Below are 144,179 nucleotides of genomic sequence, written 5' to 3' on the forward strand. Positions count from 1 at the left end.
AGGGTGCCATCCACTAAGACATAGGGGACGGGCTGCAACCTGAAATGCCTTCTTTTGGTCATGTCCAGACCTTGGGAGTATCTACCTTCCATTAAGAAGGTGGTCATGTCACTTACCCAATTGAATTGAGTGTCATTGCTAGTTGATTGATTCTCTTGTAACACAAGGGCGACCTTTGAAGTAGTCTCAAAAGATGAGACAAGCTATTCACATAGGCCTTTGCCTCTTACAAGTTTGGTGATTTTGATGTTGATGTCGTATTCCATGATCTTGGTTATCCACCCAACCCTCTTCTCGTTGATGTCCTTGTTTAGAAGGAAATCCTTGACACTCGCATGTGGAACTAAGAGATGGATCTTGTTGCTAGACAAAATGTGTCTAAACTTCTTCAACGCCCTTACCACAGTGAGGACCTGCTTCTCTACATAGCTATACTTAAGCTCATAGTCCTTTAACCCCTCACTAAAGAAGGCAATAGGTTGCTCCAAATTATCATTGTTCAGCCATGTTAGGATAGCTGAGACGCTGGATTCTCCTCTGAAGGTTTAGAGGATAAAATCCCTTTCATAGTTAGGGTTGACAAGGGTAGGGGCTTGAGCAATTGCTTGTTTAATCTCTTCAAAGCTGTCCCTCCCCTCCTTGGTCCAATTGAAAACCAAATTTTTCTTCAACATGGAGGTGAGGGGTTTTACCATGGTGGCAAGGTTGGTAATGAACCTCCTCACAAAGTTGATCCTACCGAGGAAACTTTGCAATCCCTTCTTGTGACTGGGCAGTGGGAGAGAAAGAATAGCCTCTACTCGCTCTGGATCAATGGTCAAACCATCTTTGGATACAATGTGTCCTAGCAATCTTCCTTGATCAGTAGCAAATACACACTTGCTAGGGTCCAAGGACACACCATACTCCCTACATTTCATGAACACCTGCTCAAGATGACCAAGATGGTCGACTGCATGCTTTGAATAAACAGTTACGTCGTCAAGGTATATAAGCACAAACTTTGCTAATACCCCCTTGAAAGCCATGTCCATTGCTCTTTGAAATGTGGCACCTGCATTGGTTAGCCCAAAAGGCATTTTGCAATAAGCATAGGTACCCCACTTAGTAGTAAATATAGTCTTGTATTGGTCCTATTCTTTGACTAAAATTTGATTGTAGCCTGATGTTGATGTGTCTTTTGTACACGACCAAACACAAAATAAAATATCTAAAGGTACCTTATCCTCTCTTGAGGAAAGTTTCCCGACTGCTGAAAATCTTGCCGAAGGATCAGTCGGAGTAACTCCAAGGTTCTGATATGTAGGTTCTCTACGTGTGGATAAGCTCTTTTGTGGTATGATGTGATTTTGCTGGAATCACAAGGGGACTTAACATTCGATGACCTGAACGTTTGATTTGCTGGAATCACAAGCCCTATTTACTGGTTGGAAGATAAAGAAATGGCAAAAGGTACAGAGTTTAGAGAGTCTACTCTAAGACCTAGAATGCAAGAAGATGGATGAATGACTAGGTGGAGTCCTACTGGGTTGGGTCTCACCATCAGGCTTGAACAATCCGACACCAACTCAGTGCGATCTTCTGAGGGATGCTTCAAATATATTCAAATCAGATACCATCAGATACTAATCATCATTCAAATTAATGCATGAACAATAGATGTGTAACGACTTGAGATTAAGCTCATTCTGTGTCAGTTGACCACGCAAGGTGCACTTACAGTCAGCAAGAGGCTAGTAGTTTGGACTAGGGGGCTCCCATGCAAGTGCATTCAATAACTTCTTTCATTCAATCTAATTATCTAAAATGAAGATTCAACAAAAGACCATGCATATTGCAAAGAAACAACACACTTCACCATAACTTCAATGAAAATGGAGTTTATTTACAACCAATGGCAACAATTTCTTGCCTTGTCCTCCTAATCTACTCTAATTGCTATTCTATCAGCTGACTATTCACTATTTCTAACTATTCACCCACTATTAACTATTAGCTAGCTATTAACTAACTATTAACCTTTACAAATGAGGAGCCAGGGTTTATATAGAGAAACCCTTTACAAATAGACGACTCTGATTGATTTAGAATCAATGGCTAGGATTACAAGATAGAAACCCTAATTAGGGTTTGTTACAACAAACTTCCTCTAGCTAATGAGAAAATTACATACCAGGAGTGAGAACCAATAGGAAGCAAAGGTAGGTGCCTCGAAGTTTGTGTCGCCTCCGATAAATTAGGTACATTGAATTTGGTCATGCTGAGGTGGATCAATCAGACTGGAGGAGTGATGACTGGGATGCCACCTTGTCTGACACTTGTAACTTGGTTGATGTTCAATTTGATGATGTTGAGAAGCTAACTTTAATTAACTCTTCTGAAACTATTTGCTTCTTTAACGGACTCTTGCTTTTACCTCCTTTGTCTTTGATGTGCTGGATGGATGGTGTACCTTTCCTTGAAATGCTAGCATCGCCTTTCTTTGTCATCTTGTGGTTCCTTAGTGTGGTGAAGTGAAGGGCTTTGGAGATAGCTGGCAATTCCTTGAACGCCTTGAGTCTTCCAATGCTTCGAAGCACCTTGAGTCTTCCCTTTTGCCTATGGAACGTCCTTGACGATGCTGGACTAGAAGAGGTTGTCCTTGATCATGCTGGACTGGAAGAGGTCGTCCTTGATGATGCTGGATTGGAATGAGCTTAATCTCAAGTCGTTACATGTCTATTGTTCATGCATTAATTTGAATGATGATCAGTATTTGATGGTATTTGATTTGAATATATTTGAAGCATCCCTCAGAAGATCACACTGAGTTGGTGTCGGATTGTTCAAGCCTAATGGTGAGACCCAACCCAGTAGGACTCCACCTAGTCGTTCATCCATCTTCTTGCATTCTAGGTCTTAGAGTAGACTCTCTAAACTCTATACCTTTTGCCATTTCTTTATCTTCCAACCAGTAAATAGGACTTGTGATTCCAGAAAATCAAACATTCAGGTCATTGAATGTAAGTCCCCTTGTGATTCCAGCGAAATCACATCGTACCGCAAAAGAACTTATCCACACGTAGAGAACCTACATATCAAAACCTTGGAGTTACTCCGACTGATCTTTCGGCGAGATCTTCAGCAGTCGGAAAACTTTGCTCAAGAGAGGATAAGGTACCTTTGGGTATTTTATTCTGTGTTTGGTCGTGTACAAAAGACACATCAACAAAATTGGCGCTAGAAGGAGGGCACCTACTTTTCTATACAAAAGTTTGATCATCAAGAGGAACAACACTATCTAGAAAATCTTGCCTTAAAGGAAATTCAGCAAAATTTGAGATGAACATGTATCACTATGGTGTTGCTACATAGAGGATTGAATGAGGTAGTACAACCTAATTTGGAAATAGGCAACATTAAAGAGGACATTATTTCTGGATTGAATGACCTAGCGTGGAACCTGAGGAGAAGTGGAGCTGAGTATACTAGAGTTAGAATTATTTTGGAACAGAAGCAGACAGAGATGAAGAACGTCAAAGAGTTGCCGCCAGGGAACTTTGTAACCAAAGGAACCTGCAGTAATCCCAAGAAACAGGATCTTCACGCTGGATCGTATTGGTTCTTTCTCGCCTGAAAAACACCAAAGGATATTGAGGTCTACACCAGGCACAAAAAATATGACTGAACTTCAATTCACTTCAAGATTGAAGCAGGCTAAGAGAGAAGATACTTCAAGGGAACCTGAATCGAGGTTAGAAGATACTTCTGAGTTATTACCAGCTCCCTCTCTTCAAGAACAAGTACAAGCAAGTATCTAGACAATTTCTCAACTAGTAAGCTAGGTCGATTCGTCAAGTTCTAAACCAAGTTTCCAACCCCCGGGAAGCACGATGGCTCACAATGCTCCTCCTCCTCCTCCTCCTCTTCCTCCTACTCATGCACTCAACGACACTACATGGATGATCAATAATCCATCACCATTAGAATTTACAGTATATCATGATATGCCTAAGAATCCTGAGAATTTTTGTCCTAAATTCAATGCCAATGATTTCAATCGTACCGCGGAAGATCATATCAAAATGTTCAAAGGCCACCTTCGCAACAGGCGAGTTGAATACGGAGATGTAGCTTGTAGGCTTTTTCCCTCTTTGTTAGGAGAAGAAGCATACTTTTGGTTCATTCACCTACCAACAGGGTCAATCAGGACATGGGATGCAATGGAAGATACATTTATGGCAAAGTTTGGCATTCCAACCATGCCGGCTGAGTTATATAGACAATTTGTTGAGATCCGAAGGAGAGAACATGAACCTATCACTTCTTTCAATAACAGGTTCCATAGAGCTTACACGATGTTGCGGCATCCATATCTCATTGCTGACCCAAGGGAGATTTATTATGGAGCCTTAGATCATCTCACTGCCATGTTTGTGAGAACCTATCCTATCCCAAACAATTTAAACACAACATATGCAAAAGCTATTGAGGTTAGTAAGCACATGGGGCAAAATATTATTGGGCCGCTACTTCATATGGGACCTACTGCAGCATCGAACCAAATTCAAGCAGTTAGTTTGGCGTTGGCAAATCAAACCCTAGTTATGAATCCTATTCCGCAAGCAACATATCCTAGTATGCAGCCGTCAAACCAGTTGGTACTTCATCCTGGAGTTGCACTTTCACAAGCCCCACCAGCACAACCTGTGTACCTGCAAAATGCAACAAACTCTTCAAGAACACAAGAAGAAAAAGATGAAATGAAAGAATCGATTGAACAAGTCAAGAAGTTATCAACTGAGGTGATCCACTTGAGGAATCAAAATAACCAACTACAAAGCATGCAAAGAATCAATCAGGGACAACAAGTGAACAATCAAAACTTTCAAGGGAACAATAATCAAGGTTTCTGAAACAACTTTCAGGGAAACAACAATCAAGGCTTCCAAAGGAGAACATGGAATACAACTCCTAATAACGGAAATGTGGTGACGCCACTAGATAACCCATCAAGCTCACAAAATCAAGAAAATCATCCTACCAGTAAAGTGTTTCTAGCAGAGGCAACCTTATCCAGCTGGTGTAGACTCCACAGTACAAATCAACATTCTGAGTTGCAGTGTCCTGAATTCAAGATTGCAGCTGACATATTTCAGCAGGAGATGCGCAACAATGATGCACCCGAAAACCCTCCTACAACAGGATATGAAATGTTCCCGACCACTCAGTATGACCAAGCCATGGTTGTGGAAAGCTACAAACAATTACCACCGAAAGGAGAGAACGACCAGGCTCAAAATGGAAGATTCCCGCCAGAATCAGCTAATGGACCAATGGTACCTCCTGGTTCCCAATTTCCATCTGCTTCAGCAAATGAACCTATTGAGGACTCAAAATATTATTTCCCGCCCTTGAATAATAGTGTCTTGGTTGAAGGGATAAAAGAAGTATTCCACCAGTCTTCAGGAGGCGTAGGTCTGAGGGTATACCAAAGAAATCAGAGAAACCAGGAACCTCTGACAACATCCATTCCTCCAAACAATTTCTCTACTCCCCCAGATCCAAAGGCCAGTAATACTCCGGATTACCCGCACAATACACAAGAGTATAGACAAAAGAATGCTCCTCCTCCAAGGGATGAAATAAAAAGACTTGCTATGTTTGTGCTGGAAGAACTCAAAAAGGTTAAGATCAGCTTGCCGCTCTATGAGTTGCTAAAAGTGTCAGAAATTAAAGACACTGTGATCAATAACCTGAATGACTCAAGCGTAGTAAGGCCAAATAGTCAGAATACTTCCAAAGAAGTGGCTAATAATACTCAAGCCACCGTCAATGTAATTCAAGATGAAGTTGATAACAAGCAACAGTCAGAGGAAGAATGTATGGTTCAGACTGTAGCCTTTCCAGCCAAAAAGGAGGATATGTTAGAAGGAAAAGTGTTACTTTAAAGAGGTGATGTTAAAAAAACCCAACCCACCGTCAAAGAAAGCCTCACTTCGAGCCAAATTCTTCCCAAGAAATGGGTCGCTACTAAGAAGGATGTGATAAAGAAAGGGAAGTCTTCAAAGAAAATAGAAAATTCAAAAGAAGAAACCTCAGAAAAGAGTGACAATCCAATGGTCAATGAAGTAAAGAATCAAGAACATGATGAGGACTCCTCAATTCTTTGTCAAGGGAAAGATGAGCCAGCCCCATTCCTACTATCAGTCAGGATTTTTGGAAAATGATTGCACAACTGTCTATATGATTCAGGAGCTTCTAGTAATGTGATGCCCTTGGCCGTCTGTCAAAAGCTAGGTATAACTCCTGCACCTACCAGAAAGAAAGTCACTCAATTAGACAAGACATAAGTTCCAGTCATGAGAGAATTGAACAATATCCACATGCAGTCAGCAGCAGAGAAATAAGTAGTGAAGAGAGAAAGTTGAACAATTGTTATTTTATTTGGCTATGAGATCAATGAAATATTGAAGTTATGATGTTTTATTGCAATCCTTGTGGCTATTTTCATGGTTGTTTATCTTCTTGAGTCACTCTTAGTAGAGGTAGTTTAAGATTCAAAAGACGAATGTTGTGCTTGATCTTTGATAAGGCTCGTATTCCAAACCACTAGCTCCTTACTGATTGTAAGTATGCCCTGTGTGGTCAACTGGAGACATTGAGATTGTTTAAGAGTTCAATCATTGTTGGAGGCATTGATATGTATCTTACTGATAGTATCTATCCCATTGATGATTTGAAAATCATTGAATCCCCTTAGAAGATCGCACCAATTCCAGTGGAGTTGTAATCTTTTGGCAATACTGAAATTGATAGAGTTTTATCAAGACCAGTCCTCATTGAGTCGTTCTTAGGATTAGTTTAAGTATCACCTCCTTAAAACCTTTATCTTTTGATCTTTTTTGAAACATCAGTTAGTATTAGTAGAATCCAGTTTCCTCATTGAAAAGTAGTTGCACGAACAAGCTTTCTCTGAAAGTACGCAAGGCCCCTTGTAAAATAGCAAACACAATGACCACTGATGCTTATCCACAAGTAGAGATCCTACTTAACAGAACCTTGCAGTTCCTCCGATTGATCCTTCTGCGATATCTTCAGCATTCGGGAACTTTACTCAAGAGAGGATAAGATACCTCTGGGTATTTTATTCTGTGTTTGCTCGTGTACAAAAAAACACATCAACACCTGAATACCCATCCAAGAATGAAAATCTTTCTGAGACACTGACCTTTTGGAGAATCTACTCCATGGAGGGAAGGGGATAATGATCCTTGAGGGAGGCTCTATTGAGGTCCCTAAAGTCTACACATGGTCTGATTTCCCCATTTTTCTTCCTTACAGGGACAAGGTTGGCCACCCAGGAGGAGTGCTTGATAGGGAAGATGATATTGGCTTCTATGAGCTTGGTCAACTCCTTCCTCATTAGTGGCTCAATCTTGGGGTTTATTGGCCTTTGCTTCCGTCTAACTGGCTTTGCATCTGGGTTTAGCTCTATAGTATGCTGGGTTAAGCTAGGGTCAAAACCATTCAAATCTTCATAGGTCCAAGCAACTATGTCATCATATTTTTGACAAAGCTCAACAAAGGCCTCTTGTTTGGTTGACGAACATACCTTGCCCAAGTTTAGAGACCTACCCTCGGCAACAACAACTGGCTTGTAATCACTCTTTTTTGCAGCCAGGTTCATCTTCTTCAATTGATCATCCGAGTTGAAAATGCCCTCCAAGGTAACTAGACCTTTAGGCAACTTGTTGGAGAAGGCTTCCCACAAGTCACACCCAGAAACAAGTTAACACAACATATATGTGAAAGAAAGCCACAAACATACACTTACAATGAAGGTAAGAACACATACAAAACATGCATAAGTTGAAGTAAGGCAAGAATGATGATTTTAATTCATTATAATGTCAATGGCCAAACTTTTAGTTGCAAAAATGCAAGATAAATACAAGTCTTTAAGAGAAAAGAAAGAGCATAGAATAGCTCAAGCCAGTCGGGAGAGAACCCTTTACAATGAGGCATAACAACCTTATATAGAAAACTGGTCGCAAGAGTTGTTGGAGCATTAAGAGCTTTGAGTGTTGATCACGCCATTTGGAAGTGTTGCAAGCCGAAAGGAAGTTGGGAAGACTTAGGCTTGGGATTTCGGAACTTCGGGATCCCGGAGTTCCGAGGGTTGAGGACTTAGGAACTTCGGAACCTCGGGGTTTCGGAGTTCCGGGGAAGAGAAGAAGAGGCTAAGGAAAGGAACTTCGGAACCTCGGTGTTTCGGAGTTCCGGGGAAGAGAAGAAGAGGCTAAGGAAAGGAACTTCGGAACCTCGGGGTTCCGGAGTTCCGGGGAAGACAACACTTCATACTTCATGATTCCATTGCTTTCTCCTTGATCCAACTGGGGCAGCGATGGTCCATGGAGAATATCTCTGATTGGTTCTCACTGATGGACCAAGGGTGTCATAAAATGACAACAGTTCTAAAGAGGAAAAAATATTAAGCAATGATTTGAATGGATGTTGTTGAAAACATTTAACCGGGGAAAAAAGTTAATATTATTTTGCTAAAGATAACCATTATCATAGGCTTCTAGGTGTTTGCTACTTGGATTTGGGTGTGATAAAATACCAAATATCAATTCTTGTTTGTTATTGCATTTAGAACTCTATTGGTTGATTGAAAGGTGAAATTATTTAATAAATGTGAAAACAAACAAAAGATGCACATTACTTGACAAGATGCTGAAACAAAATATTTCCTTGTGGACTACAATCATTGTTAGAATGTAAAAATGGATTCAGAAGGAAAAATAACTTACAATCTTACCTGCAAATTAATTTGGCAAGCATAAAGCTAGACAAAATTTAAGCCATTAAGTCTCGAGGTTCGTAATGATAAGACAAGACACGCTATGAAAGGAGTTGCTTTGAAACAAAATGTATACCAAGTACCAAATATAGTTAGACGTTCATCAGATTTCTGAAGTATGTCAGCTTCAGTACTCCACAACATTTTAGTTTCTGTTTGTCACCCCAAAAGGAGGTCACATTTGAAGGAAAATTATGTGTCCTTTGTATCAGCTTTGTCCTACCTTGAAAGTATATTATTGGTTTGATCCTGCTCCTTGATATTTAAAGGATCATCTTGCATTTAATCTTATACAACTTACAAACTAACATTATCGGATTATTTTTATGTATTAGCTTTTATATATTGATTTCACTTATCTTTAAATGGCTTTACATTCTTTAACTATTTTGCTTTGCTTTTCTTTTGATGGCTTAGGTTTTGCATTAGACGTGCCAATTGCATTTCTTTATTATAACTTAAGTATGACATAAAGATAATCCTAACTAAAGCAATTAAGCTTTAGTAAATGTAAAGCCAAACACAATAACCATGTCCAACATCCTCCCAAAGTCTCTCAGAGTAGAAGCTTTTGAACAGGGCGACAATGGGATTTTGTCAAATCTTTCTAGTTGTGGATGCACTAATAAGCACATAGAGCAATGACCCTCGATTAATAAAGATACCTCGAGTACTTAATTTTGTCAAAGACACAATGACCATTGCCAATTAAAATAATAAAAACATGAATTGTTATTTGTAAATATTAATAAGGATAAATAGTAAGTATTAATATAAATCAAGTAAATAATAAATGATAAAACATTAATCATAAAATATTATAAAATAATAAAGAATAATTATTATTATTACAACATAAAAACAATTGTAAGTAAATCATTAATCATAAAACAATTGTAAGTAAATAATAAATAATAATTAGTATTATAAATTAAATCAAGAATAAAACATGATTATTTAAATACTAGTAACTAGTAATAAATAATAGAGAAAATCATCAAAATATAAAAGTAGCGAATAGTAAGAAAAAAACCATTAACAAATAAAACCATCATGGAATATTCAAACAAATAGATTAAAAAACGCACTTAAAGATCGATTAAAACATAGCAAACTAAAATAAATCATGACATTCCAAAAGTCACGCCCACTGGTCATGGCTGCCAAAGAAATATATAGCGCCTGGCAAAACACGAGAAGAAAAGGGAGGAGAGGATAACGCAGAGGTGTGGAGGTGCGATTTCTAGAAGTTGGATAAAAACGTTGCCATAAAGCAAAGCCACACGATATAGGCTTAGAGAATATACCGTGTAGCTCCAGCGTGCAGACAGGGGCGTAGGGAAAGCTTCAACAGTGCGAAAGCCTGCTCATTAACAGCAAACGATGAAGGAAGGAGGCCCCGGTACGGACGTCCCAGGATGAAAGGGATACACAACTAAACCACAGGTAATTTACAATATTAAATGTGAAGAAATCTGGTTACAAAGCTGCATTAAAACAATGATTGGAATTTAGAGGGGGATTCATGATGAATTCCTTTGAGGCAATATATATATTGTGTGGAGATTGATCATATGCATATGTTAGAGATAGGGAACTTGGATAGGGGTGGGATCCCTGCCAAGTTATGGAAACATATAAACTGATTACTCAGTAATAGAGATCCCATAGAGACCTTAGGCAGATATTACCTGGGTTGTCTTAACTGAGAAAGAATTCTCAATAGAGAGTTGGGGCAATCCATGGTAAGAATCAACCTAAGTAATGCTTTTATGTTGTATAATTAGTAACATATCAATAAGTATTTAATTGCTAAGTATGTGAAATAATACCATTTTGCTACGTGTATTAATGACACACATATTTATTTATGTTGTATATTATGGAATACTAACGTTTGTTGCAGGTCTTGAACTCCAAATAGGCAACTTACCCACTAGGGACATTACAGTGGTATCAGAGCATAATCCTGCCATCCTGTGGAGTTTATGTTAGTCTACCAGAGGAAGAAGAAACCCAATATGAACGAATTCGCCAATGAGATGAGATCTTACTTGGAACAAACAAATCGCGCCTTGATTAAGGAGATGAAAGAATCCAATCAGGCCATCCTGCAAGCTTTGAAATCCATGGGAAACTCAACCAATAAAGGCCATACTGCCGATAAAAGTGATACTAGATCTAATCATTCAGAGAATAATAATGAATGCTCAACATCCAGGGTGCCCCAACCCCAATTCTTACCTCACAATGAACCATCTCAGGAAGAGGAAGGAATAGAACAATACAGAATTAGCACTGAAGACATTGCCAGAGCATATGCCGATCTAGACCCTCATATCAAGGAAGTGGTATCCTTTAGAGATTTCTGTGAGGACAAGCGAAGGGAAGCACCCCGAAAGTATAAGAATAAAGGACTCCAACACAAAGTAAACAAAGTATCCCTTCCCAATTTTGATGGGTCAGGGAAACTCACAGCCCATGCATGGTTACAAAAACTAAACACCTATTTTTCTCTAAGCCCCATGACAGAAGAGAACGCCCTCCAATTTGCGATTCTCCATCTAGAAGGAGCAGCTCACGAATGGTGGCATAATGGACTTATTTCCCTAGGTCATCAGAGTATTAACTCGTACGGGGAATTCTCTCAAAAATTGACAAGCAGATTTGACGAAAAAGACTCTGAATGGTATTTTCAAGAATTAGTACTCCTCAAACAAATTGGCACAGTGGATGAATTTATTAGCAAATTCCAAGAATCATCTGTTATGATTCCTGACCTATCCCAAAAGCGGCTAACTCATATGTGTATAGAGGGGCTCAAAGACCTGACCAAAAATGTGGTGAAACCATTCGAACCCCAAAATTTAGCCGAGGCTATCAGGAAAGCAAGAAGGGTTGAGTCTAACCAATCCAAAGAAAAGACAAAGATCTACCCCTCCAAACCATCCTACCGAAGAGAGGACTCAAGGAAAAACAATTTAGAAAAGCCATGTTATTTATGTATGGAGCCCTGGAGTGTAGGACATAGGTGCCAAAAGAGGGATGAATTAATGAAGAAAAATTTATGTTTCAAATGCAGAGAGCCTTGGGAAAAAGGGCATCAATGTAAGAGAGGCAGAGTAAACCAAATAGAAGAATTTAGCAAGAGGGCTAAAACCGACGAAACAGAGGGATCACTAGCAGTCATCACTCAGAACATGAATAGACCTTTTCGAATTAAAGGAACTCTTAAAGGACAGAAGGTGGTCGCCTTAGTAGACACAGGCGCTTCGCATGATTTCATCAGCCAACACTTGGTGACAAAAAGAAGACTAAAAACCCAAAATTTTCTTGGATTTAAGGTCGCCCTTGCAGATGGATCCATAAATCAATGTACAAAAATAGTCCCTCAAGTAGAAATCACTTTTGGAAAACATACAATCAAAAGAGATTTTTATGTAGCAAACATACAAAATGATGTTAGCTTGGGAATGCCATGGATAAATTGTTTGGGGCGGTTCGTTATGGATTGCCCTAATTTAGAGATATGTTTTGAACACGAAGGGAAACAAGTAATCTTAAAAGGCATGCTAGATGGGTGCCCCAAGCTAGTGTCCTATAATAAAATTGGGTATGATATTGGGTAAAACTCCTTCAGATGAACAAAGAATCCATATAGACATCCAACCCATCCTTGAAAGATACAAAAAGGTTTTTGGAGACATTCCACCCGGTCTTCCCCCGAAAAGAGGTTTTGAACATTCTATTGAATTGGAAGGAGGAGCAAAACCAGTGATCACCACGTCTTATAGACATCCCCACAAGTTTAAAGAGGAAATTGAGAAAACCATTAAGGAGTTATTGGAAATGGGTCACATTCAACCCAGCAGCAGTCCTTTTGCCTCATCAGTGGTGTTAGTCAAAAAGAAAGATGGAACCATGAGGATGTGTATTGATTATAGAGCCTTAAATAAGAAAACCATAAAAAATAGATATCCTATTCCTAGGATCGACGAGCTAATGGATGAGCTACATGGAGCTTGTTATTTTTCCAAGATTGATTTAAGGTCAAGATACCATCAAATCAGAATGAGAGAGGAAGATGTGGAGAAAACAGCCTTTAGATGTCATTATGGGCATTTCGAATTTTTAGTGCTTCCATTTGGACTTACGAACGCTCCAGCAACTTTTCAATCTTGTATGAATCACACCTTCAGGCAACAATTAAGAAAGTTTCTTCTCATATTTTTTGACGACATTCTCATTTTCAGCAAAACATGGGAGGAACATCTCAAACACATTGAGGAAGTGCTGAATATACTAGAGACAAAGTTGCTATATGCCAAAATCTCGAAATGTGAGTTTGGCCTCAAAGAAATACTCTACCTAGGGCATAAAATTAATGCAGAAGGGGTGAGTGTGGATGAAGAAAAAATCAAAGCCATCCAGGAGTGGCCCAGACCCAAAACTCTCACACAACTTAGAGGTTTTGTGGGGTTATGTAGTTATTATAGATGATTCGTAAAGGGATTCTCCAAGATAATAGCCCCCCTCACAGACTTGACCAAAAAGGGAGCTTTTTCATGGGGTGACAGAGCCCAACAAGCCTTTGAACAACTCCAGGAAGCCATGAGTTCATGCCCAGTATTGGCCATTCTTGATTTCTCCATACCATTTGAACTACAGTGTGACGCATCGGGGGAAGGTATAGGGGCTGTTCTTATGCAAAGGAAACACCCGATAGCCTTCGAAAGTCGCAAGCTCATAGAAACAAAGAAACATTATTCCATTTATGATAAAGAAATGTTGGCCATAATGCACGCCTTAGCAAAGTTTCGGCAATACTTGGTATGTGGAAAGTTCTTGGTGAAAACAGATCATAATAGCTTGCGCTTCTTCCTGAGCCAAAGGGACCTAAATGATAGACAACAAAAATGGGTGAGTAGAGTCCAAGCATATGATTTTGATATAGAATATGTCAAAGGGGTGAATAACGGAGCCGCAGACGCCTTGTCCCGACGACCTCACGTCAACACTATCACTAAAATTACAAAGGATTGGAAAAAAGATATAATAGCAGAATACGCCAAAGACCCTTTGACCGTCGAGATCATGGAAGGGAAGATGCCTAGTGAAGAATTCAGAGTTTGGGATGGTTTGATCCTCTACAAAGGAAGAGTACATCTAACCCCTCAATCTAAAATAAATGACACCATTCTGAGGGAGTATCATGATAGCCCTCTAGCAGGACACCAAGGGTACTATAAAACATACAAACATATAAGAGAAAAATACTCATGGAAGGGACTAAAGAAGGACGTTTACAAATATGTGCAGGAATGCATGACATGTCAACAGAATAAAACGGAATTATCACATCCGGCGGGACTATTACAACCACTCCCTATCCCAAACCAGAAATGGGAAAGTATATCTATGGATTTTATAACAAGATTACCCAAAGTTCAGGGGAAAGACAACATTTATGTAGTGGTGGACAGACTCACAAAGTATGCTCATTTTTTCCCTACCTCCTCAGAGTTTAAAGCACAACAAATAGCAGAACTATTCTTTAGAGAGGTTTTTCGCCTCCATGGGCTTCCCCAGAACATTGTAAGTGATAGAGATAGTAAATTCCTTAGCAAGTTCTGGCAAGAACTTTTCAGGTTAGCAGGAACAACATTAACACCAAGCACCAGTTATCACCCCCAGATTGACGGGCAGACAGAGATAGTAAATAAATGGATAGAAGGGTACTTAAGGAACTATGTCACAGGCCAACAAACAAGTTGGATTAGATGGTTGCATTTGGGGGAATATTGTTATAATACCACCCACCATTTGTCTATAGGGATGAGTCCGTTCAAAGCACTATACAGTTATGAAGCTCCATTCTTTGGGGGATTGAACACCCAAGATAGCAAAGTACCTAGTTCTCAAGAGTTTATTCAAAAGAATATTGACCTCATGAAGGCACTCAGAGACAATCTACATCATGTGCAAAATCAGCAAAAATTCTATGCAGATAAGAAAAGAGTGGAGAGGTCATTTGAAATAGGGGATCTAGTCTTCTTACGGTTGCAGCTATATAAACAGACATCCATAAAAAAGAATGGGACAGAGAAACTCAAACCCCGATTCTATGGACCATACAGTATAACACGAAAGGTAGGAGAAGTGGCCTATGAATTAGAGCTTCCCAAAGATAGCAGAATTCACAATGTGTTTCATGTATCCAGATTAAAAAGAGTTTTGGGACAAGAAGTGGTGCCCTGTGAAACATTACCCCCACTTGACTATGAGGGACAACTTATCCTAGAACCCGAAGTCATCATGGATACTAGAAAGAAAAAATTGAGGAACCGAACAGTGAAAGAGGTCCTAATCAAATGGAAGGGACTACCCAATGAAGATGCTACGTGGGAAAAGGAAGAAGCTCTTAAAATGCTTGAGGACAAGCAAATTCGGGAGGGAAGGACTGCAATGACCCTCGATTAATAAAGATACCTCGAGTACTTAATTTTGTCAAAGACACAATGACCATTGCCAATTAAAATAATAAAAACATGAATTGTTATTTGTAAATATTAATAAGGATAAATAGTAAGTATTAATATAAATCAAGTAAATAATAAAGAATAATTATTATTATTACAACATAAAAACAATTGTAAGTAAATCATTAATCATAAAACAATTGTAAGTAAATAATGAATAATAATTAGTATTATAAATTAAATCAAGAATAAAACATGATTATTTAAATACTAGTAACTAGTAATAAATAATAGAGAAAATCATCAAAATATAAAAGTAGCGAATAGTAAGAAAAAAACCATTAACAAATAAAACCATCATCGAACATTCAAACAAATAGATAAAAAAACGCACTTAAAGATCGATTAAAACATAGCAAACTAAAATAAATCGTGACATTCCAAAAGTCACGTCCACTGGTCATGGCCGTCGAAGAAATATATAGCGCCTGGCAAAACACGAGAAGAAAAGGGAGGAGAGGATAACGCAGAGGTGTGGAGGTGCGATTTCCAGAAGTTGGATAAAAACATTGCCATAAAGCAAAGCCACACGATATAGGCTTAGAGAATATACCGTGTAGCTCCAGCGTGCAGACAGGGGCATAGGGAAAGCTTCAACAGTGCGAAAGCCTGCTCATTACCAGCAAACGGTGAAGGAAGGAGGCCCCGGTACGGACGTCCCAGGACGAAAGGGATACACAACTAAACCACAGGTAATTTACAATATTAAATGTGAAGAAATCTGGTTACAGAGCTGCGTTAAAACAGTGATTGGAATTTAGAGGGGGATTCATGATGAATTCCTTAGAGGCAATATATATATTGTGTAGAGATTGATCATATGCATATGTTAGAGATAGGGAACTTGGATAGGGGTGGGATCCCTGCCAAGTTATGGAAACATATAAACTGATTACTCAGTAATAGAGATCCCATAGAGACCTTAGGCAGATATTACCTGGGTTGTCTTAACTGAGAAAGAATTCTCAATAGAGAGTTGGGGCAATCCATGGTAAGAATCAACCTAAGTAATGCTTTTATCTTGTATAATTAGTAACATATCAATAAGTATTTAATTGCTAAGTATGTAGAATAATACCATTTTGCTACGTGTATTAATGACACACATATTTATTTATGTTGTATATTATGGAATACTAACGTTTGTTGCAGGTCTTGAACTCCAAATAGGCAACTTACCCACTAGGGACATTACACATAGACATGTTGTAACCAAGTGATTCTTTTTGATAAAACATCCCAATGTAGTGTGTCTCATAGAATACAATTATTGTAGGAAATGCATAAAATGAACCATTTGTTTAAGCTCTTTTAGATTTATTTTGAAACAAATGCAATTGGCACGTCTAATGCAAAAGTCAACAATCTCTGCTGGGATTCTCTCAACTTTTGCGTAAAAGAGAACTTCAGAATAGGGATAATGATTGGAACTCGAGCATGATGGAACAGTTACAGTAACATTGGGCAGAACAATGCTCTGTACCAACATTTTGAAAGCATAAATCTTTGTGAGTTGGACCTGGAGATGGTTTAATAGTCTACAGGCTGCTTGCATTTAAGGGTGGAGAGATCACCTTGAATTGGAATAGGGACTTCCTTCTATGTTAAGTTTCAAGCTCCTAGATGCCATAAGGGATTGTGGGGTTTGTAGAACAAGGACTAGTGGTATCAATAAAAAATGCAACACAAGCACCTAGTTGTAATGTTGGTTTCTCAACTAGGCAATATTATAGGAGCTGTTACAGGGACTAATAGCGGTCAAAATGAAAACTAATCATAAAAAACTTCATCAAGGAATGTCCAATTTTCAACATAAGAAACTGTACTGGTGAAAATTAGGTGTTTTCACCAAAATTTAATGGTGAAAATTAGGCATTTATATGTTTAGGCATACAAACTAGACGTATTTCCACTACATTACATTGGAGAAGAGTGAGATCAATAGATTCAACCTCTCTTGTTGTGAAAAGGGCTGAATGTTGATTAGATTCCACTCCTCTTTGTGGGGATTGAATTGAATACTGAAAATAAGAAAATTAATACTAGATCTAGGGCTTAAGATGGAAAATTGACATAAATGAATATGAACAGGCTATTGTAGATTAGATATGAAGTTGTAATCGCAAAGCATAGATGAGGAAGATGAACGAAACTTGTGATTAGAATTTGGACTTGAAAAATCAAGACAAAGTAGCTTCGACGAATCTGTCCCCCGAATGTTAGATGCAGACAAATCTTATCCAAAATGCTAATCAGAATCTACCCCAGAAGTTTCGCAAGAAATTCATGGGACGCTGTAGTGTGGGCCAAATATGTCCTCCACTTTTTGTGCTTGCAAAAGCTGGATTTGATTGTCTTTGTCTACTTTGTTAAATTCGAGATTTATACCTCTTGAACCTCTCACCTGCACACAGAAAGAGAAGAAAGATGTTGGGAATAGGGGTTTGCCTAAGTCAAACCCCAGGTTTGGAATTAACCTTTGAAATGAATTGAAATGCTGAATGTTATACCTCAAATCTGCTGTAGATGATTGTAGGTTGATGATGCAGTGCTTTTTGAATGTGATCACAAGTGTCAATGCAATAACATGACATGACAAGACAAGACATGGATGACGTAATCAAACGCACATACTTGCATGAATATTGAAGTAATTTGTGTGCTCCATGATGTGTAGATCTTGAAGAATATGGTGGGATGAAATGTCGCCTTGATGCTCAATGAATGCTTGATGATAGTGCTTGATAATGAATGCTTGTGATGATAAATTGTGTATCAAATTGAATTAGAAGATTGCTCTTATATAGTGTTCTCAAGGCATTTCCCTGATTAGGCCGACCTCCAACAATCAAATTGAGACATTGTAATTGGAAACCAACAAGCTAGAAATGTGCATCAGCCCATTCAAATTTGGGCCCGGTTTGGGAGGATAGGTGCACTTTGAGCACCATTGTCCACCCAAAACCAGGTGAACAGGCCAAAGATGGTGTGCACATAGCCCAGGACAGAGGTTTGAATCACCATGTAAACAAATGACATCAGTTTCAAGGTGAAAGGCCAGAAATAGACTTGGATGAGAACTAAAACAGGCCACACTTAAGGCAGGGGCACAAAAAGGTGGTATAAATTGTACAGGGTTACAATTTACAATGCTACAAAAACATAAATTTATTTCACTATTTCCAGCATAAAATATGCATTTAATGTTTTGAATTGCAATCAAAGATACCATTGAAGAGAATTTCTAGAGCAAAAATATGTGCCAAAGAAACTCACTATTGACAATGTGTATATGTTGAACACAATGTTACACCACCTCATGGGTTGAGAGGATTGCAAAATAAGTATCGAAGGGTATTAACAAAGATGAAAGATAGAATTACCAACTATAAAAAATGAGTTTATGTGACCCTTATACATTCAGCTTCTAAACAAGCATGAGGAGAAATATGCTTTACATCCATCTTGGGGAATAGAAAGTAGAATAGGAATTGATATGTATTAGCAGAAATGCAAGACTCAAAGTACTTGTAATGTCCCCAACTGGATATTTTTGATGTTCACAATTCCACAAAGAACAATGCATGAAACTTTAGCACCTTTGACCAAGATCTTAATGTGGGCAAGGTGAGAGCATACGGTGAAAGTGATTATAATAATATTGTAATAAAATGTTGTGTTGGCACCAAACTACATAACTCAATATTGTAAACTATTACAAAATCTGGAAGTAAACATATGCTTAATTTGGTGGCAAGCCTTCTAGATAAATTATAAACTGATACTGAAAATTAATGAAACATGGCTCAGTATGTTCCTAATACATGAGTCCAAATTTGTACCAACTACATATGTTTACCAGATTTTTTGTTCAAGTCTAATACACTTGACATTAAATGTAAGCAATGTGAGGTCGTTAAGATTATTGTTTAGGATCAAAAGTAAGATCACTTTCCATCAAGGATGAAAACTTCAAGTTGCTCCAGTTGACATAGTCATTCTGAACTTATCAGAATCTCTAACCATCTTCTATTCTGACTTGATCTTTACAATTTGATGCAAAATCACCTTCCCCGTTGTCCTTTGTGACTAATCCATTGAATTGACTGGAATTCACAAGGCTACATCATCAAGTATGAAACGGGACTTTATAAAAGGATATACTTTCATGCTATTCTAGATATTTAATGTATGACCAAACCATACAACTTATGTCATTAAATACAAAAGTTGATCTTATTAAACAAATTAAATATTCATACATTTCCGTAAGCTCAATCTGTGACCCATCTAGTTAGATAAATTCCTTCTTTAGCAAGATCCAGAGAGCATTAAATTAGAGATGAGATTGTGAACAGAAGCCTAGAATAACTTCACATCAATGATCATTCTCCTAAATGGATCGATCTGCAATTTGGTATTAAATTCTGATGATTGAAAAGAATCCATTCAATATCATCAAAGAATACTTATTCCCTTGTGAAGTGAATTAGTTGTAGGGAAATCGACCACCTTGTCTTTACTAAAACCCAGTGAAAATAAATCACAACAAACTCAGTGTATATAACCTATTCATTTGAAAGTAAATCTAAGTGATATATATTGTTCTATTGAAGGTTTATTCAGTTTACATCAATCATAATTCAAAAATTCCAAAAACACAAAGTACAACCCAGCATTTGCTGACTTCATACAACACATTATAGACCAAAAACCTCATATGGTAATTAAGACTAATCCAAACAACAAATAGCCATAACAGACCAACTAAAATATTGACACGAGAACCAACAAAATTTAATAGTGAATAGGCAAAATAGAGATGATACCTTCCACTCAGTACAAAAGTAAATATCCCCACAACAATACCAAATTCAAACTCATGCACACTCAAGCGTATAATTAAATATGAAGATGGGATTTTGTTAGCTGCTTCGGTTGTCATGAATCAACATTCCTTAATGATCTGAATCATGAGGCAAATTGTCATATCAAAAGTGCCTATCCCACAAATGAAATTTGTATACATGTTACCAGCTCTTCCTGCAGCAGAATATGAGATCAATTCAATTTTTGCCGACATCTTTCTGATTTTACTGATTTTTCATCATTGAAGGATATCCAAAATACCTACTTAATAAAATACAATCTCATTGGTTTTACTAATTTGATCTTAATCACATCAAATTATCCATAGTCTGACCTTTCTAGTGATGCAATCTTGCAACCACTCCTCATTTTTTGTGATCTTCCTGCCTTCGAGACCTCTATACAGATTCATACTTCCTTGGCCAGACATTTTCAGCAAACTCTTCCTCCTCAACACCCACTAGATTAAAATGCCACAGCTATAGTAACCGCCACCAAAATGCTCTCTACATTGTAAGAGGAATGTGTCTGTATGCAACATTTTTTTTTTAATGCCCTCACCTTTTTTTATTCTCACCTGCATGCAACGAATATTAAACTCTAATCGCCAACTGCCCAACACTCATATTTTCCCGGCAACTGTTCTCTATCACTGTGCGTAGGTTTTTGTGTTCTCTCTTGCTTTGAAATCTCTTCTCTGGCCTTGAAATTGCTGCACTCCTATGTAGGCCAGAGCAGTGCCTTGAGGGATTTGCATTCTTTTGCATCAAAAACATATAAACCTTCCCTGACATCCTGCAACCATAAACTCAGGCAAATAACAAAGTGTCGAAAATTTTAAATTAATATTTGTTTCAAAAAATATGCAGCTTCACTGAAGGAATTAGCAAATGGAATACAAATCTTGAAAGAAGCTAAATTCTGAGTGGTTGTTTGATTGAATTTTAATCAATGTTTTGAAGCATTGTTCCACAGTCGTTGGGGACGGAGAGAAGGGGGAACGTGGGGACGAGCTTCGAGGATGGGGGGACAAAGGGAAATAGTTTCGGGGACAGGGAGACTTGGGCCGGGGAGGGTGGAAATGCGTTTCCGTGGAACACTGGTTTGAAGTGAATCAGTTATAAGGCAGCAAACTCAATGTATATAACCTACTCATGTGAAAGTAATTCTAAGTGATATATATTGTTCTGTTGAAGGTTTATATAGTTTACATTAATCATAATTCCAAAATTCCAAAAACACAAAGTACAACCCAGCGTTTGGTGGTTTCATACAACACCTTATAAACGAATAACCTCATATGGTAATTAAGAATAATACAAACAGCAAACGGCCATAATGGACCAAATAAAAAATAGACACGGGAACCAATGAAAATTACTAGTGAACAAGAAAAATAGAGAAGATACCTTCCACTCAGTATAAAAGTAAATAGCCCCACAACAATACCAAATTCAAACTCATGCACACTCAAGCGTATAATTAATATGAAGATGGGATTTTGTTAGCTACTCTGGTTGCTATGAATCAACATTCCTCACTGATTTGAATCATGAGGCTAACTGCCATACCAAAAGTGCCTATCCCACAAATAAAATTGGTATGCATGTCAACACCTCTTCCTGTAGCAGAATATGAGATCAAATTAATTTTTGTCGACATCTTTCCAATTTTACTCATTTTTCACAATTAAAGAATATCCAAAACCCCTACTTTTCTGCCCAATCTGCAAAATTCTCCCACCCTTCTCAATAAAATGCAATCTCACTATTTTTACTAATTTGATCTCAATCACATCAAATTATCCATAGTCTGACCTTTCCAATGATGCAATCTTGTAGCCACTCATTTTTTGTGATCTTCTTGCCTTCAAGACTTCCATACAGACTGATACTTCCTTGGCTAGACATTTCCAACAGACTCTTTCTCCTCAAGACACACTAGATCAAAACACCATAGCTACAACAGCCACCACCAACATGCTTTGTACACTATAAGAGGAATGTGTCTACGTGTAACAAATATTTTTTTAATGCCCTCCCTTTTTTTATTCTCACCTACATACAACAATTAAACCCTAATTGTCAACTACCCAACACTTATTTTCCCAACTAACTATCCTCTTTCACCATGTGTAGGTGTTTGTTCTCTCTTGCTTCAAAATCTCTAACTTTGGCCTTGAAATCACTGCACTCCTATGCAAGCTAGAGCAATGTCTAGAGAGACGTGTTCACTTGCATTGAGAACATATAAACCTTCCATGACATCCTGCAACTGTAAACATGGGCAAATAACAGTGTCAAAATTCTTTGAATGAATATTTCTCTTAAAAAATATGTAGTTGTACTGAAGGAATTGGCAATCGGAAGACAAATCTTGAAAGATGCTAAATTTTGATTGGTTGTTCGCGTGTATGTCATGTCCCCATTCAAGACCGGAAGACAATAAGAGTCAATATACATTTGAACAAGTTTAAATTAAAGTTTTAAACTTGTTGACATCGAGTCATACTCATACTAACAACACTCACTGTATCAATAATTGATTTGGGGGATGAAAGTAATCTTGTAAAGCACCAATTAAGGGAAAAGGTAGCAACTGGAATAACGAAGAGTTAGCTAATCATAGGATTAGTCATCCTCGATGATATCGGCATCATTCACAATCAATTATAGATCTTAGCAAACAAAGATCGACATTAAGCAATATCGACTTAAGAAGAAGATAATTAGTTATCAATGATTAAGGAGGGCAGAAATCATTCAAACCGATGCTAACTATCATCTTATTGTTAGCTGTTATGAAGAGACATGATAATAAAGATTAAATGTCAGACAACGATTATGTTATGCAAACATTTGATTTTGAAATAAGGCAATAAAATATTGAAGAGACACCAATACGGATTATTGATTGCTAAGAGGATACAATGCCTTTTGAAACAATAGTAACCCCTTTTCAAAGAGGTGTGATTAGCACTTCCAAAGTGAGCAATCAATATATGTGCAACGCTTAATATGTGTATTAAGTCAACTATCACCATTTGTCATGAAAGGGTGTAATTAGTATAAAGGAAGACAATTATGAATAGGCATGAGACATACCTTTTGGACATAACTTATCATCCATTTGAAATATATAAGGAGGCACTCGATCTCACTTCAGAAGGGGCGGAATAAAAATATCTTATATCCATATACAATAAATTGGAGAACTACAACAGTAACCCTTGGCACTAATTGGTGACATAAGGAACTGTTAGGGCTGCAAAATCTTGTATCTGTCTTTTTGTATTAAGGGGTTTGTCGATAGGTTGTCAATCTTAAATGCACTCAATTTGGGGTTTTTAGTTTTATATTTCTCGCTCGCAAAGGGGTTTCTATTAATGATCTATTATTTCCATTATGATCTCTTTGTATGCCCCCTAGCCTTAATGCTCTCATGGCCCCTTGCCCCTTACTCTAAGTTGCACGTGGTTAAAATTAAGCGTTGTATGTAAGTTCCGCTTACCCACAGGTCACTTTTACTTTTTACCTTTTGTCTTGCGAATGTGCGGGTTATGATCTAAATGGCTAAATGGTTAGTCCCGCAGTTTGCTACTTCTTGGTTAGGCTTTTGTTGCAGGCCTATGGGTATCATTGGTAGGCTACCGGTTAATATGACGTGCATCCCTGTCAGATCATCTATGCTCAAAGGTTCCTTGTCGTAGGCCTACGAAAGGTGTTGAGGGACGAGCGAGCAAGAGCTTGCTTACCCGCAAGGTTGGATGGAAGGAGGTAAAGTTGTTAACGGGCAAGCAGGAGGTAAGCTTCAATATAGGAGTTGAGCAAAAAGGAGAGGCCTACATCCTCGTAGGGTGACATCACAAAGTAAGTGAATATTTTGTGGGTGAGTGGAACAGAAGGGTGCCGATAAGGAAAGGCCCACAACCCCACAAAGTAGGACCCAAATAATTGAAAAGTTTTGCAGGTCGATGGGGTAAGGGAATGATTATTAGATACAATTGATGTAGTCCGCAATCCCGCAAGGATAAGCCAAAAGAAGTAAGGAGGTGTGTGGGCGAGCGTAGCAAAAGGATAATGTAGAGTGTGCATTCCGCACCCCCGCAAAATAGAAACTAAAGGAATCAAGTGACTTGTGGGCATGCAAGAGTCTTCTATGGACATTTTAAAGGGGCAGTCTGGCATCCTAGTCACATCAATAGAATTCCACGTGGATTTTCAACGTAGGTTTGGTCGTTTGATTGGCTTGCTCATATGGCATCCACTGTTGAAATTCAAACTACATACGACTACTTGTGGATTCAATTTGCTTGCTGCATTTATTGCTCAAGTGTGAGTTTTATTGTGATTTACTGCCTGAATTGATTCACGATTCACACTTTGTTTTCAAGATTGTGTTCATGCGACTGCAAAAGGCTTGGGTAAATTGAAGGTGCAATAATTCTAGATGTGTTGCGCGAGTTGGTGATTTTTTGAGTAATGAAGCGAACTGCAAAAATAGTAAGTTTCTTATCCTGTTTTAGTTCTAGGGGGTGAATTGTGTTTTCTCGGAAAGGAGTTTCTCGTTGCTTGTTAGCCCTGGGTTTTTTTACACTCAAAATTGCAGTTAGTTTTCCCCGGTGTTTGTAGAATTGTAAAAATGGCTAAGAGGGGAGGGAGTGTTGAAATCAAGGAACACTGAGAGGGGGGAGGGAGGGGGGGTGAATTAGTTTCCTACCAATTATAAATTTTCAAACTTATTCTCAGACCTGTAGCATCCTAAAATTGCGACACTTGCTATTTCGACTACATTTGGGTCTTCACGATGGCGATGCAACACGGAACCTGAATGGAGACCCCGAAACTTGTTCATGACATCAAAAACTGTATTTTTCAGCACCCTGGCCTGATCCTCCTTGCACCCCGCTGTCCCTGGAGGTGGGACCATGGCGCCCAGCGCCCAGGTTCCCCAGGACCATGGCGCCCAGCGCCCTGGTCCCTGGCCCTATTTTGGGCCCGATCTCTTTTGGGGCTTCGGGTCTTTAAGTTTGCAAATTGGAAAATAATATTTCCTGGTCGGCCTAAGGTCGGGAAAATTAGTCTTTCAACCCTAATTGACAAGTATAAAAACTGCATTTCCTCTCTCATTTTGGAAGAGGAAAAAAAGGCGAAAGCGATATTCAAACATTCAAGCATTCAAGCATTCAAGCATTCCTTCAAGCAATTGAGCATTCTAAGTCTCCATTCAAGGCTAAGTGTTGCATTCAAGACAAGGATTCAACCATTGAAGAGGAGATCACTTACAACATACAACATACAACAACATTTACACCTTCACATGTAAGAATACAAACATTCTTACAACAAGGTATCAGTACTTGTTTACATTACAAACATTTACATTTACAGCATTCTCATTTCTTGGTTAATTCCAAAACCGGGGTTTGACCTAAAGGCAAACCCCTCATCCCTAACCCCCCAATCGTCCTCTCTTTTCTGTGTGTAGGTTGCAGGTACGCAGTTGTAATTGAAGATCTGGAATCCTTGTGCAGAGACGAACAGATCCCCCTTTGTTTTGCGGATTTTTCGGAGGACCGTGTGCACGCCGGGCGCCATCGTCCCGTCAACTTTCGCTCAAATTTGCAGAACAACACCGTCTCGACATTTTACTGCTAATTCCAGGTCCACAGCTTCATCCCATATCCCTATCTCTGTTTATAAGCGAATCTTTCCTACTTTACATGCATTCCTAGTTTGATCTTTCTATCTACATTCTTTACAAAAGAGGGTATCCTTGATGTCTTAACCCTTGAAACTCATTTAGAATCCAATCTTGCATTGCGTGGGATTGGATCTTGTGGGTTTCAACCCCTCTTTTGAATTTTTCTGCTTTACAAGACCATCGAAAGCAAATGCAAGAAAGTAAAATGCAGAAACACAAGATAATCAACTACAAAATCATAACACTAGGATTTTTACATGGAAACCCGAAAGGGAAAAACCACGGTGGGATTGGAACCCACAATATTCATATACTGTGATCAGGATTACATAAATATTACATAAGGGGAATGCACATGCATTTATACACACTACTTAGAACCAAAGGTTCAATTACAAAATGGAAGTCTCACTGACTTACAAATCATTTACAATGATAACTACAATGATTGAACTCCAAAATAGCATCAAAGAATGCCTGGATGAGTTTTGGTTAACTACAAAAATTCTAACTGTAACACCTTTGTAATTCTACTCTGTTATACTTCTCAATCAGCTACTGGATCAAGAATGCGCACATGAAACTGTGCCAAATAGGTTTCTCGAACACCACTCACTCAAATCATCACCCAAAAGGATCTTCTACATTGGTCATATATATCCGCAATCACAAAAAAAAGCATTCATCAAGTCAGCCAACCATAATATGCAATGTAATGTGTAACCGGGTGTCGGCTTAGATCGAAACACTAAAACATACGTAGATCAATCAAATGATGTCTAAATGATTTCTACATGTCGGTCCTATCATCCCATGCACGAATCTAACCACCGCAATCACCGCAAAGATTCCAAACCAAAAGTGCTATGCTTATCCTGAAATACCAGAGATAGATTACCAGATCACTTCCTCTATCGATTACCAAAAACCATGACTACTGGATATAATTTCCATGAAGATTTGTCATCAATCACAACCCTAATCCATTATCCATGCACTAGAATCCATCGGATGAGTGTCAATTGCCAACAAGGAGTTCTTTTCCGGGTGGAAAGAAAAGTGGAATGGATAGAGCTACACAACACCTTCCTGCGATTGAAATTCATGACGAGGAACCATAGCAAGTAGGGATTGCTCAGACAGAACAAGAAGCTTCCCAATCAAAGGTGGCTCCGGTGCAAAAAAGGAGGACTACTAAAAAAGGAGAGGCCTCAACGCCAAAAGAAAAGGAGCCGAAAGAGAAGAAACCTAGGCTCCAAGAAGGAAACGGGAAGCTCAGGCATCTAAAAATTTTAACAAAAAGGAATGAAATCCATGAAGAGAGACTTGAGAAGCATATACGAGCGCTCCAAGCTGTTATTGAAGTGCCTATTGTAGCCCAACAAGACCTACTGACAAAGAAGAGCCTTTGTTGTATCAACTTGTCGGACGTGCTTCCTGCATCCTCCATGAGCATTAGGGATGCTAATAATCTAATGGATGGTTGTGTGTGATGTGGGGATGCTCGTATTCCTGAGAGAGGCTGGAATTGATTCCAATATTTCTACAACAATAAGGATGAACCAATTCCTAGGCCCAATCCCTGGAGATTTGACATGGCTAAATTAATTGTGCCAGATGTTTTCATGGAACTGGATTTAATTAGAGCCCGAGAAGCAATGTATGATCCTGCTTCAAAGACAATAAGGACTGCAAAAGGCACAATCCTAGTTGATATAAACCCTATGGAGATTATCAATTGCTTTGGTCTTACAAGGCGTGCAGTCATTGATATTGATGTCAAGAAGTTTGAGCATGAATATCGGTTAAGGAGAAAGTATTATAGGGACAAGGAGGTTCAACTATTTAGGAAAAGGGATTGGCATGGCGATGTAGCACCAATCATTCCAATTGACAAGGAGTCTTTTGTTGTTGAATCATTTGAGAAGTATTTTGTTAAAACCTATTATGCTTTATGTCAAATCTCGGGAGAGGATGCAGAAGAAAAGATGCCATTAGGGATAATGATGACGGGAATGAAAATTCAGCATAAGTATGTGAATTTAGAATAGGACTATGCTACATATATTTCTGGGAAGATCCATGAAGAGTTAATTAGAGCAGCAGATAAACCCATGGAGATAGAGCTGAAGTATTCTTCTTTGTTGTCTCATTTGATTCTCTTTCAACACAAGTATGAGTGGAGCCCAAGTCTTCAACTCAAATTCTATGATAATAATGCTATGGCCTTCTCGGTACAAAGATGGTGTCATATCTGGGACAAGACATGTGAGTTTGTTGTTTATGTGATGTATCATCAACACTTTGTTATGAGGATCATGTCATGGTTGGGTGTGATAATGAGCAAAGTTCCAGCCAAAGTGATGGATTTTCTGAGGCCGAAAGAAAACAAAATGGATGACCAAGGAAGGTTTAATCTTGTTCATTGTTTCCTTTTTTTAGATCACACAATAATAAGGGTGTACGGGTACCCTCAACCTCCTCACCAATTGCCCATTTATGTTTCTCACAGACTAGCATTTCTTGAATTCATGTGGCAAATATCGTGGACCCAAAAGTTTCATTTGGTCGAACAAAGGAAAGGCTCTTTAATCCCCAAATCCACAAGGTTTGGTGAACTTGCAATACTGGACAAAGTTGTTGATAGATTGCAAAATTATTTGATAACAAGATGTGCATTGAGGTATGGCAAGAAAAGTAACTTTGACCCTGAAGGATATATATAGTGGCTTAGGGCCAAAATCAAGAGAGGGTCTTTCAATCATGACTTGGATTTGAATGAAGATGTGATAAGAAACTGCCTTACTACAAAACAAGTCATGCAAAGGAGAAAGAAGTGGGCAATTCTCACAAAATTGGAGAATGATACAAGGGTGAAGTCCCCTAATTTTCAAGGATTCTTTTCCAAGGAGAAAAAACATGTGGTGAGAATTTAGAAAATGTTTGAAAATTTTGAGTCCATTTTTACTGGAGCATACAACATTGAAGATGACATGGCTCACGGGGAGACAAGGGAATATGTTCCTCAACATGTTCTAGAATAGCAACAAGTACCATTAGAGCAACATGAGGAAGCTATGGGAGGCCAGGTTGGAGGTGGTCTTATTGATGAAGAAGTTGAACAAATCCTTTCTTCACCTCCTAGGGATGTGCAGATAATAGAGGAGACTCAAAGCAGAAGTGCATTTGGCCAACCTATTCCACTTGACAAGTGTGAGGATGAGCGAGCCATTGCTGCTCATATAATGATGTCTGGTGATGATTTTGTTAAGAGGCCTGAGTTCAAGGCTCTATGGTTGCAAGTGGTGGGTCCACCCGAGGGAATCCCAAAGATTCAATCTTTGGAGGATCTTAATTTAGATCACATAAACTCGTAGGAGGCCAGAGAAATAGTTAAGGAAAGTGGGATGTTGCTTATACCAGATTGGAATTTGGAAACAATGTTTTTATTGGATCAGATAAGACAATAGCCAGACCCCATGTTTGCTGCAAAATTTGAAAAAGGAGGTTACAGTAGATTTGGTTATCATCCTACCATCAAGGCATTAGCCCAATGGGCAAAAGCCCCAAGTACCAATAAGCCTAGAGTTTTGATTGGTGTGGAAGAAAGAACAAGGGATGGGGCCATCATATGGACTTTAAAGGAGACCTTAGTTATGGAGGTAGTGACTTTGTCAATGCACTCTGCCATGTTTGCCTTGGATGCAGTCAAGTTGCAAGAGAAGGAGAAAATGACCCTTTTGCAGGAGAGAATAGAAATACATGAAGATTACACAAAGGTGTTAATGGAGGATGCCTAATTAAAGAAACAAGTGGAGAAGCAGGCAATTGCACCTCCTCCTATGGTCATCCAACAAGGAGAATCCTCACAAGCCATGGAGGAAATAAATTCTTTGAAGAAGGAGAATAGTGATCTCAAACAACAATTGCAGGCCAAGGATCAATAGATATTGAGGACATAATCCATGGCCAAGGACATGGTTATTACTATGATTAAGAGAACCTTTTCACATCTATTAAGATCAATTTTGAATAAAATTGAAGATGTATACAATTCTTTCTATAATCTTTTAGAAGGGGCTACTAAGTGCTCCAAGTTTTTTATTGATTTGAAGGAAATTTTTGAAGGATGGAGAGCTTTGGGACCAAAGATTAGAGATTTAAACATTGCAGTTCAATATATGCGAAGGCCACCCCAACCATTATCAGATTTTTGCATAGCTCATGAAGCACTAGTAAGTGAAATTCATTATTTAGATGATAAAGATGCTTCAACAAAGGAGAGAATGCGAAGTTTCAATGAATTGAAGCATTGGATCATTCCCCTCCTTCATAATGAAAGTTCAGAGTTGAAGCCTTCTGTTGAATGGAGGAAGGAATATGAAGACGCCATTAATCTCGTCATTCAGAAGATTATTAATAAGGATCACATCAATGAGCCAATGTATTACTCAGTTATTGACAAATTGATTCCAACTGACACGGCTTACTCAAGGTTTGTTGTGGGAGTAAGAGCAGTTATTGATGCTAAGTGCAAGGAGGCCCCAAACCTTGTTCAATTGATCAAGAATGTGGAATGACCAATAGGTTTTGCAGTTCACAGCTAGCATGAGAAGCACTATGTGGTTAAGGATGTTTGATGAGTTGGCGTTGTAGTTAGGATTGAAGAATATCAGATAAAAACAGTTTTGTATTTTGTTGAAGGCAAAAGCTTGTATTTGTTTAGGCACGGTTTTTCTTGCTTTGAAGTTTAAAGATGCTTGAGGCATATTCTCAAACAATACAATGTAATTTTGACATGTGTCATTAGCCCGAAGCTTGTTTTGCTCCTTGTTTTTCTATAAAACGAATTCAGGGTTGATTAACAAAGGGTTCTGGGATTTTGTAGCTAGCATATACTTGAAGGAAAACGCTCTGAGCTCAAAGTTTTGTGTTATTTTGAATTGTGCATCCACAACTCTGAATTAATGAAGCAATTTCGTCATTTTTTGTCTATCTTTCCTATTTTGTTATCTTTCATGATTCATGTTTATCAAGGATGAATGAGTATTGTCTTTGTAGTTGTGAATGTGTAATTGCATAGTTAGGGTTCTTTTCAAGGAAAAGATTAAATGCTTGCTATGAATTGCAAGGGATGATGAAATGGCAGAAATCTCATAAGTATGATTCATGGTGGGAAATATTAGGTGTTGTTGTGAGGCATCAATATTTGTAAATGAATTGTGGAATCGCTAAATTCGGGAAATGTTGACTCTGTTACCTTAGGATAGGCACTACTCTATATGTTGGTATGATATTTCAAACAATCTTTAATTGATAATCGTTTTAATCTTCTTCTTCTTTTTGTCTTTTTTCTTTTTTCTAGCTGTGTTGTTTGTTCTTATTCTCTTAGAAACCAATCTAATTTTAATGTACTTGTTGGATATTGTTGTTGCTAGGATATGTTGTTGTCATTGATGTCAACATATTCCTGTGGTTTGGTGTTGCAAAGAAATGTTTTAGTGATCTGGTGATTGCAGTGAATTGATTTGATTGGTTTATTTGTTTAAGATGCTGAATCAACTAGAGATACCTCATTCTTTATTGATTTCATGTTGCTATGTGATGATTTGGTTGAATTGTGGATTCCGGTATGGAAACTAGTTCTCAGTGTTGAGTGTTGAAGTGTTCTAGTGTTTGATCCATTGTGCTTCGGTATGATCATATCTTGTGTTGTGGATCTGGGAGAGTGTTTGGGATGCTCGTGTGTATCTTCATTTCAAATGTTTCATGATTTGGTGCTTCAGAAGCTATCTTTCTTATTCGAGTTGTTGTTTTTAAGCGTTCTTGAGTGTTAACGTGTTGATCGATGAATATTTGAATAAGTGGTGTTGGTGCAGCTATTGCAGATGGTTTTAACATGCTTGTTGGTGTTTCCTAATCATGTCCTATTTGTTTTGATGGTCCGCATTGATCATTGTGCGTGTTCTTGATGATCTTATGGGTTCGGTGATATTCTTCGTGTTATGCGGTTGATCTTAATGAGATTTCCAGTGGTGGTGCGTGTTTGAGGAGTTGATTTAGGTTCATGTTATGATGTCTATGGCATTGTATTGGTTTGGTGGTTGATTTATGTATCGTATGATGTAATTTTGTAATTAGGTGTTAAGGGTTTGGCCGACTTTGTAGTCAAGGTTGATGATTTGTATAAATGGTTGTAATATTCATGTAATTGGTGGGTTTTTGGTGAGGTTGTTGTTGAGTCTACATTATTAGAGAGGTGTATTTGCAATCAAGTGAATTCATCTTTCGGTGTGGTGTGTTGAGCAGAGATTGGTGAAAGACATACATTTGATCTTAACTGGAACTGTCATCAGGCATTAGCAGATGCTATTTTTCTAGTTCATTCTTTCTAGATTGTAGTCTGAATCTTTTTGTAAGGTAGTGAACCTTCCCTAAGGGTTGGATCCTTCTGGGTCATTCTAATTTGAGCAGTGAGTTCTAGGAAGTGTGCCTAAATGCATGTGCATTCCCCATTGTAATATTTACACATACTACTGCAGAGTATCATCTCATTGTGGGTAGGTTCCCACCGTGGTTTTTCCCTTAACCGGGTTTTCCATGTCAAAAATATTGGTGTTATGTGTGTTAATATTGTTGTTATCTTTCTTTTTGCTGCAGTTGATTAGATCGAAGATTGTGCTTAATTGGTTTGATCTGGTGAAAACCGATTCACCCCCCCTTAGTTTTCCTTCCTTGTTGTTGCCAACAAGTGGTATCAAAGCTAGATCCTCAGGAAGAAGCTTAATCACTTGAGGAGTTCCTGGATGGCAACTTATCTGTTTAAGGAGAGTCCTAGATTTGATGGAAATAATTATATTGTATGGAAGGACCAGATGGAAGTTCATTTGAAGTGTCTTGGTGAAGATTATTGGAAGATTACAAAGAATGTCTACAATGTTCCTCTGAATGGACTGGTTACTGCTGATAAAATCAAGGAAGTTGAACATAACATAAGGGCTAAGGAAGTGTTGCTAAGTGCTGTGAACGGTTCAAAGATGACTAATGTGATGGGACTTCAAACTATACATGACATATGGAAAAGCTAGGGTTCTTGTATGAAAAAGATGCACAAGTTAAAGTTGCTAAGTTGCAGAGTTTCAAGGGAAAATATGAGACATTGAAGATGGGAGAAGATGAGAACATAACTTCCTTTATGGCTAAAGTGAATGAGTTTGTTATGAACATCAAATGTGTCGGTGGAACTCTTGAGGAAGATGAGATTGTTGCTAAGGTGTTGAGATCCTTGCCCTCTACTTATAAAGCTATAGATGCTGCTATTGATGAGATCCGAAGTGTGACTAATGTGACAAGAGATATGTTGGTTGGTAAGCTGGTTGCATTTGAGTTGAGCGAATTTGGAGAATCACATGGTAAATATGAGACTACATTTAAAGCCTCTGTATCTAGGAAGCAACTGTATGATCCGAGAGAGAGTTCATCTAGGGTTTCAAGATATGAGAGAGAAATGAGAGAGATGGAAGAGCAGGAGAAAGAGTTGGATGAGCTTGAAACACTTATTGCTCGAAGATTGCTTAAGGGAGTTGGTAAGTATGATGGAAAGTTACCTTTGAAATGTTTCTCTTGTAATAAGATATGACATTTTACTTCTAGGTGTCCTGAAAGAATGTCTAGGTATGATAAGCATGAAAGACATGATAGATTTGATAAGCATGATAAGCCCTACAAGAAGTACATAAATCATAAGAGATGTTATTATGTTGTTGATGAAAGTGTGACAGATGAGGAATCCGACAATGAGAATTTAGAAGATAAATTTGTATTTATTGCTATAAAAAAAGATGATTCAGTACCAGCGAACCCTACAAGCTGCATTGTTGAGGAGAAAGGTTTGGCTGCTAAGATTGAAGAGAAAGATGAATGGGTTATTGACAACAATTGTTCAAATTATATGACAGGTGATAAAAGTAAATTTGTGAATATGGAAAAGTATGATGGTGGCATAGTAAGATTTGGTGATGATAAAGCTTGTGCAATTCATGGTAGAGGTTGTATATATTTTTTATGGTAAGAATAATATTGATAATGTCTTATATGTTGAAGGTTTAAAGCATAATCTTTTGAGTGTAGGACGTATGGTTGACAAGGGATATGATTTGCAATTCAAGAATGGTAAATGCAAGATTTTGAATGTCTTTGGTATAGAGATTGCAACAGGGACTAAAACTAAAGGTAATATCTTTCACTTGAATGTCAGTGAGAAAAGTTGTTTGATTGCTCAAATAGATGAAAGTTGGTTGTGGCATAGGAGGATGTGATGTTAATTTTGACTGTTTGATAAGGATAAGTTTTGCTCAAGTTCTTAGAAATTTGCCTAAGATTGTGAAGCCTTCTAATCCGGTAGGTACAAAATGTCAGTTGGGAAAGCAAATAAGAACATCATTTAAAAGCAAGTTGTATACATCTAATGGATTGTTAGATCTCGTGCATACTAACTTGTTTGGTCCTACAAGAGTGAGAAGCATGCAGGGTGACAGGTATTTCATGTTGCTAATTAAGGACTACTCTAAAATAATGTGAGTGACTTTTCTAAGGGAGAAATCATAAGCATTGGAGAAATTCAAGATATTCAAAGAAAAGGTGGAAACTGAGACAGGGTTGAAGCCGAAGTGTTTGAGATCTGACATAGGTGGATAATTCACATCCGGTGAGTTTGATACATTATGTGAGAGAAATGGAACTAGAAGACAGTTATTTGCTCCTAGAACCCCTCAACAGAATGGAGTTGTTGAAAGGAAGAACATAACAATCTTGGATGCTGCTAAAACGATGTTGATTGAAGGAAATGTTGCACAAATATTTTGAAAGGAAGTTGTTAGCACTGTTCTTTACACATTCAACCGAGTGCATATAAAAGGTGATTCTGGTAAGACTCCTTATGAGCTATGGTTTGGTCATGTTCCTACAGTTAGATATTTAAGAGTTTTTGGAAGCAAATGTTATATAAAAAATGATGAGGATATAGGAAAGTTTGATGCAAGATGTGATGAAGGAATCTTCTTGGGATATTCTACTAAGAGCAAGGCCTACCGGTGTTACAATAAGAGGTTGAAGAAGATAGTGGAAAGTGCAAATGTGAAGGTTGATAAATGTTTTGGAAAGCTGATCAGAGCATGCAGATATGAGATTGATGATCAAGATATTGTTTCTAAGCATGCACAAATTGAGATCCCGAAGCAGAATAATCTAGTAGAGACGATTAATCCGGATATTGTTGTTGTTGGTGAAGAAGTTCAAAAGCCCGAGAATCAAAATAATTTGAAGACTTTGAGGTATGTGAAATTGAATCATTATGAGAATCAGATTATTGGTGATAAAAATAAGGGTGTCATGACTAGGAGAAGACTTGTTGTTGCAGAGATATGCCTAATTTCTAAGATTGAACCTAAAGATGTTGTTGAAGCATGTAAGGATGAGAATTGGATAAAGCTATGGAGGAAGAGTTGAATTAGATTGAGAAAATAACACTTGGGAGCTTGTTCCTAGACCTAAAAACAAGAATGTGATTTGCACTCAATGGGTGTTCCAATATAAATTGAATAAAGTCGGTGAAGTAGTAAGAAATAAAGCAAGATTGTTATGCAAGGGATGCTCTCAGATGGAAGGTATTGATTATGAAGAAACTTTTGCTCTTGTAGCTAGGATTGAAGTTGTTAGATTGTCGCTTGCATATGTTGCTTACAAGAATTTCAAGGTTTATCAGATGGATGTCAAGTCATCCTTTTTGAATGGTGCTCTTGAGGATGAAGTCTAGATTGAGCAACCAAGAAGATTTTCCTTATCAAATGAAGGAGACATGGTATGCAGATTGAAGAAAGCATTGTATGGACTGAAGCAAGCCCCTAGAGCCTGGTATGCAAGATTAGATAAGTATTTGATGAAGTTGAGATTTTGTAAAGGTACTGCTGACAGTAACTTATATTTTAAGGTTGAGAATGATAAAATTTTGATTGTTGAAGTATTTGTGGATGACATTATTTTTGGAAGAGATGATGATTTGAGTATGAAGTTTGTTGATGATATGCAAAAGGAATTTGAGATGTCTATGATAGGTGAAATGAAATTTTTCTTAGGATTGTAGATTACTCAGACCGGTAAAGGTATTTTCATTTCTCAATCTAAGTATGTGAAGGAACTGTTGAAGAAATTTGGGCTGGCTAATTTTAAACTTGTTGGAACTCCTTTGGTGACTGGATGCAAGTTATCTAAGATTGACGAATCTCAAAAAGTGAACCAGACCTTTGTATAGATCTATGGTTGATGGACTGTTGTATTTGACTTAGACTAGACCTAAAATCATGCATGTTGTTTCTCTTTGTGCCAGATTTCAAGCTGATCCTAAAGAGACTCATGTTACTGTTGTTAAAAGGATTTTTAGATATTTGAAGGGAACTGTTGATTATGGGTTGTGGTATCCAAAAAATGATGATTTCATGCTATGTGCCTATATTGATGTTGATTGGGCAGGTGATGTAGATGAACGAAAGAGCATTGTCGGTGGAGCTTTCTTTTTGTATCTCTATCTACTGCTGAAGTTGAATACATTGCTGCTGCTAGCAACTGTACTCAGGTAGTTTGGATGAAACAAATGCTGAAAGACATTAGAGTTGTGTATGATGAGCCTACTATTATTTACTATGACAATTCAAGTGTTATTAATATTTCCAAGAATCTAATACTGCACTCTAAAGCGAAGCATATATCAATTAAGTATCATTTTTTGAGGGAGAAAGTTAGTGATGAAGAAGAAAAACTGGAGTATGTATCTACAAAAGATCACATTGCAGATATTTTCACTAAGACTTTGCCTGCAGATACATTTGTGTATTTGAGAGACAAGTTAGGGGTCTTTGCCCCTCCTGATGAGAACTAGGTGCATTGAGATGCATCAATCCGATGGACTCTACAGTCTTATTTCTTTATCCAGGTTGATGAGTTGATACTGCTACTCAGTCGAAGTAGTTAGTGTGTTGTTCAGAGCTGTGAGTTTATCCTAAAGGGAGAGATTATGTTGTTTGTGGGAGAGAAGCATGATCAGTTTATATCTTTGGCATTGATGTCAAAGGGGGAGAGATGCATGTGAAAAACTGCTTTATCTTTGGAGCTTTGTGTGCATGATCTTAAGGGGGAGTTTGTTGGAGTTTGTTGGTGTTAATTTATTCTTTTACATTGGTTGTTTTTCACATTCATATGTTGCCATCAATGTCAAAGGGGGAGATTGTTGGATATTGTTGTTGCTAGGATATGTTGTTGTCATTGATGTCAACATATTCCTATGTTTTGGTGTTGCAGAGAAATGTTTTAGTGATTTGGTGATTCCAGTGGGTTGATCTGATTGGTTTATCTATTTAGGATGCTAAATCAACTAGAGATACCTCATTCTTTATTGATTCCATGATGCTATGTGATGATTTAGTCGAGTTGTGGATTCCGTTATGGAGATTGGTTTTCAATGTTCTGGTGTTTGATTTGTTGTGCTCTGGTATAATCATATCTTCTGTTGCGGATCTGGGAGAGTGTTTGGGATGCCCGTGTGTATCTTCAGTTCAAATGGCTCGTGATTTGGTGCTTCAGAAGCTATCTTTCTTATCCAAGTTGTCGTTGCTAAGCATTCTTGAGTGTTAACGTGTTGATCGATGAAGATTTGAATAAGTGGTGTTGGTGCAGCTATCGCCTATGGTTCTAACGTGCTTGTTGGTGTTTCCTAATCATGTCCTATTTGTTTTGATGGTCACCATTGATCATTGTGCGTGTTCTTGATGATCTTATGGGTTTGGTGATATTCTTTGTGTTATGTGGTATTTTTGGTGGTGTAATTAGTTGCGGTTGATCTTGGTGAGATTTCTGGTAGTGGTGTGCGTTTGAGGAGTTGATTTAGGTCCATGTTATGATGTCTATGACATTGTATTGGTCTGGTGGTTGATTTATGTATCATGTGATGTAATTTTGTAATTAGATGTTAAGGGTTTGGCCGACCCTGTAGTCAAGGTTGATGATTTGTATAAATGGGTGTAATATTCATATAATTGGTGGGTTTTTGGTGAGGTTGTTCTCGAGTCTACATTATCAGAGAGTGGTGTATGTGCAATCAAGTGAATTCATCTTTCGGTGTGGTGTGTTGAGCAGAGATTGGTGAAAGGCAAGCATTTGAGCTTAACCGGAACTGTCATCAGGCATAAGCAAATGCTATTTTTTCAGTTCATTCATTCTGGATTGTAGTTCAAATCTTTTTGTATGGTAGTGAACCTTTTTGAGGGTTAGAGGATTTTAGGTCATTGTAATTTGAGTAATGAGCTCTAGGTAGCATGTTTGAATGCATGTGCATTCCCCATTGTAATATTTACACATACTACTACAAAGTATCATCTCATTGTGGGTAGGTTCCCATCGTGGTTTTTCCCTTAACCGAGTTTTCCACGTCAAAAATATTGGTGTTAGGTGTGTTGTTATCTTTCTTTTTGTTGTAGTTGATCAGATCTGAGATTGTGCTTAATTGGTTTAATTTGGTGAAAACTGATTCATCCCTACCCTCTCGTTTTTCCTTCCTTGTTGCCAATAGTACTGGGTGTGAAATGAGATTTTGCTCATATGTGTACATGCATTGGTACGAATTTCTGGGAATTATCTACTTGTGAGGGATGTTATGTGTCAATTGTGTTATATTTGTGAATGTCTTGTAGGTTCACTCGCCTGGGTGTTGCAGAGCCCGAAGTGCAGGAGATTTCTTGGAATTATTGTTAGTTGGTCATCTAGCTCAAAACGGTTAATGTAGTGAAGCCCTGAATTATTTATGTTTTGACTACGAGGTGGAAAACACCAACAAAATGGCAACTCTGTTGGGGATCTATGCTATAAATTGGGTTTGAGGAAGTTGGGCAACAATGTGGAAAGTTTCGTGTTTAGATTTGTTCATCTTCTGTAGTTTTATCCCAGTAACTCTAGTTGGGTCTGAAGAGTCGATGTTTTAGATCATTGCTATCTGTGAAAGGATATATTACATGTAAATTCTTTTTTCCCAAGTGTGGGTGGCAACTAAGAGGGTTTTAGTCCAGTCCTATTTTGTTGTGATAAGTGCTAGTTCTTGACATTTTGTCACTCCTTGTAACCTGCAAGCGTGAAAAGATGTACGGGAGGAGATCTTTTATATAGTTGCGCATTTCATTACCTATACATTTAGCTAGTTACATATTCATTTTAGGTACATTTTATCATATTGCATTATCAATTCATTTTTGTCATCATTATTACATTCTTGTTATTACAATCCCATTATCATTATCATTTAATTCCATATTTACACAATTTTATCATTCACCATATAGACGTGTCTCCATTGTTGCATTTGCAGTACCAATTAGGGGCATTTTTATAATTGCATTCATTAGCAATCTAATAAGTTGCATTCATCATAAATCCATTTTCATTACATTACATCTTTCATTTTAGGTCCATTCATTACATCCGTTTAGTTGCATACATAAACGCATTTACTACATTGCATTCATTTCCATTTTAATATGCACATTACATTCATCTAGGATATGTCATATTGCATCGCATCCATCAAATCACATGTACAAAAAGATCAAACCATGAACATATCGTCAACACCACATGAATATAAACAAGACATGATACACATAAAAGATAATTACATAAGATATCCATGTGCATTGCATACATATAGCATAATCATCACATCATCAACATACATCATACTATAAATATTACATGATAGATAAAAATCGCATATCATATAGGCATACATCGCATACATACTTCTTGCATCCACAAGCATGTTAGAACATCATATAACATACATGTGAATATATCATGCCCATCCATCCTACATCACAAATTGGTTAGATCACATGCATAATCATATCATAAAATCATGATCATCGTATCATCTCCACATATAAATAAATAAATAAGTCCATGTATAGTCCATCATAAGTACACATGTATCTCGCACCAAAACTGCATCCATCTCATATATATCAAAAAAATAAATGTGTCCAACTATAGTACAATAATATCAGCCTCGAGGGGTCAAAATTATATCACATATACATCAATGAGCACTAGCTTGTGCTCTCCTTGTCTCTTCCACCTGCACCTGATGGTCCACTAGGTGCTGATCATGGTGCCCTCATCCCTACGGAGGCACCTGACTACTAGCTTTGCATCCTGTGGGATCTAGTACTCTCAACGTAGGAGGGTGCTCGTTGGTCTCTGGGTATGGCTTGATGGTAGAGATCCCTGTAATACTGAATCTCCTTCCCCATCCTCTCTACCTACTGCCTCGTTGTTGTAATCTCGGATATGAGGGGCGCTAATCCGTCGGGAGCCAACAAATGTCGGGCCACATCTCTCACTCCTCAACTTGGTAGTATTAGCCTCCGCTCTGGTGAGTCGGGCTTGGAGAGTCTTGAGCTCATCTCCTCTCGTAGCTACCCTATGGCTCCTCCACTCCTGGCCTCCTCTAACATCTGCTTGGTCTCATCTGACTACACCTATAAACTGCCCCTCTCAAAGATAGCGGTCTGCATATCCTCCCTTGAGGCATCCCCCTCCCTCCTCAACCGATCTACCTCCTCTTGAAGGTTGTCTGCTTGAGCCCTTTCCTGCTTTACCCGTTGCCTCTCAGTCGACAACTGGTCCTCCAAGCTCTGGGCTCTCACATTCTTTGCATCCCTAGACAAAATGACCTGATCATAGTAAGCCTGTGAAACCTGTCCCTCCCCTCCTTGCCCTCCTACTGCTCCCTCCCGTCCCATCCCCCCAGTCGGTATATCCATCGGCTCAGCCCCATCCCCTGCTCCCTAACCCCAGGCGATGCTCAAATTTGCCTTGTTGGCACCTGTACCTATAAAGGTACCTCCACTCAAGGTACCTATCGTCTCTGTCCCCTCCTCTTCGACACCTATCGTTGTCCCCTACTTCCCCCTCTCTGTGCCTATCCCCTGGCCCCTCCAATAGCCTCTTTCGGTGCATCTCCCTCACCGCTGACAACCTCATCTACAAATGGTGCAAGCTCATCAGGTTCTAAAACCCCATGAATGCTCAGACGAACCGGCCTGTGGGCCTTCCACCAACATGTGTAGGCTCTTGTACGTCCAGGATCCTCTCCTACCTGTAGCCTCTCCTCCCATGGGATCATCGGTGCTCCTATCCAGCTAAGCTGAACCTCAAGTGGCCCCACCGTTTGTCCCCATGTGGCTATCTCCCTTGTAATTCGAGGATCTGTGCGCTTATGTCCCATGATATTCTGTATGTGACCAAATTGTCTCATCACCCGATGGGGCAGGTACTGATCAATGACGTGTATGGTGCGCCCAAATAGCCAGCACTCACTTTGAACAAACGCAAGCTGCTAGTCCCCCCCTCTATCACTCACTGTCTAGATAAGGCCTCCGGCAGAAAAACATCAACTCATAAAAAATCCTCCTCCAAAACCATAGCATGCCGACCTGGGTGTAGTGCAGAAGGCCTTTGTACTGGTCAACGTATGGAAATCATCGGCGTTGATTCTGAACTCCAATAGGTCAGGTAACTGCAATGTGCTCCCAAGCCTAGATGTGTAGAAGGGTAACACATGTCTCGAGGTTGTTGTAACCCCAACATACACACATATGCATGTCATGATACAACTGGCTGAGTATAGCGGCCCCCCATGCATACTTTATGCAATCCTCAAGCATATAGTAAACACTAGTCGGGCATGCATACTCTATGCAATCCTTGAGCATATAGTAAATCCATGGCCACTCAAGTCGGGCATCATCCACTCGTTGATCAATCTGCACACAAACAAAACCAAACAAGGAATCTGTTTAGTCCGCATGGCCTCTCCCAGCCGCATCCTTGTTCGGTCCATAGGTAGATCCTCGCACTCGCAAATGCTCCGAAGATAATGATATTCGTGGTCCAACCAATACTCAGGAATAACTCCTTCAATAGGTACCTTCAAGATTTGCCAGACATTAAGCAATGTGATGTTGGCCTCTCCTATAGGCAGGTGGAAGGTGCATGTCTCACTATCCTAATGCTCTATGAGTTGTCATCATCGTTGTGTGTGCCCAAATCCGCAACCATCTGCCCACAAACCCCAATCCTACTACACTGAGTATCTCTCGCTCGTCACTCCTCAACTGCCTGAACAACCTCATCATCAACGACCAATGCTCCTGAGATGTAATCGAATCAAGGTCCGCCTATACCCAGCATAATTGCCTCATTAACCCCTTATTCTAGCCTATTCTATCCCTGGGGCATTCTTGTGATCCCTCGCCCCCTTTTCCCTTTTCCTTCTTATTCCCCATTTCCCCTTTTTTGCCTTCTAGGCGAAGACAATGTTTCTCCCTGGCAAAGACACCAAAACCGCGACACAGACGTCGATCCACAGTCAGAGAAGTGGATTGACAATCTTTTTCCCCTCGATCCCCCCTTGCCCGCAGAACAACATTTGCGCAAATGGTATTCGCCTGCATGGGTGGGAATTGACCTCCTTGAGCCTGTTTGGCACTCGTGTAGACGTTAATTGCTTGTGTAGGTGTCGATCCCCCGCATAAACATTAATCGCCTGTGCAGGCGTAGATCCCTCGCGTAGATGTCGATCTAGTGGTCGACGTGTGTGCCCCGACCAATTGTACACCCATTTAATGGGACGCGGCTAAACTGGCTCCAAAATAGAACGTGAACTGCATTTGAAAACTCGTGTTATTGATTTTTCGAAAATTTTCGAAAAATCAAAGCCGCAACTAATTATGTTGATCACGATCAACAATCTATAAATATTGCAAAAATAAATAACATGCATGTTTTTGATCTGCACTGTGTCATTTTGGTTCAGTTTAGCTGCAGCCCATTTAATGACCCTAATTAATGCCCTATCCTACAAAATCACAAAGCTAGGATGGAGTACATACCGGTGGGTCGTACTCGGTCGGTCGCTGGAAGCGTCCGACCTTCTCTTGGTGGTGTTCATGATGTGGGATGTGTGCCATCTCTCTCCTAATGCTCTGAGCTCTCTTGATCGCCAAGGTGTATGTGTGACAATGACCCTTCCTTGGGCCCCGTGTGGCCTATATAAGGGCCCCCCTTCGCCCTTTTTCTCCCCCTTTGCCATTTTTCTTCCCATTCCCCTCCAAATCCCTCCTCTCTTCCTATTTTCTCTTATTTCCCTCATCCAACCATTATTTTCTTCTTTTTCAAGAATTTTCTCGAAAATTTATAAAATTTTCCACTTAAATTCTCGAGGGGGCATATATCGCCTGCGTCTTCACGTTGGGGCATCGTTTTTTTTTACCCACTGCCAATTTTGCCGCTACATAAAAGAGGGGCAAAATGTAGACGTCTAAAATTAATTAAATTAAATATTTAATTAATTTATCCTTTCTACATAATTAATTAATTTAATTATGTTATTCTTCTTTCTTCTCAAAGTTAATTAAATTAAATTAAATTAATCTTGTCAATATAGCCTGGTAATTAATTTGCCAATTCTCCAATTTTTAATTCTTCCACTCATTCTCTCTCCTCTTGTCAAATCCTCCTAATTTGTCCACTTGCTTTCGAATCCCTTATTATCTCATCTAATCTCCCTTCCCAATCATTTGCACATTCCTAATCTTCATGATTAAAGCAAAGTCAACTACTTGCCTTAAATGGCTTGTCTCCTCTCACCTTCCAAACCTTAAATCGACCAACTTTGGTCACTTCAAGGATTTGAAATTCTCCCACTTTCCTATGCACTCTCATCTCCCAAGGAATTTTTAATTCCTTTTCTCTCCCCATTCTTCTATGCACTTCATTATTTGGGAATTTTTTAATTTCTTCGCCATCCCCCAAGGAATTTTTAATTCCTCTTTTATTCTCCCAATGTGCTTGGGGATCTCTTTCCCATGCAAATTGTGGAGTGTGGAGACAAGAAATGCCTTTATGGCAAATCTCTTGGTCTCCACACCTTGTCCTCTCAATTCACTTCACTTCCTTCTTTCAATCTTGGCCCTTCATTTCAAATCAATCCTAGCCCTCCATTCTTCTCCTCGCAAAGCTATAAATTGGGGTTTCCTCCCCTTCATTATCATCTCATCTTAGTGTAATCTCATGTTGTTGAAATAGAGCTAGAATGATATCCAAGAGCATCGCCATTATAGGCAAATTTAGGCAACCACAATTAGTTATCCCTTTGCATCCATTAATCATCCATCCATATACCATTGTGTTGTGTGTGGAGAGTAAACCACAAATCTCCAAGGAGCCAATCTAATCAAGCTAAGAATGGGTGCATCCTTGGCTTTGCCGAAGGCTCAAACCGAGGAACAAGAGGACTTCTTGCAAGGTATAAAGGTTCTTTGTGCTTTTTTTGAATTTTATGTTTGTTTGTGTTTAAACTAACCTTTTCACCATTGTAAGAAATCCCTTGGTTCAAATTGAAGTGAAGAAAATTGAATTGGAATAGCAAGTTATGGGAGAAGATGAATGCAAAACCCATGCATTCTTGGTGAAGACTAAGTTAACCCCCCCTTAATTATACAATTGGAGAGTTTAGAGTCTCAGTTAGGAGGCTTATCTCCTTTTTTAAATTTTCAAATTATATTTTAATGTTTTAATTTCAAATTTAATATTTTAATATTCAAAGATCATATGCTCCAATAATATTTAATTAATATTATAATTTATTTACTATAACTTTCTAAATTGATTTTAATATTTAATGCAATTAATCTATTTAATTATTATTATTATTTGTGTGTGTGTATGCATAGGTTTACATTCCTTGGGTTATTGTCGACAAGTTAGGAGAGCCCTCCTCAGTCACATGTCTGCCTTCAACGTTCGACCCTGCATCCACCTCATACTTAACGAAAATATCAGATCATCATGATATAAAAAAATTCATAACATAAATAACATTACACTACATAAATCACATTAATAATGTCGTTAATAGCATATAATGTCAAGTGTCATCATCACTTCACTGTCTAATGTAATGATTTAATCTAAAAATTAATAGACTAGTACTAGTCGTGACACACCTTAATCTTAAATTTACATAGAATTCCAACAAAGGATTAGACTATAACATAATTCTAATAAATGAATCGAGGAATGTAATTTTACCTCATTCAATTAAATAGTTTTTAAGTAAAATAAAATAACTCTGAACCCTAAAATTGCATATATCAAATTTATTTTTTAATAAATGAATAGAATAGAACAATGCTTACATCAAAGTATTTAAAATACTAAAAAATTATTTTCAATCGAAGTCGCACATTGAAATATTTGAGGGTGATTTTGAATGATTTATTGTTTTTAAAGAATTTTACCAAATTTAAATTTGTACAAAGAAAATCTGGCATATAATTAGTTCACCACTTGGTTTAGCATTAAGTTACTCTTATGGTTAAAAATTAGGGTTAGGATTAGAATTATGTTTAGGGTTAGGGATAGAATTAGAATTGGGTTAAGGTTAGGGTCAAGGTTATAATCATAACTGGAATTAGGGTTACGGTTAGAATCAGGTTACAATTAGGATTATGATTAGAATTAGGGTTAGGTTAAGTGTTAGAATTAGGGCTAGGGATAAAATTGGTTAATGTTCATGTTAGGGTTAGATTTAGGGCTTGGGTTAGAATTAGGGTTGGGATTAAAATTAGGATTAGGTTTAAAATTAGGGTAATGCTCAAGGTTAGAATCAAAATTAGGATTACAATTAGGATTATGTTATGATTAGAATTAGGGTTAGGGTTAGTGCTCAGAATTAAGCTTAGGGTTAAGCTTAGGTTAATAATTAAGGTTATGGTTAGGTTTAAAACCAGGCTTTGAGTTAGGACTAGAGTTAGAATTATGACTAATTAGAAATAGGGTCAGAATTTAAGTTTAAAATGATTTGTCATTTTTAGTGAAAAATATCAAATTTTGAATTCGTTAAAGAAAATTCAGCGAAGACTTAGTTCTCGTTTAAGTTTATAAATAGGGTTAGTGAAACAAAATGACTCTTAACCCTCAAATTATATCTGTAATTATATGTATAATTCTAAATGTAGTTTTAACCCTAATTATGACCATAACCATAGCCCATTCTATAATCATATTTGTAAACCTAACAATAATTATAATCATATTTCTTATAGTGATTCTAACTATAATTATAATCAAAATTCAAACCATATTGTTAAACCAATTTGAAATCATAAATATAATCCTAACCATAGACCTACTTCTAATCCTATCCTTATAATTAAGTTAATTGCAACTATAATTCTAACCTTAATCTTTATCCTAAATTTTACTTATCTTGAATATTAATTAAGTTTAAATTAAGTTGGGAACTAAATTAACATTTTAAATAGCAAACTAATTAAGTTAATTGCAATTATAATTCTAACCTTAATCTTTATCCTAAATTATACTTATCTTGAATATTACTTAAGTTTTAAATTAAGTTGGGAACTAAATTAACATTTTAAATAGCAAACTAGATTAACATCTTAAATAGTGCAACAATAAATACTACTAATATATATTATCTTTTGAAAAATCAACATAAAATATTCTCAAAATACCCATTCCATTATGACAAATTAATCGATGTACTCAAACTCCTATATAATATTTTAGCAATCACCTAAATTTGAATATTTGTTTGTGCCAATCGAGTGCAAATTCTCACCATTATCAACCTCAATATCTAGATGAAGGTAAGGGTCTAAAAACACCCTTTTAAAATTATCATATAAAAAAATAAACATACAACTTTCTAATTAAAATTAACATTGATAACAAAATTCAATACAACAAATACAATGGTACTGCTGGTGATTGGCATGCTAGAAATTTAGTGAGTCCTTCGTATGTAATGAATGGATTCAGACATCTATACTCGGCTATTGAAAGAATGCATTCACAGGAGATCTCTAAGGCATGGCAGACTCCTTCACGGCCGTATAATTAAGTATGGCTCTAACCGCGGGACGTTTCTAGCCAACCACATTTTGGAAATGTACGCCATGTGTGGTAGTGTAGTGGACGCGCGCCAATTGTTTGACAAAATGCCTGAACGAGACGAGTTCACCTGGAACAGGATGGTTATAGGATATGCTCGGTGTAATAGACTACAGGATGCACACCGGCTGTTTGATAAAATGCCTCAACGGAATGAAGTATCCTGGAATTCTTTGATATCAGGGTATTCTCGATATGGCCATGCCGAAGAAGGTTTAGATTTGTTTTGCCAGATGCAAAGAACTGGCATAATGCCGAATCAGTATACTTTTGCCAGTGTTCTAAGCGGTTGCAGTAGGTTGTTGTCAGAGCGACACGGCAAGCAAATTCATGCCGGAGTTATCCGAACTGGGTTTGAGTCTAATGTCTTTGTTGGCAGTGCTCTTGTTGATTTGTATGCAAAATGTGATAATATTGAGGATGCACGACAGATTTTTGACAATATGTCTGAACGAGATGAAGGGATGTGGAGCGCTATGATTGCAGGGTATGCTCGGCTTGGAGATAGCGAAGAAGCCCTGAAGCTCTTCTCAGAAATGCTAATGTCAGGTATAAAGTCAAGCCACTTTACCTTCACTAGTATTCTGAGCGTCTGTACTAATGCTCGGGATCTCCAAATGGGTAGGAGTCTTCATGGTTATATTATAGTAACCGGTATGGACACAAATGTCTTTGTTGGAAATTCTTTGGTTGACATGTATGGTAAATGTGCAAGAATGGAAGATGCGAAAAAAGTCTTTGACGAAATGCCTGAACATGATGAAGTGTCTTGGAACGCAATGATTGGGGCATGCGCTCACAGCGGGAATGGTGTGGAGGCTCTGAAATTGTTTTGTCAAATGGAATGGGGAGAAATAAAACCTGACGACTTTACTTTTTCTTCAGTTTTAAGTGCCTGTTCTAGCATAGCAGCGCTAGAGCATGGCAGGCACATTCACTGCATCATAGTCAAGACTGGCTTTGCGTTTGATGTTTATATTAGCAGTGCTCTTCTTGACATGTATGCCAAGTGTGGGGGAATAGAGGATGCACGTCAGGTGTTTGATGAAATGCCTAAACAGGACATAGTCACCTGGAGTGCTATGATTGGAGGATATGCCCAGAATGGATGTGCAAAAGAAGCCTTTAAGCTATTTGAGCTATTGCTAGAGACATATGTGAAACCGAACCACATTACCTTTGTCGGTATACTCTCTGCCTGCAGCCATGCAGGCTTAGTGGACGAAGGTTTTCGCTTCTTTTATTCCATGATTCAAGATCATTGCATCACGCCAGAGGCAGACCATTATGGCTGTATGATTGATTTACTCGGTCGTGCTGGCCGCCTTGACGAAGCAGTGGCCTTAATCAATAGTATGCCATTTAAACCTAATGCAGTCATTTGGGGTGTGTTGCTTGGTGCCTGCAGGATTCATGGTAATTTTGAGGTAGGACAAATAGCAGCAGAACATCTTCTGGAACTAGAACCAGATAACTCATCCACATATGTTTTGCTGTCGAACATTTATGCTGCAGCAGGTAAGTGGGATGATGCAGCAAAGGTGAGGAAACTAATGAAAAGCAGGGGCGTTAGAAAGGTGCCGGGGCACAGTTGGATTGAGATCAAGAATAGCGTTCATGCGTTTTTAGCAGATGACAATTCCCACCCGCAAACTGCTGAGATATATGTAACATTGGAAAGACTAACAGAACAAATTAAAGAGGTGGGATACGTGCCTGACACAAACTTTGTCCTGCACAATTTGGAGGAGGAACATAAGGAACATGTTCTTTCCTATCATAGTGAGAAGTTAGCCATTGCATTTGGTATCATCAACACACCCCCAAGAACACCCATCAGAATAGTCAAAAATCTTCGGGTATGTGGGGATTGCCACAATGCCATCAAGTTCATCTCCAAAGTTTCTGAAAGAGAGATTATTCTGAGAGATGTCAGCCGATTTCACCATTTCAAGAATGGGCTGTGTTCTTGTGGGGATTATTGGTGAAACGAAGTAAAGCAAGTGATAAATGGAAGCTTTTCAGTCACTCCTATGTATTGGCAGGTAAATACAGATAACATTCAGGTTTTAAAACTTTGATTGTTATTCAGCTGAGATTCCCTCAGTATACATCACTTGTTTACTACTGGTCTTTCTCTCACTTGATCTTTCTGCTTCGCAACGTTCTCCTTCAGGTACCCTGGTGTCGCTGTTTTCAACTTTAGGCTACATTTACACACGGACTCTTAAGAAATGTTAATTGTTTAACAGTGCCTAGATTATCCTCATGTATTTATGAATGGCCTAGTGGTGTAAACCAGGTCAAATTCTTGGGTTTCTTCCGCCTAGCCAATCAGATGTCGGTTCCAGATTAGACTGATGCCGGGACAGAGTTAACTGTAAGGTAAGAATCTGAACAGAATGAGAACTTTCTGCTCCTTTTAATCTTGTTTGAAGTTAAAATTTAGAAAATTTGAATCTGTGCTTGAACCAAACTAAATCTTTCTGGTGATGCAAATACAGGGAGAGTTTTGAATAATAGGGGCAAGAAACTAAAAAGCATTACGATGGTATCCCCTACCATGCTATTCTTGTGTTCATTGTCAAATATTTAGTTGTAAATGCTACTCTGAAAGTTCCTACCCCAAAAATGGCCAAGGTTCATATCCCACAGGCTAAGCATTTGACTGGTAAAAAGGAGCTAGGTACTTTCTCTCGGCTCAAAAGATGTTACACAATTTTCTTTTTACACGGGGATGTGTCTGAAGGTCTTCAGTTTACATTCACATATTCTGTGTAGAAGTTCATTGAACTGGTACCATCAGGAAACAGGAATCTTTGCAAGAATGTGGATGTGTCACTATCTTTTCAGCAAAGTTATCTCTTTTAGTTGGTAATGAAAATGGTTTTCATGCCATCATCTTTGGTTTGCTTCTCTGTGTGGATGATCTTTTCTTCATAGGGGAGACATTTTGAAACTATCCAAGGCTCTATCGAGCATATGATTTTCAGCATTTCTGGGAGTTATACAGATTGTTCCACATCAATAACAGACTGCTCTACTTGGATGTGTTTCTCCGTGAAATATTGCTGGGGAAAAAGTGTAAAGATATACATGTCTAGACCAAGGTTTATAAGGTGCAGACTGCAGACTGCAGCAGTATTGCATTGGGCTTGCTTCCCATGCTAGTTTTGCATTTTCACGTCTGGTAATTACATACATATAACCACCTAAAGCAATATAAAATGCTGAAAATATTCCATTCTAAGAAATGTATGAAATCAGTTTTTGAATCTATTCCAAACCTGCCATTTGCTTGGTTGGAAATCAGTAGAAAAGAAAAGGAAAAGCTCATTTTCTTACATCCATATTTTGGTTCTAGTTTGTATTGATGCAAATGATTTCATAAGAAGCTATATATTCTCCCACTCCCTGCGCTACCCCTTCTTTACCCTCTAAAAGAAAAGAAAACTAGAACTAGGGCTGGCTGGCCCCAGCCAGGTAAGTTGTTTACTGCTGTGGGTATGTTTCCTAATTCTTATAACTAGAGTCTAGACAACCTGCCTAGAACGTTAAGCGTATCATTTCTAGCACTTCTACCTTTAAAAGATGCAATGGGTGTGCCGATATGTAGAGCCGAGTAAAGGGTTAGAGTTGTGTGGGGCGCAAATTTAAGCTATATTATATGTTGATTGTTTATGATCAAATTACATTAATGTACTCCTCAAAATGGACACACGGATACATTTTCATTCAGGTTGGTCAGATGACTTGGTGTTTACTAATGGTATGATTAATGGATGGATGGATCTTTCATATTGGAGGCATCTAACCATGCTACAAATGAGGTGTACATAACTTACTTGCTGTAAGATTGGAACTTCTCAAGTTCTCCACCATTAGGTCAACTCAAGTGGACAAGAAAAAAAAAGCTGATAAAATGGTCTTTATGGATTGTTGGTTTGGTTTTCTCATAGCAATAATAAGAATTTGTTGGATGTTATGTTTGCTAATGGATGTGTTTCTAGAATGAGAAACTGCTCTAAGGAACAAGTGAAATTGCTCACAAGATCAAGTCCCAACCCCAGACATGTAAAGCCAAATCAGGATGGTCTATTGGGTATTGAAATGTGGTGTTTCACTTGTTTATTGGGTGATGAAAGTTTTGATTTGGTTAAAGGTGTTTTTTATTGGTTTTGTTCTATTTTAGTTAAATGGAAAAGAATAATTAATCTTATTCATTAGAATGAAATATTCTAATTTAAATGTTTTAATTAACTAATGAATTCAAAATTTATTTTAAATGTACAAATTAATTAATAATAAATAAGATATATCAAATTTATTAAATTGCTCTAATTTCAATTAGTTAAATGGTAATAACTAAAGCATTGAAAATGATCTAATTCATAAATAAAAAACCGTCTTTCTAAATGTTTAATAGTGAAATAATAAAAATACCAAGCAAAAAATTAATTGTTTTTTTCCAAATTTTCACTAGAAACAAAGTAAATAGAGAATCTTACATTTACACATATAAATCTTCCTTTTAAAAGAAATAATCTATTTTTTTTATCATAGATGATAGAAGATTTCAATGGGAAGCTTGAAGTTGTTTGTGTTTGTTGGCATGATGTTGTCATTGATGTCAACTAGGTCAAGCAATTGTAGGTTACAGAAGAGATAAGAAGCATAAATGATTAGTTGCAAAGGTGACAATGTGTTGAATTCATGTGTCTATGACTTGGTTTCATATTCTACATCGGTCTCATGATGTGTTTTATCTATCGAGTTTGATCTATGCACATTGCAAATTGAAAAATGGTTAAAATCTCTAAGGTTGTAGTATTTCAGTGAGACCACGGTTTGGTCTCATTGACATGTTCCTTTGTCGATGAGACATGACTTATCGGCATGACTAATTTTGCCTTTCATCGGCCTTTATATATTATACTGATATGTTTCCCTTTTGGTGTGACATGCATTTCCTCTTGGCGACATCCTTCTTGTCAATGTGATATACTTTTGGTCTTGGTGACATGCATTTCTTGTCGATGTGACATAGTGGTTCGACAAGACACATTTTTTTGTTTTAGCAGCCTGAGGAGCTATGTCGATATGCTCTTTGTGTGGGATTTGTTCCTTCTTTGTTGGTGTTTGTCTATTGGTCCACGCATGCTATGGTCTGCTCATATGGGACCCGTCGGTTGGCACGGTGGCATTAATCCATGCAGTGGAACCACTATCGGGCCCACCTCGTCCTCTGTGTTCGTTGTTCTTCGATTGGTTGCCACTGATTGGACTGTTTGTGCCTCGTGTGACCTCATCACTTATGTCAAGCCCACCTTGTCTTTGTGTCTGTAGGCATCCAGCTAGAGACTATCTAATTGGTCCAACCAAGCGATGAACTGTCCGTGTGGGTCCAGCCTGCCTTTTTCAACATTACCTTGGGTTTCAGTGTAACCCAAATTTTCTCTTGCCGCCTCATGGGAGATACACCGAAACGGTCTGTTTTCGATGTGACTCAAATTGCCCTTTGCACACCCTTCAAGCTATAGCGATAAGCTTGATTTTCATTGTGATGCACTCAAAGTCTAGGCGAAATGATTCAAACAACAGAAATCAACCAAAATGACAGTTTTTCTCATCACTAGTGGATATCAATAGCTAAATGGACCACATGGACAGTTGACCAACTAAGACCAGATGACTTGGACTGTGATTTTGAAGACATGGAGCATGCAGAATGAATGAAAGCCCAATAGAATGAAAGATGACATTGCTAGCAGAGAAGGTGCACATAAATGAGGCAGTTTTCTATCCAATCAGAGCTGGTTAAGAAAATATGATGCTGCAATTAATGGTGACCAAGTTGCAGTCCGTTGTGATGCTCGAGAAAACATATCAGACCCAAGATTACTAAATACAGTAATCAAGTATCATAGAAATAATCTGGATGCAGAAGGATACCAATAGGGTGCATATATTATTGACAGCTATCTGATTGAGAAGAATGGATAGAGAATCCAATCAACTTACAAATATGATTTCCTAGAAGCTTGAGAAGAGTACTTTTTTTTGAATTCTTTGGAGGGAAATCAGCAAGAGAATGGAGGTTTGCTAAGTGTGACAAGTAATGAAGGTATGTAGATGGATTGATAGAATTGAAAATAAAAAAGTGCAACTGCTAGTGTGTGAATGTTGAATGGAAAAGAGTGCAGAAAGAGCAAGTTGCAGAGTTGTCCATGTTGAATAGAGCATGTAGAATAGATAACAGAAAGTGAAGAGGGGTAGAGAGAGTTATTGAAAGAGAGAAAAAGAAAAAGAAGTGGGGATTTGTTGATCAGTGAGATAGAGCAGAGACAAGAAGAAGAGCAGCCGTGAAGAGAGCAAAGAAATAGAGTAAGGTGTGTGAAGCCAAGAGGAAGAGGATAAAGAAGTAGCTGGAGGGTGAATGTTGAACATAAAAGGTGAAGAAAAACATAGTAAGAGGTGTGAAGCCGTGAAAAAGAGAAGAGGTAAAGCAGCTGAGGGGCACGTGTTGGTTACAAAGATAGTGCAAAGTTAAGAAGAAGAGCAGTAGTGAAGAAAATTAGAGAGAAGAGACTGAAGTGTGAATTTTGGTCTGAAAGAAAGAGTAGAGGAGAAAAAGAAAGAGCAAACAACAAAGCAGAAAAGTGTGAAAAGCATAGTAACAACACACTGTGAGATAAATCAATAGAGAGGATAGAGGACAAAGAGAAGAATAGAGATTAGACAATGTCTTGCAAAGATAGGCAGAAGACAAAGAGGAGGAGTAAAATTGCAAAGGTCAAAGAGCAAAAAAGAAACATTAGAAGGTAAACATAACAAAGTAGATGGCTGTGCATGACAATTACGTTCAAGGGTTACAAAATCACATTTGTAACAAGATGTTTCATTGTATGCAAAATAAATCATTGTCGTTGTAATCATCTGAGTGGATGCTCAGATTAGGGGTGGGTGCTCTTTTGAGTTGGTGCTCATAAAGATCAGGGGTCGGTGCGCATAAACTTTAGGGGCTTTTGCTCCTTTGGGTTGGTGCCCATAAATGTTGTAATCAGATATTCCATTGTGAGGTTGGATTAGAGCAGTAGAGTCTAGCAGCATTTCTCATCGAGGTTTTTCCACACCGTGGGTTTTCCTCGTAGATTTTGTGTTGTGAGTTTTCTGTGTGTGTGTGTGTAATGATGTTTTAAATCTCTGCTCATGGATCCTTAATTTATGATATTAAAGATTAGATCTTTTAGATAGTTTAAGTTTTTTTTATTATCACTGATTCACCTCCCCCCCCCTCCCCTCTCAGTGACCCATTGTGTTCCTTCAATTGGTATTAGAGCCCTAGGTTCCCAGTTAGATAACCTTTCTCAAGATTGGGTAGATTTTGGCGTGTGAACACAATGGTGATGTATGAGCCATCCTCTACTAATGTATCAAGGTTTGATGACACCAGCTATGTTATTTGGAGCTCAAGAATGGAAGTTTGTTTGTCCTCCTTAGCTTATGATGTCTGGATGTCAGTCAATAATGGATACTCTATCCCTGCTACACCTCCAACTAGCCCTAATGCAAAAATAAAATATGAGAGCAATGTTGAAGCCAAGAAGGTTATTCTCAATGGTTGTCTGATACAGTGTCTTTAAAGGTCAAGAAGTGTAAGTTTGCAAAGGACATATGGAATAAGTTGAAGAAAATCTATAGAGAAGAGCCTAGTATAGCTAGATCTAATTGTGGAAGGAAGAAGAATAAAGGAGCAGGAAAATGTGCAGTTGATAAAAGTAGATCAGTTAGTTGTTGCAGCAGAGATGAAGAGGAAACTCATCTATTCATGGCACAAGAGGTCCAAAGTGAGGAGAAAACATCAAAGAGTGATAGTGGAGCTCAATCTAGAATGCAAGATGTATTTGGCAATGATGAAGAAGGTAAAGAGGAAATTGATGTTGAGGTGGATCTTGAAGGAGAGTTAGTGTGTGCACTTGAAGAGATTAAAAGGTTGAGGAAGGAATATAAAAAATACAAGAAGTCAATCCAAGAGGAATGTGATTAGTTGAGCAAATGTCTTAAAGAGTCCAATAAGAATATCAGCACAATGACAACTCAGCTAGAAGAAGCCAAAGGGATGTGTGATGTAATAAAATCATATTTTGATTCCAAGAAGAGAAGGTGTGAGGAGTTAGAGCTAGAAGTGGAGACAAAAGGAAAGGAGTGTTAGAAGCTAAAAGATGAATTGGCAAATCTCATAAAAGAGCTTGAGAGTTGCAAGGATGATCTCAAGCTGAGGAAGAAGTATGATGGTAGCACCAATGCATTGGATGAAATGTTGAACAAACAAAAGCATTCAAAAGATATTGTAGGCATTGGATATGAGGATAGTCAATGTTCGACCAACAAAGATTCATCCAACAAGGAAATAGACTTTGCCTCTTCAAGTGAAAAGGGAAATGGACAAACTTTCATAGTCAAGAATGCTCCAAGGAAGAAGATAGATTTAAATACTATTGTTGATACTACGAAGACACTGGCTATTGCTACAAGGAAGAATAATGTTGATCCAAAAGGAAAAGGTGAGTTGAATGAAGAAAGCTTCATCAGGAATAAGAACACAAGGAGGTATAGAAAACTTGTTACTTACAAGATCGAGACCAAGAAGAAATTAGAATATGCAACTGCTGCAAATGGACAACTCAAGGACAACAACAGAGGAAGAGGATTTAATGCAAACATGTCTACAAGATCTCCACCTAACCGGAAAATTCACTCTGTAAGATACAATCTTTCCTTTTCTGGTTATTGTTATTTATGCAAAGGATATGGTCATAAAGCAAGTGAGTGTAGAAAAGGGTCTAGAAAAGGTCAAGTTGCTTTCTCTAGAAAGAAAAATGTAGCTTGTCAAAGATGCAATGCATATGTACATACAGTTTCTAGTTGTAGACTCTTGCATAGATCTGCTCCAATTTATGAGAGAAAGAATGTTCTTGTTTTTCAAAGAGATAGGAATGTTGCATGTTATAATTTTAACAAAGTTGGCCATAAGAATCTTGAATGTAGAAGAAGAACATTTCAATCATGTGGCAACCCTTACACATACTCTTTCAACAAAAATGCAAGATATAACAACTATGGTCAACATGAAAGGGTGGATAGAACTTATGCAAGACAAGCACATACATGGAACAAAAATAGATATATCCCTGCATGGTCAAGAATTTTTTTTGTTCCATCAGTTGGTCACAAAAGTATGGATTGGAGAAGGAGAACAAATCGGTTTAATGGAAACCCCTCTACTCCTTTGTTTAGTAAGAACATAGTATGCTACACTTGCAACAATCTTGGTCACAGTGCAAAATACTATAGAACAAGGGTTGTCAAACAAAAGAAGATAGATGCTGCTCCAAAGGTTGCAAGTGAGAAAAGGAGGGAGATCATGCAAGTTTGGAGAAGAAAACTAAACATAGGCGACGAGTAAGGCAAAAATGGATTGATGGTGCAGCATGGTGCATTACATGCACAAGTGACAACTCCTAAAGCTTAAGGAGAAACAAAATCTTAGGGGAAGTTGAGTATGATAACATCTTTCACCCTCAAAATTCTTGGAAGAACAAGTGATTCAAAGGGATAGAAAGTGATGACAAGGAAGATGATTAGAATAAAACTTGTTTGGGTATATATATTAATTGATGTTGAGATTAGTTGAGATTGTGCATATTTGTTGTAGTTTCTTATAGTAGAGAAATTTATCCCTTGGTAACATATCAAGCTTTGACATTGTTGGCATATATATCATTAGGTAATTGCCTTTGATTACAGTTGCATACCTTGAGTATATAAGGTTGAAAACTACTGTAAGTGCTAAAGATGATTTGCAATCAGTCCATACCGTGTAAATGGTAGTGTGGTTGAAGACTATGTGCTATATAGGGCTCATTTGGAAAGGAACTGATTCATATCTTTGTTCAAAGGTTAGGTTTGAAAAGATTGAACATGTACCTATTGTTCATACAAATCTTAGTGACAATACTCTGGTTTAGCAAGAAGGATATAAATCATTGGATCAATTGGATGATGAGATTTTTGCAGAGTTAAAGTGAAATGTTTGATGTAACAACATGAGGATAATGAGAAACTATGGCAGCAACACAGGGGGAGTTAATTGAATAATCAAAATAGTGTTGAAGCTAAAAGGACAATGTGCATGAAAATAACAATTGCGTGTATGGAACAATTGGTGTTGTGTTGGGTGATTGCAAGAGGATTGATTGATTGATGCAGTAGGCATGAGGAAAAAGAAGACAGTGTTGAATGAATTTTAAAGGCAGACAATGCATCAAAAATGAAAGCCAACCATTATGAGTGGTGAATCAGTCATAAGGAGCAAACTTATGATGAATAGAATATGTAAAATACTGTTATAAACAAAGATAAGTTCTCCTATGGTGAAATGTGACTATGAGACCTCATGTGTGCATGTGATTATTTGTCATCTATTAATTATAAAACTTGAGTATTTTGGGATGAGAGATTTAGATCTGCAATCACAATCCACTGATTTGGCATTTGGGACCTTATCCAAGGTCCATATCAACTTATAAGGGTAACATGACAACCTAGACCATGAGGATAAAATACAATGATACCTTTTGCTATCCAAAAGAAGTCATTGCAACAGTATAAAGAGAATAGCATGAAAGCAATAGTCTTCCAAGATTCTCACAGTAAGGATAAGCACTTAAGTTCCAAATTGACTTTGCAATGTGACTCTAGAAGACAAAGGGGATGAAGACAATCTTATAACAGACATGATTTTTTAAAGGACGGTGAGGTTCAAATCACAGTAGTCATTGAGCACAACAAACTTTGTATCAACCCAAGTGTTATGCAGATGAGCAGATGGAGCATATCGGTTGTGGTTCTCAAGGGGAGATAAGTAGAAGTTGCAGATTCTATATTGTAATAATGGCTCATTGTAGATTTTATATTCTAATAACGGTTCATCTAGTGTAGATTTTATATTGTAATAATGGTTCATCTAGCATATAGGCAACAGAGGTGTATACAATCCTACAGGTGCATTTGTTACAAAAGATGTGCATGATATAGAGGGAGATTATTGGTAGCAAACGCGTATAGTTCAGGCAAATATTTTTTTTTATTCACTTTACATCCTTGAACTTGATTTTGGTTCTCAGGGGGAGAAAATCAATGCCATACAGGTTAACAAAATGCATATATTTAGGACCAATAGCAGAGTACAGGGTCAACAAAGTGATTATACATAGGCACAACAGATAAATACAAAGTGAAAAGTGGTCTGAGTCAAAGGGGGAGAGTAATGAAATGGCTCTACACAAGCACCGCAAAAAAATACATGAGGCAGGTTAACGTGTCAAGCGAAGTGTTTGAGGGGGAGCTAATTGGTATTAGATGATTTATCTTGATTGGTGTCAAAGTAAGTTGTCCATCCTTTGTCATTGTTGTCAAAGGGGGAGAAATGGTCTAAGTGTGTTGACATCAATGCCAAAGGGGGAGATTGTTGGCATGATGTTGTCATTGATGTCAACTAGGCCAAGCGATTGCAGGTTACATAAGAGATAAGAAGAATAAATGATCAGTTGTAGAGGTGGCAATGTGTTGAATTCATGTGTCTCTGACTTGGATTCATATTCTACATAGGCCTCATGATGTGTTTTATCTATTAGGTTTGATCTATGCACGTTGCAGATTGAAAAATGGTCAAAATCTCTAAGGTTGCAGTATTTCGGTGAGACCACGGTTTGGTCTCATCTACATGTTCCTTTGTTGATGAGACATGGATTATCAACATGACTGATTTTGTCTTTCATGGGCCTTTATATCTTATACCAATATGCTTCCCTTTCGATGTGACATGCATTTCCTCTTGTCGACATCCTTCTTGTTGATGTGATATACTTTTGGTCTTGGCGACATGCATTTCTTGTTGGTGTGACATAGTGATTCGACAAGACACATTTTTTTGTTTTAGTGGCCTAAGGAGCTATGCCAATATGCTTTTTGTGTGGGGTCTATTCCTTCTTCATTAGTGTTTGTCTATTTGTCCACGCATGCTATGATTCGCTCGTGTGGGACCCCCCAGTTGGCGTGGTGGCATAAATCCTTGCGGTGGGACCACTATTGGGCCCACCTCATCCTATGTGTTCATTGTTCTCTGATTGGCTAACGTTGATTGGTATGTTTGTGCCCCGTGTGACCTCATCACTTCTGTTGGGCTTGCCTTGTCTTTGTGTCCGTAGGCATCCAACTAGAGGCTCTCTGATTGGTCCAACCAAGCGATGAACTATTCGCCTCTAGCCAGCCTACCTTTTTTGGCATGACCTTGGGCTTTGATGCAATCCTAATTCCCTCCTACTGGCTCATGGGAGATACACTGAAACGGTATTTTTTCGATGTGACGGGTGCGATGTCTTACCGACACCATCTTGTCTGTCGATGTAACATGGCACTTTGGTGTGACTCAAATTGCCCTTTGCAGACCCTTTAAGCTATAGTGATAGGCTTCATTTTCATTGTGATGCACTTGGAGTTTGGGCAAAATGATTCAAACAACAAAAATCAACCAAAATGACAGTTTTCTCATCACCAATGGATACCGATAGCTAAATGGACCACATGGGCAATTGACCAATGAAGACCAGATGAATTGGACAATGATTTTAAAGACGTGGAGCATGCAAAACAAAATAAAGTCCAACAAAATGAAAGATGACATTGCTGGCAAAGAAGGTGCACATAAATGAGGCAGTTTTCTATCCAATAAGAGCAAGTCAAGAAAATATGATGTTGCAATTAATGGTGACCAAGTTGCAGTCCATTGTGATGCTTGAGAAAACACATTAGACCCAAGATTACTAAATATAGTAATCAAGTATTAGAGAAATAATCTAGATGCAGACGGATACCAAGAGGATGCATTTATTATTGATGGCTATCTGACTGAGAAGAATGCACAAAGAATCAAATCAGCCTGCAGATATGATTTCCTGGAAGCTCAAGAAGAGTACTTTTTTCTGAATTCTTTGGAGGGAAATCACCAAGAGAATGGAGGTCTGTTGAGTGTGACAAGTAATACAGGTATGTAGATGGATTGATAGAATTGAAAAAAAAAAGGGTGCAGTTGTTGGTGTGTGAATGTTGAATGGAAAAGAGTGTAGAAAGAGCAAGTTGTAGAGTTGTCCATGTTGAATAAAGCATACATCAAATAGATAACAAAAAGTGAAGAGGGGTAGAGAGATTTATTGAAAGAGAGAAGAAGAAAAAGAAGTGGCGATATGTTGATCAGTGAGATAGAACAGAGACAAGAAGAAGAGGAATTGTGAAGAGAGCAGAGAAATAGTGTAAGGTGTGTGAAGCTAAGAGAAAGAGGATAGAGAAGTAGTTGAAGGGTGAATGTTGAATAGAAAAGGTGAAGAAAGACAAAGTAAGAGGTGTGAAGTCGTAAAAAAGAGAAGAGATAAAGAAATTGAGGGGTATGTGTTGGTTATAGATAGTGGAGTTAAGAAGAAGAGCAGTGATGAACAAAATTAGAGAGAAGAGACTCTAGTGTGAATTTTGGTCTGAGAGAAAAAGTAGAGGAGAAAAAGAAAGAGTAGAGAACATAGCAGAAAAGTGTGAAAAACACGGTGACAACACACACTGAGATAAATCAATAAAGAGCTAGAGGACAAAGAGAAGAACAAAGATCATACAGTGTCTTGCAAAGATAGGTAGAAGACAAAGAGAAGGAGGAGTAAAACTGCAGAGGTCAAAGAGCATAAAAGAAACATTTGAATGTAAACATAACAAAGCAGCTAGGTGTGAATGACAATTAGGTTCAAGGATTACAAAATCTCATTTGTAACAAGGTGTTTTATTGTATTCAAAATATGAGTCTTTGTAATCATCTGAGTGGGTGCTCAGATTAGGGGTAGGTGCTCTTTTGAGTTGGTTCTCATAAAGACCAGGGTTCGGTGCCCATAAAATTTAGGGGTTGGTGCTCCTTTGGGTTAATGCCCATAAATGTTGTAATCAAATATTCTATTGTGATGTTTAGAGCAATAGACTCTAGCAGTATTTCTCATCGAGGTTTTTCCCCACTGTGGGTTTTCCTCGTAGATCTTGTGTTGTGAGTTTTCTCTATGTGTGTGTGTAATTATATTTTATATCTCTTCTCATAGATCTCTGATTTATGATATTAAAGATTAGATCTTTTAGATCTTTTAAGTTTTTTTTTAATCACTAATTCACCCCCACCCCCTCTCCTCTCAGTGACCCATTGTGTTCCTTCAGTGTTTTCATACTATGGAAAGGTGGGTGTTGATGTTTGGCTAAATAGTATTATATAAGATAATTAAGGATCTACTAAGAAATATTATAATGCTTCCTTAGAACTTACCTCTAAAATTTTTTAGAAGGTTTGTAGGAAAACACTACAAGGAAGATTGTTTTGAAGTCTATATTTCTCTATGTTTTCTTTTTGTGTTTTTTCTATGACTTTTTATTTTTCATTTTTTTTCTACAAAAGATATGTTGATGTGTGGTTTGTTGTGCAACATGTCCTATTTTACTTTTGGCAAAATGTAGACCTCCTTTACTTTTGTTTTTGTTTTATTTAGATTTATATCTCACTAGACCAATTTTCTCTATACTTACCATCAATGAAAAGAAGGTGATTACCTACATCAACTTAATATTAGTAATCCTATCAAATTCATTGTATTTGACTGAAATGATCATTGTAATGTATGGGTTTTGCCTAGGACTACTAAATATGGCTGGGATCTCATGGAGGGGGGCTTCCTAAAAAAATTTAGTGGGTGTTGCTGAGATGTTTTAGGATTATTTTAAAGTAGATAGTCCCAAGAATTTTTTAGTGCACTTTAAACTCCAAAATTTATGGAGGCTGGTGGTCTCATGAATTTTATTATTTAGTATATACAATTCAACAAAGTTAATACATCTATAAAAATAATTAACAAAATTAATTGGTAAACACTAAAAAACTTGAGATGGTTGACGAGTGATGAAAAAAATGTCTAAGCTCATGGGGAAATCTCTACACCCCCACCTTTTCCACCTACTCAAATTTACAGTCTTAAAAAATAAGTGCTGCCATTATTCAGAAGAAGATTCCAATTAATACTGTAACAATCTTATTTTTTGTTCCATAGAACCCATGTTCCTTAAAAATAGATCCTGAAGCCCTCGTATGACTCCCAACCTATTTGAATTGTCCTACCAATTAAAACGAATATTTGAATTTTAAACATGTTATTAGATATAGCTTCATTCAGGTTAAAATGCCCTACCATCCAAAATATCCCACAAGGTGTCTTTATAAAAGCATGAGTGACATTGACTTGAGAAGTCAAGTGCTTGTAGAAATTTCATGTGGAAGAAGACATTGGATATGGAATTTTTACGCTCCTATTTCCTACAAAGTTTTCTAAGCATTCAAACTAAAGTCATCAAGTTAATTTCCTACAACAAGACTTGAGCATTTAATACGCCTACCAACTACCCTACAACATTAATGGCTACAAAATTAAGATTAATGCGAGGGTATAAATTTTTCAATCATTTTAACACTTTGCATTCATAATCAAGTGATTCGGAAAGAACTATAAATGAGACCTTCCAGTTCTAGATTTGGAGTTTTTCGATTTTCGATTAAATCTCTAATTCTAAAATGTGCCCCAAATCTCAAGGTTTGGACATCGTTGAATTATGTTTGCAAGCTTCCTTTTTCTTTTTCTTTCTTCTTTCTTTCTTTTTTTTTTTTGCATGCTTGTAGCAGGGTTAGGGTTAGGGTAAGGTTTCATGGGGCTTGGGAATCTACTTTCATGGAGTAGGAGGTCTCAAGAATCAAAAAATATTGCTACAAGATTATATCGAATTTTTTAATGAAAAATAGCAGCCTCTACTATTTAAGACTGCATATTTCAGCTGGTGCAATTGGGGTGGGACTATAAATTGCCCCACTGGCTTACGAATTTTTTATGCCACTTCTCAATTAGCTATTATTTTAAATTCCTGCAAGAAAACAAATAAAAAGAAATGGTGTTTATTTATTAATTTTTTATTTGCAGCATTCTTCAAAAGATCACTAGTTTCCCTATATTTTGGAGCTTAAATTTTTAAACTGAATTGCACTATGAAATCATGGGACCACCAGCTTTAAAATTTTCCTAAAAAATCTCAACGACACCCACTGAAATTTTTTAAGAAGCCCCCTCCATAGGAATTTACCCTTAGAAAAGTTTGAAAATTAGTCATCAAACGAAACCCTACGTCCTAAAATGTCATTGTTACAATTGAAGGAATTTGACTCTTAATTGCAATATAAAATTATGGCACGATAATCAATTGTAAAACCCTATCAAAAATGCATAACTGATGCCCTAAACAAAACAATGGAAACGAGCAGAGATGTGACATTTTAATGGAAGAAAAGTGAGTAGAAAATGTTCGCATCTTTGTCTAGGTCGAATTTCTGTACAATGGAGAATGTGTTTTAAAGTGGCCAACATGTGGGAATCCTTAATGGATGTAGATTCTCAGAGGACACATAATATATTTGTGTCCACTTGTTTTCTCCACACGAAGCTCAAAACATCAAAAGACTTAGAAAACAATGAATAAAGGCAAGATCACAAAACTTATGATGGAAGGATATGTTCATAATGCTAATAAAACCTCTAGATCCCATTGTAATTTTGACAAAATTCCAACCAAACTTGAAGTATAAAAGACTAATTTGTGTTGTATACGAGATGTGATCCTCAATCTTAGAAAATAATAGATCGTTATTGATTTCTCACTATTTGGTAAAGCTAAAGGAATTCATCTTTACCAAAATAAATTCAAATGTTGAAGACTTCCAAAATAAACCCATAAGGTCTGCATGCATCTAGATTTATTTTTAAAGCACAATCATACAAGAAAAAGTCTATATGTGGAGTTTTACTAAATAGAACATTATAGGGGACAAGACTCGATACGTGTGCAAGGTCCAATATGGGCAATGGTACTGTGAAGGTTAGGGGCCCATAGTGGTGCACCTGAACCCCCTTGTATGTGTCAGTTTTATATAAAACTTAGAGTACAAAATTTAATTATCAAACAAGTGGGGATGAAATCATTCAGTATCTATCATATCACTAACACAATCTATCATGCCCATTATTGGTTCATATGATCAAAGTAGACGTATCCATATAGGCAATAATCAACCAAAACATTCATTGTCAGATGAGGTTCATCACCCTACTTTTAAACCACTACAACAAAATTATATTGTCATATGAAATGTTGGCATATGTGCAGAGTATGATATTGTATGTTGTCATTGATGTCAATATGCTGAAGAGTGAACCGGTATATTGAAGTAAGCGACTGGCAAGAGAACCAGTATGATGTTGCAAACCGGTATATGTGAAAAAGTGAAGCAGTATGTCTGTCCAAGTGAACCGGTATGTTGGAATGTGAACCGGTATAATATGGAATGTTTTGTATCAAAGTTTCATATGGTATGACTACCGGTTGGTAGTCTCAGCTTCAGGGTTTCCGATTGAAGTGTTCCATGCTTGTGTGATTCAACCGATGACATCGTGTGATAAGTTAGCATTGTAATGAAGAACAGATTGTGTTGCCACGTCAGCCTTGTGCACGTGAAGGATCTTGCATGAAAGAGATTGATCATATCTACCTCAGGAATGTGCGAAGTCTCTGTAAACGGTGGAGAATGCGTGATGGGTTATCAGCCTCCAAGAAGCGGTGAAGAACGAACGTTGGAGAACGTCTTGAGATTTGTTCAAGACTGTTGTAATCAATACAATATGTTCCACAGTTAGGATTGAACCGACTGAATTGCTTAACCTAAATGTTTAGGGTTTAGGGTTTATGCTACCGACCTATCTGTTTCCTATAAGGTCGATGTTGTTTTTCATGTTGAAGTTGTTGGCAAATGTTGTGTGTGTATCTAAGTGCAGAGATACGTGATTTTTGCCAGACCAGATAAAAGAATAGATACCTGCAGAGTGTGATTGCAGAAGGAAGGAATTAAAGCGGATCTGCATTGGCATTGAATGTTGTTACCAGATCATTGTAATACCTGTTGACCTCTAACCACTTCAACAGTTGGAAAATCCCTTAACAGGGTAGCTTTAACCGGCTTGTTGTAAATCCTTTAACAGGGTGACTCAAAATCATTGAGTTCTTAAAATCCTCTAACAAGGTAACCTTTGACAGGGTTTAACCCTTAACTGGGTATTTAGCCATCCCTTAACTGGGTGATCCCTAGCAAGATCGGAACCTATTGTATTAGTCTTTAACCGAACTAGGCTCCTAACAAAGTGGACTTCAAAAGGGTTCAAAGAACAGTTTGTGAGTATTCATCCCCACCGTGGTTTTTCCCAGTTGGGTTTCCACGTGAAAAATATGTGTGTCATGTGTGATGCCTTTTCATGTGATGCTTTGTTATTTTCTGTCAAGTGGTAAATCATGTTGAACTAGCAAGTTATTATATTTCTGAAAGTAGAGTACTTGTTTATGCGTAAGGGTGAAGTGGAAATAAGATGTTAGATTGTGAGGAAAGCTAAGAGTTACTGGTTTATGTCTTTCACATTCTTATTGTGTTTAACCGGTAGTAATCTGGTTTAGACCGGTGTTATTGTTTGCCAATAAAGTGCAGTGTTTTCAGTCAAACCCATTTAAGGAAAAGTGTTTTTGTCTGTACTGATTCACCCCCCCTCTCAGTACCAGTTTGGTACTAACTGTTCATCATTGATTCATCAATGAAATTTCATCCTCAAATCTATCACATCATAGAGAACTACTTACAACTCCTAAGACCATGTGTGCCCACTAAAACATGACTAGGTTAACAAATTATTGCACCCTCTATCCCATTTGTCTAGTTGAACTGCACAACTATTGATCACTTCATCTCATGCCTATTGGTCAAATCACCATCATTCCCACCTGCATCCACCACAAACAAGCTATAAAGCCACCGTTTTTCATTTAAAACCAATCAACTTAGAAATAAACGATGAAAACAAACTAGCACTACAAATTCAAAGAACATTCAAAATTCTAATTGGAAACAATACATAAATTAAAGAGGCAATACCAACAAATCATAAGTTTGTCACATTCAAATAGACATGAAATCATCTCATTCGACTCAAGAAGAAGACATAGTAGCCATCAAAGAGGAGGAGGAAGACACAACAACCCAAAGAGGAGGAAGAAGACACATATTTGTTCCAAGTTTTACTCGTTCCATTTTTCTATTATTTTTTATACATTTGATGCAGTTCACAGTTTGTTGTGCTTGTACATGTTTAAACTATGCATGCCAATGCAATTTGCTACATGTTTCTATTATTGTTTTAAGCATTTTAATGATCATCTTTCTATTGTTTCTTTAAACTATGTATATGCCAATGCAAGTCTTAATTTGTTAGGCCCCTTTTTACTATTTGGCAATCTTAAGGAAATGCTCTTTCTATTGTTTTCTTGATGTTTGTTTCCTTGATGTTCATTTCCTTATCAGTTTTCTAAACCCTTACTTACAGTTTTGCACCCTCATGCTTTATGAAGTTTCTTAAACCCTTACCATTTTACATCCTTACTATTTTAAGGTTTTAGTTTGTTAAACCCTTTCTTACTGTTCTATAGTCTTAAGGAAATTTTATTTCTATTATTTCCTTGATGTTCATTTCTTTATGTAGACATCTAAACCTTTTCGTATTGTTTTACATCCTCTTGTTTTTTTAATTTCTTAAGCCCTTATTGCTTACATCATTACTTTTTTACAGTCTTAGTTTGTTAAACCCTTTCTTACTATTTTATGGTCTAAGGAAATGTTCTTTCCATTGTTTCCTTGATGTTCATTTCCTTCCCAGTTAGGGGCCCACAATGGTGCACCTGAACCCCCTGTATGTGTCAATTTTATATAAAACTTAGAGTACAAAATTTAATTGTCAAACAAGTGGGGATGAAATCCTTCAGCATCTATCATATCACTAACACAATCTACCATGCCCATTACTGGGTCATATGATCAAAGTAAACGTATCCATATAGGCAACAATCAACCAAAACATTCATTGTCAGATGAGGTTCATCACCCTACTTTTAAACCACTACAACAAAATTATATTGCCATATGAAATTTCATCCTCAAATCTATCACATCATAGAGAACTACTTACAACTCCTAAGACCATGTGTACCCACTAAAACATGACTAGGTTAACACATTATTGCGCCCTCTATCCCATCTATCTAGTTGAACCGCACAGCTATTGATCACTTCATCTCACACCTATTGGTCAAATCACCATCATTCCCACCTACATCCACCACGAACAAGCTATAAGGCCACCATTTTTCACTTAAAACCAGTCAACTCAGAAATAAACGATGAAAACAAACTAGCACTACAAATTCAAAGAACATTCAAAATTCTAATTGGAAATAGTACATAAATTAAAGAGGCAATACCAACAAATCATAAGTTTGTCACATTCAAATAGACATGAAATCATCTCATTCGACTCAAGAAGAAGACATAGTAGCCATCAAAGAGGAGGAATAAGACACAACAACCCAAAGAGGAGGAAGAAGACACATATTTGTTCCAAGTTTTACTCGTTCCATTTCTCTATTATTTTTTATACATTTGATGCATTTCACAGTTTGTTGTGCTTGTACATGTTTAAACTATGTATGCCAATGCAATTTGCTACATGTTTCTATTATTGTTTTTAGCATTTTAACAATCATCTTTCTATTGTTTCTTTAAACTATGTATATGCCAGTGCAAGTCTTAATTTGTTAGGCCCCTTTTTACTATTTGGCAATCTTAAGGAAATGCTCTTTCTATTGTTTTCTTGATGTTTGTTTCCTTGATGTTCATTTCCTTATCAGTTTTCTAAACCCTTACTTGCAGTTTTGCACCCTCATTCTTTATAAAGTTTTTAAAACCCTTACCATTTTACATCCTTACTCTTTTAAGGTTTTAGTTTGTTAAACCCTTTCTTACTGTTCTATAGTATTAAGGAAATTTTATTTCTATTATTTCCTTGATGTTCATTTCTTTATGTAGATATCTAAACCTTTTCTTATTGTTTTACATCCTCTTATTTTTTTATGTTTCTTAAGCCCTTATTGTTTTACATCATCACTGTTTTACAGTCTTAGTTTGTTAAACCCTTTCTTACTATTTTATGGTCTAAGGAAATGTTCTTTCCATTGTTTCCTTGATGTTCATTTCCTTCCCAGTTTTCTAAACCATAACTAGTTTACATCCTTGTACTTATTTTAGTCTCTTAAACCCTTATTGTTTTATAGTCTTAGTTTATTAAACTCTTTCTTACTATTTTACGGTCTTAAGGAAATGTTATTTGCATTGTTTCCTTGATGTTCATTTCCTTCCCAGTTTTCTAAATCCTTATTGTTTTACTTCCTCCTACTTTTTTTAGTTCCTTAAACCCTTACTGTTTTACAGTTTTAGTTTGTTAAACACTTTCTTACTGTTTTATTGTCTTAAGGAAATGTTCTCTCTATTGTTTCCTTGGTGTTAATTTCCTTCCCAGTTTTCTAAACCCTTACTTATTGTTTTACATCCTCTTGCTTTTTTGTTAATAAAACCCTTATTGTTTTACATCTTTATTGTTTTACGGTATTAGTTACTATTTCATGGACTTCATATTACAAATACCAAATAACATGTTCAAGCATCATTGTCCAAAAAGCATTATGTAAAGGGAAGTATACTTCTTTTGTTCAAGCATCATTGCCATCTTACACAATATTTCTGTCATTGAATATAAAAACAGATAACACTTACTCATCAAGCATCATGGTTAAAATTGATTATAAAGCATCATTGTACAAAATAATATGGTTAGTTTGTTCCATTTCACAATTCCTCATATTCTACCATACTTCAATTTTCAAGTTAGATATGAGAATTCTAATTCTACTTATTATCTGTAGATGAGGAAGGGAGATCATATGACGACCCATGTTGCAAAGAAAAGAGAAACCACAAGATTGCCTCCTCGTAGAAGAGGATTCATCCCCCAAGAGCATTAAAACCCTGCCTCAAGTTGACAGCAATCCACATCCTATAGCGCTAGTAGTGAAGGGTACTACACCTCAAAGACTGCAAAAAATAACAATGCAAGAGAAGCTATGGTCAGCAGATGATTGTTGGCAATTTGATGGAATTGATTATGATGTTTTGTCATTGATGTCAACACTAGCTGCTTTGGTTGTTTACTGGTATCCGGTTGATCCCGGTAGGATGATTGGTTTCTGGTTGGTAAGATCATGTTGATTTGGTATACTCCGGTATGCTTTGGCTTATGGAATTGGCTTAGATCTGCTATTCATTGTATTCAAATATATGTTCAGTCAATTGGTATTGATTTGGTGATTAGATGATATCTTATATGCTGGTAAACTTAGTTTTTTTTATCCGGTTAGGGTTTCACCAGTAGAGCTTTGTTGAACATCTTTTGATATTATGCATAAGTGGTGTTGGTGCGGCTTCTAGAAGAGATTCAGGATGCTAATGGTGATCATGTTCGAGCCTTGACTCATTGGAATCATTGCTTTAGCTATGTGGACCTAAATTGGGTCTGGTGCTATCTAGGTTATGGATCGGCTTAATGTAACATGTTGTTGAAACTTCTCGATGTGTTTCTGGGATGACTTGTGGGTTGGATGATATTTGTTTGGCTTCAGGCCGACATGTTTTATAATTATGTAATAGTTTTTATTGTCTGGGTGGTCAACCCAATTGTTTAAGGTCTAGGGTTTGTATATATATGTGTATGATCTCATTGTAGATCATGGTATGCAAGCAAATAATGTAATAATCATTCATGCAAAGGATTTGGTCAATCATAGGTGATCGAGTTGAGTTTATGCAGGAGGTTTAAGAGCTCCAGTATTGAGCTTAACCGGAACTGTATTCAGACATAGGAGATGTTATTATTGCAGTTCATTCTTCCTTTCGGATTGTAGTATGGATTTCTTATGTAGTCAATGAGACTCCTTTTGTAATGAGCAATGTGCTCTAGGTTGTTGGTCTTCCTACAAGTGCAGGCCCCTCAATTTGTATTCACATTCTTACTATAGAAGTATCATCTGACTGTGGGTAGGCTTCCCACCGTGGTTTTTCCCTTTACCGGGTTTTCTACGTACAAATCAACAACAAAAGCTATATGGGACACGTTGGAGACTTTAAATGAAGGTAACCCTACTGTTAAGATTGCTAAACTTGATGGCTACCGGGTGAGATATGAAAATTTGAAGATGGAAGAAGATGAAAGGATTACTACATTTATGGAAAGGGTAAATGAAATTGTCATGGGAATTCAATGTTGTGGTGGATCTCTAAGTGAAAATGAAATAGTTTCTAAAGTTATGAGAGTTATACCACCGACTTATAAGATGAAGGCTACTGCAATTAATGAATTGAGAACAATGGCAAATACTTATGTCAATAGGGATACCTTGGCTGGGAAATTATTTGTTTTTGAGCTTGAAGAATTTGGACCTTCTGAAGTTGTGAAGTTTGAACCTGTTTTTCATGCATTTACATCTTCAACTGGCAAGAAAGATTGGAAAGATTTGTATGCAAAGGAATTGGAAGATATGAAGAGGCAAGATGAAGAATTTGAGCAACTTTAAGCCCCATTTCTTAGAAGAGTACGCAAAGGACCGGTAGGAAGTAAGTATGAAGGAAAATCACCCTTTAAATGTTTTGCATGTAATAAGATGGGTCATTTTGCATCTAGATATCCTGAAAGAAATTCAAGATTTGAAGAAAGAGCTAGAAGATATTTTAAGCCTAACCCTGAATATAAGAACAACCATAAGTACAGGAGAAACAAAGATAAATCATGTTACTTTGTTGATGAGGAAGGTGTGATTGATTTTGATGGTGAACTGACACAAGACTCTGCTAGTGGTTCCGGCAATGGAAAGGAATGGGTGTTCCTGGCTATCAAGGAAGATGATCCTGTACTGGAAAAGAATCTACCTAAAGAAAAGGCCCTTGTGCTAAAATTGAAAATAAGAATGAATGGGTAATAGATAGTGGATGTTCACATCATATGACTGGAGATAAAATGAAGTTTCTATCTTTGCAAGAATTTGATGGTGGTCTGGTTATATTTGGAGATGACAAAGCATGCATGATAAAGGAAGAGGAACTATATCTTTAGATGGTAAGCACAATACTGATAATGTTTATTATGTTGAAGGTTTAAGGCATAATCTTTTGAGTGTAGGACAGTTGGTGGATAAGGGATTTAAATTACAATTCAAGGATGGAGATGCAAGATCATTAATAGATCTGGATTGGATATTGCTACCGGTACTCAAACAAATGGTAATATATTTCATTTGAATTCTGGTGAGAAGGCATGTTTGATTGCACAAACTAATGAGAGTTGGCTTTGACATAAAAGATTATGTCATGTGAATTTTGATTTCATGGTAAAGATCAGTTCAACCATGGCAGTTAGAGATATACCTAAGATTGTGAAGCCCTATAATCCAGCATGTAAAGAATGTCAAATGAGAAAATAGGTCAGAACCTCTTTCGAGAGTATACAAGACAAATCTAATGATATTCTTGATCTTATTCATACTAATTTGTGTGGTCTTGCTAGAATCAAAAGTTTTCAAGGTGATAGATATTTTATGCTAATCATTGATGATTATTCTAGAATGAAGTGGGTTACTTTTCTAAGGGAGAAATCTGAAGCTTTTGAAAAGTTTAAAATCTTTAAAGCTAAGGTTGAAACTGAGACGGGATTGAAGATTAAGTGCTTAAGGTAAAATCATGGTGGAGAATTCACATCCGGTGAGTTTAATAACTTTTGTGAGAAGCATGGCATAAAGAGACAATTTTCTGCTCCTCAAACACCTCAGCAGAATGGAGTTGTGGAAAGAAAGAACATAACTATCTTGGATGCTACTAGAACCATGATGATGGAAGCTAATCTAGCTCATATCTACTAAAGAGAAGTAGTGAGCACAACAGTTTATACATTCAACAGAGTTCATGTCAAAGGAGAAACTGGTAAGACACCTTATGAGCTATGGTTTGGCAATACACCTACAACTAAGTACTTCAGAATTTTTGGTAGTAAATTTTATATCAAAAGAGATGATTTCATTGGCAAGTTTGATCCTAGATGTGATGAATGAATATTTCTTGGTTATTCTAATGAAAGCAAAGCATATAGATGTTATAACAAAAGATTGCAGAGAATTGTGGAGAGCACTAATGTCAAGGTGGATGAGCTGAATAGAAGTCAAATCAAAACTTATGAGAAAAAACGGGCAGTGGAAATGATCATAACTGAACCGGTAACACCTTTACCGGAACAAAATGTTGAACCAATTACTCCAATGGTATTAGAAAATTCAATAGTAACTAAAGATCAGGGAACATTAACAAAGAATCAGAAGACTCCTAGGTACGGAAGGTTGAATCATTCAGAAGATCAGATCATTGGGGATAAGAACAAAGGAGTGATGATAAGAAGAAGATTGGCAGTTGATGAGGTATGTTTAATATCTCAAGTTGAACCAGTATTAATAATTGAAGCATGTAAAGATGAGTGTTGGATGAAAGCTATGGAAGAAGAATTAGATCAGATAGAAAAGAATAACACATGGATTTTAGTTCCCCAGCCTAAAAATAAGAATGTTATTGGAACTAAATGGGTTTTTAGGAATAAATTAAATGAAATTGGACAAGTTGTGAGGAATAAAGCTAGATTGGTTTGTAAAAGATATTCTCAGAAGGAAGGAATTGATTATGATGAAACCTTTCCACCTGTAGCTAGGATTGAAGATGCAAGATTATTTATTGCCTATGTTGCACATAAAAACTACAAGGTTTATCAGATGAATGTTAAGTGTACTTTTCTGAATGGGGATCTTGATGAGGAAGTTTATATTGAGCAACCTGATGGCTTTTCACTTTCAGATAATAAAAACATGGTTTGCGGGTTAAAGAAAGCTTTGTATGAATTGAAACAGGCACCTAGAGTTTGGTATGCAAGGTTGGACAAATATCTTTTAAAACTTGGTTTCACTAAAGGTAATGCTGACAGTAACCTATATTATTAAGTCATAGATGATGATATTCTGATTATTGAGGTCTTTGTTGATGACATAATTTTTGGAGGTGAGGATAAGTTATGCACAAAATTTTCTAACAATATGAAGAATGAATTTGAGATGTCTATGATTGGGGAAATGAGATTTTTCTTAGGTTTGTAAATTACTCAGACTGATAAAGGTATTTTCATCTATCATACTAAGTATGCTAGAGAGTTGTTGAAGAAATTTGGTCTTGAAAATTCTAAACCGGTTGGTACTCCTATGGTTACAAGTGAGAAATTGACAAAGAAAGATGAATCAACACCAGTAAATCCTACAAGATACAAGTCTATGATTAGAGGTCTGCTATGTTTGACTTAGACTAGACCGGATATAATCAATGCAGTTTGCATTGCATCAAGATATCAAAGTGATCCTAGAGAAAATCATGAGAGTGTGGTGAAAAGGATTTTTAGGTACTTACAAGGAACATGTGAATATGGTTTGTGGTATCCTAAAGATGACGACTTTACTTTATGTGCATATACAGATGCAAATTGGGCATGTGATGTTGATGACCGAAAGAGCACTTCCGATGGAGATTTCTTTCTTGGAAAGAAACTTATTTCATGGATCAGCAAGAAACAATCATGTACTTCTTTATCTATTGCTGAAGCTGAGTATGTTGTTGCTACTACTAACGGTACACAAGTTCTATGGATGAAGCAAATGTTAAAGGACATAAAAGTGCATTGCAATGAACCGGTAGTTTTTCACTGTGATAACTCTGCTGCTATAGACATATCATAGAATCTGGTATTCCACTCTAAGACAAAGCACATATCTATCAAATACAACTTCTTGAAAGAAAAGGTGGAAGAAAATGAAGTTAGATTGGTTTATGTGAACACTAAAGAGTAGATTGTAGACATCTTCACTAAACCTTTGCCTAAAGAATCATTTGAGTACCTCATAGACAGATTAGGGGTTTCTGCCCCTCCGGTAGAAAACTGATTGATGTTATTTGGCATCTGTGTGGTATGCATTATCAGAGCTATTATTCATTCCGGATTGATGTAGTGATGCTACTATTCAGGGGAAGTAGTTAGTCTTGTGATTCAATGGTTTATGATTTTTCTTTGATATTGTAAAGCGGAAAAATCGAACCCTAGTTGTTCTCCCCTCCCCAATCTCCAAGGAGAGAGAAGGGAGAGTCACTAGGGTTGATGGTTTTCACTTAGGAGAGACTTTACATTCAAAAGAGGGGTTGAAACCCACAAGATCCAATCCCACACAATGCAAGATTGGATTCTAAATGAGTTTTCAAGGGTTGTGACATCAAGGATACCCTCTTTTGTAAAGAATGTAGATAGAATGATTGAACTAGGAATGCATGTAAAGTAGGAAAGATTCGCTTATAAACAGAGATAGGGATATGGGATGAAGTTGCGGACCTGGAATTAGCAGTAAAATGTCGAGATGGTGTTGTTCTGCAAATTTGAGCGAAAGTTGACGGGACGATGGCGCCCGGCGTGCACACGGTCCTCAGAAAAATCCGCGAAACGAAGGGGGATCTGTTCGTCTCTGCACAAGGATTCCAGAGCTTCAATCACAGCCGCGTACCTGCAACCTACAAACAAAAAAGAGAGGACGATTAGGGGGTTAGGGATTAGGGGTTTGCCTTTAGGTCAAACCCCGGTTTTGGAATTAACCAAGAAATGAGAATGTTGTAAATGTAAATGTTTGTAATGTAAACAAGTATCGATACCTTGTTGTAAGAATGTTTGTATTCTTACATGCGAAGGTGTAATGTATGTAGTATGTTGTATGTTGTATGTGATCTCCTCTTCAATGGTTGAATCCTTGTCTTGAATGCAACACCTAGCCTTGAATGGAGACTTAGAATGCTCAATTGCTTGAAGGAATGCTTGAATGCTTTAATGTTTGAATGTTCGAATATCACTTCCGCCTTTTGCACACATATGTCTTCCTCCCTTTTTTGGAAGAGGAAATGTAGTTTATATACTTGTCAATTAGGGTTGATAGAGTGATTTTCTCGACCTTAGGCCGACCAAGAAACATTATTTCCCAAATTGCAAACTTAAAGACTCGATGCCCAAAAGAGATCGAGCCCAAAATAGGGCTAGGGACCAAGGCGTTGGGCGCCATGGTCCTGGGGGACCAGGGCACTGGGCGCCATGGTCCTGAAGGACCAGGGCGCTAGGTGCCATGGTCCCACCTCCCGGGACAGCAGGGTGCAAGGAGGGATCAGGCCAGGGTGCAGAAAAATGCAGTTTTTGGTGTTGTAAACAGGTTTCGGGGTCTCCATTCAGATTCAGCGTTGCGCCGCCATCGTGAAGACCCAAATGCAGTCGAAATTGCAAGTGTCACAATTTTAGGACGCTACAGATATTTATGTCAAATATTTGGCATTAATGTTAAAGGGGGAGAGATATTCATGTGAAAAACTTAAGGAGTAATATACATTAGGGGAGAAATTTGCAGAACTTAACTGTGATATCATCTACAAGGAGAGTATGAATTAGAACTTCATTGCTATATTCTTGGGTGGGAGATTTGTTTGACATTTCTTGGCACTTGGATGTTTTTCACATTAGTGTTGCCATCAATGCCAAAGGGGGAGATTGTTAGCAATTTGATAGAATTGATTATGATGTTTTGTCATTGATGTCAACACTAGCTGCTTTGGTTGTTTACCGGTATCCAGTTGGTACCGATAGGATAATTGGTTTACAATTGGTAAGATCATGTTGATCCGGTATACTCCGGTATGTTTTGGCTTATGGAATTGCCTTAGATCTACTATTCATGCTATCCAGATATATGTACAGTCAGTTGGTATTGATTTGGTGATCAGATGCTATCTTATATGCTGGTAAGCCTGGTTTATTGATCCTGTGAGGGTTTCACCGATAGAGCTTTGTTGAAGATCTTTTGATATTATGCATAAGTGGTGTTGGTGTGACTTCTAGAAGGGATTCAAAATGTTGATGGTGATCGTGTTTGAGCCTTGACTGATTGGAATCATTGCTTTAGCATGTGTGGACCTAAATTGGGTCCGATGCTATCTAGGTTATGGATCGGCTTAATGTAACGTGTTGTTGGAACTTCTCGATGTGTTTCTGGGATGACTTATGGGTTGGATGATATTTGTTTGGCCTCAAGCTAACATGTTTTATAATTATGTAATAGGTTTTATTGTTTGGGTGGCCAATCTAATTGTTTAAGGTCTAGGGTTTGTATATATATGTGTATGATCTCACTGTAGATCATGGTATGCAAGCGAATAATGTAATAATCATTCATGCAAAGGATTTGGTCGATCATAGGTGATCGAGTTGGGTTTATGTAAGAGGTTTAAGACCTCTAGTATTGAGCTTAAACAAAACTATATTCAGGCATAGGAAATGCTATTATTGCAGTTCATTCTTCCTTTTGGATTGTAGTCTGAATTTCTTATGTAGTCAGTGAGACTCCTTTTGTAATGAGCAGTGGCCTTCCTACAAGTGTAGGCCCCTCAATTTGTATTTACATACTATTGCAGAAGTATTATCTGACTGTGTGTAGGCTTCCCACCGTGGTTTTTCCCTTTACTAGGTTTTCCACGTACAAATCTTGGTGTCATGTGGATGGTAACTATTCTCTAATTGTTGTTTGTGCTTAATTGGTATATCTGTTATTCTGGTAATTGGTTTATGTATTTCGATATTGATCTTATGTGTTCTGGTAATAAAGTTTTAAATGCTTAAGGTTTCGGTAATCTGGTGACAATTGATTCACACACCCCCCCCCCTCTTAGTTGTCCTCCAGTTATTTGAACTGTCTAACAATGAAATGAAAGAGGCACTTGAAGATGTTAAGGACAACAACATGCTAGTAAGGATTGCATAAAAAATGGTGCATCACTGCAGCCACAATCTCCAAATGGTTAGGTGGTCTAACAACCACCTCCAAAAAAAATTCCCCAACTATTCTCACCAAAGATGAAGAAGCTTTGATTGGTGAATGGTCCTAATAAATGGAAGCAGTTGGTCATGGACTTGAGGTTGTTAACTTTAAGGAAAAGGTCACTCAAATTTGCCAAACTAAACCTAACCCTTTCAAGAATGGTCTGCTTGGGAAGTCTTGGTAGACGGGTTTTACGAGCCAAAATCTAGAATTCACATTGTCAACAATTGAAGGCCTTGACAAGGACAAGGCACTAAACCTTAGACCATCATTTGTCTCTACTTTATGCAAGACATTGTCAAAAGCATATGTTGTAAATCCATATGGTCCTGGTCGCATATGGAATCATGATGAAACTAGCGTCCAGGTGGGTAGAATGGGGCGATGAGGGTACTCGCTAGAAGAGGAAGTAGGAGTGTGTCTTACATCATTCCTAAGAGTCAAGAATGGATTACTATTCTATGTTGTGTTAATGCTTTTGGGTAGTGCATTCCAGGCTTCTACTTGTTTAAGGTCAAGAAGCAATTAAGGAATTAAATTTCTCACTACGAACCAGGTGCTTGTAGGGCAGCCCAGCCGCATGCATGGATGACAAAGGAATTATTTATGAATTGGTTGCATCACTTTGCATGATCAATTCCATGAGGCATTTCACCAACCAACAAGCGCTTATTGATTTTAATGTCCATCACAACCATATTGCACTCACAACCATCTAGGAGGCAATGATGTTAGGTATTGATTTTCTAACCTTGTCGGCTCACACCTCACATAAACTACAAACCCCAGATGTGAGCATATTTTCTCCTTTCAAAACATACTTCAAATTTGAATGAGCATCATACTTGGAAAGGTTTCCCAACATAGAAATCAGGAGGGAAAAACTTGCTCAAGTAGGCAACAAATCATTGACTAAAGCATTGATAGTTTCTAACATCATTGCAGGATTTAGGACTTGTTGTGACCTTTTTCACACATCGCCCTATTGTAGATGGGGACCCCCTATTTTTGCTTTTTAGGGTCTTGCTTTGGCATTGCAACTACTAATCACCAGTCTTTTTACAGTGAGGAGAGTTTTTGAGAAATCATGCCGAGCCAAATGGAGAAATCATGCTGAGAATTAGGTTTGAACGTTGTCAAAGTGCTTAGAAGGTCTGAAGGACGAGGACCACAATTTCTTTGAGTCATTTATGACAACTTTCTATTTTTAGTAATTTCTTCATTTTTGCTTTTTTGCTTTTTCTAAAAATAGAAAGTTTGGTTTTTGGAAATTTGGGCACATTCTGCGAAGCGGCTTTTTTAGGTTGTTTTTTTCTTTTTTTGCTTTTTCTTTTTCCTACTTTTTTGAAAGTAGAACCTGGGTTTTGTTCCTCATGTCATTTAGTCACTGCCTATGTTGTCGGATTTAAAAATTTTTGCCTCTAAGTACAAAAAGAAGGGCTATGTTTTCTTTTTTCTTTTTTCTGGAATTAGGGCTTTGATCCTTAGGCCATATCATTACTGCCCATGTCTTCAGATTTGAAAAATTTAGTCTTTAAGTGTAAAGTATAAGCTAGAAACCCTAAATAGGGTTTTGTTCCAGAAGATCACTCCTCAAGCCATATGATCATTACCCATGTCCTCAGAATTGAAAAATTGTCTTTCAGTGCAAAAAGCAAGGTAAAACAACTAATTAGGGTTTTTTGTTCCAGGTGATCCAGGTATGAACATGGCAAGTCAGAGATGGACATGACAATTTGAATAAGTGTGAAGACATGGTTGTCTAGATAAAATTCGCCCAAGGCAAGAATGGCAGACAAAGGTTAAAGTTTGTCTTGTCTAGAAGCATTGAAGATGGCACATCAACTTGGATGTCCAAGCTCTCTTCAAGTCCACCCATGCACAAACAAGTTGGCAGACACACGATAAAATCCTACCTTCAATTAAGGAACTCCTGGCAAGAGTTAATCAAACTCCTACCTTTGGTTAAGGTCAAGCAAACAAAGATGACAACTCATTCATGAAGTTCGTCCAAGAGGTTTGGAAGTTGAAGTGGCAATGGGTTGGCAAAGACCACCTTGGCAAGGGAGCTTCCAAGTCCGCCCATCTCAAGGCTGCCTCAAACTTTGCCTAAGACATAAGGAAAAATGGCCAAGAAGACATGAAGTCCGCCCTTCGACTATCTAAATAAGCATGAAGTCAGCCTATGCATAATGTCCAAGACCCCTTGAAGTCTGTCCATGCTAGTTTGGAAAGAGGTTGTCAAAGTCCACCTAGGCAAGTATGGAAAGGGATTGTCAAAGTCCGCCCTCTAGGAGAAAGACTAAAGAAAAATATAAACTGGTTGATGCACTTCAAAGTCCACCCTATACACATGATGAGATGAAGTTGGCAAAGTGTCTTCAAGGTCTGCCTAAGACATGACATACAAGATATCCAAGCATGTCTAAAGTCCGCCAAGAGGAACTTGTCCAATGGTCTTCAAATTTCGCCCCTATGATGAATGTCCACACTTCTCCAAAGTCCGCTAGGCATGTATAATAAATCACAGGATCTCTTCAAAGTCTGCCCTTGAAGGAGATGTCCAACAAAGTTTGAATTCTACCTAGGACTATCTAGACATCCTCAAAAGCATGATCAAGGAAAAGTTGGCAAGACTTCTTCCAAGTCCGCCCATGTCATGAGACCCTCAAACTCCGTCAAGGCATAAAGAAAGATGTCTAGATTTGTGTGAACTCCACCCAACCGAGTAGGAAAGTATAAAAGCATGGTAAGAGAACCTTGAACTCCGCCTTGTCTTAGAAGACTCCAAGTTCGCCACAAGGAGAGGAATAAAAGTAAAACATGAAAAGGTAAATAAAGTTGGCAAGCATGCTAACTCCCAAGTCCGCCAAAAATAAAGAAGACATTGGCATGAGACTATCCAAGTCCGCCATGAAGAAAGCAAGGCATAGTTGGAATAAAGGAAGCTATACTTAAAGTCCGCCTAGACAAAATGGCAAAAACAATGCAAACTCCGCCTAAGGTAGAAAAGAAAAAGGTTTTGGCAAATAAAACACATGCAAAGGATAAAAGTAAACCATTATCCAAACAACTCGGAAGTTCGATCAAGTAAACTAAAGCAAGACATGGTCTAGACTTGTATCAAGTTTACCTAGGCAAGGTTTAGATGTTCAAAGCCTAATGAAAATACGCCTTAAGAAGAAATTAAAAGATGGCAAAGTAAATTGGACAAAACTTTAAAGTTGGCAAAAACATTAATATTCTAAATTCAACCTAGGCATAAATGGAATATGTGAAGATGCCTAAGCCAAATGTGAAAATTCACCCAAGATTTGAAGATCAACTTGTCATGCCGAAGAGAGAAAATGGCTAAAAGGAAAACCAAATTTGACAAAGTAGCACATTAAATTAAGGGTCAAACAAATGAACGGGCTGGAAAATAAAATTTTGACACATAAAAAATGGCTAAGTATGGAATTTTCCACAACCAAAAGAATTGAATTTTGACTATGTTGGAGAGGAAACAGGAACAAATAAGAAGAACAAAGAGGAAAATAAAGAGGAGATGAATAAAGTTCTTGTCCAAAGGTGGAGTTTTTTCTATTTAGCACAAGCCAGATTCATAATTGTGGACAAAACCACAGACAAAGTTCATTCAGGCATAGAGATGGCCAAAATCTTGGCTAGGTGTTAAAAGATCCACATGAAGGTATCACAAGATAAAATTGACTAGCCAAAAATTGGCTAAGTATTGGAAACACTTCACTGAAAATTTATAATTTCCTTCATTGTGGCGAAGACACATAGAAGTTCTTCTCTAAAATTAGGGCAAAAACTTGTCAAAAATATGAAAAGGAAATTCTGGATTTCTTGAAGGATTTCATCTCCTGAAGACATGCTCCCAATCAAGATCAGATGGCGGCAAGAAGAGTATTCCAAACAAATTTTTATACAGGCAATTTTTTGGCACAAATAGGAGAATTCAAGGAGGACATTCAAGTTGTTCCAAGTCAACTTGTCCAAATTCAATGAACCCGACTTATCCAGAAGCTTCTAGAAGGAACACTTCACAATGCAACAACATTCTATTTTATTATTGGTTTATATTTAGCAAGAAGAACAAGTGTCCTCAGATGTAATTTTCTCATTGGTCGAGAGGTAGTTAGTTGTACAAAACCCTAATTAGGGTTTTATTTTGTAATCTCAACCGTTGATTTAAAATCAATCCCGGCCATTAAAATAATAAGTAATGCATTGTTTGAATTGATGGTGATTATTTCCCTTATTTTGGAGTCTGCATAGTTCTTATCCCTCATCATAGTTTAGATTTTATTTCAAGTTGTTAGATGAATGAAGGATTGATAGTTTAGATTGGTGAAACTTTTGCTGATACTTTTGTTGGATGGATAATTTTCATTCAATATGTAAAGTTATCCTGAGCTTTTATGTGGATGCTTAACTTGTACTTTGAGTAATATTGTTCAATTATTGGTATTATTCATAAGTGTGAAAATATTGAATACAACCTTAGAAGATTGCACATGCTTTGTGTAGTTGTCCAAGAGTGGCAAAACAAAGTGTTGTTTACTAGTTTCACCTAGTCTTTATTGTCTCTAGAATTCTTAGGAATAGATTAGAATTTCTAAACCCTTATCTCCTTTTCAGTATTCTTGAAGTCCATGATCCAAACGCAAATGATAAATCTCCATTATAAATTGAACAAGCCAAGCATAAGTCCCCCTTGTATTTCAGCATACATAACCAAGGTAGCTTTCCAACACAAAGTCTCATTTGCACATATAGACCTTGGAGTCACCTTGTGGTCTTTCTCGCAATCTTGGCACAAGTAGTGATTTTGTTTAGGAGAGGGTAGAGTATCCTTTGATATTTTATTCTAATGTTTAGTATATGATAAAATTTACACCAACAGGATGAAATATGGCCCCTCAATCTCAATGCACTCATTGAGGACATGCAAACTGACAACACGTTCCAAATCAATAACGGTGAGGATGCTTCAGCAATGTAAAGCATACTTAGTCTATTAGGATTTGTTGCAACATAAGATGTCATGCAAAACATTTCTCAAAATAATCAACCTGATACAATTGTAGAAGTGAACTGTGAACAACAGCCTCATCACATGGTGGAAAGCCAGGTTAAGGATATGGCAGACAGTCTTAGTCTTCCCTAAGTGCCTAGTCAACTACTGTGGTTGGTGGATCGGGTGATGAATCTAGGTATTGATTTGCAAGGCAAAGAAGAAAAAGGGACTTTCTATTCCCATCACCACCACCCACAACTATCACATTGGAATTGGTGCATTACTATGCTTATTGTGTCATTTCATATTGTGAAAATGATGTAGGTTTCACTCAAGAATCAAAGGCAGTTGGAAATGATGGAAAGGACAACATAGACTCACAAGTAAATGAGACTAAGTCTTGTCAAACAAAACATATGATCAACAAATTCTTAAAGCTACTCGTGCACACTGTCAACCAAAGACATGCCAGTGTGGCTGATAATGGAATTCGGTTGAGCCATCAATCCCAGATCTTAACAACAGATGATTACATTAATCTTTTAATGGAGTGGGAGTTAAGGAATAAATAACTTGAGGAGATCAAAGTTCGAAAGAATAACAAACTAAGGAGAATAAGGAAGCACATATTTTGGCAAAGGAAAAGGAGAAAGACATAATATAAAAGGAAATTATGCATAAAGAAAAGGAAATGCTCAAAGAACAATAGAAAGGATAAAGAGACCAGAAGACAACAAGAGAAGATACTAAAGGAATACGAGGCAGAGGGAAAGTCAATTCAAGACAAGGCAAGGGCTTTGGCTGTTGGCATTCTACACTCAAATGAGAATGGTTGATGTTGTCATTGATGGCAACCAACCGGTAATAGGTTTCTACACATTCACCGGCAACACAAACATCATCTACCGGCACCGACAGGCACATTCACTGGCATCCAAATTACACCGACAATGAAGTATACCGGCACTCGAGTCGACATGAGATAAAGTTTTGTTTATGTGAATTATATTGTAATGTAATTAACTTTTATAAGCCAACATGGTGTATTGTAAAAGACTCATATATGTATTAGATCTTATAGATCATTTTGTATAAATATAGGATGATTATTATTGGTATGTATGAGAATATGTAAGAAGGTGATCTAGTTAATGTAAGGCAATGAAAGGTTTTGGTTAAGGTATCTGACTGAGCTTAAACCAATACTGAACCAAGCATTGGAGATGCTATTTTGAGCAGTACATTATCTTGGATTTAATTATCCATATTGTAGTCAATGAGACTCTTTCATTGAGCAGTGCGCTCTAGGCTGTTGGCCTTCCTGCATGTGTTGGCCCCTATTGTAAGTAATATTTATTCATATTGGCCAGTGAGTAAATATTATGGGTCACAAATCCCACTGAGGTTTTTCCCACACCGAGTTTCCTCGCCAAAATATCTTGTGCTATGGTGTGCATTTATGTTGTCTCTGTTATTTCTCTTTGCTACATTATTGCTTGTTTACCGGTACATTAATTTGGGTTACAAAGTTATAAATAAGTTTAAATATTCCATTAACTGGTTAGACACTGATTCACCCCCCCCCCCTCATAGTGTCTTTGGGACTATCATTGCATCTAACAATTGGTATCAGAGCCTGGTCCTCTATTTGCAAAATCCTAACAGCTCGAGGAAGATTCTGAAACCGGTACCGATGGAGAGTGTCAGAAAATAGTTGGAAGGAGCTCTTGAAGATTTTGATGCAAAAAAATTGAAGAATATCAAACTTGAAGATGATGTGAGGATTGCACAGGAATTCATTAAAGGACTGCAGGAGAACCTGGTTATAGCACAAAACAAGAGGAAGGAACTTCATTAGCAAATGTAGAAACATGATGATGAAAAAGAAACTCTTAGAGATATTGCAGAAAAGCTGAGACATGAGAACAATGACATGAGGAATGAAATGCAAGATCTGACCATGAGGCTATGTAAGGATATTGAAGATAGGAAAAAGAATGAAGAAGACTTGACTAAGAGACTTAATGATGGAGCAAATGAAAAACTGAGACTTGGTCATGAAAATGATATGCTAAAGACAGATTTGATTCACATGCAACATGATAAAGAGGAGCTTATGAGACAAGTTGGGATTCTCGAAAATGAGTTAATCGCTACAAATGAGTGCAAAGACAAATTCAAGAAAAGTTCAAAAAGACTTGATGACACGCTGAAAAGACAAAAACCTGATGGAGATACAGTTGGACTTGGATTTGAACATGGAGAATGTTTTGAAACTGCATGTAATACCCCGCCACGAACCCCGAAGGAAAACCCACAACAAGGGTGAAACAAATTTTTTTTATAGTATAAACACAATAAGTGCATTAAACACAACATGCACGAAACACAAGTGGAAGACTTACACTAGAATTCTTTAAGGGTTACCAACGAAGAATTAAAACCAAAAGATAAATTCCACAATTAAGGTTAATCCAATAATCCATCATAAACTCAATGATCACAAGAAGCCATATGCAATAACAGATTACACCATTGAAAGATTGAAAGGATACAATATAATTTCTCTTCAATAAGCATGTACACATAACATAAAGTAAACTGATAAATAACATCCCAATCTTAGGATTACATTTCTCTTCCAATACATGGCTCTCAATATACATATAAAGATACAACTTAACCAAATACAAGGTTACAAAAGATCGTGATACAATGACCACATAGGTCTCCAAATAACAATAATCTCCAACATGAGATAGAGCATGAGCCACGATCCACAGAAACACCTCTGAAACCAATCCTTGCATGAAGGTACGAACAAGAACATCCAATGGGAAGTGGCACTACCACCATGTAATTCTCAAAATGGAATCACCCCGCCGTGCTAGGAGATAGCAGAGGACCCTCAAGCAAGCAAAAGCATGACATGGTCCACAAAACAATACGACTCCACAATAATCCAGGTGACTCAACATCACAAATACACAAGTGAACCTAAAGAGAGAGTGTCATTGCATAACTTATAATGGTTACCATGGTCGGCCTCCATAGGTCGCAGCCCCCATCCTGGGTTACCCCGGTAACCTTTCCCGAACCTCCGGCAACAACTAAGTCTCATGCGGACCCTATGAGCCTTTCGTGAAGACAAGGTGGTTGGTTTTCCATTCCATGACTTCTCACTACATTATGAGCCCTATACAAGCACTCACCTATGCACGAGGTACAATATCTTATTTAAACTACCCACCTAATCAATTAATTAGATTATCACTTTATTATCTGACTTTTGATCGGTTATCCTGCCAACCAATTTTGGTGCGGCCCCCACTTGAAAGCCACTCTCTCAAAGGACACTAAACAAACATGGTCACTCCACGAGGATCCTATGGCGAAGCAGACAGCCATAACACCACTATCCAGAAACAAGTGGTCAAAACAAGGACATGCTGACTCTTGGTTAACCATAAGGCAAAGACACTACATGGTTAAGACAACGAAGTCATCATATATCACTTGGTCAAAGGTACGACTGAACCACAGACCAGAAATAACACAATATAATTCTTTGCAAGGAAAGCTAATTTCACTAAGTCCGCACTCAGACAATCTTTGAGAAAATTAGCATCAAAAGCAATTGCAACATCATTGATTGAAAATTAAATAAAATACTCTTTTATGATATTCACATCTATACAATTTCCAAATCAATATTCCATCAAGAATGAAATCCACATTAAACATTCAACCGAATTAAACATGAATTCCTAACAGGCATTTAATTCATTTCCAAAATATATCCAAATTAACCAATTTGAATTACTAATTCATGCCTTGATTTCCATAGATAAATTTATTAAACCACATAATAATAATCACTTGAAATTTACCATTTATATTTAACAATAAAACCAACTTTTAAAATAATTCATATAATAAACTAAATTCACGGCACATAACAATGTGTACCGCGAAGGGTACAGGGTCACGTGGGAGCCAAGTCCAACCCGCAGTAGTGCTTCTGCCGATCGGTAGTGCTGCTACCACCCGGTAGCAGGCGCTACTGACCGGTAGCATTGCTACCAATCGGTAGTAGTCCTACCGACCAGTAGTGTAGTAGTACTGCTACCTGCGAGTAGTAGACACTACCAACCCGCATGGTGGGACTAGCCTGCCATGGGTAAGGTAAAGACTATGCATAAAATAATTACATGCTTCCAAAGCATTCAAAAACCAATATGCCACAAAACCGTTTAAACATAAAAACGATTCATTTCTTGATCATTTCACGGGTACACACACACAGAGTGCCAAGATCTAAATTCAAAGGGATATTTACCAATAAGGTAAATGGTGAAATAAAATCACACCAGAACCCAATAGATAATGATTTAGGCAACAATAGAAGAATTCAACAGGTAGGAGAAGGATAAAAATCAAATTTCCTTCCTTCCATACACAGGAAGAATTCCTTGCATCAAACAAAAAGTAATAACCAGTTTTGCCAACATAAACCCCAAATCTTGAGCAATTAGATACTAGGAAGCACACAACAAACTAAATCTAATTCATTCTATTCCAAATAGAAGAAGTAAATCAAGGAGTTGATTTCCAAGAACAAAAACATACAACAAATAGAGAAATGAACCATTTCTTTCCTATAAGCAAACATATGATTTGAGTTTCACAAAACCAACAACAACAGGCACTCTTTCTTCCATTCCAATCATTCCACAAGAATCTACAAAGAGATTTGCATTTTTTAACACACAGGAAGCAACTGAAATATTCAAATTTAAATTTCAAACAAGAAGAGATTATCCAACCTTGAAGCAAACTAGCAAGCAAAATGATGGAAGAATCCTAGTCCTTGCAAACCAAATCAAATTCCAGCTCCTCCTTCAGAGTGGTTTTCCAAATTTCTCTCCCAATTTTCTGCCTCCTCTTCCTGTAAATTTCCAGGATTATATGGGGAAAATAATTTCAACCTAAACTTTCTAGGTTGAAAGTTTTCTCCACCAATCAGATTAATTTATTTAAAAAGTAAAAAGCAATCAGATTTACTCTTTTCAAAAAATAATTCTTTTCCAATAAATAAAATACAAAAGTCAAACGGAAAGGTAAAAAGAAAAGCTTTTATTTTATTTTCTATTTTCCATAATACTTTCCTTCAACATAAGCATTTAACATTTAAATGGCTAGGCAATTATTTATTTCCTTCAACAAAATATATTAATGCAACTTTACACAATGAAATAAGCCATTTAACCATTTAATCTAGCAAATCATTAATTTAATTAAATCAATAATCTCGAAGCATAATAATTAACTAATTATGCCAACATAAGATAGCATCATCCATTCAATTAAATAACCATTCAAATGAACGAAAGCACACAAAACAAAGAATGATCAAATGACGACTCACAAATGACCAAACCAAAGCACTATGACTCGCATATCGGCCAGACGGAAAAGACAACCGACTGACAACACTCACACGAGTGTAACTGCGGGTCAAGTTAGGGTCCAACAACTATCTCATCCACTCCCATCAGACATATAAGGCACACTCAGACCTGTGAAACCAGGTGGAGTCGATACCACGTACCTACTCGGTACTTGTACCTATAATGTCCTGCACCAAAGAACCACACGTGCATATAGACAAATATATATATATATACACACACACACAGACACGACATGCACACCGATGAAGGAGAATCGTTTCGTTCCCTGTCTCACCGAAGTGAGTAAAGGAAAATCATCTCCTCACATCCCATACACATGCAAACACACAATACATAAATAACGCATCACACATATAAGGTAAGAGTGTCAGTCCATGATAATGATCTATAAAATAACATTAATCATAAGTACTGAGATACTGCATAACATCATACACCACAAATCCAAATAAAGCATGAAATAACATCACATAAAATCTGATTCAATATACAATAATGCTCCACTGAAGTCAATCAAAAACATACAAAAAGAGATTGATCGAGGAGGGGTACTACATCCTCCCCCCCAAGCCTAGGCTTACTCTTGGAAGCCTAAAATAGATAAGAATAAAGCTCTCTCATCTTCACTGCATCTTCACATGTCACTGAGGTCTCATCACTTGGGTCCCATAGGACCCTTACCTACTCGATGGTACGACCCCTGAGGGTCAAATCCCGACGTTGAAGAATGCGCACGGGCTCCATGGAAAGTTGCCTACCCTCGACCTGCAAAGCGTTCCAATCAAGAACATGGATCACATCAAGATGATAAGGTCGAAGAACAGAAACATGAAAGACATCGTGGATGCGGGATAGACTCGGTGGCAAGGCAAGACGATAGGCAACATGTCCTATCCTCTCAAGGATCTCAAAGGGGCCTACAAAACGAGGCACCAACTTAGAACTCTTTCCATAACGGATTGGACTCTTCCATGTACGCACTCTCAAGAACACATGGCCGCCAACGGAAAACTGACGATCGACTATGGGCATCGGCATACTTCTTTTGCCTATCTTGAGCAGCAACCAAATGCCCACGAATCTACTCAACCTGCTGCTCCATCTCATGAAGCAAATCCGGTCCTAAACGCACCCTATCCTCCAACCGATCCCAACTTAAAGGAGTATGGCAAGGACGACCATACAAAGCCTGGAAGGGAGACATGCCTATAGATTTGTGATATCTGTTGTTATAAGCAAACTCGACAAGGCAAAGAAATTCCTCCAAGCGTGACTGTTGGTCCATAACATACATGCGAAGCATGTCCTCCAAAACCTAATTCACACGCTCAATCTGACAGTCAGTCTCTGGGTGATAAGATGAACTGAATTTTAACTAGGTTCCCAAAGCATGCTGAAGTGAGGTCCACAAGGTTGAAGTAAAGACAGGGTCTCTATCAAAAATGATCTGCCTTGGGATCCCATGCAACCTCACCACATCTTCCAAGAAGACTCGTGCCACCACTGCTGTTGTATAAGAAGATTGAATAGGAACAAAATGAGCAACTTTGGTCAATCTATCAACAATGACCATGATGGCATCATGGTGACGCGAATAAACAAGCAACCCTACAATGAAATCCATGAAAATGATATCCCATTTCCAATCCAATGTCAAATTAGGCTGTAAAAGCCCTACAAGGTGCTGATGCTCTGCCTTCACCAGCTGACATTCCAATTTTTTCGACACAAAATCAGCAATGTCACATTTCATACCAGCCCAATGATAAATCTATCTAAGATCTGCGTGCATCTTCTTGACACCAGGGTGTGCCGAATAAGGTGCACGATGGGCCTCAATCATGATCAAAATGCGAAGACCCTCCAAAGGAGGTACATAGATATGTCCAAGATGTCGAAGAAGACCATCTGACTCAAGAGTATATCCAGAATATCTATCCTCCAATGGTCTTCCAAACTCCACCACGGCTCTAACACCCTAATACCAGGTGTCCTGAGGAAGAACTCCAAGAATTCTCTCAATCAAGTCCACACCAAGGGACAATGTTGCAACCTCATGTCGCCTATGGCTCAAAGCATATGCCACTACATTCTCTTTCCCTTGAATATAACGAACCTCAAAATCATACTTGTAGAGGAATTCCATCCATCTTCGTTGTCAAGAATTCAAGTTCGGCTGTGTGAAAATATACTACAAACTGTGGTGATCACTATGCAGCTCAAACCGACGCCCCAACAGAAAATGTCTCCAACTAACCAATGCATGCACTACAACTGCCAACTCCAAGTCATGAACTGGCTAGTTCAACTCGTGATCCTTGAGTTTGTGAGACTCATAGGCAACCACATGTCCATCCTGCATAAGCACCACACCTATACCTTCTAGAGAGGCATCTATGCATACCATGAAATCTCTGGATGGATTAGGAACTGCCAAAATCAGAGCACTAACAAGGAGTTCCTTCAAGGTACGAAAAGCTAATTTGCACTGCTCTGACCAAACAAACTTCTTTCCTTTCTGCTGAAGAGAAGTAATTAGGTGGCCTATCTGAGAAAAGCTCTACACAAAACGACAGTAATATCTGGCCAAACCCATGAAACTTCGAACCTCAGAAACATTGGTCGGCGCTGGCCAATCAACAATGGCTTGGATCTTAGAAGGATCCACGGATACACCTTCTACTGAAACTTTATGTGTTGGTATTATGGATATGTTGCATTGGTTTTGTCATTGATGTCAACACTTGTCAACACTTATCCTTCTGGAGATCTTTGGTTATGTTCACCGGCAAGTTCAATGACTTATGCACAGTCACCGGTATTTGGTTCACCGACAGGTTATATTGTTCACCGGAACTAAGGATGACTTGTTATAATCTGGATATCACTTGGTTATGTCGAAGACATGGTTTGGACACTTGGTTTTGGAGATTTGGTTATTGGTCTAATGGGGTTGACATATTTGTTGTTACCGGCAAATTGGTCTAGGTTATGGACTGACACGCATTATCTATTCCAGATCAGCATGGCATGTTATGGAGATGGTTTAATCAATTGGTATTGTTGTTGAGCCGACATGATGCATCACATCTTGACTTACTTGTAATAGATTTTTTTGTATTATTCTTAGTAAGCCGACCTACATATTTGGTCTTAGGTTTTGGTATATATGTAAGATCTCAATTGTGAGATTGTAGTGGTGGTATGTAATAAGGTATTATAAGGTTGTGATATTCGGTATATGCGAATATAAGCATAGCTACTCACGTAGACATCATTTGAAGATTCAATAAAGGTTTGAAGGAGGCAATCAGAGCTTAACCGGTACTGAATCCAGCATTGGAGATACTACTTTGAGCAGTACATTATCATTGGATTTAATCATCCAATTATAGTCAGTGTGACTCCCATCTTGTGATTGAGCAGTGAGCTCTAGGCAGCTGGCCTTTTTGCATGTGCAGACCCCATTTGTAAACACATGCTATCTGTAGTAGTATCATCTGATTGTGGGTAAGGTTTCCCACTGTGATTTTTCCCCTTATAGGGTTTCCACGTACAAATCTTTGTGTTATGTGTTGTGGATGTTGTTTCTCTTTTTGTTTCATGCATTAAGTTTCATCGGTATTAATATTAACTATTAATCTTCTTACCGGCATTAAGTTTGGTTTACCGGTATTAAGTATCAAGTTTGGTTAAGTTATATTTGGGTTGAAATTATTAGACAACTGATTCATTCCCCCCCCCCTCTCAGTTGCCTCGGGGTCCTAACCATATGACCAAGATAGCTCACCTCTGACTGGAAGAAATCACACTTTGCCAAATTCGCAAAAAAGTTGATTCTCCCTCAAGCACTGCAATACCTGACGCAAGTGACCCTCATTCTCTTCCATAGATCTAGAATAAATCAATATGTCATCCAAGAACACAAGGACAAAGTGGTCAAGGTAGGTGCAAAAAACCCCATTCATAAGACACATTAATACTAAAGGCGCGTTCATCAACCCAAACGGCACCACTGTGAACTCATAGTGACCATAATGAGTACGAAATGTCATCCTATGAATGTCTGCATCATGAATGCGCAACTGATGATACCCAGATTTCAGATCTATCTTAGAGAACACCTTGGCTCCCTTCACCTGATAAAAAATATCATCTATCTGAGGCAATGGATATCGATTCCGGATGGTTATCTTATTCAATTGTCGGTAATCAATGCATAACCAAAGAGAACCATCCTTCTTCTTAATGAAGATAACCGACACACCCCAAGGAGAAACACTAGGATGAATGAACCCCTTGGCCAACAACTCCTCAACCTACAACTTCAACTCACTCAACTCCTGAGTAGTCATCCGATATGGTGCTCTCAAAATAGGTTTTGCACTAGGAACCAAGTCAATGCAAAAATCTATGTCTCGCTTCAGAGGCATACCGGGAATATCCAAAGGAAACACATCAGCATAGTCTCGAAGAATAGGGTGACCATCAAGAGCAATTTCTTGACTCTCTTCCTCATCCACATCCTCAAGAGCAACTGCAAAAAGCTAACACCCTTGATGCATGCACCGCCTAAGTTGCATATCAGAAATTATACGTAAGGATATCAATCGCTGAACTCCAATGATCCCCACTCTCCTGCCATGGTCATCTAAACACTCTACTATCTTCAGATGGTAGTCTACACGAGCGCTGTGAGATGATAATCAATTCATCCCTAGCACAACTCCATAGGACCCCAAAGGAATGACTCGAAGGTCAACTGAAGTGACAAAGGGTCCTAGGTCCAACTCACAACTGGGAATGAAGGCATCTACAAACACATGCACACCGGTAGCCAACTCTACTTGCCACCTATCCGCTTGTTTATTAGACACGAGCCCACACCACTCCACAATGGATGAAGAAATAAAAGAATCTGAAGCACCAGAATCAAAAAGTATACAAATAGGAATACAACACAACACACATGTAGTCTCAATCACGCTACTCTGATGCTCAGCTTGGCGGTCATCCACCGTTGCAAATACTCTATGGGATCTACCTACGTCCCCCATGGTTGGCTCTGATGCGGCTGGCCTCTGGCTACCCATCTGGTGAGGACACTGAAGGCACTGAGCGGCTTTGTGGCCAAACTGACCACTGGAGAAGCAAGCTCCTCTAATAGGTCCTCTACTCCCAAACAGCCCACTGGACTACTGATAGCTTTCCCCACTAGGAGCCTAAGATGTACCCTAAGAGGACTGCCCTGGGAAGGTCCGCCTATTCCTCTGCCAGTTCCTGCTCTTCCGAGACTGAGAGTTGTCGCCCTGCTAGCCTTGAGACTGCTTCGGTCTAGGCGATTGTTGTTGTTGCTGCTAACCACCCTTAGTGGGTGCCTGAGGACCCCTAAGAGGTGCAACAATCTGGGACTGATTCCCTCTCCCTCTAGACCCACTAAAAGGATCACTCCCAATCTAAACTCCAAACTGGTCGCCATGAGCACGGCTAGGGTTCTGCTCCACCAGCCTGTCTTTCGCCATGACTACCTCTACTGAAGCAGGCTCAAAAAATCTCAAGCCTCCACTGATGCGGCCATTAAGACCCCTCAAAAAGTGTTGAACAAGCATAGCCTCATCATTTTCAATCTCGACATACTATTTGAGCTCATAGAACTTGTGCTCAAATTGATCTGTTGACAACCCAAACTGGTGTAGAGCATAGAACTCATATGCACACGACTACCTCCACTAGGGTGAGAGAAATCGTGCCCTGAATCTCTCTAGAAAGATCTCCCATGACACGGTGTTAATGCTCACACTAATCCTCTCCTCATCTAACCGCCACAAGATAGATGTGAAACTCTTGGGATGTATGATAGTGCATCTCGCCTTGGTGTTGCTACCATATGGATACATGGCGAAACACCGATATAAATTGATAAGCCAAGTCTCTGCCTCAATACCGGTACCTTTGTCGTCAAAGAAAGGAGGATTGGACCTCATCAAGTCCCTCATGTGCCCCATGTTAGCTAGATCCTAGTCCACTAGGACCTCTCTCCTTCTAGGAAATCTCTCTCTCTCTCTCTCCAGAATCTATTGAAGCGACTCCTCTACCTGGGCATGGATGGGTGGATCCAACTCGGATCTGGGGCCTAGTCTAGCTAGCACCTCCTAAAACATCTATCACGGCTCTTCCCTTTCGAGAACCTGCTCTCCTGAATGTGGTCCCTCCTAATGAACAGACTGATCCCAATCCACACTTGCATGAGTGGGTGGTGGCGAAGGACTATGGCGGTCGGAACCTCGACCCCGTCCTCCTCCTCTACCTTTGGTGCGGTTGCCAACACAGCCACCTCCCTTGGCTTTCCTAGCCATGACCTAACACTGCACAAGAGAGAAAATTTTAGATCAAAGGCAAGGAAAGAAGCAAGGAAGTCACACCACAAGACCTACACAAAAGGTCAAGGTGAATGGGCTCACTACAAACCCAGAGTACCCAATGTTGAAACATGGGCTTTGATACCAAATGTAATGCCCTGCCAGGAACCCCAAAGGAAAACCCACAACAAGGGTGAAACAAATTTTTTTTTAAGTATAAACATAATAAGTGCATTAAATACAACATGCACGAAACACAAACGAAAGACTTACACCAGAATTCATTAAGGGTTACCAATGAAGAATTAAAACCAATAGATAAATTCCACAATTAAGGTTAATCCAATAATCCATCATTAACTCAATGATCACAATAAGCCATATGCAATAACAGATTACACCATTGAAAGATTGAAAGGATACAATATAATTTCTCTTGAATAAGCATGTACACATAACATAAAGGAAACTAATAAATAACATCCCAATCTTAGGATTACATTGCTCTTCCAATACATGGCTCTCAATATACATATAAAGATACAACTTAACCAATTACAAGGTTACAAAAGATCATGATACAATGACCACATAGATCTCCAAATAAAAATAATCTCCAACATGAGATAGAGCATGAGCCACGATCCACAGAAACACCTGCGAAGCCAATCCTCGCATGAAGGTACAAACAAGAACATCCGATGAGAAGTGGAACTACCACTCGACCATGTAATTCCCAAAATGGAATCACTCCACCATGCTAGGAGATAGCAGAGGACCCTCAAGAAAGCAAAATCATGACATGGTCAACAAAACAATACTACTCCACAATAATCTAAGTGACTCAACATCACAAACACACAAGTGAACCTAAAGAGAGAGTGTCATCACATAACTTATGATGCTTACCATGGTCGGCCTCCATAGGTCCCGACCCCCATCCTGGGTTACCCTGGTAACCTATCCCGAACCTCTGGCTCCAACTAAGTCTCATGCGGACCCTACCAGCCTTTCGTGAAGACAAAATAGTCAGTTTGCCATTCCAGGCCTTCTCACTACATTATGAGCCCTATACAAGCACTCACCTATGCGCGAGGTACAATATCTTATTTAATGTTATGAACTACCCACCTAATCAATTAATTATATTATCACTTTATTATCTCACTTTCAATGGGTTATCCTGCCAACCACTTTGGGTGCGGCCCCCACTCGAAATTCACTCTCTCAAAGGACACTAAACAAACATGGTCACTCCACGAGGACCCTATGGCGAAGCAAACAACCATAACACCACTATCCAAAAACAAGTTGTCAAAACAAGGACATACTGACTCTTGGTTAACCATAAGGCAAAGACACTACATGGTTAAGACAACAAAGTCATCATATATCACTTGGTCAAATGTACCAAATACGCCACCACAAGATGACTGAACCACAAACCAGAAATAATACTATAATTCTTTGCAAGGAAAGCTAATTTCACTAAGACCACACTCAGACAATCTTTGAGAAAATCACCATCAAAAGCACTTGCAACATCATTTATTGAAAAAAATTCGGTGCTATGGAGGACAATCGACGACTAGGGGTTTGGGCAGATGTCACTTGGGATGACCCATCGCACACCCCTCAATGGGTTTTTACCAAAGGCCGTTGGGAGGATAAGGCGCTTCCGTCTTTGCAACCAACTCGCAATAAATGGTTTAGGCCTGTGTCTACCTACTTTCAGGGGTTTTCCAATCCGCATTGTAATCTTCCTCATAGGCAAGTTTTTAGGGCTAATTACACTCAGTGGTCTGCAATTCATGGGAATCAAGGGCACCGCCGTTGGAATCCCGCTTTTCATCGGGGATCCTTTTATGGAAAAAATTGTTCATTTGCTCGAGTGGTTGGTTCTCGATGGGTGGATCATGAAGTTAGGGTTTCGGCAAATCCTTCTGCCAAAATGGGTACCAATGCGATGGAAACTAGGGTTTCTGTCTCTGCGACTTCGGTGGTCGGTCAAGTAAGTTCAAATCCTAACAATGCTAGTCCTAAAAAGGATAAGGTATGTCATTTTACCGATCCTCCGTGTCATGCTTGGGTTCCCATTCCTTGCATTGATCTCCTTGGGTCTTATGTTGATAAAAAGGCTTATTCCCTTCATTTGAATGCTATTATTGGAGAACTTTGGGGGGACCAGATCTGTTTGTCCAAACTTTTTGCTAAACTACAGAAACGTTGGATGGACATTCATTATTTTCAGCTCCTTTCATCAAGTTCATTTATTATTGTCTTCGATTCTAATATGACTCGGGATAGGGTTTTGGATTCTCCTCATCATTGGTTTGGGAAGCATTTTCTTTTTGTTTCTGCTTGGAAACCTTTCTATGTTCCTGCTTGGTCTAAATGTAATTTTTCTCCCTTTTGGTTTGGCCTTCCTAAGCTTCCCTTTGAATTCATGGACCTCGATGTTCTACAACAAATTGGTAACTCATTTGGTACTTTTATCACATCCAAGTTGGATTTTGTGGAGGGGGAGGTTCTAGTAAAAATCTGTGTTTTACTTATGCCTGAAACTGTTTATCCCCGTACTTGTAATATCAAGTCTCATGATGGAATTTGGCGTCAAACTATTGAGAAATTGGAGTCTAAGCTTATAAAATCCCCCCTTATTATAGATGCTCCTTTGTTTATGGACTTTAAGAAAGAACAACAGGTGATGGATTCAATAGATGTGAACCCTAACATTATAATACAATCTCAGCAGATTATGGCTTCTGTTGGGAAAAATCTGACTAAAGAAGATCAGTTGAATTCTATTCAGGTTAATGTTTCTCCTTCCATGAACAAAGCATTAAAAATTTCAGAGCCCATTTCTAACCTTTTTAGGAAGGACTAAGATTATTTCAAATCCTCTGGATATTGTGGACAATTTTAAAAAAAAAATTGTCTCTTCTCCTTTTGACCCAGTAGCCTTAGATGCTTCTAAAATGGTTTCTTTTGGAAAGGTTTCTAAAAGAGAGACTCAGTCTGACTCGTCCTTAATTGCTCAGATTAAACTTTTAACCTCTGATTCTTCTCATCATGGTCCACAATCATTAGATAAGGAACCAAATCTAGGTTTTAATGAGTTACCTGAGATAGTTGTGCCTGATTTAGAGCTAGTACAACAGGTGAATGAGCTGCTGGAAATTCATGCCCCCCTTGGTGGGATGGAGGTGACGGATAGAGTTATTTGCTCTATTGATAGTGACTTAGGACAAATCAAGTCTCTTCCTATTGTTACAACTTCAAATCCTTTTGACATTTTGGGTTCTTAAGATGAGGGATTGACTGATAAACTGATTTCCCCTTCACATAATGGTAAGGACTTGCCCATTGTTCAATCCTCTTTGGTTTTGTCCCCTCCTTTTGGTTCTCCTAGAAGAGGTAGGCCTCCTAAAGTTTCTCGTACTAAGCTAGAAGTTGTTGTTGGGATCCAGAAGACTCTATCCCTTTCTCCTGGGATTGATAAGAGGAAGATTTCACTTTCCTTAGGTAATAGAAAGAAGGATAAGCTTCAATTGCTTAGTCCTCCTGTGACTAGGTCGGGGGCTATCAAAAAGAACCTACAGAAGTGCCTTGGAGACTTTACTAAGTCTCTTGATATTGAGAAGAGGGGAGTTTCGACCTCCCCTCAAGAGCAATGAAACTTATATCCTGGAATGTTAGGGGCTTAAATGTCCCTAACAAGAGATGCTTGATTAAATCGCAATTGGATTTAATCAAGTGTGATTTGGTTATGCTTCAGGAAACAAAATTGTCTGATGAATCTACTAGTGTGCTTTTTACATCTTGGAAAAAATGGAACTTTCTCTCTTGCCCTTCTTATGGTGCTTCTGGAGGGTTAGCTTTATTATGGAATGCTTATAATATAGAGGTACAATTGGTCTCTTCGACAGTTCATTGGATGTTGTTCTTGGTTACTAGCAAGGTCTGTAAGGTTAAAGTCTGGTTATTCAATATTTATGCTCCCTCTGGGATTCAGGGTAAAAAGAAATTATGGAGGGACTTGAGTAGGGTGGCTTCTCCTTTGAGGCAGGGGTCTCTTGTTGTCTTTGGAGGGGACTTTAATGTGATTTTGGATCCTAGTGAGAAAAGTGGAGGGATTTTCCCAAACAAAAGAATCATGGAGGATTTTGGGAATTTCATCCTTCATATGGGTCTTTTTGATTGCAAGTCTCAGAATGGGATTTTTACTTGGACAAATATGAGAAGGGATTTCTCACAAATAGCAGAAAGATTAGATCAGTTCCTACTCTCTGAAAATTGGTTGCAGTCGGACCTTGAATTTTCTTCCTCCATTTTGCCTATGTCAGGTTCTGATCATTTTCCGATTTCTCTCTATATTTTGGAGGATAAGGCTCCCTTTCGGTCTCCTTTTAAGTTTCAACCTATGTGGTTCAGAGATGCCTCATTTTTACCTCTCCTAAGGAATTGGTGGGAATTTGCTCCCTTCTGTGCAGGTTCTCGAATGTTCCAATTTGTTAATAAGATGAAGTTCTTAAAATTGAACATTAAAGAATGGAATAATTTACATTTTAAAAACATTTTTCATGAAAAACAAAGAATTCAGGATATGATAGAAACTCTTAATAAGCATGTGCTTGATCATGGTATGGTTCCCCTGGTTTTTGATGAGCTAAAATCTTTAAAGATAGAACTTGAAGAAATTCTGGCTAGAGAAGAGATCTTTTGGAGACAAAAATCTCGAGAGGTATGGTTGTCTGATGGGGATAGATTTACTAAGTTTTTTCATTCTTCTACTAAATTAAAAAGGAGTAGGAATAGGATATCTTGTATAGAAGATTCTTCAGGAAAGCTACTTACAGAGCCTGCTGCGGAGGCAGTAAGTTTCTTCAAAACTCTGTTATCTTCTGAAGGTGGTAATTTTCACAATGATTTCATTTCTGGCATTCCATCTCTAGTGTCGCCCGAGGATAACAAGATGTTGATGTCTCCTTTTTCCCTTGAAGAAGTTAGGCTAGGAGTTTTTGCTATGCATCCTGATAAGGCCCCAGGTCCAGATGGGTTCACTCCTTTATTTTTTCAGAAGTGTTGGGATTTTGTGGGCAAGGATCTGCTCCTCGTTCTTGAAGAAAGTAGGAGAAATAGATCAATTTTGAAAAAACTTAATACCACGATGGTTGCTCTTATTCCTAAAAAGGAAATTGTTAAATCTTTTGTTGATTTTCATCCTATCGCTCTGTGTAATACCTTATATAAGATTTTCACTAAAGCAATATTTATTCGGCTATCCAAAATCCTCCCTAAACTCATTTCAGTAGAACAAGGTGGTTTTGTACCAAATAGGGAGACACCTGAGGGAGCTACTGTAGCTCATGAAGTTTTACATTCTATCTCCCTTCAGAGATCCTCAACCATGATCTTAAAGCTTGACATGGTTAAGGCTTATGATAGAGTAGAATGGAGGGTTGTAGGTCTTGTTTTGGAAAGGTTAGGCTTTTCCAGGGCTTGGATTAAATGGATTATGGCTTGTATTTCATCTGCAAGGTTTTCGATTATAATTAATGGTTCCCCCTGTGGTTTTTTTTCCTCCTCTAGAGGTTTAAGACAAGGAGATCCTCTTTCCCCGTTTCTATTCATACTTTTAGTAGAGTCTTTTAGTTGGGCTATTAAGGCTGTGAAATTGAAAGACCTTTGGCTTGGGGTGAAAATCCTGGGAGTACCAGGATCTATATCACGCTGCTTGTTTGCAGATGATACCTTGTTATTTGGGCAAGCCTCTATGCAGGAAGATTTGGTCATGAATGAAGTTATTCAGAATTATGCCTCCTTTGCAGGTCAAAAAATAAATTCTGAGAAGTCAAAAATCTTCTTTCTTCACACCCCGCAATTAATCCAAACTAGATTGTTGTCTTTTTGGGGTTTTGAGTCCAGCTCACTTCCATGTACTTATCTAGGTATACCCTTCTTTATCAAAAAGGATAATTCTAGCTTTTGGGATAAAATCAATTCGGCCATCTCAAAGAGAATCCTTTCTTGGAATCATAGGTGGTTGAATCTAGCTGGAAAAAATGTTCTCATTAAATCTGTGTTGAATGCAGTTCCTATTTATCTTATGTCAGTATTAAGATCTCCAAAGGATGTGTTGGTAAGCTTATAGGATACTCTAAGGTCTTTTCTCTGGAGTAGCAATAAAGATGGGAGGAAAAAAATTGCTCTTGTGGCATGGGATAAAGTTTGCTTACCGAAGGATCTAGGGGGTACTGGTATCAAAAATATGGAAAAACAAAATTTAGCCTTGGGGGCTAAATTGGTTTGGAATTTGTATGAGAAGTTTGATTCTTTATGAACTCAGATTATGTTTGCTAAATATCTTAATAATGGTCCTAGGGAGTATATTTTCCAGATTTCTAATTTACCTTCAGGTTCTGTTATGTGGAACTTCATATGTAAATGTAGATCTGTTATTTTGCCTAATCTCTCCTAGGTTGTACATAAAGGCACTAAGATCAGATTTTGGGATGAAAGCTGGAATGGTCACCCTCCATTACGAAGTCTAAGGAATTGGTCCCCTCTGATATCCATTCTTTCTTCCCTTTGGGGAACCTCGATGGCAGATTAATTTGACATTATTTTTAGTGGAAATATGAGATTGGCTAAATGGAAGTCGATTGACTTTTTGGTTATTGATCATGATTTGAAATTGCATTATACCAAGGTCCTCAGTGAGAGGGTGGTTATCCTTTTTGATGTTGAGGATGAATTGGTATGGACTAAGAATATTTCTGGCAAATATACGATGAGGGATGGTTATAATTCCCTCATGAAGGATAATGATCACCCTGCTTGGCCGTATAAACTTTTTTGGCATTCAGCCTGTTTGCCAAAAGCTGGTGCTTTTGCTTGGCTGGCAGTTCAAGATAGGGTTCTCACAAGCATGAGATTGGACAGGTTGGGTATCACGGTTGCTTTCACATGTGTGTTGTGTAATAAACACCTGGAATCCTCTTCCCATCTCTTTTTACATTGTGACTTTGCATATCAATGTTGGCAGTGGTTGTTTGATAAATTGAATTTGACATTTGTTATGGGAAATGACCTGATTACCTTCTTTAGTTCTTGGCCACTTTTGTTTACTTCATCCTTTTATGCGTGTTTATGGATTATTTCTCCATCTATTTTAATATGGAATATTTGGTTAGAGCGTAATAATAGGATCTTTAGAAACACTAGCTCTTCTCTCCCTGAGGTTCTACTGAAGATTGAATCGTCCATTTATGAGGTTGCTTTGTCGCATATATGTAAGAACTTGGATAATCTCACTTCTTTTTCTCATTGGGATAGTAGGGTGACTAGAGTTTGGAGCATGATATTTGCTCTTCCTTCCCATGGTTCAATTTTGATAAAAGGTGATGTTTTAAATAAAAGAAAGTTGGCATCTTGGAAACCACCTCCTCTTGGTAAGTTCAAGTTCAACTTTGATGGTGCCTCTCGTGGAAATCCGGGTTTAGCTGGGGTAGGTATGGTGATTTTTGACCATCACACTCATATTATTCATGCTAGGTGTCATGCAATTGGTATTCAGTCTAATAATTTTGCTGAATTTAAGGCTTTGTCTTTGGATCTGGAATTGGCTATTTCCCTTGGTATTAAAGACCTCATTATTGAAGGGGACTCATTGGTGATCATTCAGAGTGTGTTAAAAAAGAAATCTCATTGTTGGCAATTGCAATATCTTCTTGATCTTATCCTTCAGCAATTGGAATCCTTTGATTATTTCTTCATTACTCATTGTTATAGAGAAATTAATCGAGTAGCAAATTTTTTAGCTAATCTTGCTATTGATAGTAATGCTATTCTTCGTGATATAAGCTCTGTTAAAATTCCTGTTTCAGTTTTGGAATTCTTGCAATAATCTTGACGTCTTTTTGTCTCTTGACTTTTGATAAATTGTCCCTCTATTGCCAGTCCGGATAGGCATTATTATTGTTTATGCACAGCTGGTAATCTGATTCTGTAAGTGAATTGTCAGATGCATAGTTTGGCTGCAAGATGTCATAAGCATTAAGGGTGACTATCTTTATTGGCTCTAGTTCATTATTTTTATCTTCAAAAAATCTTTTGAGAGTGTCGGCAAACTTTGCTATTATTTTTCTCTCAGAGCTTTTTTTCAAGGTTGCTCTCAAGCGAGGGATTTTGACCACATGTTTTTGATTAAATGTGATGGGCCATGGCTTTCTATGTAATGATTATTGTCATTATGTTTATCGGCTTCAAGGGAGATTGTATAGTACCTCTCATAGAGGCAATTGTGAGGTTTAATCATTATTGGCTTTTTGTGGTTCACTCGCTATACATCTCTTTAAATGATTGTTTGGAAACGTGTTTTTACACATAAGCGGACCATGCATTATTATAAAAAGTGTTTATGCTCAGCTGGTAATCTAACTCTGTATGTGGTAATTGTTGCCATATACATAGTGTGGTTGCGCGCTGTCATACGCATTATGGGAGACTGTTTATTGGCTTTATTTCGTTCTTTTTATCTCCAAAATGCTTTGAGAGTGGCAGCATGCTTTGTCATTGTTTTTCCTCTCATAGCTTTTTTCGAGGCTGCTCTCATACATGGGATATGGATTACATGTTTTATTTAATTGTGATGTGCCTTGGCTTTCAATATAATGATTATTATTGTATTGTTTATCGGCTTCAGTGGAGATAGTATGGTACTTCTCACAGAGGTGATTATGAGGTTTAATGATTTTGTGGCTTACCCGAGATGCATCTCTTAAAATGATTTTTTGGAGACTTGCTTTTTTCACATGAGCGGATCATTCATTATTATGAAAGGTGGCTAAATTATTATAGGCCTTTGTTTTTATTTGATCGATCAGGATGCATTTCTCGGCATGTCTTTTCTTGGCTTTTCACACGGATGATACATTCATTACGGTGTATGGTGGCCAATCAATTTAGTTTTCTTTCGGCTATATATTAACTCTGGTGCAGAATGTCTTTGTTTATCTGCATCGACGGTATCTTAAGGAATTCTTCTCTTTGAGGGAAAGGTAACTATTCCTCATGTCTTTTATTCTTCCGACTTATCGTGTTTTAGTATCTACTCCTGAGGAAGACATTGTTGACAATTATGGTTATGTTTCTGAAAAGCTTGGGAGAGTTTTTGTTTTGCATAATCTGGAGTTGGAGTCTGAAATTCGCAGGGTGGTGGGTAATCGTTGTTTGCTCTCTCCTTCTTTTATCTCTTTTTTAGAAGTTTTGTCTCATTTTTTTACTATATGTTATGATCTTCTGTGGGATAAGACTCTGATCCAGCTTATTGCATCAAAATTTGTGCCACCTCCAATGCTTGATATGCATCATCTTGGGTCAGCTTCGGATAGTTATATTTTTTATATGGGTACTCTTCCTTATGGGGGCTTTCTTTTTGTTCAAAATCTTTTGGAAGATGGTCACTATGGACATTTGCTCTTTGAAATTAGAATGGGCCTGATCTGTGACACTATTGATGAAGCTCTAAAATCTATGGAAAGTTTGTTTGGTTTTATATCTCCCCAGGTTTTGGTCAGAGCACGGGAAGTGTTAATTGGTCTTCATTCTCTAATTAATTTCCGTTTTGTTTCATTTGTGACTCCTCTCCCTGTGATTCCTATACAGTCACTGGTTCTTCAAGATGCTCTACCTTCTCCTCCGGAGGAAAGCTCGAGTAATTGGTTTTTGGACTAACTGTTCCCACCTTTTGCAGATATCTCATATTTTTTGCAGGTTGTTTATGAGATGGATTTTGGGTAGTTCTCATTATCTCAATTCTATGGAGTTAGAGATTTCCGGTCTATTTCAGTTTTGGTCCTCCTTGGTTTCACTTCTTGGTATCTCGGCATGCTCCTCTACATTTTATATCTTGATGTTGTTATCAGTTGATGGGCTCCTGGTTCTTCTTGTTGTAAACTTTTTGGCAATTCAGCCCCACTTTTTGTAACCAACTGAGTTTTTTCAATCAGTTGAGATATATGCCCTATGGGATTTCTGTACATAGGGCATCTATATGGGTATGGGTGAGATTTCGGGTCATCAGGATCCTCCTATTTTGTAAGAGTAGTATAGTTTCTTTTCTCAAGGCGACAACCGGAGGTTTTCTTGCGGGTTCTTTCCTACCGGTATGCCTTTTTTGAACCCGTTGTATAATTAAAAATAATATAATAAAGTTTAGTGGCTATGCCACTTTTATTGAAAAAAAAAAAAACATCATTGATTGAAAATTAAATAAAACACTTTTTATGATATTCACATCTATTCAATTTCCAAATCAATATTCCATCAAGAATGAAATCCACATTAAACATTCAACTGAATTAAACATGAATTACTAGCAGGCATTTAATTCATTTCCAGAATATATCCAAATTAACCAATTTGAATTACTAATTCATGTCTTCATTTCCATAGATAAATTTATTAAACCACATAATAATAATCATATGAAATTTACCATTCATATTTAGCAATAAAACCAACTTTTAAAATAATTCATTTAATAAACTAAATTCACGGCACATAACAATGTGTACTACGAAGGGTACAGGGTCATGCGAGGGCCAAGGCCAACCTGCAGTAGTGTTGTTGTCGAGGCAGCAGACACTACCTGCCGGTAGTACTGCTGCCGACCAATAGCAGGTCTATCGACTGGTAGTGCTACTACCAACCGGTAGTACTGCTATCGCATAGCAGTACTGTCGACCGGTAGCACTGCTACCTGCAAGTAACAGACACTACCGACCCACATGGTGGGACTAGCCCACCGCGAGTAAGGTAAAATCTACGCATAAAATAATCACATTCTTCCAAAGCATTCAAAAACCAATATGCTACAAAACCATTTAAACATAAAAACGATTCATTCCCTGATCATTTCACGAGCACACACACACACACACAGTGCCAAGATATAAATTCAAAGGGATATTTACCAATAAGGTAAATGGTGAAATAAAATCACACCAGAACCCAATAGATAACGATTTAGGCAACAATAGAAGAATTCAACAGGTAGGAGAAGGATAAAAATCAAATTTCCTTACTTTCATACACAGGAAGAATTTCTTGCATCAAGCAAAAAGCAATAACCAGTTTTTCCAACATAAACCCCAAATCTTGGGCAATTAGATACTAGGAAGCACACAACAAACCAAATCTAATTCATTCTATTCCATATAGAAGAGGTAAATCAAGAAGTTGATTTTCAAGAACAAATACAAACAACAAATAGAGAAATGAACCATTTCTTTCCTATAAGCAAACATATGATTTGAGTTTCACAAAACTAACAACAACAGGCACTCTTTCTTCCATTCCATTCATTCCACAAGAATCTACGAAAAGCTTTGCATTTTTTAACACACAGGAAGCAACTGAAATATTCAAATTTAAATTTCAAACAAGAAGATATTATCCAACCTTGAAGCAAACTAGCAAGCAAAATGATTGAAGAATCTCAGTCCTTGCAAACCAAATCAAATTACAGCTCCTCCTTCAGAGTGGTTTTCCAAATTTCTCTCCCAATTTTCTGCCTCCTCTTCCCGTGAATTTCCAGGAATATATGGGGAAATTAATTTCAACCTAAACTTTCTAGGTTGAAAGTTTTCTCCACCAATCAGATTAATTTATTTAAAAAGTAAAAAGCAATCATATTTACTCTTTTCCAAAAACAATTCTTTTCCAATAAATAAAATACAAAAGTCAAATGGAAAGGTAAAAAAAAAAGCTTTTATTTTATTTTCTATTTTGTATAATACTTTCCTTCAACATAAGCATTTAACATTTAAATGGCTAGGCAATTATTTGTTTCCTTCCACAAAATAGATTAATGGAACTTTACATAATGAAATAAGTCATTTAACCATTTAATCTAGCAAATCATTAATTTAATTAAATCAATAATCTTAGAGCATAATAATTTACTAATTATGCCAACATAAGATAGCATCATCCATTCAATTAAATAACAATTTAGATGAACGAAAGCACACAAAACGAAGAATGATCAAATAACAACTCACAAATGACCAAATCAAAGCACTATGACTCGCATATCGACCAGACGGAAAAGACAATGGACTAAAAACACTCACACGAGTGTAACTATAGGTCAAGTTAGGGTCCAACAAGTATCTCCTCCACTCCCATCGGATATATAAGGCACGCTCAGACCTATGAAACCAAGTGGAGTCGATACCATGTACCTACTCGGTACTTGTACCTGTAATGTCCTGCACCAAAGAACCACACGTGCATATAGACAAATATATATATATATATACAGACACGACACGCACACCGATGAAGGAGAATCGTAGCGTTCCCTGTCTCACCGGAGTGAATGAAGAAAAATTATCTCCTCACATCCCATACACATGCAAACACGCAACACATAAATAATGCATCACACATATAAGGTAAGAGTGTCAGTCCATGATAATGATCCATAAAATAACATTAATTATAAGTACTGAGATACTACATAACATCATACACCACAAATCCAGATAAAGCATGAAATAACATCACATAAAATCTGAATCAATATACAATAATGCTCCACTGAAGACAATAAAAAACATACAAAAAGAGACTGATCGAGGAGGGGTACTACACTGCAAATAATCAAGATCACAGTAAACCGGTAAGATAACCTAATGCTTATAAATTTAATGGGAAATGTTTCAATTGTAACAAATTTGGTCATAGAGCAAATCAGTGTAGATTTAGAAACAATTAGAACATAAATTTATCCACCAGTCTATATTCCAAATGCAATAAAATTGGTCATAACTCAAAAAATTGCAAAGTGAATGTGAAATGCTAAGTTTGTGGTAGATTTGGACATTTATCTAATCAATGCATAACACAAACCGGACAAGGATATGGAAAAGTTATTTAGAGGAATAATGTACCTTGTTATGCATGTAACAAGATTGGGCATATTGCAAAATTTTGTAGAAGCAAGACTATATCGGCGAACAATAAAGGATCTAATGAGAAGGGAAAAGAAAAGATAAATGAAAGAAAGCAAGAATTTTCAAAACAATGGATTAAGAAGGGAGATCAGAGAGTTAATGAATCTGTCTCTGCACCAGTTGAACAGAGTAATCCTCCATCGGTAGGAGATTCTTCATCTAATTAAGGAATAATCCTTAGGGGGTATGGTAGCAAGTTGAAAATCATGCATTCTACCCTCGGTTGATGGTAAGAAGACGTATTTCTTCTTTACCGGTAGATATGTTAAGATTTCACTTAACCGGCAAGCATTTAATGTGGTAGTTGGAGAACATTTTGGTTATAAAGCACCAGAAAACCTTCATTTCAATCCACCAAGCATCCAAACATTCAGAGAGCGCAAAATTGAGCAAAGGCATTCTAAAGGCGAAGCAGTAAGGTGTTCTTCAGGCATTCAAGGATTTCAAGCAAGAGGTATTTATCTTTCGAAATGGCATCTTCATCTTTTGTACCTGAGTTTATTGCAAACCCTACTGTGGTAGAAAACATTAAGCGTCCTAGACCCATATTTAAAATCATCCCTGAAATTGCCAAGCAAGATGATTCTATCAGAGCTTTTTCAAAAATTCCAAAAGGAGTCGCTTTTGCCGAAGACCCAAGAATTTATATTCACTGCAACATAGAAAATTTAGGGACTGATGACTTAAAGAACATGTACAATGATGTTATTACTGATGAACAAGGTTTGGTTAAACCGGAGCATAAGATAGTAGAAGACTTAAGATTTGTTGAAATTTTGAACATACCTAAATTTTCGAAGGAGGTAGTTCGTCTTGTACTGAGCAGAGTTCATGGAGAGTTTATGTGGCTAGACTCTGTTTTTAAAATCTCAAAGGAAGCAATCAAGGCAGTTACTGGTTTACCCTCAACCGGTAGTAGGCCCAACAAAACAAAGAAGATACCTAACAAGGGTGTTATGGACCTAACTGGAGCTACATCCGACAACAGATCTTTTAGGGTTAATGACATTACTAATGCAAATGTGATATATGTGAGCATGGTACTTGGGTATAGAGTAACTCATGCAAACAAATTAAATTTAGTTTCTAGCTTATGTATTCATAGTGCATATGAGATGGTTAAAAACAATGCTAGGATTGATATCTGTGAATGGCTTAAGGATGAACTGATAGATAACCTTAAAAAGATTAAGGGTGACAAGAAGGGGACATTCCGTTTTGGCAACCTACTTGTCTGTTTGATGCTTTACTTTACCAAAGAGATACCCAACATTGGTCATAAGGACTTTGGATATGACATCCCAGTAGGCAAACAAATCATGGAAGCTATTACCGGTATGAGCTCTAACAGTGATAACATTATAGCAGACTGACTACTTCAAAAACTTCCAAACTAAGATGAAGGCTAGAGAAAGGTTACCACAGAGCATTGTAGATAAATGTGACAAGAAAATATGTTTTGTATTCAAACGTGATGAAACGTTGATGGAAGTTGTTACTCCTAGAACTATTTGGATAACAGAAATGGGATATTAAGTTGATCTAAATATTCTTGAAACATATGCTAAAACACTTCTTAATGCACCTAAGGAACCATCTGAAGAAATTTTTGGAAGTGTTGAGACCATTGAGAGTGTTGTTTCGATGCAGAAGAAGAGAAAAATAAGAGAAAAATTCATCTAAGATGCATCCAAGATGGCTAAGGATGTTAATGAAAATGTAATAAACTTGAGTGGTATATTTGCTAGTGAAGTGGAAGGATTGGAACCGGTAGCTCATGTTTCACCGGTTGTCACTTCTTCAGATACAGACAGTGAAAAGTAGTTGAGTTCAAGAGAGTTGAAAAGAAGAAGAGGAAAACACCACTGGTACCCTCTCCTTCTCCCAAAAGTACTAGAACTTTAAGGAAGAAGCAACAAGCTATAAGGGAGCCTAAGAAAAAGCTAACTCCTAAGAAGAAACAAACTAAGACACTGGATACCCTTACACCAGAGGAACTGATAAATGAAATAACACAAGAAGGTAATCTCAGTAATGTGAGCAAGTTGTATCATTCTTACAAAGATTCTGACAAGGAGACAATAGAGGCTAGTATTATTTTGCATCTAGACATCTATAAGAAGGTTTTGATTGAAGTTGTAGATGATCTGTCAAATGACTTGTATCTAAGATTAGAGGCTAAAAGAATGTCAGTGATGGAATTAGATAAAAAGTTAAAAGTTGAAGCATTATTGGTAGTGCACCCTGTAAATTCTAAAGAGGAAATTGATGAACTGATTTCTAAAGCCAACCGGACAGTTTTTGTGAGTGGACACCGGCAAGTTAGCCTAATGGCTGGGAGAGTAAAAGAAATTGTTGATGAAACTGTGGATAGTTGGGATATATTTTTTGTTGAAAAAGAAAAGATAGAAGAAAGGAGTAGACAAAAAATGGATAAGTCTTTTGCCAAGGTATATCAAAAGGATAAGGACAAAGGTAAAGGTAAAAAATTGTGTACCTGTTATAAGGGTAACAGATAACCTTCCCCCACCAGCACAGGACACCCCACCAATAACTTCGGAAACACTGATACATATAGGCAATCAACTGGATAAGGCAATTGAAGAAGTAACACATGATGACACTAACCCGGATTCTGAAATTCTTTTCACTATGAATGTAGATACACAAGATTTCAACATTGTTGTGGATAAAGAGACTGCAGAGGTTAAGGCAATTGATGCTAAGAACAATGAGATCTCTGAGTCACCAGCACACATTGTTGACTCTCAGAACACTGAGATACCGATAGAGGCTAAGGAAACTAACACTAATAAACCAGCACAGATAGAGACACCAGCAGAAAATGTAAATAAAGAGGAAACAATTGTTGGAAATAAGGAAGAAATAGTTAAGGCAATTGGGCAAGTATCTATTGAAAGGAAATCTATTGCAGAACCAAGCACATCCACTAGAGAATTTAGACCCACTAATGTAACAAATATTCTTTTGGATTCAATTAAGAGGATAACAGATTGCAATGCCTTAGCATTTAAGGCTATTGATGACGCATTACCTATTTTGAAGATGATTGCACCAACCTGTAAGATAGATCACATTGATGGTTCTTTAGGTAAATTGGATGCATTGTCCAAATTTATTGCTAAAAATATTCTAACCATAGATAAGGTAAATGAGGAAACTATAAAGGAAAGAGTAGATAAGGAGAAAGGTGAATTCTTTGAGAAAACTATCAAAGACTGTGCTGAGCACATGGATTCATTATTACCGGTACTTAACTCAATAATTTTGGAATATAAGGAGTTGTATAGAGAAGCTTGCAAGCCTCACCACCTGACTGAAGATATTGATGAGGAAATTAAGAAGACACAGAAGAAGATAGATGACATTGCGGATAATATGATAGGTTCTTCGGAACTTACCTCAGTTTTTTAACAAGAAATGGCAGTTTATGAGGAAAAGTTAGAGAAACTTGAGAAAGAGAAAGAAAGGATAAGATTAAAGGCCCGAGAACTGAAAAGAAAACTTGGTCCAAGATTGGATAGTCTTATTACTTAGCGGCTTGAGCTATCAAAGGTGACAATTCAAGGAGAACGGTCACCAAAGCAACAGATGCACTATTTGACCGACATGATCCAGCAGACAGAAACCATTATTTCTGACAGTAACAAATTCATACAGAGCCTGAATCTAATTTTGGCAGACATTTTTCAACTTGTACAGAACCGGTTACAGGCCATGAGGTAGCATTTTTGTATTCTTTGATTCTTTTTGACATCCTTTTCCATTGATGTCAAAGGGGAAGTAGTATGGAGAAAAATGAATGCACATAGGAGATCACTTGCTCAGGGGGAGCACACTTCTTTTGGATTTCATTTTTGGATAACAGTTTTGGATTTTTCTCATGAGTGTTGCCATCAATGCCAAAGGGGGAGATTATTGGCATTCTACACTCAAATGAGAATGGTTGATGTTCTCATTGATGGCAACCAACCGGTAATAGGTTTCTACACATTCATCGGCAACACAGACATCATCTACCGGCACCAGCAGGCATATTCACCAGCATCCAAATTACACTGGCAATGAAATATACCGACACTCAGACCGACATGAGACAATTTTTTGTTAATGTGAATTATATTGTAATGTAATTAACTTTTGTAAGCCGACATGGTGTATTGTAAAAGACTCATATATGTATGAGATCTTATAGATCATTTTGTATAAATATAGGATGATTATTATTGGTATGTATGAGAATATGTAAGAAGGTGATCTAGTGAATGTAAGACAGCGAAAGTTTTTGGTTAAGGTATTTGACTGAGCTTAAATCGGTACTGAACCAAAAATTGGAGATGCTATTTTGAGCAGTACATTATCTTGGATTTAATTATCCATATTGTAGTCAGTGAGACTCTTTCATTGAGCAGTGCGCTCTAGGCTATTGACCTTCCTGCATGTGCAAGCCCCTATTGTAAGTAATATTTATTCATATTGGCCAGTGAGTAAATATTGTGGGTCACAAATCCCACCGAGTTTTTTCCCACACCAGGTTTCCTCGCTAAAATATCTTATGTTATGGTGTGCATTTATGATCTCTCTATTATTTCTCTTTGCTGGACTATTGCTTGTTTATCGGTACATTAATTTGGGTTACAAATTTATAAATAAGTTTAAATATTCCATTAACCGATTAGACACTGATTCACCCCCCCCCCCCCCCTCTCAGTGTCTTTGGGACTGTCATTGCATCTAACATTGGTATGAAAAAGGTGGTTAACCACTCATTCCACTCCATCCACTCTCGTGCTTGAAAACCATGGAATATTTCAAGATATGATCAACATAAACATCCTACACTTTTTAGCTTTGATGAATAGTCCACCTGGCTCATTGTCCCCTAACTTTTATGCTCCTATGGATTTTTTTGTAGGATTCCCATCACATGTAACCATCGGTGGATATTGCAGCCCAACTCCTAGTCAAGTAATTGCAACTCCACAACCAATATCAAGGGCTAAGAATGTGGCTCCCATTGCAACCTCAAGGACCCAATCTGCATCACCAACTTCTTCTCTTCTTGTTTGGTTTACATGAGGTTGGGATAGATCAATAATTGAAACAACAATTGACAATCTATAGAGGCATCCTTTTTTTTTTTTGGATTTTGATTTATACTACCAAATGTTAACTACAATTATATGCTATTAATATATGGATACAACGTTCTTTTTCTTTCCAACTATGTTCAATTGGTGTGACCTATTTAATGTAGCATATATGGAAGCAATCTACAACCTCTAATATGATGCGTCGACCAAGGTGTCAACAAATGCATGCACATGGGAAAGGGAATTATGGGTTAATAGAAGATCCTTTTTTATAAAAATTAAGTGTGTTTGTCAAATGTAAGATGATGATTCGTCCAAGGTGTTAAGAATTTTCCATTTTGGTGCAGTGACCATTACATGTGTGGGCCCACCCCCACAACATGTGTGGCATATTGTCTAAAAAAGACTTTATGGATAGGTAGCATTCCATCACATGGCCACACTTCAATCTAACTTGCACTCATTTATGGACCACCATCACCCTACATTCTTCCTTGCAATGAGGACACACTACCATTTGAAAGCCTTTTTAGTGTTGAACTCCCGCTCAACTTGATAGGTAGACTGCAACAAAGTTTAACACTAAAAGGGTATTAAAAAACTACAAGTCCTAATTGCTAACACCATAAACCAGATGTGAATTTATGTCATCCTACACTCTTCCTTGTAGTGGCATTAACTTTGCATCCCTTCTCCTTACTTCCATGACATTGTGCACAAATATCGAGCACAATTTCATTCAATTCTCTTACCTCTTGGCCAATTACGCCAAATTTCATTCCTTTCATTCTCGTGTCTTCTTGACTCTTCAACATATTAGGCACCAAAATGTGTTTGCCTTGGATCTATGGAAGTTAATGTGTTAATCCAGAACATGCTCACCACAAACACCAATCTCCCTTCCACCTCAATGATGGCTAAATCCTAGTTCTTGGACAATCATCATCTAGTACACATTCGGATCCACTTTGAATTCAGTAGTGCAACGAGGACACATTGCCATTTCAAAGCCTTTATAGTATTAGTTTGGGTTGCAAAGCTCTCCTATTCACTTTGAATGGTAGAGTGTAACAAAATTTAACACTAAAAGGGTATCAAAGAACTGCATGCCTTAGTTGATACGACCACATACCAAGGTGCATTTTTATGTTGTATTTGAAATAAATATTGTTGGCACTACTATGCATATGTGTATATGATAGAACATATTGGCATTTGCAACCAAAATGTATGTTGTGTATCATGTCTATATTGTGTAGGGGTTACTATGGACAATGTTTTCATTTTGCATGGCATGAAGGCATGTGAAATAAAGTTAAACTAATTTAAATTCAACTTTAAAGAAATCATATTACAATGTCTATAAACATTTGTATATAGTGTGTACATGAGATCAAATATCTAGTTTGCGCATGTATTGCTTTAAATTTATAATTGAAACCAAATTTATAGTTTATTGTGCTCCACCTTCATTTCCAAAGCAAGTGAAACTAATTTAAACTAAAATTTAATGAAATCAAATGACAGAAGTGATAGTAATGATGTAAAGATCCCAAAGCAGTGACAAACATATGGATGCAAATCTCGAAGTGCTAACTACTGAATTTGAATGAGAATGCTATGAAAATTGTAAAGATCCCAAAGTATAAAGTACAGATGTTAAGAATTGAAGAGAAGATGTCAATAATTTAAGGACAGGTGTCAACATGGGTAGCATATATGTCATTCTAGGTGGGAAGATGGACACAATTTAGGCCAAGCACAAAGGTATTATCGATTTGCCAAAAGGTTGTCTAACAAAAACTAATGTTACAAAATACATGAGTATACTGCAACATAAATATCCATGGCAACCGTTTTCCAAATATAGTCACCTGTATGTATATGGCTAGTATATTGCAACATCAGATTTTTGTTGTATAGTATTCCAACTTTACACGTCTTTCTTCGACTTTGCACATGTCTTGATTCAAATTTACACATCTTGCTTCTACTTTGTACATGTCTTAATTCAAATTTGCACATCTTGCTTCTACTTTGAAACTTCAAATAGTTTAATGAAATTAAATGTCAAAGAAGTGATATGAAGGATGTAAATATCCGAATGCGGTGACAAACATACGGATTCAACACGAACAGAAAATATTAATATTACGTTGGGACCATGATACGAAAACAATTAGTTGTAAACATGTATTTCTAATTACATGAATATTAAGGCCAAATGTAAATAATTTAAGGTTAGATGTAGACAAAGTAAAGACTAAGATGAAGAAATTATATCAAATATGCATGTACACAACATTGCCAATAACATTTACATCATCATACTTCAAATGGTCTTGTTCCTACATAAACATGTGTGTATGTGTATGTGTATGTGTATACACACACAGACACATACAAATACATATACATATGTAAATAACATAAGGGCAGATGTATTCTCAAAGTATTTCTAACCATATTAAAATAAAGGGCAAATGTAAAGAATTGGAGGGCATATGTCAAAAATTAAAATTAAGGCTAGAAGTGAAGAATTTGATGGCATATTCATATGTATGTATGTATACATTTAACGGATAGCAGTATACATATTTACAAATTGGCAAATTGTTGACACCTTTGTTGGATCATCATATTATGGACATTTGAAGATAGGGAGCGTGCACGTAGAGGCTCCCACCCACTACAAACTTGCATAACTACATTATAGATCAGTTAGGAAAAAATTTGTAATTTAACACACACACACACACACACACACACATACATTGTATATGCATATGCATACACATATATGTATATGTATCTGTGTGTGTGTGTGTGTGTGTGTGTGTGTGTGTGTGTAAGGAATTGAACATCAAGCAAACAATGGTGAGAACATTTTCCTTAAGATTGTAAATTATGAATAAAAGGTTTAACAAACTAAGACCGTAAAATAGTAAGAGTTTAGAACACTAAATAAAGCATGAGGACATAAAATACTAAGGGTTTATAAATCTAAGAAGGAAATGTATATACATACATACATACATATATGTGTGTGTACATACATACATATGTGTATATGTGTGTGTATACATACATACATACATACATACATATATATATATATATATATATACATACATACATACATATATATATATATATATACATACATATATATATATACACATACATATACATATGTATGTATGTATGTATGTATGTATGTATATGTATATGTATATGTATATGTATATGTATATGTATGTATATGTATACATACATACATACATACATACATATATGTATATGTATATGTATATGTATATATGTATGTATGTGTGTGTGTGTGTGTGTGTAGATATGTGTATATGTGTGTGTGTGTGTGTGTGTGTGTGTGTGTGTGTGTGTGTGCACACACACACACACACACACACACATATATATGCACAATAAACTAGGAACAACATTGGCATTGTACATACAAACAAAAAATGTTTACAAATTAAGATATATCTAGCCTAGCAATTGTAGTATGGTATAATTTGGGTAACTATTAAATGGAACAAACTGAGAATATATATATATATATATATATATATATATATATATATATATATATATATATATATATATATATATATATATACTTTTACATTCAATGAAAAAAGTCTCAAGATTTGTGCACTATGCAGTGGAAGTAAGGGGAATAGATGTTGAGTTAATGTCGTTGCAAGGAAGAGTGTAGGGTGATGGCAGTCGATAAATGACTGCAAATTGGATTAAAGTGTGGCAAGGTGATGGAATGCCAAGAGACTACAAAGACCACTTATAATAATCAAGACAGATAACAAGTTGGATTGAAGGGTGGCATTGTGATGAAATGAAGATAAATAACAATTTGGACTATAATAGTATACCAAATTAGGCTAAGAGTGATAGTGCTTTGAAAGATAAAAATTTGGGCAATGTGATGAAATAAAGACAAATAATAATAGTCGGTACTTTGGATGCTACAATAATTAATAAAATCATACAAAACATGTATCCTTTGTCTAGAATGTTTCACCATGGTATTGAGATATTATTGGCTTTTAAACAATGTAATAGAGTATAGACTATCAAAGACAGTTGCAAACTTGGTTTAAGTGTAAGGCCTTCTACAACTTGATTAGGCTATCCACAAGGATATAAACATAAATTAACTTATTCTTGAATTTCCTTCGAGGTTTGAGACATCATTAGAATGGTGTTATTTTTCACTAAACTATCACAAAAAATGTAAATCCTTTTATTATCTTCCAACAATAACATAAAAAATATTTTAAAAACTCTTTATATTAACTTTGATGGCATAAACCCTTGCTTTTTGTATTAACAGTGATGTTGTAAACCCTTTTTTTTTTGTGATGTGTAGTACCCCTACCCTAGTCAACTTTGTAAAACTGATTTGACCTTGGTTGACTTTTTATGTGGCAATCTTGAATGGTTGAATTACCATGAGGTAATGTTTAGTCAGATATTATGATTATTGTGTGTGTATGTTAATGTGCTTTCGCATTGTTTCTTATGTAAGTTTAAACTGTCCTCCTGATTCTTGTTATTAATCTCAAGCTAACATCTCCATTAAATATATATATATATATATATATATGCTTGTCTGACTCTTGGTTGTAGGAGATTGCAGGTACAGTACCGCCTAGGTGTAAGGTTCATCTTCACCTGGATTCGCAGGGTTGAGTATACCTCTTTCGTCCTTAGAATTTGGGTTAGGTGGTCGTAAAACCTTTAGTTTACCCTAGTCATACTTAAATGAGCATCGCTTGTGTTCCGTCAGTTTTCTTTTCATTTGGGTTTGCGGGTTGAGTAATTGGTTGGCTTACTTGGTTTGCATGCTTGGCATGTGGTAAATAGAGTATTTAACCCTAAGTATTATTTTGATTTAATGTGTTCATTTATGCATTAGTAATTGAGGAATTAAAATAAATAGGTTTCTTTTATGTGATTAATCATTAATTAAAAAGATCGCCCTATTTATGTTTGTAGTGAGTTTAAATTAATGGTTAATTTTAAATAACGAATTTATTCAGTTTATGCATTTTAAAAAGGAAAGATTTAAATTTATTCGAAATAGAAATAATTTAGTCTCTTTTGCTTTTTTGAATAGAAAGATTAATTTTAATTATTTAAGAAAATCAATTTTGATTAGAAAAGTGAGTTTTATTTATATTTATTTTATATAGTGTGTAAGATTGATTTTGAGAATTTAATTTATTTAAAAATATTTTACCCTCATTAATATTGTGAAATGCAACTATTAGCTTTGTTAATTAAAAATTAAATGAGGGAGAAAAACATTTCTTTTAATTAACTAAATTTATAATCTCAATGCATAAACAATTCAACTATGAGATAATTCCATAAACTTAATTAATTAATTAATTAAATTAAGTTGCAAGCTGCATGATATTAGAAATATATTTTTATTTAAATTTTAGTGGAAAAATAAATTAGATTAATTATATTTATTGTTCCTAGAATTTTAAATAAATAAATAAATAAATTGAATAAAAGAATCAATTAGAATTAAAGTATTGTTTTAATTCTTTATTTAGAAAATTAATTAATTTGCATGAGAAAAGAAAAGAAAGAATAATGATTTTTAATTATTGCATGTTAGCTTATCTTTTGTTATAAAATTAGAAAATAAAATAAAATTACTTTTATTCTAAATTTAAGTTTTTTGAGAAAAAAACTATTGAACCTAGAATTTTAGTTTAAATAGGGAATAGGTCTTTATTTTAGATACACAGGAAACAGGTCAGGAATTTAGGTGAAGAAATTTATTGGAAGCTTATTGAAAAGATTAGGGCTCTTCTACAGATTTCTTCCAGGAAAGCTATACCAGGTTGGGTGGCTTCTTTGATTTGTTGGTTTTTAAAAAAATAATTCTATTTTTCTCTGAATGGTGTGTGTGTAAATTATTTGTCAAATCCAAAACCCTCTTCTAGTTAATTTAGGTTTTGATTTAAAATTCTTGCCTAATGTTAATAAACTAGTTAATGGGAGTAATTTAATTTTGAGAAAATTAGGGAAATTATTATGAAAAAAATTATTCTCTCTTGCTGATTTGTTTTGATAGTCCTTTAAATAAATCTCTGTGAAATTAGTTGATTTCTTTAGAAATAAATTTAATTGTGAATTAAATTTACTGGTTTATCTAGTTTAAAGAAAAAGTAATTGGAATAAAATTCTGTGAATGAATTTTATTGAGTTGGGAATTTTATTTCTATGTAAATTTTATCAAAAGGGTTTTAATGAATTTGGAAATTATTTACATGTTTAAAAAAAATAAAAAAATAAAAAAAATAATAATAAAAATAAAAATATATTATAACATATTAAATTTAAAGTGGGTTTTAAAATGTTTAATTGTTTTAGTAAATATTAATTAATATATTTGATTATTATATGTTAATTATTAATTATTAATTAATATATGTTAATCATGATTATATATATATATATATATTAATTAATACTTAATTCGTTAATATTGTGTATTATTAAATTATTAATTGTTTTTATTTTTGGGGATAAATAAATATATAATAATTAATATTTAATTTTGGTATCTGTTTTATTGAGGAAGTATCTTTTTGGGAAAAAGATAAAATGTTATTTTATTTGGAAAATTGTTGAAATGAAATATATTTATTAAATTGATAATTTTTAAATAATATTTTATTCAGGAATATATTATACGATATGTTATTGGAATTATTAGAAATTTAATAATGTATCGTTTGGAAAATTTGTAAGTTAATGCGAATTTCATTTAGTAAAATAAATGGTTAGTTTATATTTTTCCAGACAAATGGACTATTGCAATTGTGGTATTGTATTCTCCTCGTTATGGTGATTTTTCTGTTAATGTATTTTGAAAACTTAGATCATTTAGAAAACTTGATCGACTTTTATTGTTTAAACCAATAGGAAAGAAGATTGTCCTTTTTTGGTTATTGCCTATGTAAGTTTAATTTTTGTATTCGCTTTTGTTTAAAGTAATGGCAAGGCCTTGATATGTTTGTTTGGACCCTGTCGTTTGGTTGATTTGGGGTACCTATTTATGTCTTCGGTTTCTAGTTTGGTTGTTGTCTTGTGATGATGTTCAGTTGGATCCGTTTCTTTGTAGGGATCATTTATGTAACTATTGACCGATGTGGTCGGTTGTTTGTTGGTATGATTCGCCTTGATGGCAGGAATGTAAATGATATGAAACTTATGTACCCTTAACTTATTTAATTATCAGAGGGGTCTTGCAGTTGAGCAGACCTAGAGATGTAGCCCTCTAAGGGTGAACTCCGAGATCATTTTGGTGTTATGTGTTGTTTTTGTTCTTATGTTTCATGTTTTAGTGTTAGCATGTATGGATGGCATTTTGATAGAATGTGTAAGTGGATTAGATGAAATTAATTGTAATGCATGTTTTCAGTCGTCTCTTTATGCAGTAATGTGGTTCATGAAAGAGTGTAGCTGATTTGCAGAATGTATTCTATAATTGTTAAGGAAATTAAGTATGCATGGAAAGATCTCGTTAGTTTATGATGAAATTCAAGTGTGTTATTAAATTGGATGCATGACTAAAATTTTAATGAAAAGTATGGACGAAGGGTATGAATAAACCTTAATGGATGAACTTTATCTTGTGATCTATATTTTGTCTTGCTGAAAGAAATTATCCTTGTTTAAGAATTTTCTCGTTATTAAGACAATCGGCTTATTGGATTAATTAACGTAAGTTAAGTTAAATGTGGAATTAAGTAATCACGCTGGGAAACTCTTTAGGTGATAGTTGGTGTCTTCCGCTGTGTAATCTATACTTTGATATCTTATTGTATCTTTATATTGTGTCTTATTTTATTTTTTTTAAATGTTGCACTCCATTCGTGTGTTTTAGCTTTATCCCTTTGGGGTGTCCTGGCAGGGCATTACATGATGTCATAAACCCTAAAAATATCATTACATCAAAAAAAAACATTATATTAATAGTGAATTTTAGGCAAAAATTTGACAGTAATTTCTAACTAATATTAACAATGATGCTTGAAAATAATCTTCATTAATAGGTTATTAACTGAAAAATATCGTTTCAATGTCTGTAATGAGACTTTTTTTTACATTTCATTATACATATGTAAAATATCAGTGATGCTTGAACAACAGATTATGTTTCCTTGAAGACATTTGTGTGTTTATGAACACAGATTTTAGTGTTCATAAACACCCAATGGAAAAAAACTTTAGAGAACAAGCACCCATGAAAAACCGCACCAACAACTTTAGAGAACACGCGCCCACAAATTTACAAAACATTATAATTACAGATTAAGGAAAAGAATTAAAATTTTAAAAATAATAAAAGAAAAATGAAAAAATCGATTATGGAAAGGCCTTAGTGAGGAATAATCCTCACCTAGGTTGAAGACTACAACTCCAAACAACCCATTTGTGTGTGTGGTGCGGCATTCAAATCCTAGCATCCATACATGCAAGCAGAAGCAGGGTGGAAGCAAATGCAACTATGAAGAAATTGCGAATAATAAATGGAGAGATAAACACAAATCAAATGACCACAAAGAACTAGGGCATCGCATTTACCTTTCCATTGATATGATAAAAAACCAAGGCATAACCATCATCAAAGAACCAAGGCATAGCCATCGTCGAAGTGGAAGGGAGACTGGTGTCTAAAGAGAGCATGTTCTAGATAAACACCTTAAATTGTAAAGACCCCAAGTGAACACTTTCTGGTGCATAATGTGTTGAAGACTTGAGAAGATGTGTGAAAGAGAGGAATGAATGTTGGCTCATTTAGCAAGGAGTTAGGATCATTGAATGATTTTTTTCTCGAGATTTGCAAACAACATAGTGAAAGTAAGGAGAAGCAACACAGCGTTAATGCCATTACAAGGAAGAGTGTAGGGTGATGGCAATTTATAAATGTAGACAAGTTGGATTGAAGGGTGACCATGTGATGGAATAACACGTGACCACAAAGTCCATTTTGAACAATATGTCATGCAAGTTGTGGGGTGGGCCTGCATAGGTAATGGTCACTACACCAAACTGGAAAAATTTTAACACCTTGGACAAATTAACATCAACCATGTGGCAAACATACTTAAAAGTTTAGAAAAATGATTTTTTCCATCTCAAAACTCATTAGTCTACATGGCAAAAAAAATAGACTTGGAGGTCCATGTGGATCTCCGAAGTTAGGGTGCACAAGTATAAGCTACCCTCCCCTACTATGAGTTCAAAATATCCATACCTTAATTAAACATCTAGAAGCATGATTAAAAGAAAAAGTTGTTAAATGAGAAGGTGATTCAATGAAGTAATGTATGTTCCTCACATTTATTTGCTAAGTCTTAATGTCTAGGTTTAAGAAAATGAAGTATGAATTCAAGGGTGTGGCTCCATTATCAACTCCACTATAAAAATCCATTCTTCATGGGTTAGTGACTCCAATACAAACGTTGGACACATTGATATGGAAGATTTCAAATAAATAATTTTAATTGCAGATGCAAGTAGTTGAGCACGACAAATGGTGAAAAATGAAATTGCATAGGTTTGAGGATTTCCTACTTCAACACAGTGACATGAACTAGTAAGGGTATGTCGAGTAGGAATTATAATATAAGACAAAGAAGAAAAATTACTTCAAAAGGAAGAGTCTTAGCAGACCTCACACCAAAAGCCATTGCAAAATCATTCTAGATCCCTTTCCATGAACAAGTTATTATTTTAATAACGTATGTTGATGATCAATAAAATAAGAGTGATGAAAAGAATTTGAGAGACATGAACAGGAGGTATATAGACACTCCACAAGTAGTAGTCTCAAACATCCCAAACAATCTATTGAGGAGCAACTTCCAACAGGAGATTGGAGATATGATGACTCTATTGAGCAACATAATGGGGCTGCCAACAACTTCTACCTTCTTGCCTTAGATGTGCTTATTTATCGACACCATCTTAAAGGACAAAAGCATGATTCATTGGGCTAAGGTTATCAATGATAATATAAATGAATAATAAACTAATTTGGATGAAACCAAAAGATTTTATATGACTTCATACTTTGCATATTCACTAGCCAAAAGGACTACATACCTAAGGTTAACAAGAAAAGGTATATTCGGGTTGGAGCCAAAATAGGTTGCAATTTTTTAACATTACCCCTAACTAGACCATAAAAACTCCTTTCCCATTATAGGAGGATAAATGATGTTTTTACTATGTCTATAGTAAGGATGTTGGAAGCCAACCAGATTAAAATGTTATTCCTACATGCAACAAAGAAAATAAGTAAATATGGAAATAGGTTTATCTAGATTCCAAAGTTTTCATACATCAGGGTAGAGGGGTTCTTAGGAGCACCATATAGATTGCCAAAGTATCCAACCGATAAGATGATATTATTAGAATTAATTAGATAATTATGCAAGACACACTTGGAAGGAAAACATAGAGCTACAGTATATTTCCCATTATAATTTGGGGGTTGTGAAGCTTTTGTTGTGTGTCTTTTTGTGTCATTTTGCCTTTGTTTTCCTTCTTTGTTTTTGTCTTGTTTTTTGTGCCCTTGCATATGATTGAGTGAGTTAAGATCCTAAGATTGGGGGATTGGTTCCTTGAAATTAGTGATATCTTATACTCCTTGCGATTTTGCTTTGCATTCCTCATCTTCTTCCTCTTTCTTCTACTTTACCGAGAGTATGTGTAAGCTCATACTCCCGCTAAAGTGGGGGTTAAATGTAGTGTCCTAAAATTGAATGTCGAAAAGGGTTGATTTGTCTCTACAAATAAAGATTATTCTAAAGATTAGACCTTCGTACCTATTTCTTGCACACATAAAGAACGTAAAATAGGTTGGGAATAGGGGTTTTCCCAAGTCAAACCCCGGTTTAGGAATTAACCTTGATTGAAATATTGCAAATACTTGAAATAAATGATGGAAAGGTATACCTTAGATTTGCAATGACTGATAATGATGCTTTTCTTCTTGAATTTAATCACATATGTTGTATGAAATGGCATGAACATGACAAAACTCTAACACACACATGCTTGCAAATGACTGATGTAAACTTGCTCCACAATGGATAGATGAAGAATATGCAGCCTTGAAGACCTCTAGAAATGCTTGATGATGAATACTTCAATACTTGAATTCTTTATTGATTGATTGTAGTGCTCTTAATTTTGCTATATATCTCCCCAATTCCCCAAAATGAGAGGGGAAGACCTCCTTATATACTTGTCTATCATCAAACATCTTAATTTTCTGACATAAAACGACAAAAAACAAGGTTTCCCACTCAAAATTTGGATAGGGCAAAGGGTTTAAATTGGGGTCCAATTAGGGAGGACCAAGGCGTGGCACCCTAGTCCCAGTGAGGACCAAGGCATCACACCTTGGTGCTACCCCATATTTGGGCCAGGGTTAAAGCCCCCAACAAGGTGAAATGTGATATAAAGGCTATTATTGCATGTTACAATCATAAATGGGTCCTAAGTAGGCATAGGGATGAGAAACATTAAGGTGAGGGCCCCAAATGCAGTCAAAATTGCAAAGTGCAATTTTAGGTTGCTAAATTTAGCCCACACTTTAGTGGGAGTATGAGCTTACACAAATACTCACAGTAAAGTAGAAGAAAGAGAGATGAAGAAGAGGAAGAATGTGGAGCAAAATCATGAGTAAGACATCACTAATTTCGAGGAACCAAGCCCCAATCTTAATATCTTAACTCACTCAAACATATGCAAGGGCACACAAAAACAAAGATGAAAAGGCAAATAGAGGCAAAAACACAAAAGGACACACAACAAAAGCTAAGAACCAAAAACAAGACCTCAAGTCAACTATCCAAAGAGACCTCGATATCAAAATATCTCAACAACTAATATCACTTGAAAAATGTCATCTCACAAACACAAGTGATCACATAAAAGAGCAAAGAAAGCATCATCCATGAACTATCAATAGTAAAGCTACGAGTTCATGAGAAGGAAGGAAAGAGCATGAATACACCCTAGATGTGCTTATCTAGGTGATCCATGAGAAGAATGATGAGAGGGAACTTAGATACCTCGCCCCTAGATGTTTGCATCTAGGTGATCCATGTTGGGGAGGAAAGTAGGAATACTCTAGCCTTATTCTGCTAGTTCCACTCATCCTCATGCATGTGTGCAAGTGATGTCCAGTTTCAAGTGTATAGCACCCTGTATAAGAGTTTATTTCCTTTAGTTTTGAGTGTGCTTCAACCTATTTAAGACATGTAATGTAAATGCAAATTCCAAGAGGCGACTGTGTGTGCAACTACCAAGGGGCGAATGTGTAAATGTCAAGAGGCAAATGTGCAAATTTGAGAACATCTCATTTAAGAGTTTTTCTTATGTTTTGAGAATGTGTAACCCTGATTGAAATGGATACATGCCTGGTTTTGAGGAATTCCCATGTAATATTTTTGCTCTAGTTTCAGGTTCACCAAAATGTAATGTGGAAAAAAATTTAGGGTTTCCACCCAAGAGAGAGAAAACCATTTAATTTTTCACTTGGGAAACAATACATTCAAAAGAGGGAGGGAATCCACTAGATTCAATTACAAATCAAATAAGGATTGAATTCTAAATGGATTGAATTAATTTTTGGTTTCCTCTTTTGTAAGTTGAAATGTTGAATTAAGGTAAAATATTGAAAAATGAAGGTAAAATTGAGAAAACAATGAGCTACAGACACAGGATTTTCACATGCACCTGGATCTGAGCAGTATATGCAGATTCGGATCCGATCCTCAAAAATGCTTTGGAAAAATGGTGAGATTGAGGAGGTGGTCACCTTAGTCCTCCTACTTTTTCACACGCAGAAAAGGGTTGATTCGTCTCTGCAAATAATACTTATTCTAAAGATCACAACTCCATACATGTTTGCTACACACAAAATGAGGGGGAAAAGGTTGGGAATAGGAGCTTGCCTTAGGTCAAACCCCGGTTTTGGAATTAACCATGAAATTGAAATAAATGTAATTGAAATGAATGTAATGAAAGGTTCTCCTTTTGAGGGAGATGTTGAATTATGACTGAAAATTGAATGATGATACCTCCTTGTGAAGTTTTTTTTGCCTCCACACGGAATTAGGGTTTATGAATTCTGCAACAAAATATGATGAATGATGTCATCCTCAATGCTTGAATCTTGACTTTATTGCTACTCCAAGGCTTGAAGGAAGACTAGAAATGCTCAATTGTTTGAATGCTTGATTTCTTGATGTTGTATGTGTGCTCTTTCTAATTGATGGATGTCAAATGAGAGGGGAAATCCTCTTTATATACTTGCTCGTTAGGAAAATTGGCTAATTTTTCGACATGAGCCAACATGGAGAGGGGGATCCCGCTCAAATTTGAAATGCTAAAATGGGTTTAAATAGGGCCCAATTTAGGGAGGACCAAGACATGGCGCCCTAGTCCTAGTGAGGACCAAGGCACTACTCCCTAGTCCTACCCTATTTTGGGTTAGGATTAAGGTTCATAATGAGTGGAAAATCAAGGTTTTTAGTATTTATGAGGTGTATGAACATAATTAGGTCTTCAAATAGGCCAAGGGGTGCAAACACTAAGGTGAAGACCCAAATGTAGTCAAAATTGCAAAGATTTGCAATTTTACGATGCTACATTTAGCCCCCACCTTAGTGGGAGTATGAAGTCAATCATACTCTTGGTAAAGTACAAAGGGTTCACATTGAAAAACTTTCACCAACTCATCAAGGAGGCAAGATACACCAAGCCCCTAGTGTACTTTAGGATCTCACAATTTTGATAACAAGATAAAAGGGACATCATGAAAGAAAAAGAGGGAGAACCATGACTGCAAACTAGCAAGGTTCTCTTACTATGAGTCATGAAAAGAAAAACACCAAAAATTACAAAGCAAAAGACAAAGTTTGCTAAGTAACTTTAAGTATCAAGATATACAAGAGAGAGAATCATTGAGCGGAGTGTATGACCCCACGTTAAAGAGATTGTGTACGCCTTATCGAGAGAAATTGCTTTAAGGTAGGATACACTCAAAAATACAAGCACATTATCACAATAATAAACCCCCAAGAGAGGACAAATCAAGGGATAATGATCACAAAATGTAAAGCACGAGGTGGTTTCACTTAACTTTGGAGTCAGTATGCTTTTTTATGATAACCAATGTATATCATGTGTATATATATGCATAGAATTGTCCTCATCCTCCAAAGAAAGGAAACCACCATGGAAGAAGGGCACATGTATCTTTTGAGTCAACATAGGAGAGACCAAAAAGAGATCTCTACGATTTGCATCATCCTCAAGTAGACAACACTAGGGACAACAAATAGAATAATTGAGAGAGAAATAAAAGAAGACCACAAACAAGCAAGAGAGGAGAGAGAGAGAGAGAATCTACGGTGCTAATGAAGCTTTAATCAAATGAGATTTAGGAGGGAAAATTTGAATTTTGAATGTTGAAACAATTAAACAATGCAAAATTTTGTAAAAATTATTATTCAATTATTTAAGCAAATTGGTTTGAAAAGATAAAAAATAATTGTGAAAATTTATGCAACCCGCTAGGAAATTTAAATTTAAAATTAGGGCTTTGCTAAAATAACCTCTTAATTTAAATTTAAAATTACCCACTAGGAGATTTGAATTTAGAAATTTAAAATTACCCAAGAGATATTTAAATTTAAAATTAGGGCTTTGTGAAAATAACCTCTTAATTTTAAAATTTTAAATTAAAATTAAAATTAAATGCAAGGAAATTTAATTTTAAAAAAATTAGGGCCTTGTGAAAAGAACCTTTTAATTTAAAATTAGATCTGAGGTTGTAATTTGAAATTGAAATAATTATTCCAAGATTGGGAATACACAAGGCTAATTTAAATTTAAAAATTAAGGCTCTTTTAATTAGCCACTTAATTTTAAAATTTAAATTTAAGGTTTGATCCAAGATTGCAATTTTGAATTTGAGGTAGCTCTAAAATGATAAATTCAAAATTTAAACAACCCACAAGCTCAATTTTTAAATTTTAAAAATTAGGGTTTTTGAAATTAACCACTCAATTTTAAAATTTAAATTTAAAATTTGACTTACAAGTGAAAATTTGAATTTTGAAATTGAAAAGCACTGAGATCTAAAATAATTAATCCAAATTAAACAATTCACAAGCTTAATTTTGAAATCAAAAAATAGGGTTTTACTGAAATTAACCTCTAAATTTTTAAAATTTGCAAAGAAATCAAACTTGTAAATAAAAACTTGAATTGTAAATTATATACACACTCAAATCTTGAGACCATAAATCAGAATTAAAGGTATAAGGAGTCGGGTTCACCAAAATGTAATGGTTAAAATTGATTTAGGGTTTGCAACATAGAAGAGAGAAACCACTAAATATTTTCACTTAGGACTATTACATTCAAAAGAGGGAATGGAATCCACTAGATTCAGTCACAAATCAGATGAATGAATGCTAAATAGATTGAATTAATTTTGATTTCCTCTTTTGTAAATTGAAATGTTGAATTAAGGTAAGATGTTGAAAAATGAAGCTAAAACTAAGAAAACAGTCAACTATAGATGCGAGATTTTCACACACACCTGGATCTTAGCAATATATGCAGATTCGAACCTTATCCCTAAAAAAGATCAAAAAAGTCGGGACCAAGGAGGTGGGTGCCCTGGTCCTCCTAATTTTTTGCATGTCGAAAATGGTTGATGCATCTCTGCAAATAATGCTTATTCTGAAGATCGCAACTCCATACCTAATTCCCGCACACAAAAAGAAGGGAAAATGTGTAGTACCCCTGCCCTAATCAATTTCTAATCTTGGTTAGTTTATTTTAATATAATGATTATAGTCAAATGTTTGATTTAATGCATAGCTGTTGATGTGATTTTCACACTAGTTGTATGCAAGTTGTTTAGTGTTCCTATTTCATGGTATTAATATCGGGCTAATGCTTTCATTAAGTTTATATATGTATGCATGTATGACTCTTGGTTGCAGGAGATTTCAGGTACAACGCCGCATGAGTGTGAGGTTCGTCTTCACCTGGATTTGCAGGTTTGAGTGTACCTCTTTAATCCTTAGAGTTGGATTAGGTGGTCGTAAGACCCTAGTTGACCTTAGTCGTGCTCAAGCGAGCATCGTCAGTCGCTGTCGGTAATCTCTTTTTGGTTGGGTTTGCAAGTCGTCTGTTTGGTTGACCTTCTCAGTTTGCGTGCTTGGTGTGTATGGTTAAATTGATTAATTAGTCCTTAGTAATTATTTTGATTAAATATGTATTCGTGCATTAGAGATTAATGGACTAAATTAATCAGGATTTCTTTATGTGAATTATCGTTGATTTGAATTTCTCGATTTAAATTGGGAGCAAGTTCAATTAAATGGTTGATTTTGAATATTAAATGCATTTTGTATATGCTGTTGAAAAAGAAAGATTTAATTTTAATTGAAATAGAAAGGTTAAATTTCAATTGAATGAGAAAATCGATTTTTAAATTGGAAAGCAATTTAATTTATTGTAATAGTTAGAAAAGAATTATTTTTGAGAATTATTTTTAAATAAAAATTTTAATTCCAAAAAAAAAGGAATTTTGGTCAACTCTTCCTTATAACCTAAAATTTTGGGAAATTTTTGGAGGAGGGATATTTTTGGAAAATATTTTGTTGGAGAAAGTTTTTGGATGAAATTTGGGGGTTTTGGGAAGAAGGAGATATTCTGGATCTGGCAGGTGGGCTCTCCTTCAGTTCTTCCAGGAATGCGTATGGAGGTAGGAATTACCTTCTTTGCCTCCCTTGTTGCCATGGAAATAGTCTGTTGTTGAATAAAATTGCTTGTTGTCAAAATCCAATCTTTTTAAAATTGTTATCAAATTGAAATTTGGAATGGTGGATTTAGAACTATGCTTTTAGCTTGTGTTCTTCAAGGAAATTACATAGATAAACCATTGTGTTAAAATGGTTCTTTTTGCCATGTCTGGTTTGTCTTAAATAAAAATAAATTTATTTGGAGTTTTGATGTTCCTTAATCTATTTTGGGTGTTGAATCCCATTTGTGGTTGAATAAAATGAATCCCATCAAAAAAAAAAAAAAAATGTGATACCAAAACATAGTTCTTTTTAACCGAATTGATATTAAATCGAAATTTATTATCAATTTTAGAGTGGCATTTTTTTGGTTTTTTTATCGAACTGTGCGAAAAAATGAAGTTTTCATTGGTTGGGGTTTGGAGGGCGGGGAGCGGAGCTCCACCCGCCTCCTCCTCCCCCTTTCCCCTATATTCCCGCACCTGTGTGTTGCCCGCGGCGGTCGTAGGCGCACTGCGGTGGCCGCAGGGCGCCGTGGAACCTGCGTCCACCGTAGTGGCGCCGCCCGCGCGGGATTCGCCTGCGGCTGGGGTTTGGCTCGCCCAACCCCCGCGTTGGGAGGTGGGCCCGGCCTTCGCCGCCCCCCTATGTTAGATGGTGTTTTTCTTTTAATTAGCTTTTAAAAATGTTTTTTTTTTTAATGTATTTTTTTTTCTTATTCAAAAAAAATGCATATAATATTTTAATATTATTTAATGTTTAATACTTTAATTAAGTTTTGATTATTAAATATTGGCATTTAAGTAAAAAAATTCAAGTATGATTGGTTATTAATTTATTGTATAATGTTTTAAAAAAAATATATACAATAGTTAATATTCAAACTCATCTTGTTTTAATGCGTATTTTGGTAATTAAATACTTAATCTGTCTCTTTTGTATTAATTATTAATTTGATTATATTTAATCAATCGCGGATTATTAAATATATTCATTTATTAATAGTTAATTTTTGTAATTTTCTTTTTTATGCTCAAGGAAACATTTTGTTAATCTGGGAATGGATTTTCTTTATTTGGCTTCCCTAGATATGTATAATTCCTTGATCTATATAGTGTAAATTGGTTCTAGAAAAGACAAAGGTGTAGGATTTATTTTAAACCAGTACGTCAATGATGTTCTAATTGAAGATTAAATATCATAATTTAATTGGTTAATGGGTGTTTAAATTATATTCTGGTGAAATTGGTTAAAGAGCTCATTATGGCATATCTTTTGTCTGTTCGATGCTTTGAGCCTTAGAGAGTTAGAAAACTAAGAACAACCTATTCCTAGATGAGGTAGATAACTGAAATCTGATGTAGATCTTGTAGAAAACTTGATCGACCTTTAATGTTTAGATCAATTCGGAAAGATTGTATCTGTTGAATATTACCTATGCGAGTTTAATTTATGTATTCGCTTTTGCTTATGTAATGGCAAGTCATGCTTTGTTTGTTAGGACCCTGTCGTATGGAATGATTTGGGGTACCTGTTTCAGTCCTCGATTCCGAGTTGACTGTTGTATTGTGGTGGTGTCATATTTGGTCTTATCCTCTATGTGGGTGTCGAATGTTGATTCGTGGTTGACCTTAGTCGGTCAGGCCTCTAGTTTGAGTACCGTCTGTCAGTGCACCTCGTATGAAGTCATGTTTGACCAGATGGTGGATTTCTCCATCGTGAACTCCGTTCGTCTGACCATGTCTATTCCTTGGTTTTTGAGATTGTCTGAGTTTAGTCTAGTGTCGTATGGGAAAGTGGCTTTCGATTGGGGGTCGCGCCCAAAGTGGCTGTTGGGTAACCCATCGAAAGTGAGTCTAATAAGTGATAACCTAACAGTAGATTAGAATGTAATCTCTAAGTAAGATAAAATTTGCCTCACACATGGGACGAGTGCTAACATAGACCCGACATGCTGTGAGAAGGCCTGAAATGGCAAACCATCATCCTTGTCTTCACGAGAGGATGTGTGGGTCCACATGAGGCTTGGGTGGGCCGGAGGCTCAGATTAGGTTGCCAGGGTAACCCAATGTATGGGGCCGGGACCTATGAAGACCTGCCATGGTAACCATACCAGGTTGTGTGATGACACTTGTCCCTACGTTCGCTAGTGTGTTGTCGTTTTGTCCTGTTAGGAGTACTTTTGTGGTTCGCCCTATTGTCTTTGCCCTTGTGAGTACTTGGTTTCATGTTAGACCTTGGGTGGTGATGACTCAGTTTTGTGGATGCTCCAATGGACCTTTGTATTAGCTTTGATTATGTTCAGTTCGATCCTGTCCTTTTTCATGGATTGTTTATGTATTTATTGACTGATGCGATCGTTTGTATATTGTTTATATTTCGCCTTGATGGCAGGATCATAAATGGTGTAACCTTTTGTATTCCTAACTTTATTAATTATCAAAGGGGTCTTGCAGTTGAGCAGACCCGGAGATGTAGCCCTTTAGGGGTGAACTCCGAGATCATTATGGTGTTATGTGATGTTATTCTCTTATGTTTCCTTTATTCAACTTTATCATGTATGATTAGCTTATGTTAGAATGTATAAGTGGGTAAGATGGAATTAACTTTAAATTTTTATATGCAGTTCTTTCTTGAATGCCATTCTGATCGAATGCATAAGTGGTTTAGATGAGATTTATCGTAGATGCATGTATGCAATCGTCTTTTATAATGCAATAAATTGGAATATGAAATAATGTAACTTAGAGTAATGGAATATATTCAGTTGTTGTTAAGGAAATTAAGTATGCTTGAAAAGATCTCATATGTTTATGATGAAATTCTAGTGTGTTAGAATATTAGATGTATGGCTTGTATTTTTATGAAAAGCTTGAATGAAGATTTTGAATAGATCTTAATGGTTGAATCTTTGCTTGTGATTAATATGTCCATCTTGTGAAGGAAATTATCCTGATTAAGAATTATCTCGTTATTAAGATAATCAGCTTATTGGATTAATTGTGTGAGTTAAGTGAATTGTGAAATTTAAGTAATCTCATTTGGAAACTCTTTAGGTGTTAGTTGATGTCTTCCGCTTTGTAATCTGAATCTTTGATATCTTGTTGTATCTTATTGTGGTGTAACTTTTAAAAAAAAAAAATTATTGCACTCTATTCTTGTGTTTTGGCTTATCCCTTTGGGGTTTCCTGGCGGGGCATTACAAAATGGGTTGGGAATAGTAGTTTGCCTAAGTCAAACCCCATTTTAGGAATTAATCTTGAATGAAATATTGCAAATAGTTGAAATAAATGATGGAAAAATATACCTCAGATCTGCAATGACGGATAATGATGTTTTGCCTCTTGAATATAATCATATATGTTGTATGAAATGGCATGAACATGACAAAACTCTAACACATACACACATGCTTGCAAATGAATGATGTAATGTTGCTCCACAATGGATAGATGAAGAATATGTAGCCTTGAAGACCTCTAAAAAAATTTCATGATGAATACTTCAATGCTTGAATGCTTGATTTCTTGATTGCTTCATTGTAGTGCTCTCAATTTCACCATATATATCCAAATGAGAGAGGAAGACCTCCTTAGATACTTGCTCGACGTCAAGACCTTAATTTTTTTATATAAGCTGACATGAAGCAATGTTTCCCGCTCAAAATTTAGATAGGGAAAAGGGTTTAAAGTGGGGGACCAATTAGGGAGGACCAAGGCGTGGTGCCTTGGTCCTAGTGAGGACCAAGGCACCACGACGCCCTGGTCCTACCCCATATTTGGGTCAGGGTTAAAGGTCCCAGCAAGGTGGAATGTGATATAAAGGCCATTATTGTATCTAGTACAAGCATAAATGGGTCCTGATCAAGAATAGGATGAGAACACTAAGGTGAGGGCCCCAAATACAGTCAAAATAGCAAAGGGTGCAATTTTAGGATGCTACAGCTATATGCTTGGTCTTTCATTATCTTGTGTTAAAGATGTAGAAGCAAAAATTTAATGCATAATTTATATGTACCCATTCTACAAGTCTAAATTTTGATCCACATTGAAGAATGGAGAAGTTAGAAGGATTTAAGTCACTTGGAAAACTTCTAGGATGATTGCAATGATGATCATTGTTGGGTCTTGAAACAACACTTCTTAATCTTAGATCTTTTCTCCATCTCCAATACTAGGGTTTGTTGGATGTTTGAGGAGATTGTTGTTGGTATGTTGCAAATATGTGCTTTAGTGATATCTAAGAGATGTGTTGTCATTATATTTCTTTGTCTGTGACAGTGATGCAGTGAGTTCAATTAGTTGGTTTGTTTAGCATGTTGATGATCAGAGTATGGATTAAAGAGTTTGTAGAGGATTGTGTATAGATAATTCAATGCAATTTTCAAGGGTTCGCATAAAGATTTGAGATAATTATGGTTATCTGTGTTGTGACTAGGTTTTTTGTTGTTCAGTGATGGCAGAGTGTCGGTATTTTGATCTGCATTGCAATATCTTGATTTGCGGATTTGGAGGAGTGTTTGGAATGTTCATGTGTGTCTTCAATTCAAGTGGTTCATGGTTTGGAGCTCCGCAAGTTATTTTTCTAAGTTGACAGTCGTTGCAGTTAGTGTTCTTGAAGTTCGGTATGATGATGATATGATTCTAGTAATTTGAGTTATTGTAGATTTTGTGGTGGTGATTCATGATGCTTGTGGATGTTTCTGGATCATGTGCCTTTAGTGATGGTGGTACGTATTGATCATTGTGTGTGTGATTGATGATTTTCTCCAATGTGTTGGTGTTCTTCATTATTTTGGCCGATCAAATGTTTTTAGCGTGTTGCGGATGTTCGATGCATAATTCTTGGAGTTGTTTTGCATTCAAGGCATGTGATATGGGTCTATGTTATGTCTTAGCCGACATTGCTTGGTCTGCATATGATTTTGTGGCATGTGTGATTATATTTTTGTAATTAGGTTATGAGTGTTGAGTTGACCTTGTTGATCTTGCCAAGGTTGATGTCATGTATAAATAAATGTAATATCTTTGTAATTGAGTGTGCGAGTGTGTATAGATGAGAATTAGATGTGTATGAGCGAATAATTCATATATCTTTTGGAGGTAGAGAAGAAGAGTGAGAAGAAGTTATTGTGTGCTTAACCAAAATTGTAACCAAGCATTAGGAAATGTTATTTCTTTAGTTCATATGATCTTTCAAATGTGATCTGAATCTGTTTGTAAGACACTGATTCTTCCCTAGGTTGTAGCCCTTGTTGTTTTTTAGCAGTGAGCTCTAGGCAGTGTGTCTGAATGCATGTGCATTCCTCATTGTAAAATTTCTAATACTTCTAACAGAGTATCATCATATTGTTGGTAGGTTCCCACCGTGGTTTTTCTCTTGATCGGGTTTCCCACGTTAAAATCCTGGTGTTATGTGTGTTCGTTTTGAGTTGTTGATTCATGATTTCATGTTTAATAATTAGATTTGAGATTAAGTTTAATTTATGTAAGTTTGTGAAACAATTGATTCACCCCCGCTCTCAGTTGTCTACCCAGATTCAAAGCTATTTCATCAAGGTTTTGTCATCAAGAAGGGAAAAATAGGATCACCAACAGACAAGACTGTTAGAGGTCAACTATGAGAGTGGGTTATCTCTCCTACATTTTGACTTTAGCTTATAATTAAGATGGTATTAATGGGGGTATACTTTATCAAGTATTAAAATAAAATAAAATAGACAACCAAATATAATAACAAAACCTAGTTGCATTGTTGAACCCAAATTATGTTACTAGGTTAAGTAAAACAAGTTGTATTAACCCTTATGTAGTTGATCAAAAGCCTTATACATTTACCTATAAATATTAATATCAAAAATTACCTAAGGTTGTTTGATTTGTCATCTCTTACACAATGATCGGGTGCAAGCATGCATATTCAAGTTCACTGATGTTATATAATTATGGCTCACTTATAATATTTCCCTATTTTATAATAATGAACTCTAAACAACATGCTAATCCTAATTTTATACTTAATTGAAACACAAATATTGTTTAGACCTCATATTAAGCATAATCCTATAATTAATCAAAACATTGATATTGTTTACACTTAAATGTATGATCTCAAACCAATAAAGATTGGCACTTGATTCATTAGGCAATAGAGTCATAATAGCACATAGGAAAAGAGAACTCAACATAAAATCAACAAAACTGCATTAAAATTAGTAAATGGTATTGTCGTGATGTCGCAGCGTATTGCTCTGCAAACTAGGGCTACTACAGGAGGGTGTTTTTGCACTAGAAATCTTCCAAATAGGGGTGCTTTCAGTTGGGTATCCACAGTGAAGGGGGTTTATGGACGAAAGTGAGATGTTGTAGCACCCAAACGGTTCTGGTGAGGTGGCCTTGAGAGCTTTTGAGGTCGGAAGTGTTTTAGTGCAAAGGAAGATGGAGATTTTGAGCGATGTGGACTGGGGGTTAGATCCTAGTTTCAGCCCCTTGCAAAAAATGAATGGTCGACGGGAGTGGGGGATGGTGATGTTCTGGATCCAAGGGCCCATCATCTAATGCCAAGTGGAGATCTATTGCCTTATGAGATGGATGAACTGGGTTCCTCTGCTACGACAATAGTATCAACGGCTAAGTCAGTTATTATCAATTTGATAGAGGAGATAGAGAAGTAAGTTGATCCTAATGAAAGGTTTTTTGTTGTCTTAGGGCTTATTAGGCATTTCAGAGGACTTTGGCCAAGTCTTGGTGATCTCCTTAAGTGGATTTTTGTTCACTAGGAACCCATTGTGGATGGTTGTGTGCAGATTTACCTACATGCTTGAGGGTTTTTTGTTGTTGTTTTCTAAAATGAAGTGGATAGGAACAAAGTCCTTGGATGTAGTCAATGGTGTTGGGAGGAAAATAATCTATTAATGCTAAAAGCTTGGCATCCAACTTTCAATCCTTTGGTGGAATCTTTTCATCATACCCCTCTTTGGATTAGGCTTCCAAATCTTCCAATGCAATTTTGGTTTGACTATTGTTTTGAAGTTGTCGTGATCTCTTTAGGTAAGTTTTTAATGACTAATGAAGGCTCTCTTAATTTGCTCCATACTACTTTTTCTCAATTATTGGTTGAGATGGATGTATCCAAGAACCTCCCTTCATAGATTTCTATTTCAACTTTGAAAGGTAGTTGGATTCAGTTTGTGGACTACGAAGGGGTTCCCTTTAGGTGCAGTTAATGTTTTAAGACTAGACATAATGTTACTTCATATGACAGACATAGGGTGAAATGACCAACGTCTTGGTGGAAAGAGGTCACCCCTCAATTTTATACGGTGGATAAGGAAGAGGTGAATCATATAGGCCCCCAGGATCTGGGGGGTTCGATCAAAGAAACCATTGAAAAGGAACTAGAGGATGAGTTTAATTTAGAACCAACAAACATTGAGCATGGTTTGGTTAGAGGCTCGGATTTTGTGGTGGAAGGTGGTGCTCATTTGGGTTGTATCTCTTATCAAGCTAGTAGAGAGGTTGCTCCAAAAATGAGGGTTTGTTCTAGCTCTCTAGAGAGACATGTCACGGTATCAGTTGTTGGGTTTCAAACTAAGAAGCAATGTCGAGTTAATAGGGGGATGGATGGTGGGGGGTTTCAAATCTGAAACTATTGGAGAATGCAAGAGCACATGGATGGATAGAGGTTAAATGAAAAAAGGATAGAAGGGGAAAGGGGGGAGTATTTGTATTGTCCCTTCTTTTATTGAAGGGGGAGATGTCTCTCGGGAGGTGTCTCCCTAATTGTAGCCCCACCTAGTTCGAGCAAGTTCAAATCCCATTTCTTTAATAAAATAATCATTATTACCGACCTAAAAAAAAACTAGGTTTCCACATGGAAATAGAATATTACATTTTAATGAAGAACACGCTCAATACTCCGTGAACAAGACTACAAAAATCAACATATATTAAGAGAATGGATATTGCAAACATATGTAATTGTAAAGCGGAAAATCGCGATCGAACCCTAGTTGCTCTCCCCTCTTCCAACTCCAAGGAGAGGGAAGGGAGAGTCACTCTAAGGTTGATGGTTTTCACTTAGGAGGGACTTTACATTCAAAAGAGGGGTTGAAACCCACAAGATCTAATCCCACACAATGCAAGATTGGATGCTAAATGTGTTTCAAGGGTTAAGAAAGCAAGGCTACCCTCTTTTGTAAAGAATGTTGATAGAAGAATTAAGCTAAGAATGCATAGAAAGTGACAAAGATTCACTTATAAACTGAGATAGGGATATAGGATGAAGCTGCGGACCTGGAATTAGCTGTAAAATGTCGATACGGCGCTGTCCTGCAAATTTGAGCAAAAGTTGACGGGACGATGGCGCCCGGCGTGCACACGGTCCTCCAAAAAATCTGCGAAACAAAGGGGGATCTGTTCGTCTCTGCACAAGGATTCCAGATCTTCAATTTCAGCTGCGTACCTGCAACCTACACACAGAAAAGCAAAGATGATTGGGGGGTTAGGGATTAGGGGTTTGCCTTTAGGTCAAACCCCGGTTTTGGAATTAACCAAGAAATGAGAAATTGTTGTAAATGTAATGTAAAACAAGTACTAATACCTTGTTGTAAGGATGTTTGTATCCTTATGTGCGAAGGTATAGATGTTGTTGTTTGTTGTATGTTGTATGTTGTATGTAGCATGTAATAAGTGATCTCCTCTTCAATGGTTGAATCCTTGTCTTGAATGCAACACTTAGCCTTGAATGGAGACTTAGAATGATCAATTGCTTGAAAGAATGCTTGAATGCTTGAATGCTTGAGTATAGTTTTCACGCCTTTTCCCTCATGTATGTATCTATCCAAATGAGAGAGAAAAATGTAGTTTATATACTTGTCAATTAGGGTTAATAGACTGATTTTCCCGACCTTAGGCCGACCAGGAAAGATAATTTTCCAATTTGCAAACATAAAGACCCGAAGTCCAAAAGAGACCGGGCCCAAAATAGGACCCAGGGACCAGGGCGCTGGGCGCTCTGGTCCCACCTCCCGGGACAGCAGGGTGCAAAGGAGGTTCAGGCCAGGGTGCAAGAAAATGCAGTTTTTGGTGTCATAATCAGGTTTCAGGGTCTCCATTCAGGTTGTGTGTTGCGTCGCCATCGTGAAGACCGAAATGCAGTCGAAATTGCAAGTGTCACAATTTTAGGACGCTACATTTAGCCCCCACTTTAGCGGGAGTATAAGCGTACGCTCATACTTCTGGTAAAGTACAAGGAAACAACATTGAAAGACTTTCACCACGTCAAGGAGGCAAGATACACCAAGCCCCCAGTGGACTAAGGATCTTACGACTTCGATTGAAAAAGTAAAAGGGAAGATTACGAGGGAGAACCATGACTGTCAGTAGTAAGGTTCCCTCACTATGAGTCATGCAAGAAAGATATCAAAAAATTTCAAGGCAAGGCTAAATTTACCAAGAAATTTTCAAGTATCTTGAAAAGATATGAACGGGATGTATGCCCCCCTACGTTAAAGCGATCGCACACGCCTCACCGGGGGTGATTTCTTTAAGGTAGTGATACATATAAGAAATGAGAAAGGAGCATGTTATCACAAGGATTTAGCCCCCAAGTGTGAGATAAGCCCAAGGATAATAGACACAAAACACAAAGCACAAGGTGACTTCGCTTTCCTCGGGGTCAGTATGCTGTATGATAATTCATGTATATCATATGTATGTATGCATAATTGTTCTTCATTCCCCAATCAAGGAAGGTCACCTAGAAGAAGGGAACACATGTGTCTTTTGAGTCAACATGAGAGAGATCGAGAGATCTCAATGCTTTGCATTGTCCTCAAGTAGACAACACTAAGGACAACAAATAGAAGAATGAGAATAACACATAGAAGAAGTAACAAAAGAGAGGGGGAGAGAATCTGCTATGCTAATGAAACTAGTCTAGCATGTCATCTACCCCTCGATCTTGCTGATCAATGTTTCGGGAAGGCAGGGAACACGCTAGAGGAGGAACATCCAACACAGCAGATGGAGCTATCACAAGATCCAAACAAGGGCTATGTTCATGTTCCAAGCCACGTTGTTCTTGTCTAGGAGCTAGGATAAGTGCTTTAGAAAATTCATTAGATAAATGGTTATCAACATCAACAAGTTCATATTCACTATCAGAATGAACAGGAGTAACATTTGCATCATGAATAACATTTTCATCTATATCATCATCAAGATTTATAAAAATAGGATCTTTAACTCGCACAGGATCAAGACCATCATGCATCTTATGTTTAGGAGATTTTGGCTCAATCGTCGGCTGAGGAGAAAATGGAATAATGCTTGTTGAAGGTGTTTTTGGGGATTGCAAAGTTTGAGCTCTAAGACGACGCTTTCGTCGATGTTCGCGTGCAGAACGATTTCGTCTAGTCTTAGTAGGAAGTGAAGAAGATTGAGGAGGAGGAACGTTCTCATCCTTATTACTTGGGTGTTTAGGTTGTGGTCTCTTAGGCTGGATAATAGGAGAAGAAGAAGGTCTCTTCTCTCTATAGAAGGAAGGAGGAGGAACTGCTCCATATAAAGGAGGAATATTTGGTTTAGGAAGGAGACCAAGTCCATCATGACGAGGAGGTATAGGTCTACTCTTAGGAAGTTTATTAGATATAGGCATAGTCACATCCATAGGAATGGGTTGGGAATCTTCTTGAGGAAAGACATTAGTTTTATCTTTCAAAGGAAGAACCTCCTTCTCAAGAATGATAGGAATATCAAGTTTGGGTGTTCTAGGTTCACTTAGAGATAGGATCATATCTGTTTTCCACTTTTGATAAGATTTGAAAAGATGATCACTTCACGGAGGAAGAGATTGAAACTGTTTAGGCCAAAAGTAATCAATAGGAACGCTAGAAGTTCTTTCAGCTGGTTTAAAGAGACTATGATTGACAGTAACAATTTCACCATTATGGGGAAATTTCAAACACTTGTGAATAGGAGAAGCAATAGCTTTCATGGAAGATAGCCAAGGATAGCCAAGCTTCACACGAAATTGTTTGGAAGCTGGAATAATAGCAAAGTTCACATCAAGGGACCTGTTATGGACCTCAATAGGTAATGTAATAGAACCAATTGCAGGAGAAGAAAATGCATCAAATAATTTCACAATCACATCTGTTTTGTCATAGATCACTTGATTCAATTGCAAAGTAAAAAGAAATTCTTTAGTAATGACATTAACCATACAAGAAGGATCAATAAGCACTCCACGGCAAGGTGTGTTCTTGACTTTTGCAACTATATATAAAGGACCATCAGGTGCTCTGATAGTTTCACTGGAATCAAATGTGATGGAAGGTTCTTTAGGGATTTTCTATTGCTCCACAAAATTAATCACATTCAGAGTCATAGACACGAGATCATCAAGTGAGACAGAGGAATCAGTAGTATCAATCGCATTAGAGGTATGAGAAGGTAATGGATCAGTGAAAATCTGAAGATTTTGGTTAGGAGGAGCTACAGATTTGTTGCCTTTATCATTCACTCCAGAGACAGTAATAGTATTATTATCAATCAAATCTTGAATTTTACCCTTTAAAGAAAAACATTTTTCAGTATCATGCCCAGGCTGACGATGAAATTGACAAAAAGCTTTGTTATCAAAATAAGGTGAAGTAATCTTTGCAGGATCAATTTGCCTTATAGGAGGAAGAGTAAGCACATTTTGTTCCAATAACTTATTCATAATACTATGCACTAATTCATTCAAAGGAGTAAACTTTCTTTCTCTCTTGAAAAACTTAGAAATAGGAGACACACCTGATGCTGCATTCACATTGTTGTTGATGATGTTTTCATTGAATTTGATGGACTCTTTGTTCGGTTTAAACTTCCCAAATGGTTGTTGACTACTATCACCCTTATCACTCGGAGTCATAGGATGTGATTGTTCCATTTGACTCACAGTCAGTTGATAATTGTGAAGAGTTGCCCACAACTGTTGGAAAGAAGTAAACTCAGAAAACAGGAGTTTGTCTCGAATATCTTTTTGTAAATTAGAAATGAAGATTCTTTGAATATCATTGTTAGGCACTGGAAAAGAAATTTGAGCATACAAATGCTTATATCTACCAATGAAATCAGTCACTTTTTCTTTAACACCTTGTTTACAATGCATTAAATCAATCAAAGTAACTTTAGGACTTATATTGTTTTGAAATTGTTGAATGAAAGCATTTGCAAGTTGTTCAAAAGAAGTAATAGAATAGGAAGGCAATGAGCAATACCATTGTAGGGCTTTGTCTCTTAATGTTCTAGTAAACAGTTTTGCAAGCAACCTTTGGTCATAAGCAACATCAGTACATATTGTTTGAAAGGTCTTAACATGTGTTAGAGGATCACCCTTACCATTATAAAGCTCCAAATGCAGAATTTCAACATGTTTAGGGGGGATAGCTCGAACAATGTCAAGAGAAAGTGGGCTCGCAACATCAAATGTGGGCACACTAAACTTAGATTGATTCATAGAGGCAATTTGTTGTTGTAAAGAAGAGACAGTTTGTGCAAGATTGTTAATGGTCGCTTCAGTCGAAGAGTTCATATTAGACGTGTTGGATTGTGATGGAGGTGTTATGTTATTGAAAGAAGGTAGAGAGTAAGGTGGTGGGACACTATGATAGTTAGTCATAGGAGATGATTGAAAAGGAGGAACACTACAAGGAGGAATGGAATGGTTGAATGAATTGCCCCCTTGCGTCATGTTCATTTGTGGAGATGTAATAGGAACACTCATCGAAGGAATGAATGAAGAAGTTGGATTGAATGAAGGAAGAGGGTTAATTGAAGAAGAAGGATTGCCCCCATGACTGGTAATCATAGGAGGAATGTCTTGTGTTGAAGTAGTCATTATGTTTGATGTAAAAGTAGGTATGCTAGCAATAGAAGTCATCAAAGGAATAGAATGATTGACTTGAGTAGGAGGTTGTGTATAACCTAAGGTTTCGGCACAACTTTTCATAGGCATCACATTTGAATCCACAATGTGTGCAATACCACGCAAAATATCAATTCCATTCTTATCACTTTGAAGCATACGTTTTAGACCCTCAATTAAAGGAAGAGCTTGACTATCAGGGTATTCTTGAGACATCCATTTTCGAAAATCGTCAAATTGGTTATCCAATTTTGAAAGTTGTTCTACAGAAACCTCATGGAGAGCTTCTTCATCATTAAGAGGATTAGAGAAATTACCCATGTCCTTGTTAAAAAGACCATTCAAATTAGGTTCCATCTCCTCAGTAATTAAACCTTGGAAGGACTTAATTCTAAGGCTTCGTCTAACGGGAATAGTGTAGGTAGGGCTTATTGTTGTAAAACTCATGCACTAAAGAAAGAAGATTTTGAATTTTAAAGGTAGCAAATTTCAGTAAAACCAGCCAATCTTCCAGATTTAAGCTGTTAAATACAATCAAGACAATCTCCCGAAATTTCGGAAAAAAATGTCCGAGACCGTGGCGCTCGGAGTGCACACAGTCCTCGCAACTTTTTTCAAAATTTGTAGGGATGAAAGTTATGATGATTTTACAGCTAACCTGAAAAAATTGAGTGATTTTACGATCTGTAGATAGGCCAAATTAAAGTTGCAATCTCAAAATTGAACCCTACCAAGATTGTCGAAAAATGCAAAATTTGAATTTTGAAAAAGAGAGGGAAACTGAAATTTTGAATTTTATGATTTTAGAGGGAATACCAAAAGCAATGCAAGTTTTGAAATTCGAAAGTTGACTCAATTTCACGCAAAATTCAATTTTGAAAGCGGAAATCAAAGTTGTTGTAATTAAGCACTTAATTTCAAAAGTCACAAATTGCAAAAATTTGAATAAATCACTGAAATTTCGAATGAATGATAACACACTTTTCAGGTTTAGGACTGTAAGAAACACAATTTTGACACAAATTTCAATTTCAACAATTTTTGAATGATTAGAAGCCTCAATCCAAGCAATCGCTAGACCAACTTTGACTGTAATTTTGAAGGTGTTAACATTGATAAAATCAGCCAAAATTCTGGATTTTAGCAGAAAAATACAGTAAGATCTAGCTCCCGAAATTTCAAAAAAAATGTCGGGGACGATGGCACTCGGAGTGCACGCGGTCCTCGCAACTTTTTTCCAAATTTTCAGGGATGAAAGATATTGTGATTTTATTGCGGAATCCAAAGTTACAGCTGATTTGGAGATTTTTTGATCAGTGAAATTGTCGGACAAAGGTTGAATCAAGAGGGTTTCAAAAATTAGGGTTTTGACACTTAACCACTTAATTTTCAGAATTAAAGCACAAATATGAATTGATAATTTGTAATAGAAGGGCAGATCTGAAACAAGCATTTAACAATTAAACATTTCACAAGTTTAATTACTTAAAAAGAAAATTTAGGGTTTTTATGCAATTAACCTCTAAAATTTTGCAAAAGATCAAACATGGAAATGTAATCAAGGGATCCAATTTTCAGATCTAACTATGAATAATCAGAAAGGATGTTCACGTCGGGTTCACCAAAATGTAAAGCGGAAAATCGCCATCGAACCCTAGTTGCTCTCCCCTCTTCCAACTCCAAGGAGAGGGAAGGGAGAGTCACTCTAGGGTTGATGGTTTTCACTTAGGAGGGACTTTACATTCAAAAGAGGGGTTGAAACCCACAAAATCCAATCCCACACAATGCAAGATTGGATGTTAAATGTGTTTCAAGGGTTAAGAAAGCAAGGCTACCCTCTTTTGTAAAGAATGTTGATAGAAGAATTAAACTAAGAATGCATAGAAAATGACAAAGATTCACTTATAAACTGAGATAGGGATATAGGATGAAGCTGCGGACTTGAAATTAGCTGTAAAATGTCAATACGGTGCTGTCCTGCAAATTTGAGCAAAAGTTGACGAGACGATGGCGCCCGGCGTGCACACGGTCCTCCAAAAAATCCGCGAAACGAAGGGGGATCTGTTCGTCTCTGCACAAGGATTCCAGATCTTCAATTTCAGCTGCATACCTGCAACCTACACACAGAAAAGTGAAGACGATTGGGGGGTTAGGGATTAGGGGTTTGCCTTTAGGTCAAACCCCGATTTTGGAATTAAC

This window comes from Cryptomeria japonica, chromosome 10 (assembly GCF_030272615.1).
Source record: "Cryptomeria japonica chromosome 10, Sugi_1.0, whole genome shotgun sequence".
Taxonomy (NCBI): domain Eukaryota; kingdom Viridiplantae; phylum Streptophyta; class Pinopsida; order Cupressales; family Cupressaceae; genus Cryptomeria; species Cryptomeria japonica.